The sequence below is a fragment of the Pezoporus occidentalis genome, unplaced genomic scaffold (assembly GCF_034315485.1).
Source record: "Pezoporus occidentalis ecotype Australia unplaced genomic scaffold, CSIRO_AGI_Poc_V1 ctg24, whole genome shotgun sequence".
NCBI classification, from domain to species: domain Eukaryota; kingdom Metazoa; phylum Chordata; class Aves; order Psittaciformes; family Psittacidae; genus Pezoporus; species Pezoporus occidentalis.
The window spans coordinates 1,642,776-1,786,954 of NW_026914285.1; the positions used below are offsets into that span (position 1 = coordinate 1,642,776).

The window sequence follows — 144,179 nt, forward strand, 5'->3', positions numbered from 1 at the left end:
TGCTGTTACTGCAGTTATTGGTCTTGAATCTTCATTTTTCTTTTTAGGATTTCCAGTAGAAAAATTAGACTATTTCTCCAGATGGAAAATTCTGCTTTCTGATCAAGTTTATTTCAAATTGTCAAAATTAAATCCACAGCATGCAGAGAAGTCTGTGTTCCAGAAAAGCACCTTCCCTAACTCAAGTACTTCTAATGACCATTTAGTTCACCTTTGTTCTCTTCCTCTATTTCATGAAGATGACGTGAGTAATGATTATTATATTAGCTCTGGTACCATGAATGCTACAACAGACTTGCAGCATAATTCTCTTCCTCCTTAGGGAACTGATATTTTTATTCATAGCACAAGAAAACCTAGTTTGTGGACAGAATATTTTTTCCCCGTTTCTGTTTCTTTATATGGTGTTTAAATGCAATAAATTGATTAGATAGACTAGCCAGCAGTTTCATAATCCTGTTCTGAGCCTACCAGAATTAATTACTGTTCACATAATACTATTCAGGAAGTATGTTTTAAAAAGCAGAATACTCATTATGGTATAATTTTCAAGGATGCCATCCACATGTTATAATTCCCAACAGTTACGGAGGTGGATGCTTGCATACTGCAAAAGGGCAAGATAGTTATTAGGTGAGGAGTTATCCAGTAATGCCAGACAGTGAAATGTGTGGTCCTGTGTGAGGCATAGTTTTTCTCCCCCATCAGATCAGATTACACCTGCCCTGAGTGTGAGTATCAGTGTTATGCCAATGAGTGCAGATGAGGCTAAATAGCTGCAGAATGGATCTGAGCCCAGTGAAATGAATAACAGCATTGCCACTGGCTTCATGACATCTTGTGTCTGGCCTTCAGTGTAGTCCTTTGCACAAAGTTTTGATTCAATTTCCTTGCCACAAATAATCCAAGGTTCATAAAAAAGGCACATGAAAGTCTATCAATCTGGAGACCCCTTTATCAGCTTGTTTGCTGTTTAGTAAACAGTTCTTAGCATCCACCACTGATGGTTGGATAGCTTGATAGTCCGATAGTTGCACTTACAGGTTGCAAAACTAGGGATTCCTTTTCATCTTGTCCAGCTTACTTTTAATACTGCACTTTTCTGTGGTCTCTCCCTCAACTACTGAAGAGGGAAATCTCAGATCTTGTTAATAAACAAATACAAACAGCTTTTGTAAGAACTTATTAGCACACCCTAGATTTCTTTATGATGGCTAAATTTATTGCCTAGATCAACACTGACAGGTTTTCTTTCACTAAAATCTCTCTGAGCTCTAAAAGTTAGCAAGTGCTGACTCAAGTCCCTTCTATTACGACAGCCTCACTGGGCTTTGTAAGTTTATCAGTGAAGCAAAAGGGCACTTAACCTACTTATATAGTACTAAATTTGGAACACGGCATCCATAGCATCCCTAAAGATGAATTGTTTGGATGATCTTTCAATGGATGGATTTCATGAGTTCAGAGAACTATTTCAATCATTGTAGAGATAAATGTACTTAAAGCAAGAAGCTTCCCAAGCAAGAAGCCTAGTAAACCATTTTCTAGACCTTACAGAATTACAACAATTACTTAGTTTGTATTTCTTATACAGACAAGTGATCATATTTGTCCTTATACAGGCCTTATCATTGTCTTTGCAATGTTACTCTTTTTTTTCACTAAACAAACATTTGCAGATGATTTCTGGGTGATATTTGGAGAAGAATACACACATGCACAGAGACAAAAAAAAAAAGCCTTGAAGTAAATCAACATTTATATTCCCTTGTCACTTTTGTTTTGCACACTGCAACGATAGTGATACCCTTGAAAGAGCATCTACTGCACACCTGAAGAACTATATAGCTATTAATGACCAAAACACATTAATATCACTGGAAGGGGTAGGGAATATAAAACACTATTACAGGAGAAGAGGTTGCCACAGTAGTGGTGTATAGCTAAATGTGACAAGATCTTCAGAGGCTATTAGGTTGATGCTGTATCATATTGAACAAAGTGAAGTTAGCCAGTGATGACTCATGTCCTTTCCATCATAACTTAATAAATCAGTACAGAAATTGTATTGATTTTCATTGATAAGAAAGTAGATCTGAAATCTGAAAACTCAATGAAATATAAATTATGAAATCTGGACCATTTGTGATGATCTCATAACAGGGTGAAAAGTTCATCACCTGGAGAAAGTGTGCAAAACTGCAAAGATTCGTTTCGACACATTATCACAACAGGTTTGGGTTCTTTTTCATTAAATAAAGTTTGGCAAATTTCTCCTTGTGACCTTAGGATTCTCCAAAGCCTTGACACTAATTATGGAAAGTTCTAATGTGGAATACCTACTTTAGAATTATAGAATCATAGAATAGTTAGGGTTGGAAAGGACCTTAAGATCATCTAGTTCCAACTCCCCTGCCATACGAGGGAGGTGCACCTCACACTAAACCATCTCACCCAAGGCTTTGTCCAACCTGGCCTTGAACGCTGCCAGGGATGAAGCATTCACAACCTCCCTGAGAAACCCATTCCAGTGCCTCACCACCCTAACAGGAAAGAATTTCCTCCTTATATCCAATCTAAACTTCCCCTGTTTAAGTTTGAACCCGTTACCCCTTGTCCTATCACTACAGCCCCTAATGAAGAGTCCCTCCCCAGCATCCCTATAAGCCCCCTTCAGATACTGGAAGGCTGCTATGAGGTCTCCATGCAGCCTTCTCTTCTCCAGGCTGAACAGCCCCAACTTTCTCAGCCTGTCTTCATATGGAAGGTGCTCCAGTCCCCTGATCCTCCCCTTGGCCCTTCTCTAGACTTGTTCCAACAGTTCCATGTGCTTTTTATGTTGAGGACACAGAACTGCACACAATACTCCAAGTGAGGTCTCACAAGAGCAGAGTAGAGGGGCAGGATCACCTTTGACCTGCTGGTCATGCTCCTTTTGATGCAGTCCAGGATACGGTTGGCTTTCTGGGCTGCGAGGACACACTGAAGCCGGCTCATGTCCATTTTCTCATCGATCAGCATCCCTAAGTCCTTCTCCACAGGGCTGCTCTGAATCTCTTCTTTGCCCAACCTGTAGCTGTGCCTGGGATTGCTCCGATCCAGGTGTAGGACCTTGCACTTGTCATGGTTAAACCTCATGAGGTTGGCATCAGTCCAGCACACAAGTGTGTCAAGGTCTCTCTGGATGGCATTCCTTCCCTCCAAGGTATCAACCGAACCACACAGCTTGGTGTCATCGGCAAACTTGCTGAGGGTGCACTCAATCCCACTGTCCATGTCAGCAATGAAGATGTTAAACAAGACCTGTCCCAACACCGATCCCTGAGGGACACCACTCGTTACTGGTCTCCAGCTGGATATTGAGCCATTGACCACAACTCTTTATGTGCAGGCATCCAGCCAGTTCTTTATCCGAGTGGTCCGTCCATCCATCCATCCATCCATCCATCCATCCATCCATCCATCCATCCAATTGATGTCTCTCCAATTTAGGGACAAGGATGTCATGTGGGACAGTGTCGAACTGTCGGTCAGGGAGGATTTCCCCTTAGTGAAGCCATGCTGGCTGTCACCAACCACCTTGTTGTTTTTCATGTGCCTTAGCATGCCTTCGAGGAGAATCTGCTCCAAGATTTTGCCAGGCACAGGGGTGAGACTGACTGGTCTGTAATTCCCTGGGTCATCCATTTTCCCCTGCTTGAAAATGGGGGTTATATTTCCCTTTTTCCAGTCATCAGGAACTTCACCTGACTGCCATGATTTTTCAAATATGATGGCCAGTGCCTTAGCAGCTTCATTCTCCAGCTCCTTCAGGGCCCGCGGATGGATTTCATCAGGTCCCATGGGCTTGTGCACGCTCAGGTTTTTAAGATGGTCTCAAACCAAATCCTCTCCTACAGTGGACCCAAGGTCTTCATTCTCACAGTCTCTGCGTCTACCTTCCAAGACTTGGGGGGTGCAGTCAGAGCATTTGCCAGTGAAGACTGAGGCAAAGAAGTCATTCAGAACCTCAGCCTTCTCCAAATCCTGTGTAGCCAGTTCTCCCGAGAGCTTCCTGAGGGGGCCTATATTGTCCCTAGTCTGTTTTTTATTTGCTACATACCTGTAGAATCCCTTCCTGTTATCCTTAACATCCCTAGTCAAGTTTAATTCTTACTGGGCCTTAGCTTTCTTAACCTGGTCCCTGGCTTCCCGGACAACATCCCTGTACTCTTCCCAGGCCTCCTGTCCTTGCTTCCACCTTTTATAAGCCTCTTTTTTCATTTGAATTTTCCTCAGCAGCTCCTTATCCATCCAAGGAGGTCTCCTGGCCCTCCTGCTGCACTTCCTTCTAGTTGGGATACTTTGTAATAAAGTAGAAAGTATTAATATGAAAGGAGTAATGTGAAAAGGGAAACTCCAGTCAATACTACAGAATGAAGAAATATGAAAGAAAAGCTAAGTATCTGCTGTTTTTAAATGAGACCTCGACAATCAGCTTCCAGATTCACTGCAATTAGAATCATTATGTTAAAATTGATTTGACCTAAAGAGATTTTTTTCAATACTTTGCTCTGAATTTACTTTGTAGGGGATTTCAACCAATATGCCTCCACAGACATGTTTCTACAGAGATTTATTCCTATAAAATCAATTTTCATTTTTATAAAGCAGAACATTTTTTTTTCAATTTCCATCAATAATGATTTTATTATTTTTTAAATAAAATTTGTGCCGTGGATTTATTCACATTCACTACAGAGGAACCCATCCCTTTCCAGAAGGCTTCCTTCCGTTCTTCAGGACCTTGGACATTTCAGACAAACGTGCAGTGTGCATGCACAGGGGGAGGAGCACCAGAGAAGATATGTGCAGAATATGACTTTTAATACTTTACATCTGCCAGTTACTCACCCCAGATTAAAGTAGACCACATAATTAAGTCCTGCATGCTTTCCTGCAAGATCACTAGCAGTTTTGGATGGATCATGTAGCTCAGGAGAGTACCTAAGGAGAGGCAAGAAAACAAAATTTAAACTAAAAATTTATTTCCATTTAGATAGTCCTACAGCACTATTTGCAAATAATTTGCAAGTTCTCAAACATAACTTGCTGTTATTTTATTTTCCTTAACACGAATAGAAGTATTTTACTCTATATGTAACTTAACTCATACCTTTTTCTGATGCATTTAACAATTAGACAAAACCAATTTCCTGAACTAATATAGCACCACAACATATCTATAGCCAATTCTGCCAACTAAGACCACTACTTCTAGGACAGCTCTCATGCAGCCACTTGGCTGCAATCCCCTAGTCCATCTTACCAAGAAACACTCTCAGGTCTTCCATATCAGGCAGCTGGCACAGCCACAAACACTAAGATGTTTTGCATTTAATGATTTAATCAATCTTTCTCCCTTCTCAGAGAACAGAAACATGCATCTTGTATATTCAGAATTACTTTCTTCTTTCAACTATGGCAAAATAATCCTACATTGCCAATGCTTTTCTAAAGGAAGGTTCTGTTATTAGCATTCTCTCTACAGACAGGAAAGAAGACCATGTGTAGAGAACTGCACACAACAAAAATTGGTGGAGTAGAAGTCAGGACAATGAAGAAAGGTAAAATGGAGGTAAAGCAGTATCTAAAGATAGAACTAGTGAGAGATTATGACACACTGGAGTGGATTGATCTCTATGAATGGGAAATTTAGTCTGAACATGAACGTTTAAACAAGACATATGAAAGAAAGAAAAATCAAGAAATCCCTGGATAAAACTGGATGGTTCTGTTGGGAGTGGGGTTGCTCAACTTCAGTGCAAGACAGGAGAGCATACTGGTCTCATGTAAAAATCTTGGCAGGAGGAAAAGGAGAATCTACAAAAAACGGAGAGGAAAATAGTCTAATATTCATATTTTTGAGGAAATAATAATAGATAGGAATAAGAAAGTAGTAATTATGCATTTTTAAGTACAAAGGCACTTTCCTGCCACCATCCCGTGACTTCAAACAGGCACACTCTTGATCTTTTAATAATTTTATTAGTTATATGTATGTTAAGATTTTAGTTACCAAAAATCCCCAACCCAATCAAAAAAGTACCAATGACCAAAAAAGTACCAACACTATAAAAAGGCATGACTACCTACCATTAACCACTTGGCCAAAGTTTAAGCTAAAATGCTATGGCAATCTAACATTCCTGACTGTATCAGATATATCTCTAAAACTCTCAAAAATTCCAGAAAAATAGATGGATATATGTGACAAATAAAATGATCAATTATTTTCAGTTTTATGACTGCAGCAGCTATATAGAAGACAGGAATTACAAGTTTTTGCATTTTTTTTGAGTCAGGTAAACTCATGCTTACAGATAGATATGGCCTACAGATAGATTATCATTTGACATTCAACTCTAGAGATGTGAAGGCATTCCAAATTCAGAAACTCATGAAGCCATGAGCCAGCTTGTGCAATATAATGTTTGACAAGAATCATTTTAACAAACAGATATCCTTAAGGTATTCCACATATTTAAATTCAAAGTATGTTTTGTTTAAGCTTATTACATAGAGCTTTCATTGTAGTAAGTGTAACTGGCATTCTTGCCATGATGAGTATTCATTTTGCTTAGGTTTAGCTAAGACAAAATCTCCTGGGTGTTTGTTTTTGAAGTAGTATCCCGGGAAGTATATCCTCTTGCAATAAAAATAACCTTTGCCAAATGTTCTCTAGGAACAGAATAATTTCCCCTTTCCTTTTATAAATTTACACACATTTTTCCAGGTTTTTAGTAATCAAACTTTTCATCTAGAAATTCTTATTTTTTATATTTCTATATTTATTTTTGTTCTGCAGATGTCAGCAGTCCTCTTTCCTTCCTTCTTGAACAAAACTTTCCACTCCTGAAACAACTGAAGCTTTAATTCAACAATACACGAGATTATTCAGTCTTCTTTGTAAAGATGAAGTAAAAACTAGTGATAGAATTTCCGGAGAGGATGATATTGTATTTCATGCATGCTATCCATTAAACTAGCTACTGTGGGGTTTTGTGTGTGCATTGACTTTCCCCCTTCTCAAATGGTCCACTTCAGGAAGTTGCAGGGAGAAGGGAATGAAAAGAAAGGAGGAAAACATAACAATTTGGGATCAGTAGCATGTTCAGGCAGTATCAGTTGCCAAAGCTCAGTTTTGGGCAGAAGCATGAGAGCCAAGTCTTCAGAGTTCCTGGCATCCCTAATATTGATTAGACCTCATTGTGAATGCAAGAACAGTAGTTGTAACTGGCATTCCTGCTTCTGCAAGGTAGGGAGGATCACAAATAGCTTAACTCATGAAAAGAGACACGAGTATGTGTCAAGAAGAAAATGAATTCTGTTTCCTGCTGAATCAGCCACCTTATCGCTGCAGAGCTGAATTAGCAACAATTGACATCTGCAACTGAATTAATCCCAGCTCTCCAGGAATTAGAATTATGAAACAGCGAGGAGTTGCTGGCACCCTGTTACCTCTGTCTGCATTACTGAAAGTCATGAGACCACAGTAGTTCTCACTGTGAAGGGAGATCTGTGATGAAGCTACCCCTTGTTAGAGAAGCAATCCCTCAAGGTGTAGGGAACCTTAACAAACTTGCACCTGGAAACCACCACCATTCATTTATTCAAGAAAATAAATCCATGGAGATCACTGGTTTAGTGTTACATTACGTTAGAACAGCAGTATGATATTTGGTTTAGCTTCTTCTGGAGCTTCAGGATCACAGCTTATTTGACTCCAGCCAGAGAATTAGATCATGTTAATGAGCCATACTGTCCAGTCTTTCAAATTAAATGCTAAAAGGCCAGTATACAAGGCATGGAACATTATAAGTATAGTAATGCAGGATACGAATGAAAGGTGATTATTTTACTGTGCAAATCCTGAGCATTTTCCTTCACTGGAATACTAAAGGTTAGCCATGCTTGATCTAACAGGTCCACGCTTTTGCAGGTTTTGCTTTATTTGCAGTTAGCTACCTGCCGCTGAGCTCCAAGTTTTTCACCACCTCACCCTATTTCTCTTTCTCAAACTGTATTTATGCAAGCAAGCCATCTTCATTACAGAAATCTTCTACTTTAAACTGCATCCATCCACAAAAAGTGCAAATGTACACAAATCTGAAACACTTTCTGCTCAAGCAGAAAGGCCAACATCCAGCTGCCCTGGGATCCAGTTACCAGCAGCTGGCCAGAAAGACAGTAGGCCAGAAATGTGGAATTTTACAGGAACACCCCTGATCACCACCCCCTGTGCTTCCGGAAAGGGGCAGCTTTTGGGAGCCTCTGAGTTGCAGGAGTTCTGGTTGAAACAAAGGCAGAGCTGTGAAGGACTTCTTTCTGCATGAAACGTGTTTGTTCGTGGGGATGAAGGAGAAGACAAAGGCAGCAAGGGCAGCAGCACATAACTGTTAATCCTCCATGCTGAAGCCTGAGAATTAGGATGATTCCTTCTTTGAAGGAATTTGATGATTATTCTTTGAAGGGAGATTATAAGGATGCTGAGAAGGGACCCTTCATTAGGGATTGTAGTGGTAGGACAATGGGTTCAAACTTAAACAGGGGAAGTTTAGATTAGATATAAGGAAGAAGCTCTTTACTGTGAGGGTGGTGAGGCACCAGAATGCCCAGGGAAGTTGTGAATGCTCTATCCCTGGCAGTGTTCAAGGCCAGGTTGGACAGAGCCTTTGATGACATGGTTTAGTGTGAGGTCTCCCTGTTCATGGCAGAAGTGTTGGAACTAGATAATCTGAAGGTCCTTTCCAACCCTAAATATTCTATGATTTTGTGACACTTATAGAGAGGAATTAAAAATCTAAGCCACTGGATATGAAGTCCTCAGTGATCCTTCAGTTTCCTGTGGCTTTACTGTAGTGAAACAGCCTGCTGTTTCACTACAGCCTGCAAGGTCTCAGACCTTGGCCTCTCTCTCCTCATATCTGGGTCAGAGAGCTCATACTACAGAGTATCATTCAGGTTGCCCTCCCCCAGACATAACTGGAGCTTTTTCTTAGTGGAAACTTGAACTAGGATCAGATCTGGTGCCTGCACATGAGGATGCCATGAGCTGGGAGGCAATGTAAAATTTTCAAGCAACAACTCTTTGCAAGGTCAACAAGGAAATGCAGGTCAGAGATTCAGGGATTTTTTACTTCAGTTTGTGCCCCAAGGAGACAGGCCTTGCCAGCCTGTTCAAGCAAGGTTGGGAAGCACCAGTGTAAGCTAACCTTCCTGTGACAGACCTTTTGTTCTAGGGAACTTTGGAGTGGCCTTGAAAGAAGGATAACAATTTTCTCCCAGGAACTATATTTTCTGTTTTGAGGTTTTCTAAGTAGTATTGTTAATACTAGCAAGAATGGATTAGAATGAGTTAGCGAGAAAAATTTGAAACATCAGCTGCTGACATCCAACAGCCTGTGGAGCAACCCAAGACAATCTTGCTCCGGTGTATTTCTGATGTCCCTTTCCCTCTGCTCTTGCATTTCCGTTTCAGTTAATCATGACTCCACTTAGTGTCCACACAGTTCAGCCAGCAGAGGTGAAAGACATCATCTCTGCGCACACACTCATGTCTTGCACTGTAGTTGTATTCCTGAAAGCCAGGAGGAACAGACTCAAACAGTTACTTATATGAGGTAGATCTTGAGTAAAGTAGCCAGCATCCACATTGACTCTTTGTTCCTGCTAACAAATTGAATGATTTGATCAGAACACATTAAGAAACAGAATAAGACTACAAACCAAAGGTGTTATGTTATGCTACTTTACGTTACATTACCTTGTGTTGTTATGTTATGTTATATTTTGCTTTGTTTTCTTCTACTCAGTGATTTGCACTAGAGCTACTTAGGTAATCAACAAGTTGAGACACTAATGAAAGCAAATGTTGAATAACAGGCAGGACTCCTTGCTCTACTTAAGAATCATTAAGTCCATCCCAGAGAAGGAGAGAGAAAGACATCCCTACCACTCACAGCTGCCAGAGAACTCTCACCTCTTTGGCTGACATGTAGATCCCATGTCTGAGCCTTAGGAGGCAGCGGAACCTGGAAAGGAAAATAGACTTACTGGTGAATTGCGATGAAAAAGAACGGTGTGGCAAGGTACAAAGAAGGTTCTGTATGCGGCCATATCATTGCTATAGGAGATCAGCAAAGAGATCTCAGCAGCACTACAGAGTTGATTTCACAGCATTACAGGGCTTATGGAACATGATTCAAACTTATCAGGAGGAGCATGCAGTCCTCACTGCCAGCAGAGTTAGATGTTCAAAGAAGAGGATCGAGGCAGGGTAACATAGCAGGTTACTTGCAATAACGGTCATAGAATTATCAAATTGGGATAACAAGGTAAGGAGTAAAGGAACAGGATAAGCATCGGTAGAGCTGAGAAAAACTGAGAGACGCGTTGCAAGAAGGTGCTTGAAAGGAAACATCATCCTCAAAAGTTAACATGCAGTGTTCGCTTTGTCTCTGACAGCCTAGATGGTCCCCTTCTGCGGGTAAGTACAAATACCTCCAATGACAAGAAGAAACAGGAAGACACAAACCACAGCTCAGATTTCACAGGGAAAGGAAGGATTCTGTCAGGCAACCTCTACTGCTGAGCAGACCTAGTAGTCAACAGTCTTTATTGGTTACCACATCTTCTTTTCAAATGTCTGAAAGCGGCTGAGAATGAAATAATGTGTCTGTGCCTAGTAGTCATACTTTAAGAAACAAAGATTTTAGGAGAAAGTAACACTTTGACTAAAGAAGTACAATCTGTACTCCCTCTCACATGGTTAATGATTCACCAAAGCACTTGATCAACCCTCCTCCCAAACCTCTCCTCCTAGTTGTCGAAGTAGTAGTTAAGAGTAAGCAGGAAAAACCCTATTTGAAAAATTACTGAGTGAATCTCATGACATTCTTGAACAAAGTCTGTCTAGAAAGTCTATAGAAAATTCCAGACTGCAAAGATTTTGATAAAATATATAAGCACAAAATAAGATTAGAGAATCACAAAGGTCACAGCAGAAAGTAAACGTTCAGTGCATCTTTCATGTGAGGTACAGCGGCAAGGCTTACATAAATACTGCTTGTGTTTGTAACACATAGAGACCTCCACATCCAAATGAGGTTGTATCATCACCTCTGGTAGACAGGGAAAACAAATGCCTGTGCTCCCGCAAAGATATATGTTAATGTCCTGCAGTAGAGGCCACCTAGAATTTGAAGCTGGGCATACATCTGATGAGAATATCACTGTGCACTTGCTGCTTCCCTGAGAGAACAGAGAAAGAAGTGGCTAGAAATTTGATTCAGCTGTGAATTCTGGTGAGCCACTATTTTTACCCAGAAAGATTAAGTTTCTAAAAGCAGTTGTTTTCAATTATGTCCTTGCCTTAAATGTGTTTCTGTAATAAAGCTTTAGAGTTGTCAAAATGCTCATCTTGGCAGTTGTGTTCAAAACACAATTTACTTTCTCATTTTGGGACAGAATTGCTGCTCACTTTAAATTAGTATTTTACATCTGGTTTGAGAATTAGGCTTAATTAACGCACAGTTTCATTCTACTGATTAGTCTGATCCAAACCCAAGAAATATTAATAAATTGGTCTGTAGCCATGAAGATTTTGATGAAGAACTAGCTTTAATGGGATTTTAAGGGGGGAGTGAGGGGGAGGACGCATCATGTTATTTTAGTAGATACAAGATAGTACAGTTTAAGAATGCTTAAAAAACCTGTGAACTTACAATTTTTGTGCTAATATGTAAAAAAATGTCCTGTGGCCATTAAGAAAAAACATTTATCTAAAACATTTTGTTTTTTTTTTTTTTTGTTCTTTTTATTTTAAAGCCACTTCTGCTATATGTTACATTTAAATGGATTATAATAGAAGGAAATTAAATTACTTTGGCCTTCCTTGGCAGAACTTGGCGTAACTGTCAGTCATACTGCATTGCACATACAGCCGCAACGGCATTTTGCACTGTGCAATGCAGCACTATGCAGAAATACCTGAGTTAGCACTGAATTAGCTGGCTTCAGAGCTGGGCAGATTAAGGTGGGAATCATGCCATTCGAATCGGGGTATTGCAATTCAAGCAAGACCACTAACTTGCAAGTAGTTTGGGAATCTCTATGGGGCATCATATTTTACAGGCTAGATACTCGTTCTTAGACACTTGGATAATGAACAATGGTACATCTCCTTCTTTCTCTCCTCTCTCCTGCTCCCCTTTTTGTTTTGACTTCTATTAACTTTGTGGGTGGATGGTACCTTAGATGCTGCTAAAGAAGGGTGAAGTAAGATTAAAATTTTCTTAATCACTTCCCTCCTCTAGTGCATCTTACATCTTCTCAAATGCTTTAAGCATCTGTACTGAATCCTTTTCCACAAATACAGAATAAAAAAAAAAAACATTAAAAATATAACCCTATTATAGTCCCATGGAAATTGGCAGAAGCTAAATAGCTTAAACTACTTTTGGAAGCCAATAAGATACCAAATTGATAGAGCTCTACCAAAGTTATTTAATAAATTATCCATGTGCAAGCCATTGCACATGATAAATGTATAAAATGCCTTTTCTTGATTTCCTACTTTCAGTTGTATAACAGGGAGCTTCAGAGAGTGCATCATCTAGGCTCATGGGCAAATGACATAAGAGTTTTACATATGAGTGGGAAAACTAAAATTAAAATAATCATTGCTGAGAAATGAAGTGCACAAACAGCTGTAACTGAGATTTTAAACAGCACTTCATGAGAGCAATGTATAGAGCCCTATCACTCTGGTGAATGGCAAAATAGAGCCCAAAGGGCAACTATTACAACTTAAGTTTCTTTTTTTCCCTTCTAGGCTTGTTCTGGAATTGGCTAGTGACACTAAATAGTAATCATATTTCAGACTGGCCAAAAGTGATCTTTAAAGTGTTTAAAAAGCAAAAAGGAGAAACACATCAGCATTTCATGATCATATTTATTCACAAATTGATAGGCTAAATACCATTAAGTTATTCAGTGATTCAGCTACCTTAAGGAACTGCTCAAATTTACCCATTTTCTTCTGTGATTTGGCAAAAAATTTGCCTTAGACTAAAAATTACCTTTGAAAAGCACCTATCACTGATTTGAAAATAACAATATTATATAATTATAATAATATAATATTTTTATTATAATTATATATAAATAATATTATATAATATAACAATAGGAGAATAGTGGAACTATTCTCCTGGTACTTTTGTATTCTTCAAATTAGGAAATAAAACTTTGCAATGTGGCTAAATTATGATGCTAGAGAAAAGACAGTCCACTTTTCAGAGTTGTTTCATGGAAGTACGAGTTATCAGGATTTTGTGATAAACATTACAAAACTTTTAATGCACTATAAATTATTAATATTTTGGGTGCCAGAACCTTGAATTATGCATTGCTGGGTTCTGAGTTGCAATACAATTATTATAATTTGTTAAAATTCTAAGTTATTCAGTCGCTTCATAATGCCACTGTGTCTTATGTTCATACATTGTGGATTAAACCGCACTATCAACAGAGTGAATGTATAATAAAGGCCATAAACCCAGTCCCAGCGCTGAGTCCTCTTTCCATCATTTAGAAGGCCCAGATGAACAATTGCAAATTATGCAGTTGCCAACTCTGGGAAGCAATTATTTTTAACTGAAAGTGAAATCACCATTTCCTGAAAAAATAAGTATATTTCAACTATGAAACGGACAGGGAGAAGTAGATTAATAGGTAGCTTCTTAGCTGGCACTACAGGAAGTGCCTCTTAAGCAGCATCACAGGGCTCTGTGTTTTCTTTCTTCAGGACAGAAAGCAGCAAGTGGCTGCAAGTAAGGTGAAGACAAGTCTGGAAAGTTTCTGCAGATAATTATGAAAATGCAGTTTGGTCTCAACACAACTGCACTTACTCTTTTTTTTTTTTTTTTCTTTTTCCCAAAAGACTTTATTGATGGGATGTGCAGCAAAGATCAGCAGAATGCCAGGAACAGTCACTCTATGTACAATTTTGGCAAATAAACCAGCATAAAGCATGTCAAAAAAGTGCTGCGTAATTTACTAAAGACAGAATTTGTTTTGTTTCCTTCTGCATGCTGTTAATTCCATGGCAAAAGAGATGGTGTTGTGGGTGACTGGAAAGTTTAGCAGTGTGAATATATGAGTATTTTATTTCAATGTGGCTTTTGGAGCTGGCAAGCTAACTAAGTTGTGCATAAGAAAAAGACCTTTTCATTGCCTATGTGTGGTATTCAACATAAGATTCCCACCTATTTGGAGGGTTTCATCCCTGACTATCCATATGCCATTTTTGAGACAGGAGGAGGCTTTACACTTGGGAAAACTTGTAACATCTTTCTAATTTTTCCCATCTTCTTTTGGTGGGAAAACACTTGGGATCCAAGATGATTCAGACAAACTTGAACTCCCTCATATTTACAACATAGGAGTAAGTTAAAAGCATATAGAGCTGAAAGGCTTTGATTACTGAACATGTTTTAAACTTCTCATTGCATTCATTACAGGTTTTGGTCATGCTCTTCTCTTTCTGCATACCATCAGCTTTACATGAAGAAAAGGTTGAATTTCAGGTGCCATAGGGATTTTCTCTGTTTCAGAATGTGTTGCTCAGTACAACCAGTTTTAGCTCACAGCTCAACTTACCTACAAATGTAGAAAAAAACTAATTATTGGCTTGGAAGCCTAAAGCCCACATAAAAATAATCTGTATCAGTCACACAAATGAATAACTGCTGTTAAATCGAAAAAGTTGGTACCAAAGCACAACAGTGTTTGAAATAATTTCCCATTGCTACCTGAAAGTTTTTGTTGGTAAAAAAGGTAGCTATGAAATTCATCAAGTGTTTTGAAATCCACAGTAATCTGGGATGTACTGACTTCAAAATATGGCTATAAACATCTAAAGGGAAAATATTTATCAGTACATCAAACATATATATATACATGAATTCTAGTAGAGTTCTGAGTGGCAAACTGTTAAATGCATACAAGATGTCCTTTAAACCTACCTATAATGATCGATCTCATTTAAAATGAAAGCATTCACAAGTACACAAGTAATAAAAGAAATCTGCAAACTGTATTTGTAGAAAGAAACCTTAACAACATGACTTTGAAGAACAAAGTCTTCAAAGTGGTCCTTTGAAGAGGTCCAAAGAATCACCACAACACATTTTCAGTGACAGTAATGTGAATTTGACTACAGTATCTTCTAGGGCAGTGAGAGAAGGGAACTTTCCAGTACATATAGCAGTACATATACCTGTATATATGGCTATAGATTGATTCATTAGTAACTTGGCAGTAGAACATTTCTATTCTCGCTAGGGAAAGCACAGACCAGGGAAGCCTATAGAGCCTTTGGCAGATAGAAAATGTCAGGGACCCAGGTCTTGCTCGCACTCACCAGCCGGTAAATTGCTAACCCAGAACGACCCAGCATGGGGCTGGACGGCAGCCGCCGCTCCGACAGCCTCAAGCCCAGGGCGGGAGGCGCCCGCCCTGACGGCAACGAGCCGGCTGCCGCGCTCCGGCACCTTGGCATCCCCCTTCTCAGCTCCGGCGGCCGGCGAAGAGGGGCGGCCGCTGGAGGGGCACCGGTCCCCTCTCCCCCTGAAACCAAGCTGCTGCGCGGCAGGACCCGCGCCCCACGGCCCCCACAAGGGTGGAGCCCTCAGAGCCCGTCAGAGGCTCACCTCCCTGGCGGTATTTCCCCCCCGCAAAAAGGCTGGGGCTGGCCCCTGTCTCCGTCGGGGCCTGTCGGGGGGCGGGGGCGGGGGCGGTCCTAGGCGCCCGTCTGGGCCGTCCCTCTGCTGGGGAGCAGATATAGGCAGGGGCACGGCAAGAAGGAGACGTGGTGGCGGATAGCTGTGCGGAGCCGAGTGGGTGCCTCTTACTTACTGGCAGGCGTCGGCCTGCCTCAAGCGCTTCTTGGAGGGGAGCGGGACAGGCGCTATGGGGTCCGGAGGTGGGCTGGGGCTGGCGGCGGTGCTGGCTGCCGCCGTCCTGTGCGGGCCCGGGGGTCTCGCTGGGCGCGTCCTCAGCGGTGAGTGCTGGGGCTGGCGTGCTGCGGGAATGGGGCTTGGCGTGGAGCCGGGTGGTGTCCGGCGTCGGTGCGGGGCCGGTGTGGGGGATTCATCGCAAAGAGCAGCAGCCACGGAGGGGAGCACCTGGGAGCGAACCCACTCGTTAAATGGATCCACTTGTTAGAGGCAAGCTGTGAAGTCGCTGCGGAGCGGAGCCGAGCTCCGGGCGCACCCCCTGCGCCTCGGCAGGTCCCGGGAGGCTCTGGCAGCAGACCGGGCACGGGGCAGCCTCCGCCGGCCCCGCAAGGCCCTCCGGGGCTAGGGAGGTAGATGTGGCTCTTTGGGGCAGGAGCTCTGCAGCAGCCTTGGCTCAGCTCCCAACGATACGGTTTGCTCTCTCGTACAGGCAGAGTTTGGGATGTGATTGATCGCCTGCATAGTGTAGTTCTGTTTTAATTGTTTAAAAAGAAAAGAGCGTGTACTTGCTGCAGCGTCTTTCCGAGGAACAGCTATACATTGAGCTTTGTTTGCATCTATACAGGAATGTTTCTTCTTTGTTTATAAGACAGCTAGAAGAAAAAAGCAAACTTTTAAGGGCATACATTGTAAATAGTTTTGTTATGGGCAGATGTGTCTACACCTGTCAAAACTGAGAGGAAGACAGAACTTCAGAAATCTGTATCTAACATTTGAGCTTAGGTTTAACTGAAGAGCTGTGGGATCACATTGTGTGTTTCCAGCACACAGGTGTATATGTTTAGAAGCTGCTGAATTTTTTTTGCAAGTTGTGCTTTGGAGCAAACCCTGCAAGCTAGAGCTGACAGGCTGCTGGGGAGGCACATTGTATGTGCAAGCACATCCGTACATTTGCCTTGAAACAAAGAGTTGCACACTTGACTGCACTTGTTAACAAATTGTGTGTGCAAATCTTTGTGTATATGTAAGAACATGCCTTTTTACAGACTGATTCCAGGGCAATGCACGTGATATGTATACAGTTGTTTCAGAGGCTGTAACGGTAGTATGTAGAGAAATTTTTTGTAATTATTTTTTTTATTATTATTTTTTCGTAGCAAACATTTGGTTCCTGCATTCAGATAATTTTTGTAGTTGCTGTTGGAGTACAGTCATTGACTATTTTGGTGGTGTCTTACTCGAAGCAGGTTCCTGTGCAGAACTGAGATGTGCTGTTGGACTTTTGGTGAAACTGTATCTTCTAGGAAGCAATAACTAAGTAGCAGTGCCTGAAGTGTACTCTGGAATATTTCATGTACGTCCGTTATGTGAATTATATAGCCATATATGATACAGCAAAGCTCTTAGTTTAACAATTTCTATGGATACTATGTAACACTGTTACTTCAATGAAAAGTGAAGTTTACGCATCCACAAGATGCATTTTGCATTACTAGCCTCAGCACAAGAGTCCATGTGTGGCTGAGGAAGTCCCATCCATTAATCTTCCAGCTGAAGCAAACTGAGCAGATGTGCGGCTTTTTAAACAATGTGTACTATATGTGTAGTGCTTAGTCAAGCTGTTCCTAGATGCATATAAGGCTTTGGGATTTTGAAAGGGTACAGGCTCTACCCCATATTTCCCTGAAACATTTCAAAGCATATGATGAGTCTCATGTCACTGTATTATGCAGCTTATACTTGGCTGGTAGAATATGGGAGAGGATTTTTAGCATCTTACAGAAGGAACCATGTATGTGCTATCAGGTATTAGCTGAAATTGTATTCACTAGATAAAGATTCTTTAGATTATAACAGCCAAAGATAACTAGCATGCTTATGCCAGAATATTCTGACAGACTGACAGGAGGACTTCTCCCCAACCACACACCCCTCCCAAGGACCACATCCCTTTCCTGTCACATGCACATGGATGGGTCTAGCACTAGTGGTAGCAGGTATTTTTCAAACAAGAAATAGTAGTTTTGAATCATTGGGCAGTTTTTGCTGTCCACCTGACTTCTGTCTGGCTTATCTGTCTATATTGTAGAACCATCAGTTTGGATTTAAGCAGGTTCTCATTTCAGATGTTAAGTCTACATCTTAACAGACTTGTTCCTGACAAACTGCTGGTTTATTCTTCAAAGATAATCTAGAATAAATAGAAATCTCACTGTTCTCATTCCAAATAAATTAAATGTGTAATTCTTATTACTCACATTAAAAGTATGCCTGAAATTGACCTGAGTGCTGATTGGACCTTGTGGAAAGCCCATTTACTGCAGAAAGTTTGTAGCAGGCCTAAATGCAAAATTTTAACCACAGTGTCAAGAGAGCCGAGAAGGAAAGATCTAACTTTTCAAAATTCCATTTCCTTAGGTAAAGATTTTCTGTTTCTTTTTTCAAAGTTTGTTAATTTTCCTAGGTTGTAATTTAGATGGTTATTGGCATCAAACAATTCACATTTAGGTGTTATTTCTTTGTCATCTTTAATTTGGGAATTGTTGGAGAGAAGTAATACAAACGCCTTGTAATTTTTAGTGCAGTTAGATAGATGTTTTGAGAGCAGTGCTCACAAGCCTCCCCATCAGAATATTTAGTGTTGCCAGAGAATTGATTCTTAAAGAAAAAATTCAAAGCAGGCTCAGGAGAAACTGCTGAGTCTGCCTTGCTGTCCCATGACATCACAATGAACATGAAGTGATGATAATGCAATTTGCAAAGATGCAATTACTTTAAGTATCTATTGGGCAGGAAAGATGCAAGCTAATCTTATTACTAATCATTTAACTGCCTATATATTAATCATAGATGTTATAGCTTAATGACTGCTGTATGCTGTCTTTTTTTATTTCTATGGGTTTTAAAATTGGCTCTTTGTTACTGTTATTCATCACTGGCAGATTAAAAACTGATACATTATTTTAAAGCAATAGGTATCTATTTTGGTGTAAAGTATTTGTGTGAAGTATTAAATGAAGAAAAACATTTGGTGAGCCATGGAACAGCAAGAGTTGCCCCTAAACTATAGGCTTACTTGCTTCAGTTGCCTTTAAGGATGTGGATATGTTCATTCGCACAGCTTATGACCAGATTTGAGTTGGTCATAAAATATTGTAAAGTAAGATAATTAAAGAAGTATCTTTAATGGTAATGAATTGAATAGAGATAACAAACCCTCTCTCAAAAAGCACAATTTAATTCAGTTCAATTGGCTTGGCCTGCTTATTACACCTGAGTTTTGTCTGTCAGACTTTCAGTATGTTTGTGGATGAAACCTTCTACCGTTTTGTTCAGTGGGTTTTGTTTTTTTGTTGGTTGGCATGGACTGTTGACTTTTAGGTACACTTATATTTGTAGCTCAGAATCTGAGAAAGTGTAATTTGAATGCACACTGCTAGTCTTATCTACAGGATACATATACATTGTGCATTGAACGTAACATTTTGTTGTGAATGCCCAGCATTAATTTCCATGCTAGAAAAGCTTTTAATGGACATGCATGGCCACATGCTACAGGATCTTTTTGTTCAGTTGTAGGTCTCAGAAATCATTAAAGCTGAAACTCTGATGACTGCTGGGGAAGCTGGGCACTTAACTCCCCAGGATGTCTTCATTAATTCGTCTCCTTATACACCTATTCTAAGCAGTGTCTGTCTGGGGACAAATCAATGTTCTAGGTTCTTAAAGTGAAATAAAGTGATGACTCTTGGCTATAATACATATTTCTGCTAAACACAGCTTGCTGCTAACAGGGAAATTCCATAATACCCTGTGGAAAGACACTTCATATTAGGTAAACTGCTATGACTCTTAGATAAGAATACAGTTTTGATAACCAGAGATGCATGATGGTCGATAAATACTTGGAGGTATTGGAAGACTGCTATGGGATCTCCCAAGAGCTTTCTCTTCTCAAGCTTCAACAAGCCTTGAGTATAAGACTTTTGCAGGAAAACATGCTTTGGTTCATAAAGTGCTCTGTACAGCACTTTGAAACTGTATCTGAAACTAACTCTCATAATGACTTTCTACTTGGAAATCTCTCATGAATCAGAAAAGAATGTATAGTACTAATGTGAAATAAGTAAGGTGAAGTAATGCTTTGATAATTTCTACACTGTAATCCCATACTCATACCTGTCACTCATTAGTTGGAAATTATTTGAGCCTCTTGCTGAAGCAGTCCCTACTCTCACCACTCAGACGGTGGGACCTTCAGTTCCAAGCAGTCTTAAGAAATAATGAGTCCTAACTAAAAAGTTGGCATGGCTCTAAATCTAAATGTAGCAGTAAACAGCTAATCACTCTTGCCTCACTTTATAAGCAATGAAGGAAAAAAAAAAAAGGTTCACTTAAAAATAGGTCTGGAAAATACTGCAGCTACACCATAAAAATGCCCATTTCTTTCAGCTGTCTACCCAGTGAGGTCAGGGATCCAGCTCAGCTATAGAGAGGTACATTGTGAATAAATTTTGGTGGGGATGAATCCCACTGTATATCTCAACAGTTCCATCCCATACAGGGTCGTATACATGTTACGTGAATTAACCAATTATGCTTTACCTTCATTTGACTTTCATAATAAAGGATCATTTACACGAAGAAAAAATATTCTAACTTAATTCACTTCCTCTCAAAGGTCCCTTCTGTTTTTGCCTTAAGTGAACTGTCACAACTTCTAGGATCCTATGTGGATTGTTTTTTTTTTTTCCCTAGTTTTTTAGTAGAAGGTGAATGCGCAAGAATTTGCCTGTTGTTTTCCTTTGAACTTGAATTGTTGAACCGTTGCAGAAAGACGGGCACTTTATTGTAATCATGTACTATGATGCATATAACTTGTTCCATCCAACTTGTTAAGCCCATAAACCACAGAAATAAATATCATTTCACATCAATATACATATATTTTACCTACATCTCATGGCAAATACAGGTATCTTGGTAACAAATCCATGAAAGTACACTTACTTGGAAAAAGGCATTCAAATTCCACTGAAAAAGAATAAGAGAATGGATGATGCTTGCTCTGAATGATGATTGATGAATATTTTAATGACTAAAGTTCTATGAACTATTTTTTTCTAGAGACAAGAAATGAGCAATCAGCGGGAACTGTCAGAAGTGCTTGTTTATGCCTGTGAGAAATTCTGTTGAGGGAGTTTACTGAGGTATATAAAGTTAGGTACGTGTGAAAATGTCTGCCAGTTTGGGACAGGAGAGTAAGAATATTCCCTGCTCCCCTAGTCTGGTACACATTATTCTTAAGCCATTCAGACTTGACAGTTTTTGTCAAGTCTATTCCACAACATGCTAACAACAATTTACTAGCTGCCATATTATGTCTGTCTTAAAATCTGGGAAGCCTGTTCTGGTCTTTACAGCTACACAGAAAGCTACTGATGAAGGGGCTTAATTTGCCAGTTTTGTCAGTGCTTGTGTCAGTATTTATGTATATATATAGATATATATATATGTACATAAAAATACAGCTGAAATGATGGAACACTTGTGTGTGTCATTAGGCTATGATATATAGAAAAGTTATATTAGTCTTTGTGTATATAAGACTTTTGGGTTTGTTTTTTTTCAGTCCTGTGTGAATAATACACGTCCTGGGGTAGTCTTGTAGATGTGTAGATCTATCTAACACATCGTATTTCATCTTATTTTGAAAAGGCTCAAAGAGATTCTGTTCACATTTGGGTTTTATCATTGGCTTGTCTGCTTGGATCTGTGGAAGTGAATAGTGTTATTTACACCCATGAAGAGTGTTATACTTTGGGTAGTTTTTCATATTTTTTTTTAACATAATTTGTTGTCGGGGAAACTGAAGTCCTGAGTATGTATATTTTTGTTCCATGTCCTATGCTCATGGTGACTTTTTTCCTCTTCCAAGTTGAGAAGATGCAGATTGTACCATGTTGAAATGCAAGTCTATCATCTCTGAGGATGCCAATGCTAAGGAGCTTGCATTGCTCACAGTGACAATGTTGCTAGACCTTGCAAAGACAGATAGGAGAAAAATGTATCTCTGACACCAGTCTTGGTTTCTTTTTAATATAGGAAAAGAGAAGGCAGCTTGCTGTTTTTAGGGTGTTGTCTTAGCAACTATGTTGGCACTTTTCGTGAACCCCTAGGTCAGTGCAGTTGTGGACTGGCCCCTTATAGAAGCAAGTGGCGCTCTGCCATGATCAGCCCAGTGATAGATATATATATATACCTGTAAAGTTCACATGATCAGAAGAATGGAAAACTGCTGTTACAGGAAAAGCTAAATGGATCTCGGGCTTTAAATTTATGATGTGCTAGATACCTGAAATGGAGCTGCTGCCAAAAAGTGGGTATTTTTCACGTAGAAGAAAGGAAAACTGTCAGGGTTTTACTGATCTGACTGGGGAGAAAAAAACTAGTACTTGGGAAACACTTCATAGTTGGGCTTTTTTTTTTTTTTTTGACACTGACCTATCACTTGAGTTGGTGACTAGAACTGTTTCATAAAAATGAATATTTATTTTCCAGTTGAAAACACCCTGTATTGATTTACATAATTGAAATCGTATGTTTTCCTGCAAGGGTAATTGAAGTGTTGATTAACCTCTAATGAGATTTAGACATCAAGCTACTTCTTTGCAGCTCCATTATCATTGGCCTGAGATCCCTGCCATGTGTGCCAGGGCTGAGAAGCTAACTAAGAAATAAATGTGTGTATTATTTTCTTTGTTAAATGACTGAATAATCCTATCACTGCTTGGTGAAGATGGCAGCTTTTCATGTGGGCAGGTATTCAAGTTGCCAGCACATCAAGAACAAGCCTTTATCTGAAACCCCACATCCCTGATTTTAAAAATCCAGACAAACTTGCCTGCTCTGGGGGAGATAAATCCTCCCAGCACTTTATTCAACATAACGAAAAGCTTACCTGTGTTTTGCAAGACAAGGATTCCTGGCTTGCATCTTCCCAAGACCTAGAATAGTGCAGGTTCTGAGCACATGGAGGCTTTAACAAACCTCCACCAAAATAATCTATTTAGTTCAGTACTTGTCATCAGTGTTTATATGTAATTTTTTTAACAGTCTATTTTAGTAACCAGCTATCTTGCAGCAATATGCAGGGAAGCTATCAGCTTTCATTTTAATTGTGTTTGCATTCAGCCAGATGGCAAAATCTAGGTGTTAGTGATCAGTGATATTAACATTTAAATTAACACTGCCCAATGCTCCTTCACAAACAGGCTTCCCTTTCTGATCACTTGTTTTTTGTAAAAATGTAGCTGTTCTGGATCTATTGAGAACAGTTGTGATTCGGAAATAACCAAAACAACTACTTGTCCTCAAAAGCACTTGGAAACACAATAGCGTAACTAGCTAGTAAAGACCAACATACAGGTGAAAATTCGCTCTATTTCAGAAAAAAAAAAAAGTGAAAATCGATTCCCATGGCAAAAGAGAAAATAAAGAAAACAGACTGGACTGGGACATGATTCTTGTCTAGCTTCATATTCTGAATCACTACTAAATCTATGTATGAATGGTTTAATGCAGTACTTTCTTTTTACTTAAAACTTCCATCATGCCCTGTTTTCTCTCTGCAAAAGTTGCATTAATCCTAGAGATGGTTGTTGTTTGGCTGGTGTCTGAAGACCTCTATCATAATCTTTGCTAATTCACAAGATATGAATGGTTAATGGCTAAAGATAGGTTATCTGGCCTGTGACTGAGAGAGAATACAAAGAATTTGCTTTTTACCTATGATTTCACACATGCTATCTATACATCTATAATTTTTACATGTTAATTCCTAAGAATTTATCGAGAAAGGGTCTCCCTTATGTTAAGTATTGTAAGAAGTCTGGCTGTGGATGAGTTTTGCTTAAGGGAGTTTGGAGCCAGCCTCTATTAAACCATCTTGGACATTGTCTACATGCTAATGGCTGTATGATAAGATGCATACAAATTGTCTCTACACATGTATATCTTAAATAAAGCTACTTAATAAGCAAATTTGGCCATCAGTTATTTTATCTAACCTCTTAAAAGGGACTTGGAACCTTTGAATGTTTTTCACAAAAGAAAAATAACTTTAAAGAAACTGATATGACAATTGAGCATAGTCTCTAATCCAGAAAAAGTAGAAATTGATAACAAATGTATCTTCTCTGTTCGGGCTTGGTTACTAGGAGGTTAGGAGGAAAAAGGTGCCTATTAAGGTATGGAAGAGTTAGCTATGAAGATAGAAGTACAGATAGATACAGGCTAACACAAGATCTGTATCCCAGTTTGTATTTGAATGGCAAATTTTTGAACACAGAATTCCTTAAGCTGCGCAGAAGTGTGAGCTGAGCAACATCTGTGATTTGAATATTGACTCAACTGGAGAATGATGTGTCTTCAGTATTACAAATTTTGGTACAGAAGATGGCAATTTGCTTTTGTCATAATTGAAGGCAATATAATTATGAAATCTTATCACAGTAGTTTTTTTAAAAACTCATATGAATCATCAGAAAAAACAAATTTAATTCAGTAGCTGGATACAAATATGCAGTAGAATATCAACTGCAGTAACATAATACAGCAAAACATGATCAGCGGCTGAACTCATAAAATCTGACTGGATGATACAAAGGTCAATTGACAAAATGCATCAGCTTTGAATCAAAATGTGATTAGGAAAATGTAATATCTTTTAGCCTCTTACTGACCATGTTCTGAAGTGCATTACTGGGCCTTGGCATGGAGCACCCAGTGACACAGAGGTAGGTGTAAACAAATTGTGCCCAGTGTCCTGTGTGCTGGCTATACAGCCTTGGAGGTTGGTGTCATCACACAAGCCCAACACCAAGGCAAGCAGAGAATAATTATCATAATGCAAGCAGAGAAATATTATCTGGCCAGTGAAATATTTGGTTAATTCACATAGATTTCTGTCTTACTGTTATTTCATGATCACTTTCACTTAAGCCATCTTATTTTTATTTTGTTACTTTATTTTCAGAGGCCTCCATCAGCATTATGCTGGCCTTTGGGACTCCGGTTAGTGTTAAATATGTCACATTTCTTTGTACCAAATGCTCCTCTGTTTTCTGCTGAACCCTTTATTTTGAGAAGAAGAAAGTTGCAGTGTGAAGACATAATGGACTTTCCTACGTTTGTGCATTCCTTATTTCCCCACATATGCTTTGCACATGCAGCAGCTATTCCCCTCTAATCTAGGTGGATGCTAATGGTGGCGGACCCTGGAGTGTAGGTTATTTTATGAAGTTGAAGAAGGATGTGATTTAGCAGCAGGGAGCTTATCTTCTATCTAACGTGTTCAAAACTTCCAGCTGAATCATGTGTGTTAAGATAGCCTTTGTGCCCCCATGGTCCTTGGGGATGTAGTAGCTAGGACTGAGCCTGATGCTCTTAGAGAGATGAGTCTTTGAGCCTGGATACTTTATCAGTAATTTTGCTTGGAAATAACATTTTGTTATAACTTCTGTCAAGACAGACCAAGGAACCTATTATTTCTGTTTAATGAAGCATCATTATTAAAACACAATGGAGACATAATTGATTGAAATAATATATGAGAATTTGCTCATTTCTCCTTTTCTTGAAAGATTTTTTTTTTTTCTTCCTGCAGAAATGTTTTAACTAAGTATCCAGTATTTCAGCTAAAAGCTACCTTTGTTTTAATGTTGATATGAAAACATTCTAGTATGGAGCAGCTGTGTGACATGCAAAGACAAAAACTAATTCATATAGATGATAGCTAGCACTTCCTAGAGCAAGTATTGTACGCTTGTTTTCTTCAGCTAATGGGATGATGAGACAAAGTGAGTGCAAGGGGTTTTCAGCCAGATCAGGTTCTCTGCAGTAGGCAGCTAGAGCTGCTAAGGCTGAGGGAAATGACCAAAGCTATGTTGTTTGGCTGGTGTTCACAGAAGGAATAGAAAGAACAAACCTGGAGACATTTCCATGAAGGACACTGGAGAGATCCAAATGTGCGGTTTTGGAAGCAGGAAATACAGTAAGAATATGTTCTTAGATCTTACTAAACTAAATTTTTGGTTTCGTGCTGAAGGGAGGACTAAATCCAATAACAAGCATTTTCATTTCTGGATAACCTGTGGTGAAACATTGTTTTCCTTCATGTTTTCTTCCATCTCAAGCATCACAGGGCAGATTTTGTGGATGGGTTGTAAATGCCTAATTTGCTAATATTTATTCCCATTGTGTAGTATCTTAGCCTGATTCATTCTAATAATAGACTTGCTTACAAACATAATTTCTATTAAATTGTGACGGGGAAAAAAAAAAGAATTCAATTTATTCAGTTGAAATAGCAAATGTTGCATTAGAATTAATGCTGGAGTGTTGTCTGCTGCAAGATGTTAGAAGGTAAAATAGTTAATAGTAAATGTTTCCATACTTAGCTTGTCTACTGTACAATGTGGTCCATTATTTCATTTTTCATTGTCAAATTATTTCTGCTTTGTAGTTTACAAATTAGTAGTGCAAGAAAGCTGTAAAAAATGAAGCTTGGAAACTTGACATCTCGATGTGTTCCGAGAAGAGCACTAAAATGTCAACTGATTTGCCAGCTATTAAGGCACAACTGCAGATTTCCATTAACACATTGAACTAGCTCTGCTACAGCAGATGAAAGTCCCCTTCAAAAGAAGAAAGAAATGATTCAGACTAGGTCACTGCCTAAACACGGGGACTAAATTAAGTAGAACAGAAAGAAAATCACAGCTTCTTCCAGAAAGCTTACTACTCTGCATCACATACTTCATTCACATTGGATTAATGCCAAATATCTCTTGGTTTCTTGCTGGTTTCCCTGTTGTTTTGTAGGGGTATATTCTTGCACAAGTGATCAGCCTCTAAGGACATAATTTCTGTTGCCACAGGTATAGAGAGCAGCAAATGAGAGAAGTCATTTAGGAGTTAGATTGTATGCAAATATTCATTTGTTCAATTGTTTCACTTTATAATACTTGATTTTAGAGTTTGGGCCTTCACATCTGCATTCTGGATGACTCCAAGAGGGCTTCCTGTTATCAGTACACAACAGTCACAAGCTGGGCATGTATTAGAGACTGCAGTGACACCTACTGAGCATCTCTGCTGCCATTGTACATCACAAGTGCCTGTCCTCCCTGCTCTGTACAGTCCCACCTGGTTTCCTCAGCTTGTTGTGAGTGATGGAGTTGAGCCTTAACGCCAATGCAGCTTCCATACTGGACCAGTATACAACCCAACTTATGGCTTACGGACACAAGCCTTACAGCAGCTCAAACAGCACATGCCATTCGGGAACATGAGTCTCTGTGTGGATGTGTGTATTACGGGTGGAAAACGAGCTATTTTCCCATGAGTTGGAGGCAAGCACAGGAACTGAGATGGGTAGTGGCCAGCCCACTCATCTCAGTGGATTAGACATTCCTGCATAACTGAAATCATGACAGGGATACTTTGATACCTGAATTTGCTCATAGCTTACTACTTGGTGTCAAGGAGGAGTGTGTGTACAGAATAAAAGGACTCGTGAAAGAGTTTATTTCTAAAAATTGCCTGGGAGATAAAAAGAACAAGGCGGTGGATAAAGCATTCTCCATAAATCTGCATACAAATCTTGAATTACTGTTCTGAATCCAATCTTTAGTTACATGGAGAGGTGTGGTCCCTTTTTCTTGTAAACAATTAGTGTCCTACATAATTCAGTGCTATCCTTTGGATGTTTGCATTGTCATGTGTACTCTGGCAATAAGCCATTGTCACTCACCCTGTTGTGAAGATAAAAATGTTGATCAGCTCCATTTTCACTGTGGTCTCTATCCTGTCAATGAGACAGCGGTCCTGGGGAAAATAAATGATCATGTTAACAAAATTGGAATTGCAGCATTATAGATGAAGTGAATGAGCTGTGATTTCACATGCAGCTTTCATTCTTGCACTTACTACTTTTGAGTATTTTTTTATCACTGTTTCTTTGATAACAGGGATATTTTTTCTTTTTGTTTAAATAAGTCTTATGGAGAAATCCACTGTTTTATATACATCTCTAGCAAAGGGTCTTCCTTTGATTCTTCAGCACCGTTGCTCAGCTAAGGCTATGGCTTTTACTACATTAGACTCATAAAACCATAAAATGGTTTGGTTTAGAAAGGACCTTAAGGTCATCTAGTTCCAACCCTCCTGCCATGGGCAGGGACATCTCACATTAGACCATGTCACCTAAGGCTCTGTCCAACCTGGCGTTGAACACTGCCAGGGATGGAGCATTTACCAGTTCTTTGGGCAACCTGTTCCAGTGCCTCACCACCCTTACAATAAAGAACTTCTTCCTTATATCTAACCTGAGCTTCCCTGTTTCAGTTTAAACCCTACTGCTACAGTCCCTGGTGAAGGCATTCATTGATAGCAAGGCTTTAACCTATATGGACAAAAGGAAATGACAGGAGAGGATCTGGGACATGCACAACATTGTTAGGACATTTTCAGAGGAAGTCCAAATAGGTGCTGTCTTCCTGATCTCAGATCCTGGCTTTTCCATGGTTATGTGTGGCACAAACTTGTCCTTACATTAGGTTATTCTTGTTCCTGTATTCTTTTGGCAGGTTAACTACCTGTAAGTGACTCTTCAGATATCTGTCTGCCTAGCCTAACTAAGAATGAGATGGTAAAGACACTTCTTACTGACATTTTCCCAGGTGAACTTTAATAGGGTATCATAAAGAATGGGTTTCAGAGGTTTTTTTATTTTTCAGCAAGATTACCAGCATTGTAGGAACCACTAGAAAACTAAGCATAGTTTATCCCTACTGCTCCTATAGTTTAGCTTTCCATGATAAAAAGGATGCCCAAAATAAGAGTTACTTTCAGATTTAGCTAAAAGTCTTTAGATAATCTTGGTTTTATGTTCCTGTGTTCATGCAGCTTTGATACAGTCTCCTTATTCTCTGCAAATTCTTGAAACTATGCTCTGTGCAAGTATGCTACTCATCATTAGTTACAAAAATGAAGCACCATTGAAGCAAGAAGAATTAACTTTATTGTATCTTTTAGGCTTTTCTTCTTTTTTTTTTTTTTTGGTCCACTTCTGTGTTTATTCTTTATGTATAGAAAACACTGGCTTAAGCAGCTTAAGTACAGTTTAAGCTATAGGATGATGTTGCTGTTTCCCAGTGACAAATTACTGCTCCAATTATTTCTATTTTTACTTCTTTTTTTTTTTTTATAGTTTTAAGGTAAAGCAGGGTAAAACCCATTCAAAGGTAAAGCCAAAGGGTTATTTGCATGAGTTCTGTATTGCTTAGGTATGGTTAGTTCTGGTTTGCTTAGGAATGGGAGATGAATGCAAGATTTTCAAATGCAAACCTGACATGGTATGAAAACATACTGTCCTTGCTGAATTTTCCAGTCAAATGATGAAATTTGTTGGTTTCTAAGTAATCTAGATAATGCCTGATAGTTCCTATTACTTTGCTATCCTTCAGTAATTCTTGGTTTACAAAAGAAACTCTTCCTCTTCTCTAATGACAAGTTTGCATCCTGAAAAAAAATGGTTTTACTTGATAGTTAGCTTGTTTCCTTGTATTTAGAACCCTTCCCTGTCTCTAAATAAACATACTGGAGTTCAGTTGCAGCTGATAGGTGAGTTTGTTCATTCCACATCTTGTATATGTTGAATAAACTCTAGAGACTCCCACTAGTTGAAGATTATGATAATTTTTCCTTTTTGGGAAAAAGGCATGTGTCTTTCTCATGCAAAGAACTGGAAGGAATAAACATTACTTCCTCTTTTGGCTTTTGATTCTTTCTACAGACATAACTCTGAAAGGCAAGGGGAAACTGGTGTGAATGCAGTAATCTACTGCTTTCTGAAAGCATCACAGGGCTTCTTTACTGTACCCAGTATTGTGATAGCTGCTAGTATCTGGAGTTGTTTTCTGTTTTAAGGGATGTTAAGAATGTGGCTGCCTCTTCCAGCACCTCCAGTCCCAGGACTCCCTCCTGTCTGGCTGCTGGTGCTCACCATCATACCCAGGCCTCCCCCTGAGCGGAGGAATGTGGATGCTGCTTTTGCCTTTGCTGGTTCAACCAGCAGCAAAGCTGATCAGGTATCACAGAGCGACATGCACAGGCATCGCACAGATTGCACAGGCAAGGTGCTGCCTTCAACAGCACCCAGGTGAGGATCCCACATAAACAGACAGCCAAATCCTCTCCTCCTCATCAGCTGGCAGAGATGGGTTGTCACTAGGAAAGATGAACATTCAGATACATACCCTGTTTTACATGTGACTGGCCCCTTTCTCTCTATTTCTGCTTTGTTCTTCCCCATTCCCTAACTCTGCATAGCCTCTCACCAGACTGCATAGTCCTACCAAACCCTGAACATTCTTATGAAGCTGCAAAATCCTGTTTGTCTTCAGTTTCTTGATAGCCCACCAATTAGTGTGTCTGATGAGTTTTTTTCTTCTTTTGAGGGTTTGTTTTTTTTTGTTTGTTTCCCAACCCCCTTATGTTTTTCTGTCTGGTTTGTGCCTGTACATTTTGTTTCTTTGTATTCTTTTTTGCACTGAGAAAGCCATTGACCAGATAGCTTACAGGGGCAGACACTCTCATTCCACACACCCTTAGAGACATGATAGCAAAGAGTAGCTGTGAGGTCCTCCTGAATACAGTCTCTCAAGATTAGGTACCAAAATCAAGAAACTGCTTGCTTCTTGATGCCACTAAAATTGGGAAATTTAAGTACTTTTTTCAGATCAAATAAAAGTGAAGTTGGTCCATTAATATGAAATAGTTAAGAAAATACCCTTCAAACAGATCCTGGCTTTAACAGAGGGGCCTGATGGTACAGTCATTAAAGTCAAGAATATTTTTCTAGAAGTTAGTGGGAGTCTTTAGTGCCTTTCACAGGCCTTGGGAAGAAAGCCATGGATTCCTGTGAACTGTATGATATTTGCAATTTAAATTAATGCTAAAGTTTTCAACAGTGTCAGCATCATAAGTCCTTTCAGACAGGGGCATAAGAAAAAAAAAACTACTGTCCTCCATCACTGTATACGTGTTGTGCTGTATATATGTATTTTTTTTTCCCAGTTGTGGTATTTGTTACTATATTCTGAACACTCTTCTATTTATATTTTTCAGGTCAAAAGGTGTGCTATGGTGACTTCAAGCGCTCTTGTTACAAGTTAGCTTATTTCCAGGACTTGTCTAGACGTGTGGGCTTTCAGGAAGCCCGCCAAGCTTGTGAATTTGATGGTGGGACTTTACTGAGCTTGGAAAGTGAAGCTGAACAGCAACTAATAGAAAACATGTTGCAAAACCTCACTAAATCAGGCGCTGGGATTTCTGATGGTGATTTCTGGATTGGGCTGTGGAGAAGCAGTGATGGACTAGCCACCTCAAGTGCTTGCCCTGACCTCTACCAGTGGGCTGATGGTAGTATTTCACCGTTCAGGTAAGTGTGTAAAACTGCTTACTGAGAAGGTTTCATGGAACAAAAGGGAGAGTGAAATGCCTAGCAAGTCAAGTCTTCTAGAAAGAAGCTTATAGACTTGCTGTCCCACAAAGTTAGTAGCATCCCTCCTTGACTTCTCCAGATAAAGGGGAGCTGGCAACCAGGGTTTTGAATTTGAAGTGGTGAAAGTATGTCATAATGTTGCTTCAGCCTACAATTCTCTTTACTCACATCTCATGGGTTTGCTTCTGAAAGGCTTTTGGAGTTTTTTCTGCTACACACAAGAGTCTTCAGGATGCGGTCTGAAAGCAGGAAGACAAATTGTGCAAGACTGGCCACCTTGAATCAGGGTGTCAGCCACCAAGTAAATTGTGCATGTTACTTAATGTAAATTACTATGTTTCTGCACTGTGTTTTGAAAAGCCTTTCATTTTCTGAGTAAGCGAAAGGCCAGAGTAGCAGCAGCTCACAGGACTTGGGACAATGGGACAGGTAATAGAGTCAGATAAGAAGAAAAACAGCAGAGCAGCAGGGTGTTATTTCTTCAGAGGTGCTTTGACTGGGCAGAGCTTTTGGTTGTTAAAATTCAGAGATGTGGAGCCCAGGCCGTAAACTCCTTTCACAGAGGAAATGCAGCATGTCTTGGAAGAGGATGGAGCCATTGGGGCTTGCATGTCTTCTCTGATGTAAACTCCTTTCCTCGGTGTCCTGATGAACTTTACTGTCAAAATTTGAAAGTTTGTCTTTGTGTACTGCTAGAAATTGGTATACAGATGAACCTTCCTGTGGAAGTGAAGCCTGTGTTGTGATGTATCATCAGCCAACTGCAAACCCTGGTCTGGGAGGGCCATACCTTTATCAATGGAATGATGATAGATGTAACATGAAGCACAATTTTATCTGCAAGTATGGTCCAGGTAGGTGAAACTAAAGTTCTGTTTCACAGGTGGGACACTGTCTTAGAAAAACAGTTGCCCTTTCTGTGAGGGAATATGCAAATGTCTTGTGGCCTGTTGTACCGATTCTTTTGGTGTGCGGGTGCCTGAGCTAGCATTAACAGGGGATATAATATGTCAAATCTAGTGATAATTTAAACAAACCTATCTGAATCCAATTAGAATGTTTCAAAGTTATCTTCACTATCATGCATTCCCAGGTTTACTTTGATGTAACTCATTCACTAGTTCTTTTATTCTCCACAGAGTGATTTAACTGGCCATTTTCTACTTCCCTTTCTTGCTGTCAAGTAGGATGACCAAGACATCTTTTGGTCCTACTGTAAAAAAAAAAATAAAATAAAAAAAAAAAAATGAGAGGAAGAAAAAGACATTGTCCTTGTAGGTGCAGACTTTTGTCATTTTATACCAACTTACGTTTGTAACGTAATTTGTTTGTTTCAACTTACATTTGTTTCAAAAAGTTTTGGCTTAAGGAATGAAGTTCTGAACAGCAGGAAGAAAATTCTGCATTCGTGCATGCATTTCATAGATATGAAAAGCAGATGCACGCTAGTTCAGATGGTGACAGAAAAAGCTAGATCTTAGGCAGTTTGGCTGTGCTTGCAGACATGACATTTGTTCTGTATATGTCAGTAGAGGAAACGTGAACTGTAAACTAGAACTATGTGCAAACAGAAGGACCTGAAAAGTAAACTTTCAAGCCGGGTCTGAAATAGTTTCTACTTTTGGTGGTACTTATGGTAAATTAAAACATGTTTTTCAGCAGGATCATGAAAATATTTTCAAATAATTTATGGTGTGTCTGCTTTTAAAAAATTGATCTGGAAGTCAGAATGCATGTGAAATCCTACCCTTAGCAGCGATTTGACCTATATAATTCTGCAGTTTCATACCTGCTTTCTCTACGCTCGTGATCTAGCAATAGCCACACTCTCTGTAGAGATCTGTCTGTCTGTAGAGGTCCAGGCTATTTTCTTCCTTGAGTTTTGGTGGGTAGATAGCTTTCTCACAGTCTAATATCTTAATGGAGATATTAATGGTAATTAATATTGCAAGTAAATATTAAATAATTGGAAGGCTTAATATACCTACACATTTTACCCCCATGCCCCAAACATGTTACTAGTGACTGTCACTATCTTATGGTGATCGGTAATTATCTTAGGCACTATCGTGGTTTAAACCCTAGCCAGACAACTTGTTCACTCACTCCCAGTGAGTGGTGCCGGGCTGACAACAATCGAGGCCCCCCTCCCACCCCCCCACCGGGGCTCTCCCCTTCCCCGCTCCCGGAGGAATGGGGAGGAGGATCAAAAGAGTGCAACTCCTACGGGTTGAGACAAGAACAGTCCAGCAACCAATGTACAACACAAATCACCACCGCTACTACCAACTACAACAATGATAAGAGAAAATAACAAGGGAAGAGAATACAATACCACCGGCCAAGAAACGAGTCCCACCCGGAAGCCTGTGTCCTTCCGGGTAACTCCCAGTTACCCCTCACCCCGGGCATGACGTGCTGTGGTATGGAATACCTCCTTGGCTAGCCCGGGTCAGGCGCCCCGTCTCTGCTTCCTCACAGCTTCCCCTCCTCCCTGGCAGAGCATGAGCCTCACAAAGTCCTTGGTCAGGGTAAACATCACTTAGCAACAGCCGAAAACATCGGTATCACCAACACTGTTCCCAGGCTGGAAGTCAAAACACAGCGCTGCACCAGCTACCACAAAGGAAAAAAAAAACATGACTGCTACTGCTGAACCCAGGACAGTCACATAGGCCATACAAAGAACTGTAACATATGCAATTTATTACTTTTGCAACTGACCACAATTTTTTTGAATAAAAACACAATTAAAATGTTTTAGGCTGTTAAACTAACAACATTTTTATATCAGAAATATACAGGTTTGATTAACTAAAGGGCTCAGTTTCAAATATATTTCATGTCTTTAAAACCAAACAAATTTAAGTGATGTAATCATTCTGTAATACCAAGTTACTTACCATTCTAGTTGAGATATGACAAATAATTGTGTTTTCCTATTGCTTTTACAACCTGAAAAAAAGTGCCAGGTATTTTGGATTTGCAGAAAACCAAGTGATAAAAGTAACAATGGAAATGAATTTTTATTTCTTTCACTATGTATAAGTAGATTGCGAGGGTGTAATGGCACATATAAGGCAAACAACATATAGGTAGATTATTATGACTGGCATTGTTATGCAGCTAAATACAGTACTACTGAATTGTAGCTATTTATTTCTCAAGTTGTTGGAATTTCTGCTCTTTAGCAAAACAGACTATTCTCTAGAAATTTATTTTTTTTTATCACATGGAGGAGTAGATGCATTAATGTATATAAATAGGTACATGGTATCGCTTTCACTGCCTGAAGAAAGTTCCATAATATTTGTAAGCAAATGTAATTTGCTATATAAAACCTAGTGAGACTTACAAATGACTTTTTTCCCCTGCCCCAAATAACTGTAATGGCTTCAATGTCAACCATTTGCAGTACTAAATGCATCCATTTTACTAGGAGTATGAAAGTGCCACATGCATATTAAATTTCACTTTGTTACCTGAGTGTATTATTTTTCACAGCTTTCCTGTCCATTTTCAGTATACGGTATACCAGGCACAGGCCAAAACACAGAGGTTGTAAGTGACCATGATGAAATTGCATCTAGTTGTATTGGTGGGAAGTTGAAGAGCAGTGCTCATTAGGCAGTCTTACTGAGTCTTACTAGATTTTTCTAAGCCTTTCTTATAGTACCTCCTTTGACAGCACTTACTGTTGCAATGTTCAGTCTGGCTTTAAATCATATTAATCATTCATCAATCTTAAATTTAATTATAGGTTGGTAATTGCAACCAGTTAGTTCCTGACCAGCTCCTGTAGGTTTGATTATATAACCAAATAAAAAATTCACCTCCTCTTCTGCTGTCTAGAGCCAGCAACTCAGTTCTTTGTGGTATTTTTATATCTTCCTTTATGTATGCCAAACATAGTTCTTACCAGAGTAGATGAAATAATTGTCTTTGTTCTAGTAGTCTTTACTCTTTGATTTCTCCAAGCATCCTATGTTTATCAGGACACTTGGAACTGCAAGCTCATAGCACTATTATGTTAATATAATCCTATGGTAAAGGAATGCAATTGAAACAGTCATTCAGTTTCCAATTGTATGCCCAAATATGAAGTAATGAATTCTGTTGCCTTTGTAAACTTTTAGTTGTAACAATAGCCATCAGTAAACTTGCAAGCCTCTGTAATATAGCTCAAAGCCATCAATTGGTTCTCCAGTTTCTGATGCATTACAAGAAATGATAGGATCATTTATCTTCTTGTGATTTCATTTCCTTATATGATGTATTAGAACCAATTGCCCATGATTTGTATTTTTGGCTGCCTATTGCAAACCCAAGCTGCATGAAGATGACCTTTAACCTCACAAACCTGTGCTGCTATGTTTTGCTTCCTAGCCAACATTCTGCAAGCATTATTTTGAAAATCTGAAAAAGATTTAAGTATTAATGAAGAACACTTCTTTTCCTATACTGTTTTAGGATTGTCTGCACAGATGAAACTTTGAATATGTTAGGAGTTTTATTCAGCATGAGAAATTAAGGGATGGAGTGATTTAATCAGTAACCTAGCACAGGTCACCAAGAATTGGAACGAGAATAAGCTATAGTTGTTTTCTAAGGAGCACAAAAGTATGAACTAGAAGTGATCTGGCACTAGTTTGCAAATAAGTGTTTGGTAAGCAGATTAAATGCTGAAGAATTAAGCAATTATTGATTTTGGGAATGTATCTATTTCTGTGATACTGCATGCAAAATAATGAAAATATCTCTTTTAATACAAGCAGTTTTCATTCTTCAACAATCCATTTCAAATATTGATTTAACAGATATTGTCTTAGAAAAAGAGTTAAGAGACAGAGCGGAGCCAGATTACGGTAAGAAATTTTGAAACATTAAGTTGAATTGCAATGGTAAATACATAAAGTGATGGCTTACAAGAACCTCAATTGCTCAAGTTTTACAGCCCATAGTTTAGAACTGGAACATAGGAAAAATGAATCCTTTAGAGAGCAATATCAACAAATATATGGCTGGTGTTCAGAATAGCACTGCTCATAATTCTTGTTCCAGATGTACTCCCAGTTTTGCAATAAAATGATGTTTACGTGTTTATAGCCAACAGTTAAAAAAAAAAAAGTTTGCTTTTCCAATTTAAATTAAGATGTAATTACTATTAATTTACTTAACAACATAAAAGCTGTATTTTTTACTCACTAAAATATCTGGTATCCTTTTCAGATATTTTTCCAACAGTGCCAGCAGGAAATCCTTATGACACAAGCAAACCAGAAGATCAGTATCATGTTATTGCTACTGAAACAGGTAATGTGATCATATGACTTCAGTATTCTGGTAAAAATATTAACAGTGGACTCAGTTAAATTAATCTTTGACAATTTCCATTGTTGTCAGGGGGAAGAAGCAGTCTATTTCCCCAGGAAATGCCCTGAAAATTTACACTTTTGAATAACATTTCAAGAGTTTCAGTCTGTCCTCTTTGTAACTGTGGAAACAGATCATTTCCGTGTCTCTGCAGACTTTGATATAAAGCTACAGTCTAGCAGTCCTTGAAATCTGCACTATTGTCTCTGACCTGGTTAGTCTCTGTCAAGATCCAAGATTTCACCAGTGCTCACCCAGCTGTGGGGCATCTTCTTCTGGGCTGTGGTAACCAGTGCTTTGCCTCTCCATCTCCTTCCCACCTCTTCCCCAACATGTGTGACAAACATACAGTGCATCTATTATCTTTTATATCTGATAGCCAAGGCTCACAAAAAGACACAAATTAATCTTTCCTAACAGGGCATGAATTTTTAAGTTATCTGCAGGATAGGTATTGTGCTGTACCTATCCCAAGTACCCTGTGTTTTAAGGAACACCACATGCTAAGAGAATTTAAGTGCCTTGCTGAAATTTCTATCAGAGATGACACTTGGTATTTTGAAAGTGGATACCCACTGCCTAGGAGCCTGCTGTAATACTCCTAGCTACTTTATTTAGCAATTTATGTCCTGAGTGGAGTCCTGAGTTTCAAGGGTTATAGCATGGCCTTAATTCAAGGAATTGAACATCTCTAAGTAGCTACTCAGGATTTTACAGGATTACACCATGGGATTATGGAAAGATGATGCTCCATTTTCACACTGGTTGGTTGGATATGAGCCAGTTTCCCATTGTTTGTAACTCCAGAGGAATGGATATACTGATGAGCTGTATTTTGAAATTAATAATGATATTTATAAAAACCATGCAAAGACTCATAAACAAAACGAACCTGAACATTCAGATTTAGTCTTGCTAGTGAAAATATATTCAAACAGGACAATGTGTGAGAAAGTCTCCACAATTTGCACGTTATATGAATACTGTTAAACATGGGCATATAGTTATTGAAAAATGGTCCTTTTGTCAGTTTCAGACCTCATCATCTATTGCAGGCAGATAACAGAATCTCAGCTTGGACCATTTCCCATTCCTTTTGTCCAGGGACCTATAGAGCCCTGGCTTTAGCTCTCTCCTGGTTAGTCAAAGAGAGTGTATGTTTGCCTTTAAACGGTAGTAGGAAGACAAGAGCAGGGTTTGTTCCTCTTGTGGTCCTGCATGGGTGGAAATCCAACATGTAAGGGCAACTGAGTAGACAGATATATGGACTGTAAAAATAATAGGCTGTGAAATACACTCTTAAAATACTTGAATTTTCAATTACAAAATTGTAAGTCTTTCATGGATGCATATTGAAAAAGTCAGAATTCATGTTTCCTTAAGATATGTTTTGCTCGTCACTGAAGAAGTACTGTTTTATTCTTGATAGTGCCGAGTTATGGTTTTGGACCTCTTCCTATAGAAGGAATGTATAAATATGCTTTTGTTTAAGTCAATGTATTTCTAATATTTTACTCCAGAGTTTTACTCACATGAATACTCTTAACTCATGTTAAGAGTATTTCAACATGGGAGGCATTAATGAGACCTTTTGTCTTGTAGGTATAATTCCAAATCTAATTTATGTTGTAATACCCACTATACCACTACTGCTGTTGATACTGGTGGCTTTTGGGACTTGCTGTTTCCAGATGCTTCATAAAAGGTAAAAGATATTAATCCATAATAGTTTTATATCACAGAATTCATGTTTCCATTGGCAAGCTATTCATACTGAAAGACTGCTTACATCTGTCCGCAAATAAGCATCTTTTCATCTATTAAAATCCAAGTAGTTTACAGCTGTTACAGATGAATATTCACCTTCAGGCTTTTCCACAACATGCTGAAATAGTTCCATGTTCTCAAAGTATATTGCCATTAGGACTTCACCCGTTTCTGAAGAAGATATCTTTGCTGACCATTTGATAGGCTGAGCTACTACCAGCACTTTTACTTACCCTCTTCCACCATGATTACCACCGATAGAGTGTGTGGGCTCTGGGAAATAGTACTGGGGTCCTCACTGACACAGCGCAAACTCAGGGACTTGCCTCACTTTGACATAAAGTCCAGTTTGTTCCAAGGATAAACCTAAGGGGCCTGCAGCTGCTTAATGTTGTTTCAGTGTGCATACCATACGAAAAACAGATGGACCGCTGGAGCAAACAAATTGAAAACAAAAAGCAAAAATATGTTTTGAGCCACACACCAGTGCAACTCCTTTGTACGTCGTGTATCTGCCAACGAAAATGTGTAAATGATAAAAAAATAGATAAATATCAAACAGATACATATAGGAAACAGTTCAGCGTATGAAACAGGATATGTATTGATCCATGCTTTAAAATTCTTTTTCTTAAAATATAATGTACCAAGATATGACAACATACTTTCTTTTCCTCCGAACTCATCTTTCTGAAACTTTCAAGGGTGCTTTTTATGCTGCAGATTTTTTTTCCAGAAGCATTCTCGAGTAATATAATCCAGAAAAGTTTAAACTTAAATATATTTTATGGGTAAACACTGTTTTGGCAAAAAAGCAAGATTCACAAACTGTTCTTCTTCTTGAAGAGCAGGAATATTAGTAAGGAATACAATATCACTCTTTTTAGGAAATCAGAAAATAAAGTTTCCTCCTTACTTTTAGTCTTTTTTTTTTTCTGCGTGCTTTTTATTTAGCATTTTCTGTAAACAGCTGAAACACATTTCAGGTGAAAAAACACTCTAGATGTCAGGTCATCTTATATCTTTATGAGGGTATAGTGATCACAGCACTCCTTAGTAATATGTCTGTTTGAAATGAGTAATTGTAAAGAAAAGATGTTATGAAGTCTGCATCATAAACTAGATTGTGTCTTTATTTAATGCACTTTCCTATAAAGAAAAGGAGAAAATGTGCACTTTCCAATGTGTTTTATGGCAGACAAATTCTTGCTTGTGAAAGCATGCCCCCTCAGCACTGGGGCTGTAGAAGGCCAGAAACTCAAAGTAGTAAAGGAAGCATATGTATAACAGTAGAAATTATTTAAGTATTCTAAATCTGGAACCATTATAACAATGGACCTGGATTTCTTGGTAAGTATGACATATGTGTTCATGCCTTTTCTGGCAGCTCTTTCTCTCCCCAGAAACGGTTCAGCTTTCAACTATTCCTGGGAAAACAATGAGAGTTGTGGCCCACTGAAATCAATAGAAATAGCAGTGTTGACTTCACTGGGCTTTGATCAGGCCTATTTGATGCTATAGCAGGTCATCCAGAAGTAATTAAACTGAACTTCCAAGACTTAAAAATTCTATGACACATACTGGAAATTCAGCTTTGAAAATTGTATGTTTTCTGTTAGCTGATTAGTTTGGTAGATCAAATGGTACAAAAATCAGAGAGAAAATTATTTAAATCAAACCAGGTTTGGTTTGTGGTTGTGGATTTTTTAATGTGTGTGTTCCCCCTCCCTTCCAAGTGTTCATTTTGGGTTGCACCAGAGTTTTTAACTAAAGAAAAACAAAATTTACTTTAAAATTCATTTAAGTCAAAATATGATATTTCGGTATCACCAAAAATGAAGTATTTTCTTTTTTATCTGTTGAGAGAGAACTTTGTTTCTTAAAAAATATTTCCCCATCTGTTTTCAGTAATATTTCCGTGTATCACCTACCTTGTCAATCATTTTGGTTCACCACAGATGCCCAGTTCTTGGGCAAAAAGCAAATCAAAAAAAGAGGCAACCACTTGAACTTATCAGCTGGATGCTATAGAGCTTTAGGAAAGGGATTTTGTCCTGCTCGGGAAGGAGGGATCCCCAACTGTCAAAATGAACCTGACTTCTCATTCTTTTTTAGGCTTCCACAACATGGTGACCTTTCCTCTGAAAGCCACAATCCATGGCCAACCAGGACATGCCTAGCTTGAAAGGTCATGACTAATTTTGCCTAGTGTTGGGCTCTTAAAGGGTAGTAGTAAGGAAAAGCAAAACATCACCCCTATAGCTAGTAGAAATGATCAGCTCATTCATTCTTAGATGCTCTCCCTTTCATTTCTTCCAGGGAAGCAAGGAGAAACTGCTTCAAAGACCCATCTCCATTATCATCTGAATGCCTTGCAGAAAGTTTAAATTCCAACCTGGTATATTTCTCAGTTTTATGGTTGCATTTTATGGTCAAAACAGCAATATAATCAAGCTATTTGATTGCATCTTCCTTACCTTACTTACTAAAACCTATTTCCTGAACCATATGTATAGCTGTTGAAAATAAGTGTAGGTTTGCTGAAGATAAGCTCATTTTGTACAGCTAAAGTTCTGATCCAAGGTATTTAGAAACTGTTCCTGCTGTATGGCAAGGAATCTCCATTCAAAGCATTTCATCATTAATCTACACAATATGCCTGCTTTTGCTGTATTGATCTGGAAGGAAGTAGTGAAATTGTTTCATAAAGAAAGAAGTGCCGAAACTACTTGATTCATTGCAATTGCTTTGTTTATAGCATTGTGGCCTGATCTAAAGTCCACTGAAACCAATGGAGTTTTTTCAATTACTCCAATGGGCTCAGGTACTTAATGTATTACTTCATAGGACTTCAGAGGTAAGTCTGGGGGTACTAGAAATTACTGTTCTATCCAGTTCCCTCAAAGTATATTTAAAATCAACTCCCATTTACAACCAGGGAAAGGAGTAAAACTGAATGTGTAAGACTGCTGGGATCTTGACTCTCAGGTTTACATCCTACAGAATTATGTAGAGCTACTTCTCTGGTTTTTATTTAATTGGGGAAAAAAAAAAATCACTGTGAAATATTCTGGCCAGAGACTAAAAGATTTTGATTAAAATACAGCTGCAGTTGCTCACAAAGATCCTCTTCAGTAGACTGCAGTGCACTGTCACCTACCCTCTCTAAGTGAGGGGAATGGGTGTGATGTACCTGTCACAGCAGAAATGCTAGCCATATGGAAAGACTAGCATCAGTTTACAGGGTGCTTCAGGGCTCCCTGTAAAGACTGGAGTGAACACTCTTGCAGTATTGCAGAGCAAGTAATTTTGTAAACAGTTTAAGCTTTTTTTTTTTTTAATTAAAAAACCCCAAACAAACAAACACAGAAACTACTATTGACAGTTTTGAATGAAAACTGGCCTAAGGAAGCTTTCTACCAGTCATTCATTGCCAGAAGTCTGATTCATGTGCCATTACTTCATTAGAAGCTAGGTCAAGCCCTGAAGGAAGCTGTACCAGTATGCACTGGAACTCATGAGCGTACTGCAGTCATGGCGTGCAGCTCCATGATGTGAATGTGCAGGGTTGCTGTAGCTCCCTGGGGGTGGGTGGGCTGCACCCTTGGCACATCCGATGTTGGTTCGCATGCTTCTGTCCCATGTACATCCCCCAGATGAGGGAAGTGCCCAACCTTCCACCACCCTGGTCAAATAGTGTCTGCAACCATCTCGTGAGAAGACCACCATGTATGTAAGTGTGGTTGAACATGCACTGAAAAACCAAAATGTGACAAGTCAGTTGTGTTCCTGGGAGCAGTGCAGCTGAGCAGGGTGGTCTAGTAACTTTGGTAATAGTTGCTTACCTCAACCCACCACCATAGTGCTATGCTGGGTGCAGCATGGGCATGACCCTTTTGTTGTTCCCACATGGGGATCCTATGCAATGAAAGCAACAAAGATGTCCTTCAAATAGGGGGTGGAATACCCAGGTCTGATCGCAAACCTGAATCAGGACTGCAAAGGCATGCATGCGCTGAAAAGACTTTATATTTTTCCTTTTCAGTAAAGGAAGAACAAAAACCAGTCCAAACCAGTCCACACTATGGATTTCAAAGATGCCTAGGAAGAACAGTAGCATGGAGGTATAATGACTTACTGACTGAAAACAAGCAAAAATAACATTCTGCAGTCAGGCTGTATTATATTGTCAAAGAACATTAGCTCGGAATGGCTTGAAAATGCAAAGGATCTACAAGAATGAACTGTAAGCTCCCCCTTGAGGCAAATGTTCAGATCATTTTTATATAATGTTTGATTATTAATTCAGTAACAAAATATGCCATGCTAAATGAAGGGTATGTGTTTATTTTGCTAAGAAATGTAAGTTAGCTAGTCGTGAGTAATGAAATGAACAGAGTGTTTGAAGTTTTTATGGGGGAATACCTACAATGTATATTGGTTTTAAGACTGTTTGTAGTTAAACAAACCCTCTTTGTTTCCTTTAGTCTTTCATGCATTGTAACCTAGTTGACGTACTGTAAATGGAACTGACAATTTTACAGTGTAACAATTATTTATCTTTGCATAAATGTTTGATACAAAATATTTGTTTAGTATTTATTCACACACTTAGCACCGTTTTTGAGTGTCAGGCACAGAAATTATTAAGTATTAACATGGCCGCTAGCCATGTTGTGACAACGATCTGATGTGGCAAAATTCAAGGATTCATGAAAGTCATTTGATGCCATATAATGAATTCAGGGAATGTCTGTAACTTTTTGACACAGTGGCCCAGGGTTAACATAAATGACTTGGCAAGTGATACCTCATTAATGAGGTGTCCTTTGAAGACAGCCATTAGTTGTTATTTAAGTAAAATGCTTTTTACTTTTACAAAAAAAAAGAAAAATCACACTGGACATGAGTTTAAGATGAAAATTACTGGTTTGAGTAAATCTATGTAAAAAAGACATTAAGGTTCATTTAAATACAGCTAATAGTTTGTTAGGAATAATGTAAAGTTGGATCAAAGAAGACAAATGGATGTTCTTGGACATGGTACTAATAGATTGATCCAAACATTACTGAGACTTAGCTAGAAAAACGTTAATTATGTTAATTGACAGACAGATTTACAGGTAACCTTGATGCACTGAAGGTTTTAAGAATTATTATTAACATTACTAACTTCCATTCTCTTTGGTTCCTTAAGAGCTTTCTGAGCCATAAGAGAGGTTTTACTAGTCATTAGGAGCAGACTTTGGGGTGGCAGCAATAGCACTCTGTCTGATTTGTTGGTGACAATCTGGTGCTGTAGCAGAAAGTTAAGAGGTTTTCTGCAGTTGCAGCAACAGTTCAAAAGCACAAGTTCAAGCCAGCTTGTTTTACATTAACAGAGATTCAAAACTACCACTGGGTGGAAGTTGGGGAGAGACAAACAGAAGCAAAACTGTATTGCTCTTTGGATTGCCTAAGCTGTGCTAGCTGATGCTGATCACAGCTTTGACTTCAGAGACAAATGTGTATCAATTTCTCTGAGTAAAGAAAAAAAAATGAAATGTAAAGTTCAATACCAGTAATACTAATGGTATTCATGCTATTGCCGAAGCACTTTTGGAAGCATCTTAAATTTACTTCAGTATCTTTTGTAGTGATTGTAAATAGAGAGAAAATACTATGATTCTGTACCAAGACCAGAACTGGTTTTATCCTGACTTAAGTGTTGCTTAAGTCAAGTGAGGGCAAGAGATTCCTCTTTTCTGGGAACATTTGTGGTAAAAAACTTAGCTCTTTTTTACAGTCTTGAAGGATTAACTCCCTTTAACACATTCCCTTCTCTGAATCTCTTCCAAATGACAGCAGTAAGTGAGGCAAGGAACAGAAGGATGAACAGTAAACCATAGCTAGTCCTCTGGTGGCATGGCTTCACTTTGCTATTTTACAGACTTTATACTCCCACCACCCCTATCTTCCCATGGGAAGAGAATTTTATTATTTTTCTATTGTGCAAGAAGCATTTGAGAGAGCAACTTGAGTCCTTCTTTAATCTTTTAACCTTTTTGGGTGCAAGCAATGTAAGTCAGTATCAAGCTTCTGACCTCTCTTTCAAAGCATTTTGGAAGAGCGACTTGTGGGCCGCATGGATTATTTTCATGTTCCAACACAGTAATGACTGGTTTCTCCACAAGTTAATATGCAAGCCACTGAAGTCATGGATGCTGAATGAAGGCCAGAATGTGGTTGATTGTTATGTTAGTTTTATGTAGACATAAGTTAGAAGAAATGAAAAATTTATTTTTAGTCATACTAGTCTATATTACATATAAATTTCTATACCAGTTTATAATAGGAATTTTTTTAGTCTGATGGGATGGTTTATTAATCTATACCTCAAAATACATTGATGCTTTGCATTTTGCGAAGCAAAAATATGTGTAAATAGAATTATATTACTGTCTTTTTGGGAAGCATGTTTTCTAGTAACTGGTTCTGCTTTGAGTTGGCTCTCGTATTTCATTAACAGACTGAAACACAATTTACAATAGTGATGTATGGTAAAGAATGCAGAAATCATGTCACATTTTAATTAAGCATTTTAACGTAATTGCCTTATCGTAGAATCATAGTGTAGTTAGTGTTGGAAAGGACCTTAAGATCATCTTGTTCCAACCTCCCTGCCATGGGTAGGAGCACCTCACCAAATCAATTTACACTGATAGCAAAATGCACTTGATTTTCAGTGGCTCTTTTCAAGTGAAGGAGAGTAACAGGAGAAAGTCCACTGTGAAAGCTAAGATTAACAGCTTTAACATTTTAATGTTAAAAGCTGCATTGTTTATATGAAAGAAGGTGTCCAAAATACCTTTTATTTTCTTTCTGGCTTAATTACAACTGTCTTCCTTGTGGTCACAAATGTATTGATAAACATTTTGGTCTGGACCTAGTCCTCTAATGCTTATGAAGACCTGAAAACAGTTTGGGACTTGTTAATTATTTTATCAATGACTGCCAACCTGTGTTTGTAAGCTAGCCTTTTGTTCTGAGCACTTCATATCTGCATTTAGTGTACTACTAAGTACTTACAAAAAAATCATACGTCTATGTGTATATCTGTAGTTACATATACACACTAAGTTAGAATGCATTTTGTATTTTCATGTAGTACTTTGGAATAAAAAATATATTAAATATCCTACACTACTCTAAAACAGAAATAAAGGAAATGCATCATATTGCACAAACATTAAAACATGATTACATTAAGGCATTTCAACAAATAGATGTTTATATTTTAATAGAAACCTATTTAGAAAAGAGCTCAAGAAGATGAAACCATTTCCATTATATTCTTTCCTTTTTGGATAGTTCAGCTATCATGATAGTTTTTATACAAAGCACAAACTCAGTATTTAAAGTCATCAGTACAGAGAAGCATATTGAAGGAACTCTATTACCTTTTATTCACTAGAAATAGCTGGTACTCATTATTGTCAGATGTTTTTAAAACACATTACTGTTTGTAAGAGGATGTTGCAGTATTGTGAGTCTCTGCTTGGATGTACACAAGCACATATCTGTAATTGCTTGAATAATTGCCAAAGCACTTTCTTAAAAAGAAAACTAAAAAGCTATGTTCAATCCTTATTTAACTCTTATTAATTCCAACACATTACACAAGAGAGAACTTTTGGCTTACATTCAGTTTATTCATTAGAAAGCAGTATGATATATGATCAGTTTTTGTGTACAATCCATAAACCTCATTCCAGAGCTTTTTGTAATAGACAAAACAGAAGAAATCCCATGAGCCCAGTTTAAACGGATAACATACCTTTGTTTTGATGAGTGGTGAGATTACTGAGAAGAGTTGACTATTCATTGGAATGAAAATATACATTGAAAAATACAGTGCAAAACATAAAACTGTGTATTGTTTGGCCTGGAATTAACTATCTAGGCGATTTTTCAACAAAGCATTTGCAGTTTACAAACTTTTTTTATTTTACTGCCCATGGTTTGTAAAGCCCTTCACTGTGCATTTAATACACTCATGTTCAAAGAAACTGTTTCCTCATGGTCTCATAGAAAAAGTAAAATGATAAAACTATTTGTTAACAAAATCATAGCATCTGATTTGGAATATTACTCTCAATTGGTAATGGAGTTCTCAATTAGTAATGTTTTCCTCCCTGAAATTTAAATATTTATTCAGGTTCTCTAACTGTAAGGTTGAAATGCCAGTCTGGTTTACATTGTTATCTAATGGCTTATTTTCAACCTTGAAGTTCTGTTTTTATCATTTAATAATATCATGCTAATAGATAATGTCTTTGATCCAGTCCACAAACATGGTGACTCGAACATACACTCCTGGTCGTTTGGAAAGTGCACACTTGTAGCCAAATGATGTTACACCAACCAAAAACCATTTGTCCCCATCTTCAGATGTCATAGGGCCACCTGAATCTCCCTGCAATATGAAATTCAGAAGTTAAAAGTGAACACTGTGAATTCTGAAGCACAGCCTGTTTATGCTGTTTTGTTTGTGTTGATCCTTAATTGTAGGCATTGTGTACCTGTTTGTCTTGGGCACCAGAAGCGAGATCAATATGAATACTTGCATATGGAAGAATTCTTGAGATAGATAATAGATTTCTTTTCTTTTTTCTTTTTTTTTTTTTTTCTTCCTTTTTTTCCCTTTTTTTTAAAAGAATATGAACTTAAGCTCTTACCAGTTTTTCAGTACAGGTCTGGGTTTCAAATTATTTTTCTGCTTCTTACTTTTAAATTTAGCCTTTCATCTTTCACAAAGCCTAGGTAAATGTGTAGGATTATTTTTTAATTAAACCTATTCAGACAACATGCAGTTATATTCTTGGTCACCCCAGACTTTCTGAACTTCAGATTTAGAGAAAAAATTGCAATATTACCAGAATAGGAGGTGTCCTTTTCTCAAGGACATCTGCTGAACTTCTCAATAGTTTAGCAGATGTAGCATTGCAATTGAATGTGGAAGACCAAATTGATTCATCCCACAGCCCGAGCAGGTGATGTAGCCATGAGTGTCTTGTTTTGATGAGAAGGAAAGCAACGACTATTTTTTTGTTGTCTATCAAGTTAGTTGGGTATTGTCTACCCAGTATTATCTCTGTCTTTTCATAGCCCTGTGAATGGATCTTTATAGGAGAGATCTGCAGAGACTTGAGCATTAAAAGACTTCTGCCTGTAACTCTAGGGTGTCTGCAAATGTTCAAAGGCTGTGACAGCAGCCTAAAGGCTGAAGCACTATTAGGACTTGTTCATCTTTGCTCATGGTTGAACGGTCGTTGATCACAATGCTAGTCCCTTGTACTCTATGTCATCCTGTGTGCTAAGCTGATTTTTTTTTTTTTTATTATGAGGTTCAGAAGGAAAAAAGGAAAGAGGAAAGCCACAGAGGCTGAATGAATGGCAAGTGAATTCGGGCTTGCATACACTCCTTCTAGACTAAACTAGCCAAAGCCACTGTACTTGATGAAGTCTTAGGTCACGAGGGCAAGGCAGTTGCAATTACATGGGAGAGCTCATTAGACTTGATGAAACCCAGCCAGTCTCCATGCCACAGACTCCATATTGTTGGAAGAATTATGTGACAGCCGGCTCTGACTAAATCCTCAAAGGGAACAGTGTGCTGTAACCAGAGTTGGAATGGATAAAACTAGGTACCCAGGAAAAGAACAATGCAGAAAGGCAACCTCTCCAAAATACTGTGGCTTCCACCTACACAAGGTCTCCAGAGTCTACAGATTCTGGGGAAAGGCATCATTGATCTCTCCCTTCGGGAAACATTTCTGAGATTTCAGTTTATTTGGTATTTGTTTCTCTGTACTCTGCTTTTCCTTAAGCATGTCCTTTTTTTCTTCATGGAATTACTAAGAAGGAATTATTCAAAGCTTAGTGAAAGCTTAGTACAGAAAATTTCCAGTCCTCATATTTATCTTCCTCCAAGGCTGTTTATGTCAAGATGACCAAAAATTGCTTTTTACCTTTTCAACTTTTATCCTGATAGAGTATCAAATGGGAAAAATACTGTGAATAGAAATTACATTGGTGAAAAGTGATTGTCCTGGTTTTAATGATTGGAGGATTAGAAAGCATTTTATTCAGTAATGAGGTCTATGCAAGTATGAAATGAGTCACTTGTATTTACCTGACAAGAATCTACTCCTCCTTTGTCATATCCCGCACAGATCATATTACTAGTAATATGATATTCTGGCATCTGTTGTTGGCATTTTTCATTTGAAATGAGAGGGACCTCTGCTTCTTGCAACATATCTGAAGTGGGACCTGATGAAAATACAAAGTACAGTTACCTGCTGTAATAAATACGTACATCCTGCTCAGAATTCTGACGGCTTTTTTTCTGTTCCAGCATGCTGGGCACGCTACGGAGCAGCAGGAAACTGCCTCACTTCTGTACTATTCAGGTTCATAAGCCTGTAACACAGTCACTGATTGAACATTGCTCATTAACTGAATCCTAGCTTTCACTTGTGTAATGGGACTGAATTTGGTTATAATTAAATCAAGATTACTAAAATCAATGACTATGAACTCACTGTGGGGAGATATAAGGGATAATAAAGGGTTTAGGAGCTTGAATTATTCTCACTTTGAGTACTTAAACTTTTAAAATTTTAAATGCAATTTTATTCAGAAAATGTAGAAGTGAATGCATACAAGTAACTGTGGAACTGAAATGGCATGTTTATTATTTCACAGAGACTTCAAATCTGGAGCATATGATATACAAACAGAACATACATTTCACAATACAGTCAGTGTGCTTGGCTTCTGGGGAAAACTGTTTGCACATTGTCAGAAAGACTAATCTTCCTCCTCCCCCACCCAATACCTGGAAAAAAGATGTATGTATTCCATGTTGAGAAAAGTTGTCATCATAAATTCTAAGGGGATATAATAAGGTTTTTTCATGATTCAATTATCTTAGGTATGTATATATTTTTGAACAAGTAAGTTATAATTTATTTTGCTTTGGCGAAGAAGCAGTGGAGGGGGATAGTTCCCAAATTTTTATATGGGGGAGTATCTCTTTAAATTATTTAACTTTAGCAACCCCTGTGGAATCAGGAGCAAGCTTTCCTTCATGACTTCATGCCTATCATAATTTTCCAAGCAAATGACCCACCTTCACTCATAATAGTACCCCATCCAGCAATGGAGCAGTTAATTCCTGGTAAAAAGTGTTGATTTTTTTCTGGTAAGCAGATAGGTTGTATATAATCTGTGAAGAAGAAACAAGCAATCAAATTCAACCTTTTCCCTGTATTCAGGTTTTTATAAAGTCACATAAGAAAATGTTCATTAATTCAAGCCTGCTTTTTGGGCAAGATAGCCAGGAAGTACTGGACTGCCTCCAGAATGATTAGATTGTAAAAAAATGTACGACCACCCCATCACCCTCATGTGCTTAACACAGAGTTTTGCATAATAGAGTAAAACTGCTTTATGGGAAAAGAGCAACTCACCTGTATATTGCACTTCGTATTGCAGGTGCATGAGAGCAATATCACTATCTTTTGTAGATCTTGTGTAATGAGGATTTATAATTATTTGATCAATGTTTTGAACTACTGTTGAAGGCTGTGTCATATCTGATTGGTCATACAAGCCAAGAACTGCTTTCCACTGAGATGGTTTTAATTGCCTCCTAGAAGTTGCAAGGAATTCACAATTATGAATGATTAATGAAAGTTTTGAAAAATATGTTAGGTAAAATGCTAATTTTTAACCTCATGGTAATTCATAGCATTTGCACATTTTGTCAAAATAAATAGAATGTAGCAGAAGTGCTTAAAATTTTGGCATAGTAATGCTATCTTAAATATCCAGACTCTAGAAATACATGGTCAATTTTTTATGTTAGGCTTATAATGCATTATGTATGAAGAATTAATCAGACAGTAGTGCAGAGGAGGAAAATACATTAACTAAATTACTCTGTCTTTTTAAACACTGTGAAAAATATTGCTGACTGCCCACCAGGCAATTAATATTGGTCCCAGTTAGAAAATTATTATGGAATATCCAAAGAATAGTAGACATAAGATGTCATTAGGAATGCTGCAGCTCATAGACTCAGAAAACTGATCTTTTAATTTTTTTAATCTAAATAATAAAAAAGTAAAAATTTGATATAATCTGCATTTTTTTGCTACACTATGCATGCTAGTTTGAGGCTGCATTTATGTTAGAGAACTTAATTATTTGCTATTTGTTAATCAACTGGTTCATAGTTCCAAAAATATGTTTTCAGCCTGATTGTTGTACTGAATTGGTTTGACACCAAGAGGTTATCTTGTTCTAAACTACTAGCATTTAAGTTGAATGCTTAGGATTAAAGTCTGAAACTACAAGCTCCCACTTGGGAAAATGCCAGTAAAGTCAAGATGATAAGATTTAAGTGAAAATAGAAAGGTGATTTAAGGGAAAAGGAAGTAAAAAGACAGGTGTGGATTTATTGTGTAAAAAGTAAGAGGGGCCTGATCCTTCTCATTTCAGTGTCTTTGTGTGGAATATGTCTCCTTGGAATATAGCTCCTGTCACGCAATGAGGCATCATTAATGTATCAGCATAGTCTCCACTGCCTTACTACTTAGTTATTTATAATGAAAATTCAGCTGTAATTTTGAATATTAATGTTTTTTTTTTTTTTGCCATTCCATTTTCTAGGTGTCTCAGCACTTGTTTTTATTATAGATGTTATGGAAGCAAACCCTAGAAAATATTTTCATATGCATCACTTCTCACTTTGAATAGTACAAATAACACCATCTAGAGGATATCCAATATTGCCTATGGACATAAATCAAGATTCATGTACAGTAAATCTTATCAATCTGTGATAATGTACAGTAGGAACAGCCAATACTCAGTTTACCTTTCTAAGATATGATGTCATCCTTTCTACCACTGGCAGAGATTCAACTCATTAATGGAACATCACATTAATTATGGGTTAAGTGCAAATGCTCAGTATTAAGACCATATATTTAAAGTGCAATTCATCACTGCTGTTTAGTTTCCATGATTCTCTGCTTTAAAGTAAGGACTAAGGGTTTACCAAAAAGTAAAGAAGCCTTTAGCTGAGCCCAAAAATGATTCAAACCAGTAATTAAACAGTGAGCTAGTTGTTTATTTTTTATATTGGTGTCAAAAATTATTCATAATATGATGTCTCGTTAGTGAACCTGCACATAAAATAAATGTTTCATTATCGTTAAAATAAAAAAGACGTGGCAAGGATATCATATGTCTGTCTCAGCTAGTTGGAAAGATGCCCTAGATTCAGTGGAGAGAAAGCAGCACTTGTGAATTTACAACCATTTCACGCTAAAGTAAACGTCTAGAAAAATGCCTTAAAAGGTGTCACACCACAGTGATTTCAGTATGATCTTTTGAAAGGGTGTTTTGCTCTATACAGGATTGATTGATGGTTCAGGTCATACTTTAACCCAGCCTTACTGACAACTATCCACCACTTGGATACTTGAATGCTGTGGGAGTATCAGAATGTGTTAGCTTCTGAGTGCAATGAACATTACCCATATACACAGTGTGCTGCTGTCACCAGCCATTCATCACTGACAAGGGAAGCTCCACAAACAGGTCTGGAATTAAAATGGAGTGAAACTATCCAAGGCCAAGCCTCTCTTCTGGCATCACTTCCACCTACAATCCTTGTTCTGTAGCTCTGAGTTACCAGGTGTTTTCCGCAAGCTAAAAAAAAAAAAATAAATTAAAATCAATAAATTAAAAAAAATGCAGTTTTTTAGGGGGATATAGCATGTTTTATTAGACTAGCTAATATTGTTGGGAAAATTGGCTTTGTAGTATCTAAACTGCTATTCAAAAATATTGTTACTGTGGAAAAAAATTGAGATTTTATAGCTGAAATCAAGATAAAACTTTATAACTTGGATTTAGATGTGTTCTTTCCTCAGACCTTCTGGATTTTTTATATGTGTTTTCAGAATACTACCATCTCTAGTGTATACTTAACACTGAAAACAAGTGAAGACTTTAAATTTTCCTGTGTTTATATCATTACGAGTATAGCTTTTATAGCCCATTCCCTAACCTTTCAATTCAAACTATAAACATTAGGCTTTATGGACTGAACAATTTGATTTCTATGTGAAATATTCCCAGGGTATGTCTACTTACGTTTATTGTTGCATTGCAGATGAACCACCTGGTTGTTCAAACAGAATTCTCTAGAATGAAAATGCAATTAAATCACAAATATCTGCACACCAACAAACACTATATGACTGTCAAGTATACATACATAGACATTTATATATAAATGTCTATAAGCATATATCTACTTACACACTTCTCTATATAAACACATTATCAGTATAACTGTTAAATATATTTATCCAACATGTTTTAATTATATTTTAATTATAAATACACAACATTATATATTGTACTGTATGTACATATTCCTCTTCAATGGATACTGAATTCGTATATTTTACAAAAATAAAAGTAGACACCCCTTGCTTTTTAGGGAAGTGAGTCATCTGTGACAGATTCTCAATTAAATTGTAACTGTGTATGGTATTTTTTCTATATTTTGAGATGTTTTTAATACCTTACCACTAGAGATCAGTGTGACCAAAGAATTTAAGAGGATAGTTTGATATCGTTGTATCTTTACTAAGGTTATAATGCAGTGTAAAATATATAGCTGCATTTAAAAGGTTAGAAATTATTTAGCAGAGATATAAAGCCAGAGTCTGAATAGCGCAAGACCACAGATCAAAACTACTCAAGCATTTCTGATACCCAGAGGTTTTAAGATTATCTTCATAACTTGTAATGAATCTGAACACTTCAGACAGTATGTGTACTAGCAATTTAAATCTGATACACAGAAATATATCAAAAAGGAAAAAAAAAGTCTGCCAATGGCTAATTTACAATATGCATCTCTATGATTTTTAAATAGAAAATGGGAAGATATTATAGGTATTATGTATCCCTCATTATGTTTGCTGTAAAATTTTATTATAATGCATGATGTAACCCAGCATTTTCACAATCGCATAGTGGTGCAAGAAGGACAATTGGAAACTATAACCACGCCCCACATTCCCAATTAAATCTTCACTACAACAGCATAAGAATGAGATATGCCTCCAGCCCTGAGAGTCCCAAATAGCAATTTTCCCCTTCAAGATAGATTCATAATTTTAAACTAATTTAACAAATTACAATTTGTAGTCGAGTCTATATTGACTTCATAAGGGTGTCCCTTGGTAGCAAGACAAATGTCAAAGAGGACAACCAGAAATGCATAAATCCACAAGAAATCAATACCATTTTCTGCATAACATAGGAACTAAATACTCTTGACCAAGCTCCTCCCATAGGCTCTAAAAGAATGGTTGGTACTGTATATTAGCTTTTTTATCTGATCCTATGTTTTCTCTTAGGTAGATGCATAAACTAGCCAAAACAATATCCAATATGTCAGATTTGTCCCCATTTCTTTTTACATGGAAACAGGGAGTCACATGTATTGAGGGTCTTTTTCCCACCACCAATACCTACTGACTAGTAGAAATTATGCCTCTCTGAGTGCCCTCTAAGAAGCAGCATGCTGGCCAGAAATCTAGTATAGCTGGGAAATCTGAGAGTATGATCTTCACTTAGGACTGACAAAAGCAATTATACCTGTGAAATCTGCTCACATACATCTGCAAGGCAGGATTTCTCCCTGTTAAAAAACTATTCTGCCAAGGATATACATTGCCTAAGGACATCAGAGAGCAGTTTTTCTGTCTCTGCCACCACAGCTTTCAAGTTTCATCATATAAGTGCCCTCCTTTGATTCAATGATAGTTACACTTGAATAAAGACCAAAGACAATGTGAGAAATACATTTTATAATTTGATGAATTTGGGGGTTTCTTAATTATCAAGTATGTGTGATCTTTCTATCATTCATTATATGTACAAAAAGCGTGTGAATCTCTAACAGTTTCACCCTGTAAAATGATTCCTACCAGCTGTCCAGATGAAACATGGTAGAAGATACCTATTTTTGCAACAGAAATACATCTAAGATAAATGAACTTATTCTATTTCCTCCTGAATTAATCACTTTTTAGTGTTTAATAGATATTTACAGAAGACATCTTTAAATCATTACCACTTTTTAAGATCTCTTGTGGCAATGCTGGTTTAGCCATCCACTCAAGAGGAAAAGAAAAATAGCTTGCAATGATATTCCATTAATTGAAGATACTTTCACCACCAGTGAGAATGATAAATGTTTAGGATTAACAGGTTATAATAAGAACATAAACTGTACCCCTTTAAAAATATTTTTTTTACTGTAGATAAAACATGGCATAGAAAATTAAGAATTCTCTCCTGCTTAGTTACTACATGGTATGTCTATAAAGGAAACCTGAAAGAACACAGACTCTTTCCATCCTCAACATGGTTTCAGCATTTTAGCAATTAGACAGTAATTTTCTACCTCAGTGCTTTTGGTAGGATTCCAGAAAAAATGTGTATAATAAGTCCTCCTATAAGCAGAAAGACAGTAATTGAAGTAATTGTGTATATTTTGCTTTTTAATTTGATGATGGCAAGCCTTTCTGCTTTTGGAGGTAAATTCCAGAATTTCCTGAGAATATAATCCCATGCAAACATTACATTTTCATTTAATCTACAAGAAACTACAAGTCTGTAGGACACTTCAGAATCAGAACTGTCGTGGTTTAAACCCAGTCAGGTAACTCGTTCGCTCACTTCCCCCCCTTTCTTGCCCTCCCCCTGCTCTCGGAGGGACGGAGAGGAGAATCAAAAAGAATGCAACTCCCACAGGTTGAGATAAGAACAGTTTAGTAACTAAGGTATAACACAAATCACTACTGCTACCACCAATGATAATAATGATAAAGGAAATAACAAGGGAAGAGAATACATCATCTCACCACCAGCCGACCGACCGATAACTAGCCCCCCAAGCCCGACCAAGCTCCGACCGATACCTCCTCCAACCCTGCAGACCCCCAGCCCTTCCGGCTAACTCCCAGTTACATCCTGGGCATGACGTGCTGTGGTATGGAATACCTCTTTGGTCAGTTTGGGTCAGGTGTCCTGTCTCTGCTTCCTCCTGGCTTCCCCTCCTCCCTGGCAGAGCATGAGGCTCACAAAGTCCTTGGCCAAACCAAAACATCACCTATCAGCTCTGTTCCCAAGCTGAAAGTCAAAACACTGCACTGCACCAGCTACCAAGAAGGGGAAAAATGACTGCTACTGCTGAACCCAGGACATTATCCACCCCTTATTCCATACCATTCACGTCATGCTCAGATCCCACATTTTCAATATACCATCACTCTTGGTGCACTCTTAACTTAGTGCATGGACCAGTCCCTATAAAGCTGCTGAGTCCATCTGGTCCATGACGTCAGGCTCCATCTCTTGTAACAGTCTTCCAGAGCAGGAGAGACTGTGTGCAGTGTTCACACTCGTGAATAACCTGGGCAATAGCATCCATTGCTAAGTCCACCCCTCGATCATGAGTCCATCTCTGTGTTGCATCTCTGCTCTGATGGCCTGAAGTGCCATGGGCTCACCAGGCTTAAAATAATTCACTGTCCCCTTCAGCAGTTTCTGCAGCTTGTTGCTGGGGACTCCATACAGCTGCCTTCCATCTCCGATGCTTCCAAAGCACTGGAGGGGCCCAGTGGACTAGATACTTGTCCATACTGTCCCACACACCCTGCCACTCCTGGCTGTCCAGCCTTGGGGAAAACCTCTTGGTCCCCCCATATCCTCGTCTAACCCCAGACAAGACCCAAACCTGACTCTGCTTAACTTTTGAGATCAGACAAAATGGTCGTGGGTAGAACACAGTCTGTGTGTGCGCCAACATGCTGATCCCCATCACAATCAGCAAGCAGGTCCCAAGGATACTCAAAGGCCATTCAAAACCTCCAGAACTCTCAACTGATGCTGCTGTACTTGTCACTGGGGCTGCTGTAGCTGCTGTGCTTGCCGGCTCTCCCACCGCCAGCTTCTCTTTTCCTGAGTCCAGCTCTTCCCCCTCTGCCTTGCTGGGAAATGCTGCGTGGTCTCCTGCATCCTCCTGGGGCTCGGCGGGCGGCTTCCGGGAAACGCTCTCGGCCGTCGCGGGGCTCGGCTCGGCCGCGGGGCTCGGCTCCTCCGCGGGGCTCGGCTCGGCCGCGGGGCTCGGCTCTTCCGCGGGGCTCGGCTCCTCCGCCGCCTTCTCCCGCTGCTCGGCAGCCCCTTCCTTCTGCTCCTCGACCGCCCCGACCTCCTCCACCGGCAGCCGTCCCCTCGCGGCCTCCGGCCCCGCTCCTGCCGCCGCTTGGTCCCCGGGGCCGCTCTCCCGGGCCGCTTCGGCTGCCGCCGGCTCCCGAGGCCGCTCCCCCTCGGCTCCCCGCAGCCTCACGAAGATGGAGAGTAGGGCGAGGGCCAGGACGGTGAAGAGCAGCCGGACGGCCACGTACAAGTCCAAGGCCACGTCCGTCCCGCCCTGCTGCTGGAGCCCGCCCGTATTACAAGCCATTGCCATAAAGCACAGTGAGACAAGAACCTTAGCCCAGGCCCCATACTTGATAAACACTAACACAGCAAATACCGGCTCTACGTAAGTTACAACATTCTGAAGCTGTGAGATCAAGCGAAAGAACTCTGAGAGCCAATAAATCAACATTGTGACGAGTGACTATTAATCCAGTCAAATCTGTCGTTATCTCAACCCTTCGAGCCCCACGTTGGGCGCCAAAAAGAACTGTCGTGGTTTAAACCCAGTCAGGTAACTCGTTCGCTCACTTCCCCCCCTTTCTTGCCCTCCCCCTGCTCTCGGAGGGACGGAGAGGAGAATCAAAAAGAATGCAACTCCCACAGGTTGAGATAAGAACAGTTTAGTAACTAAGGTATAACACAAATCACTACTGCTACCACCAATGATAATAATGATAAAGGAAATAACAAGGGAAGAGAATACATCATCTCACCACCAGCCGACCGATAACTCGCCCCCCAAGCCCGACCAAGCTCCGACCGATACCTCCTCCAACCCTGCAGACCCCCAGCCCTTCCGGCTAACTCCCAGTTACATCCTGGGCATGACGTGCTGTGGTATGGAATACCTCTTTGGTCAGTTTGGGTCAGGTGTCCTGTCTCTGCTTCCTCCTGGCTTCCCCTCCTCCCTGGCAGAGCATGAGGCTCACAAAGTCCTTGGCCAAACCAAAACATCACCTATCAGCTCTGTTCCCAAGCTGAAAGTCAAAACACTGCACTGCACCAGCTACCAAGAAGGGGAAAAATGACTGCTACTGCTGAACCCAGGACAACTACAGATGTTATTTGGGTTGAAAGAGATCAGAATATAATTGACAGTATGCTAAAGTTCATTTCATGATGATTCATTTCTAAAGGTGGAGACACATCCAGAAGTCATTTATGAGTGGGACCAATTTGTCTAAATAAAGATACCTGTCTGTTAATTGCTTACCTTAGCAATCCACATCAAGTCCTAAATCCAATAAAGTCAATGGATTATAGAGTGTGACAGTGATGGAATGCTTATTTTTCCTCTGTTGATAACAGAGTACCTAGTATGACAACTACTACATAACTATGGGTATATGCCACTCCATTTTAATTCTCCCACTATATTACATATTTATAATTTAGAGATCACTAGATAAGAAATGATGTTTTTTTTTAAATAGCAGTATTTATTGTTTCCACAGTAAATATATAAAGACTTCACATAAGGTTGTACTGAATGCTAGCTAAAAATGTAGCAACTACCTCTCTTCTTTTAATTATACAATAGACGGGCAAAAAAGGAGGGGGGAAGAAAGAGTTTCCCAATGTTACACAGAATTCAGTAGTAGAAAGAGAATAAAACCTAGGTATGTTTATGGTCCAGACCTCATACAGAATCATTATACCTCTTGGACAAACTTGAGCTAGAAATCAGTATATAAATGATTGCCACCACACTTTAAGTTGTTCTTTGTATGAGGAAGAAACCGCACTCTACCCACCTTTTTGTAAATATTAGGCTGTTGTTAGTTGCTTTGGCAATGTAGACAAACGGGCCATCTGCAGTGAATAATACTGTAGATGACACGTTTGCATCCCTGGAAGGAAAATACATACATGCATATTTTTAGATATTTGGGAAATTATTGCAGTACCAATTCTTACATATATGGAGCTAAAACTCAGTATGCAAAACAAACAGAAATGGCTGAGCCTTGGAATATCACAGTTTTGTTTTTTTTTGAGGGGGCAATTACATTGATACTATACATCTGTGTCTAGAGAAGAAATTAAGCTATATTTTATATAAAGAAGAATCTAATGGAATAAATACTACCTTCCTTAGAAGTGAGTTTCAAGAGTTATGGATCAGTTGAAATAAAATAACTGGGAATAAGTCAAGCATACTATATTTTCTACTGAACAAGAAACTTCTTCTGAAGTGGGGGGTATTCCTTGACTATTTGTTTTTTGAAAGAACTTGCTTTTGAACAGCAAGAATTCTGTGTACTATTGCTGAGAATTTTTTTTTTTTCCTACACTTAGAACCCATACCCAGATTTACTTTATAGCGCATTCAGCATCATATACTTTGTGATACTGCATATGACCAGCTTGGAACATACACCCAAGAAACCTTTGCTTTCTCTTGAAGAAATGGGGGTGGGTGGGGTGTGTGGGGGGGTGTGTGGGGGGATTATAAATGCAGTCAGACTAATTTTTTTTGGGGGTGAGAAACAGCCTATTCTCATCTGACTCTGGAACCAGACATCTCAGGAGCAAGAGAACCATTTGTGCAGGTTTAATACACAGAGTACCTGTCTACCAACGAAGTACCTTCTCTTCAAGTGCAGTACATCTCATTCTCCTGTAAAGTATGAGGTCCAGAATCTGCCTGCAAATCTGCTGTGTATGAAGAGTAAGACTAGACATAGGAGAAAGGAGATGTTCAGTAGCCCTGCTGTGGCATTAAGGGATCTGTGTGACCCACCATACAGGAGAAGCCATTACTGCAGCATTGCTCAACCTAGAAATGACAAAGTCCACTTAATTCTGTCTCTAGATATACAGACATATATAGACAGTCTGGGCAGTCTAGTCTAGTGTACAGACTTTTTTCAATGTAAAACACTAATATGTACTTCAGAGATTACCCTGGAACCTTGGGGTTCCGCGGGGAAGTTTTTAAATGGTCTGGGAGAGTGGTAAAGTGCCAACCCAGGTAGGTAAAGTGAAATTCTACTATGAGGAACTTTGCTGAGACCAGTCTAATCACTGATCTATGAAAAGTGCAAATGTGTGAAAAAAAGCACCAAGTTGTTTCTTGAGAATGTTAGTAAGCAGAAGTTTTAGTCAATGTAAAACATGAACATGCTACCAGGAAAAGCTTAGAGTATGTACATTTATGAATATTACTGGCTTACATTTTCCATGGCACATTATACCAGGAAACCTTCCAATTCATAGCTAATTTATCCTACAGATAAATTACCATCCTAATTTAGATTTTTTTTAAATTTTTTTTATTATGCATAGATTTTTGGGAATCATTCTTATCACTTTCAGGTCCTATGTTTTATTCTCAGCACACTGGAGAACCTGGGCCTGACAGCCAAAGACAGGATTTTCTGAGCTGCCACAAGGAGCTTAGCATGTAGCTACTACTTACCGTACATAAGTGGGGAGCATGAAAATCTAATTGACCTGGAAATCTCAAGCAAAACATTTTATTCTAATGAACTCATTTCATTCTCAAGAATTTTGTGAGTTCATGAAGAAAATAGACTGCAGAATTGAGAGTAAGGCCTATACTCTCAGTCCTTGTTGGACTTTTGGATATGGCAAAATTGCAAGGTCTACCCCCATTCCCAGGTACAATTCAATAAACACCTGGATGGCTCTGGTTCCAGAGAGACAAGCTTGTTTCACACCACACCGGTATAATGCTGAAAAGCTCAAGTTATTATTTTGTCAGTTCAAGGAAAAACGATGCTAACAATACTCAGATTTTAAGTGTTGTCAGCTGCACACAGTTACAAGTCTACGATGAGCAAAGGAGCTTCTTCAGGTTTCTCAAGAGCATCAATTTGTGCACCTGGCACCCCAGACTCATTAGGAATATTTGTAAATTATTTGCCTCAGCTATATTTTGTAGCTGAACACATAGGCATACCTCCAGATTTGCTTCCTGTATAGCACACACCACAAATGTGACAGTCACATATTTGAAAAATGGAGGCAAAAGGATTCACATGTGTGACGTATTGGAATCTGAGTGGAACATTGCACTTTCTAGCCCAGCTACATAAACAATCAGGATATATTACAGAAGTCCTATCATTTTAGTCCATTTCATGAATTAAACAGTAAATGAGACTAGCAAACGTATAAGCAATTGTGCAAATTGTCCTAGATGAACTTTAGCTTCTTTCTCTAATAAGCATGATTCCAGATAATTATTCAGTATAGGTGCATGAGCTATACCCTACTTGAGACCTGTTATTATAAACATCAATTTAGTAATAAATATTGTGTCACAGTAATTAATAAATATGCTGCTACAGGAGGATTCATGGAAGGCAGAAATAGCATGATGCTTACAGGGGTTTTATATAGTTGTATATATGAGAATTTTATCCCAGAGTGTAGGACCAGTGACAACAGTAGCACCCAGGATATGACAATATGATGCAATTTCAGTTTAAAAATACTTTCTCTTGACAATGGAAATATGTAATAAACTGAGAAATTGAATTAAAAAGAAGTAACTAGGAAACTTAATAGAAATATTTTTTTTTTAACAAGTGTATCTATTTTATAGATACACACAAAAATGCATTGCCACAGAATGCTATGGAGACAAAAGCATAAGTAATTTTTAAAAGGTAATAGAAAGTACCATAAGAGACAAAGTTCACTGAAGCCTATCAAATATAAAAATAGAAAGGAAACCAGCAGACTACAAAATTACTACTGTCCAGAAGTTATAGAGGGAAAAGAATTAGGCAGAGGGGAGAAAGAATCGGAGGAAGAAGGCTACTGGCCACTGTAAAGGACAATGTGTTGACTAGAAGAACATTTAGTCATTAGTTCTTATATGCATGTGTAAATGAGATCACTATGTAGATAAATTACAAGAGGGATTTGTGCATGCAGGTATCTGATATTTACATAAATGCAGTACCTACCCAAAGGGAATAATCTAAAACAATGAGTCAGCACACATTCATCTAATGATTAAAAGTATTTTCAAATAACACTTGGATATTTTTCTAAGTCCTAATTCTGTGATTTCTACAATTAAATTATCAGAAGGGAATTTGCAGGCATCCTACTTTGGACAGAGCCCAGCATAATGAATTACAAGCTTAGAATTTAATTTGATTATTACTCGGATGAGTGACATCCCCTAAAAACATCAGCACTGTCAGAAAGCTCTTTGTTATTCTGTGGATGGCAGTAAATTTTCAGTTATATATTTCCCTCCTCCCTTGAAGTACACCTCAAGAGAAATACAAATTCCTCTCCCAATAGCTCATGTCTAATGATAGTTATGAAACATATTTGGGACCCAGTAGCAGCATACCCAACTGATTATCTTGAATTTACTTAAAATGAATATTAATAAGATGGCAGAACAGCCAAGGTTGCAGTTTACTCCAGCTTTACTCTTGAGTCATTCTCATACACGTGAAGATGTAAACGATGATGTAAAGTGCAAAAGACTAATATCTCCACATTAGTCTCCCAGTGTTTTCCAATATATATCTCCTCATGCCTAATCTGCCATATTCAGAGTCATCAATCCTCTAATGAATGCCATCAAAATAGGGTTTGCAATAGTTATGAAGTTGTTAGCACACCAAACAGGTCACTTACTACAGAAAAATATACTTGCCCTTTTCTTGAATGGTAAAAGACGCCAGTAAAATGATGAAGAAAACATCAATATGCAGACTAAACAAACCTGCAAATAAGTTACAAAGACAATGAATATTTTCACTCACCCTAACCCCAGAAGCAGGCAAACACTGTCTGAAATCTCTTCATTCCAACCATCAGCACATGTCAGGTGCCACGTCTTCCCAATCCTGGCCTGTAGCAGCCCTTCAGTGCTTAGAGAACCATTAAACAATCTCACTGTAGACCAAAATGGACAGAAGCATTTTAGCTGGCTGGTAAATGACCCTCCCCCCTTCACACCCCCATTGCTCCTCCTGGCCTAAGCAAGCAGAAATGTAATATGAAAAACAAAAAAAAAAAAAAAAGAAGAAAAAGATTAAAATACATTACAATGGTAAGAAACCCAGCCTCTCCAAGATGTTGTGTTCCCACAGGAAGGAAATGTTATTGCTATCTCCTTCTATATTTCTGCCACAGGAGGGTTTCACACCCTGTACTTTGCAAATGCCTGACAAGTAGACAATAAACAGTATATTTTCCATCAAGTCTAACCAATGTTTTTTCTTAGCCAGCACTATGTAATTTTCAGATACTGTGCGAAGCTTTAACTTAGCTTAGTAAAACTGATTGGAAATGAGGTTACAACCAGAGCTGACAGAAAAATTGGATTTTCCAGTTCCAATTTCTTTGAGAATATTCACTTTTTTCATTGCAGCTTTAGTTAAAACACACACACACAAACAATAAAAGCTCCCTGAAAACCATTTGTTAAATGTCAGTTGTCCAGAAAACCTTTTAACATCAAAATATTTCAACAAAAATGTGAAGCATATCCACTATAGTAAAAAAAGAAAAAAAAAATAGATTGTTAGGAATACCTCTTTGACACCCACAGTGCACGAATGAAAGAGATGATAGTGATTAATCAATAGTAACCCTCAGTCGTAAGAAATTTTTGAGCAGTCTTCAAAATCTCTATGCTACAAGAATTCTCCAAATTTCTTTTGACACCCGTTCTCTCTTCTTCCGCTTGAACTATAATTCCTTTTCTCCTCATCAGATCCATGTCCTCCAAATACATTGTTAGTAAGGAGTAAGAGAGTTATTTAGCACTCAACAACTGCTTCATTCAAATGCCATATATTTTGAGAATTTTGCAAGGGAAAAGGTATCCTATAATTTTCTTTGCAGTTCCTGGGAAGTTTCAGAAGATTTAGAATTTGAAAACATCAGTTTATCTAGTACAAATTGCCACTTCTCATAAGAAATTGAAATTGGATTAAGAAAAATGAGCAAGACTTTTGGACACTGAAAAGATTCAATGTGAAGATGTCTAATTGAATTTTCGTTTTATTTTAAGGCTTAGATTGATTCAGCCAGAGTTTGAATTAAATGAGGTTTTGGAAACAATTCTCCCAGTTCTTTAATGTGAGGTAATTTGCTATGAAGTAACAGACAATTTATGGCAAAATAAATCTTTGGGAATATGTACATCATGTTAGTTTAGGTGATGGCTACCTTGTTCATATCTTCTTTAGCAATGCCTGGAAAAAAAAACATTCAAGTTCTCTTTGCTTAAGAAGCATCTGAAGTCAATTTTATTCCATGCATTTTAAAGGAAGACTATCTTTGCAACAAAATAGCTAATTGCTCTATTGTGAAGAGTGAATCTGTGCCTTTGGACATATATATATAGGTATACATATATTTATATAGGTCATATATAGAAATATATGGGGTTTTATATATACATATTACATGCACATTTATATATGCATGTAAAAGATGTTTAACTCAATGAGAATTGTCAGCATATATCCAAGGACATATCTGGTCCCTAGCAGTCCTCTTTGAAACAAAGGAAGATGGTGCTGTACTAAGGTAAAAAGCCCACTTACTGCTCCATAATAAATTGCCAGAACCACCACATTGTCAGAAACATCAATTTAATTTCTGTGCTAGGCCCAACATGCTTTTAATGTCAGTTTTACATTTAACTTATTGTTGAGAGAATGCAACTTCCATGTTATGCGATATGAGGTCACATACTCATTGTACCTCTACATTTTGGAAATAACAGTTTTACATGGGGACTAAGCAGCAGCATCCATTTGTCTGCTTGTAGCAATATGCACACCTACAATGGATGGTGCTTTTGCAGCCATACCATCCTTTCAACCTATGTCAGTGTTTCCACAAGATGAAGTCTATGCAGGCTGGAGGGTGCCATGTGCTGTAGTTTGGCTTCACACTCACAAGACTGTCTGGGAATTTCCATCAAGGAATAGAACTTCACTGCAGAATTTATACTGCTTTGAAACTCAAATTAATTACAGCAAAAAGTGATAGAATTTGGGAATAAAAATGAATACAGGAGGAAAACATGTCATGAGTTTTCATTTCATTTTGGGCTGTTATAAGCAGACACAGTTTTAAGGACAGAGAACTTCCTACCTTTTCCAGACATCTTCATCAGCTTACATACACTCTCAGAAAAGCAACCTTGTTTTTTTGGTCCTGACAAACTCAATAAGCTACTACTGTGTAAACTGGCATGGTCTGCATGCAGCGGCAGTAGTTTACACTATCTGAGGTTTTGTGGCTGTTTTCCTGCATAATTCCTACCAAATACACATGCACTCCTTCTCTTTGAAAGAAACCTTACTGCACTTTGCTTCATCAGAGCCATCTTCACACTGAGGTAGGTTGTCACAAAGGTTATGCAATGGTATACAATCCCCACTGCCACACTGATGCTCGTTAATTGCACAAGCTCCTGAAAGAAAACAAGAAAGGAAATTTAATTGATAATTACAAAAACGGTTGATGTTCATTGGAGATCATATGGTTCACCTGAAAGAAAAGTTGAGTACACAGAACCTTTGGTTTCCTTTCTTATCCATCTCTTTTTCAAAATAAAGATTATTTTGAGATAAATAGAAGCTAATTAAGAATAGAATCTATTGCATTATACTTTGTAGCATCTGGTTTAGTTAATATTGCTCCATCACTAATGTTCTTCGGTTACATGTAATAAACTTTGGAGGGATGAGAAAAATCAAATCCTGGCCAAATCTTGTCAAAAGTGACAAACGATTTCAAGTTTCAGATGTTGAGTACTTTCACTAGGGTTTAGAGACCTTAAAGTATATTAAGTCAAACATACAAGAGGCACTGAAACCATGTATCATCTTTCAGAATGTGCCTGGGAAGAAAGGTGGAAGAGACAAAAGTAACAGGAATGAATGAGAAAAGCATCCACAAAAGTAGGATTAAGCTACTTCAGTATCAGTTATATAACAAAAGCAGATCAAACAGTGAGTAAAAATAAAGTTATATTTTTCCAAGGCCAAAGTGTATTTTTAATGGCTCCATTGCACACATTTACAGGAAATCCACAGTCATAAACTTAAATTGTGTTGAAAAATTGTTTATTTTCTTTATTTTCCTTCCTGGACTTACTAACTGAAACATTTAATCATCTAGAAATCTTATTTAAGGCAAGGTAATTGTTTTGCTTCTGAATTTTTAGTATTAATCTAAAATGATTCATTCATCAGTCAGTATGGCCTGTTGTACAATATGGAAGCAAAATGATATGGTTATAAAAGGCCTTAATCAGGCCTTAACCAGGCCTTCACAATATTCAGTGGTCATAACTGATGCCAGATTTTTCATAGAATTTATTGGTCAGTTTTTTTTTATTATATTGCATACTGCCAAAGACTATTAATGTTCAAATTATGCTTCCTTTTAAAAAAAATCAATATTTCATAGAAAATTAAAATATGAGGAAAAATCTGCCTTTCTTTTCAAAATTACTTTATTTACTGACAATCCTTTTACCCTTGGGCCTTCATGCTAATGATAATAGTCTCTGTCCTTTGGCTGAAAAGATCATGAATAAGCATCATTCTTTTGCAAATGGAACTTCTTAATATATTTAAGAAGAACTGGCAACAGCCACTTGGAGAACTCTGCCTTAAGTTTAATTTTTGTTTCACAACAAAATATGGGCAAAGCTGGCTCAGCAAATATGCTGAACCAGCTAAAAAAAGGCATAGCATTGGACTGTGCATATGTGATAAGAAGGCGGAATAAGAAGCAGCAAAATGGTCTTATGTCTGTATAAATCTACCTCTCAGTCTTTCACGGCAGGATTAAATGTAGTTGATTTTACAAAGATAAATCAATAGTTAATATTTTTATTTTTAAGATTAAGAAAAATACTGTTGTTAATCCATACAAAAGACGCAGCTGGCTAAACATGCTGGGAGCCACTTGCCTTTATGATGTTTAAAGTACGAAAGAGAGTGTAGATTCTTGTTGACTTTCTGTTCATGTAAACTAATGGTATTTCATATATCTCTCAATACATACTGCTTTTTCTTTCTTTTATTTTTTTCTGTTGTCAGACTTCCATAGAGGTAATACAAAGCTTTTAAATAATTCCAACAAGATTTGCAATAGAGTTAGTGTAAGTATTTGTCCTGGTAAGCATATTGCTGTTCCATGTACTTTAGCGTTTGGCTTCATTTTGCAAGTTTTTGGAGAGCTGATTGCCGTATTACTTATATATGTGTCAAATCTAATTGCAGTCTCCAACAAAACCTGAGCCTTTTAGAAGGGGACTGGCTGGGACTAGAAACACTGCTATCCAAATATTTAAAAGTCTAACTCTTCTGAGATCCTTCACAAGCTGAGGACCAAATTTTGAAGGTGCAAGGAGGACTGTACTTCAAACATTAATCAGAGTTACATATACATTTTTCTTTTCTAGTGGATGTAATTGATAATAAATATTTCACAAATGCATTTAAAAACACATTAGTAACATCCTCAAGTGAGTCACAAAGTGATCTTCTTTTCTGGGGCTTGTATAACGAACAGTTTGTATTTGCATTCTAAACATTTGAATATCTTTTGGTCAAAATAGTGAGTCAATTTTTCACATAATATTACACAGTTTTTCGTAGGATACCAACACTGGTCCAGTTACAATAAAGAAACAAAAACATCACTTTTCATGCTAGAAAACAAATTACAGATGGGTAACTACCAGGCTTTTTCTCTTTAACTTTTCCATATTTCTGTTGACAAAGGACTGAGGGTCAACTTCCACTCTCCAATTTTTCTCAAATGTCTTTGAACAGCAGTGTAACCTCTTAAATACATGGGTTCATATGCTTACCTAGATGGTAGCCAGTAGTAAAATTTGCAAGAAATCCCTTCTTCGTTGTAGATTTGTCCGTAAGGAGGATTACTGTCATCTGATTTGTTGTAGAGAAAACATCTGGCCGTGGGTCTTGTCCTGTATATACAGCTTTTCTCCAGGAGAACATGGATATATTTAAGCTACTTTTGTTCTTATGTATTTCAAAGTGTTTTGGGTTCAAAAGGAAATACTGCTACTACATGAATAGTTATTCCCCAAAACACAACTGCTATCAGACTGCAATGATCAAAGCTCAATCCCAAATTTGACATATCATTATAGAAAAATAAGGTTCAACTAAGAGATTATGCTTCTGTTTGTCCACACAAATGAGCAGGCTTATTTATCAAGAAGTTAATTTTGTTTGGATTGCATAGAAAGCTAAGTGTGTGCAAACACTTAGGAAATATGATGTCACATAGAGTATGCTTTCTCAGGTTTTCCTCCTAATTTCTGAGATCCCAAAATATAAAGAAATATTGAATAAAATTAGAGAGTTACTTTCCTTTATGTTATATCCTACAGTTTGCTCCAGCTGTCTGATTATATTAATTTTGTATGCTATGCTGCTACTTGCCCAAAAGTAAGGACGTTGGTCCTCTGCCATCTCTGACTTCAACTACATCATAAATATTTTCCAGATCAAAAAACTGAAAATGAAGTTGAATGTTTTTTCCATTTTCAGCATTTAAATACCACACACCTAGAAAATAATAACACACACACAAAAAATCACCTTTTCAGCGTTGCATTTACAAATCCTTCTGGTTGAAGGATTTGGGGGAAAAACACAACTCTGTTAAATTATTAAGATCACCCAAGAGATTTAGAAGACTAAATCTTATCTTTAAAAGCAACTTATGCTGTCAAGACCCAAAATTCGATTGACTCTCATCTCTAAAACACTTTTGAAAACTGGATTTAGGCTCTTAAGACACACACATGCATTTTTTTACCATTCATTACAACTGTGAGTTTCCCTAAAGCAGCAAAGCTAACTCTTTTGTAACTGTGAAAATGTGACAGTCTTGACACTAAAGACTTATTTGATAGTAAGATAATATCTATAATCAATCAGTCACAGAAGCCTGCCTTTCAAGTTAGATGTCTTTTTTAGAGTAGAAGTGTTTCCTTCTGTTTAGCCTATGCTTTACAATATTTAATCTATGTAAGTGTGGATGCTATCAAAATCTTCTAAAGAAAGTAAGAAAAAAAAAAAGAAAGAAAAGAAAAAGAAATCAAACCCAATTGTTTTATAATCTGTTCAGGGAATGAAAAACATTTTCTCAGTAGTAGGAATCTCATCTGGGAACTTGTGAAATTAATACCTGGAAATGAGAGCTATAACTCAAATGAGACAGAAACACGAAATTACAGCCTTTGTGATTAGCAGCACAACACAGTTCTCTAGTGAAAGGTGAAGCAATAAATAATTAATATTTCATTAACAAGTAATGACAGAGTTCTGTTCCTTGTTTTATCCATCAACAGCACAGAGTGTACAACCTTGTAACATTTTCATTTTTGCCAGATGTAGCTTAATCTATATCAAGTAGCATTAGTACAGTAATGATGTCTTTCTTAGAGCCATAGAATCATAGAATGGTTGGGGTTGAAAGGGACCTTAAAGACTGTCTAGCTCCAGCCCCCCCCTGCTATGGGCAGAGGTACTTTCCACTGGACCAGATTGCTCCAGGCCCCATTCAGTCTGGCTTCGAGCACTTCAAGGGATGGGGCATCTGCCAGTTCTTGCAGCAACCCTCACAGTAAAGAATTTCTCTTTATACTTAATATAAATTACCCTCTTTCAGTTTAAAGCCATTACCCCTTGTCCTATCAGTACTTATATAAAGTCCCTCTCTAACTTCCAGGTACTGAAAGGATGCAATAATTTCTCCCCAGAGCCTTCCCTTCTCCAGGTTGAACAAGCCAAACTCTCTCAGTCTATCTTCATAGGAGAGATGCTCCTGCCCTCTGATCATCAATATTTTTCACTAGTGTGTTAAGAAACACTCTACAAAGAGAGGATCCTTTGCAAAATGTATACACACATTCTTTGGCCCTAGAAAAGCTTAACTATTTAACAGAAGAGATGATGACATTAACCTGGCAGATATATTGAGGCATAATGGTAAAATGGGGATGTTCAGCACCTTGTCTGTTGCTACATTGACATAAAGATATTTGACATAATAGTCATGACAGAACTGGCCTGTCTGAACCCATTCCAAAGGATTATGCTGGTCTTCATCACTTTTTAATCAACTGGAACATGATTCCTTAACTTCTGCTAAAAGCCATAGAGTTTTCAGTTAAAAGGTCCCACTGTATATAGCTTAGATTTTTTTGCTTGACAGCATTTGACTCTAGGAAAGCAGATTTAGTATGCCTACTTTTTATATAGCTAAACTTCTTTTCAGAAAAGTTGGAGAAGAATGACTTACAAGAAGCTTGATTAGGGTAATTGTTTGGAAAGTTTTCAGAGCTGAAAGTACTGTTTGGCTCCCAGAGTTCAACCGGCCCTCCACAGTCAGCTGTAAAAGAAAACATTTCAAAAACATAATTAGCCTATTGCTTATTTTTGCAATCTGTTGTTAAAAAGATAGGAAGAAAATAATTTTATGACGAGGGTATTCAAGCTAACTTCATCACTGTAAGGGTAAGAGTTGCAGTGCTATTGATATAGAGCCTAAACAATGAGTTGTGAGAAGCCAACACTCCGGTAAGGACACAGAGCATTGAAGAAATAAGGTTTCTAAGAAATTCACTGTTCTTATTAGTTACAGTGTCTAAGACCTGCTGACTCATGCAGTCAGTGCTGCAGTGTTACAGCTATAGGTCTTATACTGCTATTTGTGAAGTGCTAGTGCCCAGATGCACAACTGTATTCATGATCATGCCATGAGAAGTCTTCCCCGTGTAGTTAGGGGAAGGACACAGTCTGTCTTTCATTTGGTGATTATTGGTCTGCTGTGCACATGGCAGAAAATATAATAATAGAATGTGATACATCCTTTAATAAATTATAATCAACTGTATAATTTACTATTACATTAATAGAAAAGCTAGAAAATATCAAAGAAACAGATGAAAGTTCCCCCCCCAGTATAACCTATTTATGCACTTAGCTTTTATGCCTTGCTTATTATCTGATTCATCTTCTTGCAGCATTACCTGATAGCCAAGTATAAAGCACATTTTGTCACGTAGCAAATAAGCTTTATAGCAAAAAACCCATTATACTGTCATTTTGATTTCATCAGGACCCAAAAACTTTTACAGTTAAACCCTCTAAATGGTAAAAGTGGCCATTTGCTTTTTCTTTGAAACAACTTCTCCAATAAGAACTACTTATTTGTTATTTTCTTATTGACATCTTTATCATAAACATGTATATGCACTTATACATAAAAACAAATAAAATGTATTTACAAGCAATTATTGTAGATATGTATGTACAGATACATGCACTCACACAGAGAGCTAATTGTACTTTATTTACTCAATAGTCTCTTTCAATATATAGTTTAGATGGCAGTTTACATCTAAAATATGCAGCTTCCCATTCCAAAACTTCATGTTGAGAAATGTTATTTATTTTTAGTTCAGCTGTACCATCTTAATGAACTTTGGTGTTTTTCCACTTCTTTCGTTTACAATTACTTTATTCAAAAATAAACAGTGCTCCTTCACCTACTTCAGGAATTAGGAGTTAAGGCGAAAGAAATTTACGTTTTAAATTTTGCTTTGTTGTTTGTTTATTCTTTGAATTAAAATTTTTTTTTTTTTTTAACTTTCAGAATTTGGCTAAACTTTAACAATTCCCCTTGCCCCCACATTATGGCTGAAATTTTGTGTTTCATTATGCCTTATCAGTGTTCCATAATCTGAACCACTTGGTCGGAGACCGCATAATCTTCAAGTCCTAATGAGTTTGCTCATTGAATCTCACTGCATGGAAGCTCCTATATATACAAGAAAGATTTGAACTGTATCACTTCATCATGACAACCATGCCACAGAACTTTCTATTTCACCACATCACTCCTGGCAAGAAAAAGACAAACTCTTGTGAGGAAAAGGAACTGCTAACAACCACACACTGATTAACAAGTGTATTATGTTTCAGTTATAGCTCACAATGAGGACTATCGGTAAATACAATTAACAACAAATAAATATTATATTGGCTTTTTTTTATAGAATGTTATTGCATGTACAAATAGACACAACCATTGTAAAGCTGCATAAAAAACATGACTCCTAGTCAGCGTAATCTGATAATATGAGCAGAACATACACAACTTTCTTAATAGAAGAACAGGTGCAATTTATGATGAAATCTGCTCTCGTGTTGACCACATGTAAGCCACATTAATAATGATCTTTTGTTTTTCTTACATCAAAAAACTAGAAATAATTTATTTTACTCATGCGTGGAAAAATGTTTTAATAGTTTCTGATGATCTTTAAATTCAAATTTATATGGAGTTATTCATATAGCTGTCATTTGTTAGAAACCAAATAGTAATCAGCACAAATGGTTTATCATTGAGCATAATAGACAATTTTTCTCAGCACTGAAGAAAATGACATATGACCTATTCATAAAGAAAATCCTCTGTGTATTGGTCAACATTTTAATTTATTTTGACATATACATCTTAAGTGTGTAATCTACATGGTAATTTCCACACTGTTGTTTGTGTTAAAAGACAGGTTATAAATGAATATGAAGATGAAAGCAGTCTTTGTTTTAGATGAAAGTGTAAGCTGACAGTCTTGTGCAAAAGACAAAAGGAAATCCGGCTTCTCTATCGCACCACCAAAGATTTGGTTTTACTTTTCAATGAGCTTTTGTGGCACTGTGAATGATGCCAGTGCCTCTTACTAAAGCTCTAAGTCTAGCAGAAGAAATTGGCTTAGCTCACATTCTTTCATCTCTTGTTTATAGACATGATGTTTGTATTGAAACCATTAGTGTTAGAAAGCTTGCACCACATCCATCAAAGTAATTTCATGCTTCTTTGAAGATGACTGATAACATTCACTATTTTTTAGCAGGTTACAGACAGCATATAGATAGCACACCTCAATAAAGTTATGAAAACAAGTTAGTTTTTCCGCAGCAACAGCTTAGCCTGAGCTATTCTATCATATAGAAGAACAGTATGTATCCTCTCTAATATGCTTGAAAAGGAGTTATATGCTACGTGACCACTTCCTTATTTTGAATATTAAAACTTGATCACCATATTTGGGGTAGAGCCCTATAGTTTGAGTGACATTTCTCTTGTGTTTTGACAGCAGCACCCAGCAACTATTTACCACAGGGTCATAATACCACTAACCATTAGACTGATGCTAACTTGCTAGGTGTTTACCCGCAGCACCTGAAAGACAGCTGGAGGTGGCAGATATCAACACCTCTGCATTGTATTACTTTTATGAAAATTCCAATTAAATTTCAAAACTGACTTTGATGATTTATGACTGAAATTACTAGTGTTATTAAAATTTAATTTTACTGACAGAGGCATCTTATTGAACTCTACTTTCCCGTGTCTCAAGACGGAGCTCCAAAACCAGAATTTTGCTCTTATATTTAGAAGGTTTTGGTTTCTTATATGTCCTGATGCAGTAGATTTAAAGGTGATAGATTTGATAGAATGACAATATTAGTACACAGTACTTCAACATAAATACAATGCAAACAGTCTTTTTCTATTATTTCAATTTTAGACCATTTTTATTTACTATATGCTGTCAAAACAGCAACTAATTGTGCTTTGTAAGTGACAGTAAATCCAATAGGAGGCAATCCTGAAACATACTCACTCTCTGTTTTGATTATTTGAAGCCAGCTGTGAGTAGGTATTTTGTAGAAATCTCTTCTTCTTTTACATAAATTACAAGGCCCTATTGGATCTTTTAATGCTTTCCACAGGTTCTATTTATATTTGTACCAGTTTTTGCTTTGAATGTGTGTGGATCTGGTTAACATTGTATGCAATTTTTATTCACCATTTTAGATATATTTTCCAGATGTATAATGATGGCAACAGGTATTTTTGTATATTTTTCTCAGTGAGATTCTGCTAACTAGCTCCGTGAAACTGGCATGTTTTGAGGAAGCTTACATGTCTGTGCTTTCCTCTAAATGACTCTGCAATTTGATGGGTCTGGATCAAGCTATATAACCTGTTTGGAGAAGTGCATATGCACTTTAGGTAGCAACATTTCATGTTCCATTAATTTCTACTTGACTTGGAGCTGATGGCAACTATGAATAAACACAATAAGCTCTCCTCCTATTTCCTTCTCTTTCCCTGAACCTGGGATTTGGAAGAGGTGAAAAGTAGTGAGATGAAACGAGATCAAGCAGAAAAAAAGCCCTATCCATTATTACTAGGTCAATCACTTATTCATCACTGCTGCCTTACCACAAGTAGTAGTTACCAAAAGCAAAATTGAAGAAATCAGGCTTTGGTTTTGACAGATTCAATAATTTATGCATATATTGAAATCTCTCATTAGATAAGAAAGTGGAAAGAGTCCCTTGATTGTTTTCTGGGGTTTTTCTTTTTGGTCCACTCATTTCCTCCAAAACCAGAACTAACTGCCATTGTGTCCTTTCTGTTTCCCTATTTAAATTTTTTTATAAAGCAAATATTGCTTTATTTTATGTCATCAGATACAGTAGGAATGACTATATGGCCAAATATATATTGGAAAGAACTCATTCATTGTGGTAATACCTCCATTTTGGGTATTAGACATTCACATAGATCTTGCTCCACTCTTAAAACATTCTTGCACTATTTTATAGACTCATTCCCCTAAATCTGGGAGTTTTCAGTGTGCGTGTGTTCTCAGACCTTGGTGAATCAAGACCTCTAGTGATATTTTCATGTGACTTTGCTCATTCTCTTGTTATCCTGCTACATTGCTTATCATTCAAATAGAGAGGTTATAATCTTCCTTCTTTTTCGTCTTCCTTTCCCTTCAGTGGCTTTCTGGCAGCTTTACTAATTAAAGTTTTTAGAGGCATTTTTTTAATTATTTCATTATTCTCCAGGCTTCAAGTTTTGGAAGATACTGTACTGATAATAGCTTAAGCTGTGAATCTACCAGACCTGTTACTATCAACAAAGTTATAGGCAGAGAATCTGACCCCAAGTTTGTTATCCTGAAGATAATTTTATAATGCTGAAGAGAGATTTTTATAAAACTGAAGGTAGAAAATTCTGAATCGCTCATACCAAAATACTAATAGGAAATGGCAGTCAACTAACTGTAATTTAGTGTTTACTTACTAGGACCTGAAGGGACGGCAGTAATAGACGGAATCACAGTTGGCTCTACATAAATACTGTCATTACACTTCCCCTTTGTCAGGCCAATGTCATCCACGGCAATATCACTGAGACCAGGTCTTTTAAAGGCATCAAAAATAACCTGAAAAAAAAATAGAATTTTATATTTTAATTAAACATTTTTGACCTTCCTATGCTGAATCATTTTGTTTTTCTTGATTGCTCTTATTTCCACTGTAACCTACACTGGTGCATCACGCAAAGAAGGGCATCAAGGAGAAAATAGAATTCCTTGCAAAAAAAAATCCAGCACCATGCCAACCGAGTAGATATTTCTTAAGACTGCAGGAACTCTTCATATAAATGATAACATGACTCAGTAACTTTACTTTTTATATATAAATATATGCAATTTTTGAAATGCAAACTCTGTATCAGCCGTCAGTCCAAACTTCTGATCCAATGGCATATCTCCGTGAAAAATTGAAATTGATCTCATTTGTTAATATCTACAGATCTAAAGTAACCCTGCTACCAAGGAATTTGTGCTGGTGAAATACAGCTAGGTACAGTACTCTTCCTGAGATCATAAAACACACATTTGCTAGAAATCCGGTGCAGCCAGGTCACAGATGCATTTACTTTCTCAGATAGTAAATGCCTCTTTCTGGCAGCGCTTTTGCATCAATCAAAACTACTATAGCAAGGCAAGCCATCCCAAATACCTATAAAAAGAAATTGTTTTCAATAGAGAGTTGCTGAAGGAATTATCTAGCAGAAGTCTCCTCCTTTTTGTTTACAGATAGATCAGGTTGGTTGTTAACCATGCAGCGCCAGATACATTTTCATCTGGAACACGCTTTCAGCGTGTGATTCTCCAATTAATTAGTGAAAGTACTGCTTCAGATTCTGAAGTCATTTAATTTAAATATTCTCATGCCTAAATGCTTCACATCACATTCACTATTGAGATTATAACCTCCACTTCAGATTTTGATAGGTTTTAAACACCCTTGTTTTGTGGAAAGCTCTCTGTTGTGATAACACTGATTGTCCCATGACGTTAAGGTTTTCTGTTTTCCAGAAAAGTAATACTTCAAATTCCAGAGTAGTGAAGAAGGAGGGGGGATGGCAACTCTAATGGGGACTCTAGTCTTCTGCATGCTAGCATGTATTAGTAAATAGTACTTGATACTCTCTTTGGAGCTGTGGATTATTGGGTTAATTTGGCAGAAAATTCTGATATCAGTTTAGCTAAAATAAATTTTAAAAAGAACTAGTAATATTACAAACCTTAAAATCAGATGATTCATTTAAAGTTATTTGTCCATAATTCCAGTTTTTCCCATAGTTTCCTTTTTTCTCGAAAATGATCTTTTCCAAACCATGCACATTACTTATGCTCACTCTTAAACAATAAACATTAGCACCATACATGAAATACCTAGAAGGATAGAGGTAATTTTGGTGTTATTAGAACAAAGTGAGTTTTCATGAAAAAAAACATCAAGCTTCTTATAAATGGTTTTATGGAATTAGGACAAATTTGTAGTTAGCATGAAAATAAAATTAATCATATGTTTAGATTATACCTGGAAGTTTTACTTGGTACTAGCTATATTTTCTGCAGAGGCCTCGATAAGCTTCATGACAAGAAATATTTCAGGGATTCTTAATGTAATTTCTGTATAGAAGTGAATATTTGATCCAGGGTGAAAAAGAAAACATATTAAAATTAACTGCAAGAATCAAACCTATAAAGGAGTCAAAGTTGCAGGCCTGGAGTTGAGACTGACCACGGAAATCCAAACAGAAACAGGTGTGTATTCCTGGCACACTGATTTGGCTTAATAATATATATGAAGAAAGCTATTTGGTTTTATTTTTAAGCAAAGTATATATTTAGATATTATGTAGGAATACCAAAAGCTTAGACAAGATAAATCTGAAGAATTCAAAGGCAGACTCAGAATTTGGACTCTCTCTTCTCTGAATGTATGTCCTATGGGTGTTGAAATATAAAATCCTGCAAGATAATGAGGACATTTTAGTCAGAATTACAGACTTTTTTTTTTTAATGAGAGTTTTTACATTTTACAAATCAAGCACAAGTAGTGTTCCATGACTTGGAAGATTTCTGACACAATAAATGTGAATGTTTATCACCAGTTATATTCATCAGTCAATGACAGATTAAAATGAGCTTTTAAGCTTGTTGGACACTCCACAGAACTAGACATGAAATGGGAAACTAGTCTTTTTAAAGTCAGTGAGAGATCCGGCTTTTATTTAGTGAAGGCAGCAATTCACACGAGCAATTTCTATTTAGTTTATAAAAATGTCTCCCAGTTTGCATTGCTTGTGATTTTACAGAAGAATTTCCTGGCATTTTTATAATTTTTTTTTACACATACAATTTTTCATGCAAAATATGGGTTGCATATTGAGGGGGTGAGAGAATGACTACATGAATATATCATACCAAGGTGAAGCATTTTAAACAAGAAAATTGGGATTTTAGTTTTTTTCTGAGTTAATTCCTTGCAGCTGGGAATTTGGACTTCTGCTGCCATATGGAAATATAATGTGACTCCAAGCTACAGAAGCATGATGATTTGTCACAGGAAAAGCAAAATTAGGCAGAGTTAAAAGTCCTAAAATAAAATCCTTGCTTTATTGACATCATGGATTTAATCTTAGATTTTATCCTATAGATCTTTTGATTGGTCTACCACATAACATATGCAAATATTATATTTACAGAATCTAAAAATAAATGCAATGATATAATTTAAATTATATATACTCTATTCTGTAATTTATACTTCTAGATTAGCTAGCTTTTTCATGTGGGATGTTAAAGTACCTGACAATTAGTCTGAAACCTGAATCTGGCCTTTCACTTCATGTGCTGACTTAGAAAGTATGCGTTCTTGCATAGAATACATATAGCCATTGCAAGAGCCAAATTAATTTAATTAGTTTTAGCTGGACTGACAAATCAGCTGAGACAGACTGGGTTTCGTTTTGAAGCAGAAAAAAACTTTTGGAGTCTAATTCTGGGATAAGCAGTCATGATACACATATAGTCATTATATGAAATCTGATTCATATCATCAGTATGTCTCTAAGTAAAGCACATGTTTGATATGATCACTTACAATGAAGCTGTTTCACTATGGCAGTTGCTGGAGTGTTTGCGTTTTTTATACATGTTTTAAATTATTTTAAAATAATTTAATATTTTAATCAAATAATTTATTAAATGAATAATTTAATTTTTTTTGTATGTGTTTTAAATTATTGCGTTTGGTGTGCAATTCTAACTGGGGACACAAGTGCCCTCTGTACCCTGAAGGTCAACTTTCTGTTAGATCACAATTATTTTGTGACAACCATGAGGTTGTCACCTGTAGACAGGGATGAAATAGAAGTGATTTCCCTTGAAGGTAACTATGCTTTTTTCCTTAAGGTAAACATGCAGTTATTTGACCTATAAAACTGTTACATAACAGAAATCCCTTTCTCAGATGAGGCACTTTGTCATACTGTTAAGATTGACAATTTTCAATACTTCACACTTTAATCCCTTTATATATTTCTTTATTTCTTCTTTTAATTTTGGTACATTTCCACAAGATGGCAACCAGCAGCATAAAATATTTTGTCTGGTGGTCCTGACTCACTTTTATGGCAGAATAAAATTACATCTTGATAATACCACTATGAAAAATCCATTGTATAGTGATATAACATAAGCTAAATCAAGCTTTTCCTTTTTACCTGCAAGCAACTTGTATTTGATCTTACCTGACATGTTGCCAAATGTATGATCAAAATCAGGACCACTCATAGGGGGAAAAGTAGGACCCTGAATTCTTTCCCAGTCTGAATCATCATCTAAATCTTGTATCCAATAACAAAAGCTTTCTTCAAAAGTGCAATTGATTTTCTCATAATCTGGGAAAAAGAACCTCTAGTAAATAAAAATGACAGAGATGTGAAGTATTTTCACAGAATTATGCAAGGTGACAAGTATTTTTAAATCTGTTTGAAAACTGGAGCAGTGACTCAGTTTTGTCTACTCAATGCAACATAATTACTCAAATAAATTTGCCATTCGTACTTGTTAACAAAGCACTATTGCTGAAGGTGGCTCTACATGCTCTTGCATTCATTCATCAACCTTCTTTTTTGATCCTTCACCAGTAGTGTGTTGTGGGAACGCGAGGACCCTTTGCTTAGTTAACACAAAAGGCTAACCCTGTCCTTTTCCTCTTTTCTTTGCCAAGGCCTGGATTGCTTCAGCTGAAAGGACCCACCACCAGAGCCAAGTGCTCACATGAGTGCTGTGTTCTATGTACCAGGGATGCTCCTCTCCATGTCCTTCTCCTTTACTCCTTCTTTGCTCACATGTATTTACTGCAACATCCTAATCACTTTACTTGTCATGATATTTTGCTCAATGTCTTTTCATGGTGCCCTGGAGAGCTGGTCTGCTCCCAGTAAGGGCTTCCACATGACAAGAGCTTGCTGGCACTCTGGATATTTCCTGAATCATATCCCTTCCCAGTCACATCCCCTATTCACATCCTGCTCAAAATCTAGCAGCTGAAGAAGCCTTCACTTCTCCAATCTGCATGTAAATTTTTCCTCAACTACCAAAAAACACTAATTCATGAGTCACGTTGTTTTTTTTTTTGGTTGTCACTGTAGATTTATTGCATGTGGACTTATTTCCAGTGCCCATTTACTGAAGCAGGAATTTTCCTGAATGTTAATTTTACCTTTTGGAACTACTACTCGTGGCAACAATTCAGGCCATCAGAAACCCTGGTGAGCAGGTACTGTCAGGTGATAACAGAATAATGATCAGTGTCAGTGATCCAACAGTGTTCATTAGTGAACAAAGTAGCTGAGAAGAATCTGATGGAGATATGGCCCAATTAACTTTGTAAGGCATCACCCTACTGCTAGATACAGGCCTGTAAAACTGCGGACTGAAATCAACAATTTTATCTTTAAAATAGGATGAAATTTCACAAATTGGATCTAATTAGTAGACTAAGGCCGGAAAATACTGCTTCCCTTTTCATCTCCACTTTGTCAAACTAAAAATACACTTTCACCAGGCTCTCGGGATAAAAATAGCACACACACACTGAAGTGTAAAACCATAAAAAAAAAGAACACTTACTGTTTAGTTCATTTGCATTAAATGTAGAGTATGTTGCATTAAAGCCGCTGTAATTTTCAGAATAATCTGATATGAACTGTGCTGTAGCCTCATGAGAAAAAATGTAAATTGTCTCAGGATTAGTCCCTGACAGAGAAGCTGAGGACAAATAAATAATCATATAGTCAGAGAGAAAACAATCCTATGCACATTAAAATCCCCAGTGCTGTCATAAAAATATAGTGGATTAGCTTTTTGAGTCTTAAAGAATGCTTTCCCTCTTCTACTGTGATCCTGCCTACAGTACCTTCAGAACTCTGAAGGCATTTAGTTGTTTGGCTACCATATAAGTATTCTGCATATCCCATCTCTCATAGCTCTTACAGTACACATATTCAATACTACAAATTTCATATCCATACTTATTATGCTGTAAAAGTTTTCAAAATTTACAGGTATGCACTCTGAAACTCTAGAATCACAGGACTGATCACATAATTTTGTTATGTTATGCTTGTAATGAATTTCAAGGAGTATCATAGTACTCCCATTTCAGTATAGATGCTTTCATTTTATGTTACTGTGTGTGATGTTACATGTTCTTCTGGCAATATACTTCCCACGAAAAATGGACACCACAAGACCATGGCTCTGATCAAGTTATAAAATTGTTTAAATAAGATTTAAACCCAAGCAGATTTCTTAATATATTACGGAATCACTTATCTGGTCACTTTGTATACTAAATGTATACTAAATGCATACTAGATGTACATGAAATGTATACTAAATATATACTAGATGTATACTAAATGTATACAAAGTATCCAGATATGTATACTGAGATCAATTGCCTAACAGGGTAACTTTACGCAGATGCATTCTTCTATTTAAACCTACGCATGCCGTTTTTTTTTCACTTCAAAATGCTTATTTTACCACTTAGATTTTATTAATGGAAAATGAGTATTAGCTCAAAAATAACCTTACCTCTTAAAATCTTGTTTTGTCCTATACCTTCAAAAATATTTAAATTGTCTGCATATTTTTGTGTTTCAAAGGAAGTGAAGTTCAGTTTAATGGATAGCCCTTGAGGCACCCTAAGATAACAAGAGAAAAATAAACCTCAAAACTGAAATTCATGTTCTATTAATATTTATTTTTTTCTTTGACTGCAGTAAGCTAATTGTGCGATTCAATGATGTTAAATTCAGAAATGATGTGAAATTACATTAACCAAGATTACTAACCTATTTGGTTAATTTCTAGTTTGTAAAATTACCAAAGGAATGGGGCATAAATTTTTGGTAACATTATAAGTACTCCTTTACTTACTGTAGTTAACTGCATATTGGGAACTGAATCTTCTAAACTCTAGAATGAGATATTCATCTGAACAGCCAGCTTTTTATGTTTGGGTTTTTTTTTTAGGGTTGTTTTTTTTCCCCCCTTCTGCATTTCATTAATCTACAGTTACTTTTTAATACATTACTAATAGATCACATCTCACTGCTCAGGTAGACTTCCTAAGGTCAGAGAATTTATATCATGGTATCAATAAGAACAACAACAAATTAAAATCTCTCTCCTGAAAGTACAAAATAATATTTCTCATAACAAAACAAGGATTTGCATGAAGATTTGAAGATCTCAAACCCACTGTTTGGGAATATATTATCAAACTTAACCATCACCCAATAAGTTTAATAACAAAAGTCACTTTAACCGAAGTATAAAAATATGATGGGTTTATTTTGCTGATACTATGTTCTTTCCATAAGCTATATTTAAGCAGCTCTCCCATTGACTTTCCAATAAGCATATATGGTAGTCCAAATTCTAAAACTCTGTCATCACAGTCCATTTCCATTTAGCTTCCTATACCATGACTTCTTGTTTTCCGGAATTGAGAGACCCAGTGAAAGGTAGCTTTTCAACAGCAACCTGCTGGTGCTTATCAGTACCGATTAGTACAGGAGCATGAAGTAAATATTTGAATATTTGTATTTGCCCTTTTTTTTGGTTATATATTTCTCTATAGGGAAACAGTATCTGTGGTTTGTAAAGGGTAAAACATAAAGTTGAAAGGAAGCTAATGTTTCAGGGAAATATTAAGCATACTGCTCCTTTAAAAGGAGAGGAAATTACATCTTCATATGGGGAGGCGTAAAATGGGATGAAAATATACAAGCTTTTCCTAAAGGTAATGGGGAAATCCTTCTAGACAAAGAAAGGAACAAGAGAAAATCTTGGATGTAATGTAGGATGACTCTTAATACAAACACACTTTTATAGGGATAATAAAAATAATGGGACAAAATCTCTCCTATTTCTTAATGGAAAAACCCAAAAGTTCCCCCATAGAAACAATTCTGTTTAAAAGTGAGACAAAATTTGAGCGCCACATGGAATTTTTTATGCTTTTACTGTCATTGTTGCCAGATTTTTTTTGAAAGCAGATAACTGGAAAATAAAATCAAATGGAGGTTTTTGCCATTGATCGATCTGCAATAACACATATTTGCAGCACTTGTACTATATTAGTTGCACGATTCCTTACAAAATTAAGTTTTTGTTAGCTACATGCCTGGTGCAGCTATCTACGTAATACAATGCTTCATGCAGCTACAGCAGTGTTTTAAACAAAATTAACATCTTAGAAGGAAGTAGTACAATTGAGACAAATTAGCATGCTTAAATTCTGTGACCACGAATTGAGGAACATGCTTATATCCTGAATAATATTTGTGTTTTTCCTGTGACACACCTATTTCTCAAAACCCAATGTACCCAGTAATAATTGGTGAACAGTATTGCTGAAGGTGAGAAGGAACAAATGTATTCAACAGAAAGAAAACCATGGCTTTTTTTTGAAGATGAAAGACCTGAACAAACTCAAAGACTAGTGCTTTCAAAGGAGCCTTGGAAATGAAAAGTCCAAATTTTATCCAATTTTAAAGGCATTTCCTTAATCTCCTTTGAAACTTTTCTACCAAACTAATAGTTCTCAGAATCAAAGAATAGCCATTGTTACAAAACCATCATAAGAATTACTGCCTTTCAAAGCATTAACTTCTGAATTGGCAGTCATTGTAGGGGTTTTCAGGAGCTTCCAGCTTGCAATCATCTAACTTAATTTAGATGTGTACTTTATGAGATTATAATGAGATTTATCATATACTGTGGCTATCTTTTTTCTCCCTGGTCTATGAAGTAGATCTAGAGTGTCAGTCAAATAGCTGTCTTTTCATGTAGGTATATATTCTCGATTAAACCAATTCCACTTCTTGTGCCTAGGCTTAAAAGGCATTTGGTGCTATTATGTCAAATAATACTCATGCACTTTTAAAACATATTCTTAAATTACTTAGAAGTGAAGGTGCTGTTAACTCCCAGAAAAGCATACCCATAAATAACAAGGGAATTCTTGAAAATTCCATCTATTAGTAACAGTTATATTATATAAACCCATTATCTAAAGACTAGCATTTACTCTAATACTTTGAAACAAATATCTTGCAATTATTTTGAATTATGTGATTTATTTTGAGCTTACAAATATATTCTTGTGCATGTATACAATACACAAGATTTTTCAAAATCATACCTAAGAATTTTTGTATGTGGGAAAATTATTGACATATTTGTGGGGTTTATTACATATTTTCCATACCGGGTGTTTGAGAATACAAACAAATGGCATAAATTTGATGTGCAGGAAACAATATCACTTCATAATAAAAAAGCAAGGTAGAAAATTATAGGAAGATAGCTTACAGTATAATCCATTGGCAAATGATGTTTGAATTATATGGTTTTGGGTAATTCATAGAGTGAAAAAACCCAGAGGAATCAGTCAACAGAAATTTTCCATCGCAAACTGCAGCTGTAAAGATACAGTGAAGCACATTTGTCAAAATGCTATTTGAAAAACAGAATCAGAACCAAAGTAAGAGTGAACTTAGACATTGGTTTACCTGTATTACCTTGGAAATGATTTGTAAGCAACAATGGAAAGACAAAATAAAACACAACGACAAACTTACTCCCACTTAAAATTCCTATGGCTATTTGATCTCAAAGTACTATAGGAGAAGAAAAGCAGTACAGATAATTTACTTTTAAATTAGAGACAATCCAATTAATCCAAACTAGTCCAAACCAAATACTTCAAATTCAACAGTTAGACTCAATTAATCCAAATCTCTTTCTTTGGTTTTATTTTACACATGCATAAGGAAACAGGACCTTGCCTTTGCAGTTCTCATCTACAGCTACTTTAAATCAGGAAACTGTGTTTGCACTACCAGAAACAATATGATATTATGTGAATAAAAGCAAGAAAGGATATGGTTGACTACTGCTATCTCTGCTTCTGTGATCTTCCTTGTCCCTTGCTTTATATATTACTGAGTACTCAAAGAGATAAGTGGGTATCCCAAGTTTCCTGCCAGCTATCAAATTCATTCATCTGAGGTAAATGTCATCCATCATCATATATTTTTTCAAAAGCTTAAATTAGTTTGGTTTCCTTGGTGCTGCTAGTCCATTCTATGCACATTTTTCAGTTTAAAAAAAAGTTACTTAAAAAAAATATCTTTTTAAGCCTCAGCAAGATTGGAAACATTAATTCATGTAGAGTTGCTTTTTTTTCAGCAGACACAAAAGCACTGCTGAAACTTTTGCTGCATCTCTTGAACATTACATTAGGAATAAGTCTAATGTTTTTTCTTCAGTTATTCAGAAATCATAATACAGCTTTCAAATAAGAATAAAATCAGTACCATACATGATTATCTGGAGAGGTAAGGACAAGTTCATCAATTTGAGGCAGATAATCAGAAATTAGATAGAGTTTTTCATTAACATCAGGAATGAAATCATACCTATAATGACTATCCAAATTATGAATACTCAATCATATTGATAATTAAATGGAAATTTTATTGAGTATAATCCTCCTGTGGGAAATGCTATATAAAATGATAAATTGGGGCTCCTTGTCTGTTCATTTTCTAAGTGTAAAATTCTTTCTGACTACCACTGTAGCAAACACAACATAAAAATCAAGCTTTGTTTTAGTCAGGCTTAGGCATGTACTGTTAATAAAGACAGTGCAGAATGAACTTTATTAATGATGATATGTCTAATGCATGAGCTGGAATAGAAACATATTCCCTTTTGCAATCTTCATGGCCTTCAAGAGGAAAACAGAACACATAAAATTTTAAATACATAGAGAAAAAGGCCCATGAAAGAGAGTTACTATTCTATATAACCCTTTTTTTCAGAAAAAGCTACAGCTTTAGAGCTGGGTATTGGTATAGAAGTATTTTTTCTGTCCATTTTAATTCATATGTTTACCAATGGACTGATATTTGCAACCACTTCCCATTGAGAAGAATAAAATCAGTGTAAGAAGGAAAGTGCCCAGTTTGTTATTAATGAAGTATGCAAAAAAGTGTTACTGTTAACAAGTGGTTAGCAATACACATCCTGAGCTAAAAAGGAGTTTATAGCACTGGCAGTAATAAAAATAGATATAGCATATTGCTGTAATAAAATTAATGATAAAAGTTTGCTGTTGTCAAAAATTCATTTCTGCTTTTCTTGTTTCATCTTATTTGTTTCTTCTTATATCTTAAGAGACAGTAAGTAACTTGCAACAGGACAGCAAGAGTCAGGCAAAGGTCCTTAGGCTGCTTATCCAGAGTCTAGCAATAGAATGTCTCAGGAATGAGCAGAAAGATAGCTGGGACTGGCATTACATCTCTCTGCCTTTTTCTAGAAGGTGTATAGAAAGAAAACATTTGTTCTTTACCTCCACTCAGCCTTTCTGAAAGTAAAAAAAACACCAAACCTTGGCGTGTTACCCAGGTCTTGTGGAGATCTATGTCCCAGGTTGGTTGGGGCTTTGAGCAACCCTGTGTAGTGGAAGGTGTCGCCGCCCACGGCAGGGGAGTTGGAACTAGGTCCCTTCCAACCCAGGATTCCATTCCAGGTTTCTATGATTCTGTTTCCCTGAAGAACTTCCTAGAAGTTCCTTGTTGCAGAAACAGGCGCGGTCTAAGAGGGGCAGAAGTCATTATACTTCTGTGTCCTCCTGGAGCCCTGAGGAAAAGCTTATTTGTTCTGCTAATCAGACAGGAGACATCTTTTGTAGGAACCACTTTCCCTGCTTCCCCATCATGCACCTTGCTGTACATTCCTGTTTACTTATGTTACATACAGTGCACATTAGGAAGACTTAATCCTGTTATCCTTGAATTGCAGGGAGAAGCTCCCCAAACTGCTCAGATCAAGCCCACATATTTCACTTGACAGGACCTTTCTCTGCCAAGGGCAGTACATTTCCTCCTGACTTACATATGATTGATCTCTTATTACTGTAGTGCTGTGAGGTAGGTAATCACAAAATGCTAGCCTAGACATATGATAACTGCAAAGAAAGTCTGCAGAGAGAAACACCTCCTGGGATCAGCCTCCAGTCTCCCTTTCCTCACACTTAGGTTCTTCATGGCTGTTTTCAGCAATGCTAGTCATTATTAACAGATGCTGTTCAGACTTTCACATTTCTCTGGAGATCCTTTCATTGAAATTCCCAACCGCACTTTTGCAATACCTTTTGTTACTGCACTGCATTGCAGAGCCACAAAGAAACCTTTCAAGATAATTTTAATCAATAAACCCAAAGAAATGAAGGTTTTCAGTTGTCTGAATCTCTGCTGAGTATCTGAGATTATACTGAATTCAGTCTAATGCAGGAAAAAAACCTATTAAAATTCATCCTTGTATCCTATATTTTAAAGCCACTAGCATATTCTAAAATCAGAATTACTAGAGGGAATAATCATCAAGATGAAAAAACAAACCTGGTTGTTTAAAAGGCAGCAACTTTGTTATGTGCAAGAGCACTTATAGCACGAAACATGAATTGGCTGTAAATCTCATTGTGAAACTCTGAAACACTCCTGAAAATCTAGGCCATTTTAGCTTTTATATGACTGTATTGTTAGTCTAGGGTTTGGACATAAATTAAATATCAAAGAGGTGGAAAAATTGGCAGGTATCCCAAACATGCATACTGCTTATTGCCACTCATTCCACTGGTTTTGCAAAGTCTGCTAAAAAACTTAAATATATAAATTTAGAAAAGCTCTGAGTTTTTGGATGGAAAATTTTAAGACTGAAAATGTAGGAGTCATGGAGCAACAATCTGTCCTCCAGCCAGAACTGCGTTTCTGCAAGGTTATGAGCTGAAGCTGAGAAACTAATGGTAGCTGAATGAATTGCTTGGAAATACCAGGCATCAGTGAAGATGAACACAGGCACATCATCCAGCTCCCTGAAGTGGACTGTAACTGTAGCTGGTTTCCTTATGTCTGAGTACTTTTATTTGTATGCTCATTCCTGAAATTTCCAGTTCAGTTGTGCATATTCCTTAATGACCGTTAAAATGCTGATTAAGAAATTATATCCTCAGTTACAAAGGAGCAAGGCATTCACAATTTATATATGGTAGACATTCAGGGAGATACCTGAATTGAATCCAAAAGCCATGAGCTATGCCTCAACTGAAAATGTCTACTCAAACACAATTCATAACTTAAACCACTGTGTAGCCTCCAGGGCAGAGCTAAGTCATATTTACAGAGCTTTGACTGCAAGTAGGTGAGCTTATTTTTGTCTGTATCTATCAATGTAAACAACAGTTAAATCCTTTCCTATATAGCAGGCCTGACTGTAACAACTTTAATAAAATGTGAGCAAAACTTGTACCTAAAAAGCATTAATTTTGATGAGAGATATAATACTACTTCTTAACTATCTGGATATGCACTTTTTATTTAGCTTATCTAAAATAAAAAATAATCTAAAATCTATAAAATAAATAAATAAATCATAATTAAAAAAAAAAAAACCCAAGCAAAATCCATGTCTCAAAACAACTGTATGATGGTAGAAATGAATGAGTAACTGTGGTTGTACCACCTTAACGCTTGCAGTGGGACAAAGGTCTAGCTGAGTTTATTTTAGCACCTTCTGATTTCCTCAGCTGTGAAGGGACCTGCTCAGAGCCCATCGTTGTTATCTGGCTGGATGTGGCTGTTATGCTAAATAAACATTTGGATGTGTTTCAGTGGATATTCTACTGAAGTATTTGGATGGATATTTTCCCCAGACTTTCAGCTCAGTCACCCTTCTGAGTTGGCTGCACTCAGAAAAATGCAGGTAATGGGCAGGTCTGCGATTTTCTCTGAAGAAATTTCCACTTCTGGCAGAAGGGGTCAGTCTGTCACCAGCCTTCAGAATCGAGCTTGCAGCTTGTTTAAAAAAAAATGGTCTTTTACTTGCTTGTTTGTTTTTAAACCAGAGCCCAGCATTTTATGTTTTGGAAAGCTCAGACCAGACTGCCCTCACCATTATTCTCAGGAAAGCTCAGAAGGCACTCTCACAGCAGAAGGGAATAAGCTTTCCAGATTTCTAGCAACAAATTCTATGGTTAAAACAAACAAACAAACAAACAAAAAACAAAAGAACACCCCCCCAAAAACTACCAAATAATGCACTCAGGGAGTTAATTTCCCCATTGTCTCCTAAAACATCTGCAAAATTCTCTGCAATAAAACTTTACAGGCTTTTAACCGAGGCTGTGAAGATCAATACAGACAACATTAACATACAAGCCTTCCTGTGTACCAAAAAGCTGCACACAAGCTTTGGTAAGCAGCAAAGTAGATTGCTTGGTACAGCTTCATATTATTTACACGGAGCAATGGCTGCTCTGCACAAAAAGGTGCTCAGGGAAACTAGCCAATCAGGTACGCAAATAAACCCACTGGCACTGAAGGATATAAACTTTTTCCATTAAAAAAAATAAATCAGGTGTCAGATTTGTAAGGTTTTCACAGATTTACAGGAGGGTTGAGGTTGGAAGGGACCTCTGGAGGTCATCTATCTCAACCTCCTGCTCAAACAAGGCCACCTAGAGCTGCTTGCCCAGATTTTTACATCATCATCACTGAGGTGACAGCAACTCAAACATTTGCGTCAAAGTCATATAGACACTCCCATTTCCTGACACTGTGTAGTGAGATGCAAGTGGGTAGCCAACACACAGAGTTATCCTGCCAGAGCTACATCCTGCTGTGGCAGCAGTCATATTCACCTGCTCTGACGACAAAATGCTGCCAGGACCTGACCCATCTAGTTTCTGGATGTACAATATCAATGTAGCTAACTATACACAGTAACACAGAAAAAGCTATTTGCAGTGTTTCGTATGACAATATTAATGCTGGAATCAAAAAAGAAAACTCTCTTCTGGCTCCAAATATTCAATTAGGGGGTTTCTGATACTAGGTAATGTGAATTTGTATCTTTATAGGGTCATAATTTTAATTTATTTTGTATGAACATTATTTGATATTACTGGTACACAACTTTATATGAAACGTCTATATTATTTTATCATTTTTGTTCAATTATTTCATTATTTAAAAAGCATATTCTTTATTAATGAGAAGTTAAAGAAATTTGTTTCTATTTACAACATAAAGATTATAACAATCACTCTTGTTAATATTTTTGTAGAATTGATTTTGTTAGAAAACACTGTGCAATTTATTGTCTATAAACTATTTACTAACTACTGACAGGTTTAAGCGTGTTTAAAAGACTTATTTACAGGGATTTACATTCTTACCACATCTTTTTTCAGATTCATCAGAACTATCTGGGCAGTCCAAGATTCCATCACAAAATAAATCATTTCTAATGCAGGTTACACCATCATCACAAAGTTCAGCAGGTAGCAAACATTCAGCTGAAATAATAAAGAAAATAGCAATAACAGCAGAGCAGTAATGCTGTTTCACTACCAAGGAAAATTGAATTACCTCTGGTTACTTTAGCACAAATCAAATCACCCACTCTATTGTGTTTTACAAAACTGCATTTTCAGAAGCCTGGAGTGAAATATCACACACTAAAAAGATAAATTTGGCACAGAATGGAGGAAGTTCTCAGAACTGACATATTTTTTGAAACTAAGCTTGAAGTAGGGCTGGCAGAAAATTTCCATGAATTCCTATTTACTTCCTCTACAGAAATAGACTATCTTATGCAATATAATAAATGATATTTTCCTCTTGAATAACATGAGAAAACCATACTTTGGTTTAAATACGAGTGAAAAATCTCTGGGTCTAGCTGAATACAATTTAATTTCTTCAACTTTCCATTTCTTCAACTTATCCTAATGTTGCACTTTGTCATGTTAAATAATTTTGTTTTTTAACCAGCATATCTGGAAAATTAAAGACTTTAAGACTGGATTTCAAAATACTAGGATTATCAGAAACCCTATTCTTTTCAGATTTTCAAACTAAATTTGTAAGTTAAAAGCAAATTTCTTCAAAAATAATACATGGGCAGGTCCTTAAAATTGTGGAATCTTAGTATTAGTGTTTTCTTAGAGCATAAATGTTCATCCACTGCAAACATCATCTTTTAGTCTTTAGATTACTTTGGTCTTAGACATCTGTAGAATTCAAGTAGGTCCTATTAAAGTGAACAAAAATATGCAGCTAAAATGAGCTTTGTATAACTACTAATTTCAAAATTCTTGATAATTGAATTAAATTCCATGGAAACTATTCACCTGGTATTATTCACATAGTTCCTTTTCTTTACTTTGGTAAATGCTAACTGGAAAAGTTCAAAATTGCAAGTATGAATACATTCAAATTGCACTTGAAAAGTAAAAAGGAAAAATATTAATACAAAACTGAAATTGAAGCCTTTAAGCATTATTGCTTGATTTATTTCTTTCATAAAACTTAGTTCTGTTATCAAATTAACTAGATGTTTGTATAATATTGTATATCAGTGTAAGTGAAAAAGACTTAAATTGGTTTGGATGTATTTGGAAGTACTGTAGCATTTCAAAATGCTTTACAAAACACTTCCAGTGCTAGCAATGAAAACAGTGTAGAGAAAAAGAGCTGCCATTCTGCATCCAATTGGTAATCAAAGAAAACCATACTTTAGTCAAGTGTTGGAGATACAGCGCCAATGAATGAATTGCCACATATGAACAGAGATGAAACTGTGCATTCTAGACCCAGAGCAGAAACCCAGACAATGAGCAATGAATATGTTTTGCACAAGCCCAATATGCAAGAAAACATTGTTTACATAGATTTGAGTCCAATTTATTCTTCAACTGAGAAAACTAAACAGTATTGCCACCTACTGGATAAAAAGAAATTAACATTTGCTAGTTAAATATTTGACTTTTTTTTTAAACAGAAGATTACCCTGAAGTGCAATGTAATTGCTATACTCAACTAAAAATGGCAGTAAATATATTAGCTCCATTTGAAAATGCTTATAAATAACATATATTTCTTCATTTAATAAGGCTAAGGGAAGTTTCAAAAGATTCAAACAGCTTTTTCTTTTTTTTTTTCTTTTTGTTAAAGCCTCAAGAAACAACAGGAAACAAAAATGATTATGAATGTCAACATATATATATCAACATACACACACATACCATTTTTGTAGAATGTACTCTTAGAATTTCCTTCTCTTTGAAGAAGTCTTCTTTGTCAAATCAAAGGTAAACCTACATATCACGCGTTTGTAGGAATGGGATGTTAGAACTGAATGATGTAAGAAGAGGTTGTATGAAACCAGTATATTCTAAGTGATTCTAAGGTCTCAGACTATTTCATATAACCTCCCTGCTTCTTCCCATACACAGTTACCTACCTGCAGTTGTTGAGGGCTTGCTTGTAGTGAGCTGTCCTGAACCTGGGAAAATACAACCCAAGTTTAGGAAGAACTAAGAAGCAGCTAGTCTGCTCTTATATCTACACTATTTGCTACATCCCCAAATCCCAGCTTAGGTAATGGTACAGTAGCACCAGCTTGAGTGGCCTTGATCCTGAAGGCCAAGTGTCATAATAAACATAAGAAAAATAACATGGAATCCAAGTGTATTTTAGATTTCATTCTTTTAGCTCTAGTCACATGCTTTTCACTAACTTCAAAAGACCTTTTTTGCTTGTCTGTTAGTTTTTTCGGTTAAAATGGCATCATAGAATCATAGAATAATAGAATCGTTAGGGTTGGAAAGGACCTTAAGATCATCTAGTTCCAACCCCCCTGCTGTATCAATTCTTTCTTGTCTGGTATGTAAAAGTTCTGACCTGAAGTTGGTGTGAAGGAGCTTGTAGTTAGACTCTGAATCTGAAACTTTAAAGTTACAATAACTTCAATATTAGTACTAAAATATATATTTTCTTATAAATAACTCCACAAATTGCTCAACAAATCAATTATTGCAGTGTGAGGAGAGGAGCCTCAAACTATCTAGTCTTTGTATATTTACATATATACATGCATAATTGCACATGAACAAATACCGAGGTACATAAGTAGATTTGTATTAGTGATAATAAACTGCAAAACACTCTGGAAAATGGAATGCTCATTTGTGATGGCTCCAACACAACTTCCATTTAGTGGTGCTTTTAATAGCAATTACTGAGGATGCCCCTGGTGTTTCCTCTTCCAAACAGTCTTTCTTTTCCTCTGAACTTGCATTAGCATCCCTTTTTACTATTTTCACTTTCTACGTTGACTTAAATATGAGAGTAGGATGGTGATGTACTCAGCTCAAAATGATCCCTATGTCACTACAGTTAATTCATCTTATCCCTTAGTTTATAGAATGAAAGGCAAGAAGGAATAAAGTGAGAGACATAGTAAGGCCTCTATAGTTTGTTTTCTATCAGTTTTGCTGGCAAAAGTTGCTGATCATCAGATATCACGCTTTTATTAGATGCTCCTGCTCTCCCAAACCTAGAAGTGCACAAACCTGTATGAGGACTTCCTACCAATTTTCTATTAAAGCATGCTTATCTAGCAAACACCATTAAGCTAAGCTAGGTCACTATGTATTAAATGGATTACAAAGCATTCTATGTCAGCAAGTTTAAGAACACAGTTCCTCTGACAGAGAGAGAGGAGAGTCCAGAAGAAGGTGCAGGGAGTGTGCAGCTGGACTGACTGTTCTCAGTTACATTCAGAGAAGGAAGCTTCATACATACCTTCACAGTAGTTGTCAAAGTGTTATATACATATACACAGACATATATGTTATATACCTATATATGTGTTTAGTTACATATCTGTCTAAACAGTGTCTAAAGGATCACTATTTTGGAAGGAATTAAACATGCAAAGATCTAAAACATGGACACCTGCAGAAGCAAGCAGCTCTAACAGAACAATTAACAGGTAGCTATGTCTTGAAGACTGTTGAAAGAGATCTGGATTGTTACAAGTACTCCCAATAGCGCATGTACAAGCTGACAGCAAAAAACATGCAAGGAAAAGCACAGGAAGGTGACAGACGCATCAGTGGCATAAGCACAAACAGAAAATGTTCAGTTACTGTGCAGTTTCACTAAAGTAACACGTGAGGTGGATAAGGATGGTTTTAGGGTCAATAGAGCCAAAACCCAAGCATCCAGGAGATGTAAATGTGTTAATACTTGGGTATATTGTGGAGTGAAACAGGAAGAACAAGGAAGCAGACATTATTAGCAAACACACAAAAATGACCCCAGGCAAACCCAAGACCAAAGGGAGAAAAAGGAATCCACACCAGGAACATTTTCCTTCCAGCCTGGGGTACTGACAAATCCCAACTCCCTTCCTCCGTCCTTCCTCTGTCACTTCTTCTCCTCCCCCACCCCCCCCCCCAATTCTTCTTGAGGATAATTAGCAACATTGAACTTATGACTCATGGGAGCATGGAGATAGCACACCAGAGGCAGGGATAAGTAGGAGAAAATCTATATGTTAGCAGTTTTAACTGTATCATTCAGAATAAGCTGCAGTAATTATACACTTTGGACTATACATGTTCGTAGGCCCGTAACTAATAACAATTCTTTCTTCGTTATGGTTGTAATTAGACTATCAACAAGTACTTGGCTCCTATAGTCACAGGCGCATATCTTTAGCTCACATAAGTTGCACGAAGCTCCTGGTCTTGCACCCTGTCCTGGAGAATTCATACACGATAGTTTGCATGCAGTTTGAACATGGCAACCCTATCTGTATCTACAAAGCACCTACTGTATTATTCAGCTGTCTGGCTGACTTTTTGCAGGTTTGCACTCTGTGAATTTGTGAGATCAAGATGTGTCTGCTTCATATTGTCATAAGACTTCCGGTAGTAGACTGGAAGGAAAATCAATCAATCAACATTTCCCAGTATATTCATAACCACAGCATAAGAGTAGTTCTCCCCAGTCTCATCTACCTGCTTAAATCCACAAAAACTTCAGCTTGCAACTCAGCTGGTTGGTGGATACTCAATTTTCCTTTGATCCAGTAATTAAGCTCTTAGAGCTTTTGTACAGACTCCAGGTGTCTGCTTTCTCAAATGGTCAAAAATGATGGGGAGTGGCTAACTATCACTGAATCGACCCTCTCTTTCAAGACCCAACTATAGCCAAGGCACCTTTACTAAGTTATACCAGCTGAACAGCAAGTTTTATGTTTCTTCATGTTGTACTGGTGACAAAAAAAAAATAGTTTCTATTTATTGAAAGATACTGACCAGAAGTTAACGGCATCATTGTAGTAAGATTTTCAGCAGTTACTGGAAGAAAGCAAATTCATTATAAATTCCTTTCATAGCACTGTGTCACCATTTGTACAGCTCAAAGAAAGGAAATTAAAAAAACAAAATAAATCAGGTGTGACTATTTCTTTTGAATAGCTAGTGGTGTCCCAACGCCCTCATTATGATCACCTTACCCTGTTCCCAGTCTTTTCTCAAAATCTATGATCTTCCTAAGGAAGAAACGTTTATATCAACACCTTTCAATCCTCAATCCCAGTTCATTGTATTGCATATAAAATGTCTTCATCTGGGAAATATGTGTCTTGGCATTTTTTATACTGTGCAAATTTTCAGAGCACCTGTGTCTTACAAAACATTATTTAGATCAGATAAATGAGTTAAAATTAACCTGGGATAATTTGCAAGAAAGTAAGCTACTTTTAATCACTGTGCAAACCATGATTTCAATCAAGCCACACCTGTGCTGCAGTTCTCTCCCTCTCTGAAATAGGAATAAGGCTTGAAGAACACATTGAGATATAGGATGCAGAAGTGCCATATATGATTATAAATGTTAATTAGTTATGGTTGTCGTTTCACTGAAGCACTGCAGATGGAATGGACAGATGATCTCTCAAATGAAAAGGGGATTTTAATGATCCACAGCAAGAAAAGTTTAACTACTCCAAATTTCATCAATAGATATACAACCTTTTAAAAAGCTCTTTATATTCTTTTTGGTGGCATTTTTAAAGTATAATAGCAATCACTTTCCACAGTGATGTGTAGGTATTCACAACAACTTCGGAAATGTGGTACGAATAGTAAAGAAAAATAAAGATGTCAAGACTCTGAATTTAGCTTTCAAACATCTGATATACTAAGCAAAAAATGTGCATTTTAGAATAGAGTAACAGACATTGTACATCAGAGATCCCACCCCTCATAAAGCAATCAGTTGCTACTTAATAGTATCGCCAGCATGCCTTCAGATGTCAGCTAATCAACTTCCACTTCAAAGGATTCAAGTTATTTTTTATCCTCATCCTCAGTAAAGGTCTGGTTTGAAGCTTTAGGAGATAAAACCAAGGAATCCCATTAATCTTGTTTGCAGGCTTTGATATATTTTCTAGTACTTACATAAAAACATTATATTTGTATATCTGCAAAATTTAAAACTACTTAAAAGCCACATTCCTTTTCTTCCATTTACATTTTACATATGCTTTAGAGCAATATGAGGTCAGTTCCTTGGGCATGCTTCTCCAGAAGCCACACTCTACTTGGTATGTTCTGGCTGACATCTTTTCAATAAATGAGTCTTCACTCACTGTAAGGCTGAGCCCTTTTTCTTACTCTTTAGAGAAACAAAACTGAATTTACTTATGAAACAACACTGTTGAGGCTTAATTGCTTTAATTTGAGTGATAATGAAATCACAAATGTTATACTACATTAATGAGATGAAATCGAGTGGTTTTCACTGGGAAATCACTACTTTTTATCTTTACTCCCTCCTTAATGAGCATACACCATGCTGACATACTTTCCAGCTGACAAAGTTGTAAATGGTTCATTTAGCTGCTACTGTAAGCTCTCTAATGGTGAAGGAGGGCACCCATGGCCGTAACAATCTCTTTGCTGGTTGGGAGTGTAAATTTTCATTCCTGCTACCTGCAGTTCTCAAGAATTTATACAGAGGCAAAAAATGTTTACCAGTCTTACCTGTGACTTGTATGCTGTTCACATCAATTTTCAGTGTCTGAGTAAGATTAGTTTTATTTGAGTTGATATGCAAAACCAGCTCATTTTTTACTTTCTCAACTGTTACCATGTGGCTAAAATAAAGGGTGAAGATCACAACAACACTAGCAATACAAAAGAAAGAAGGTTATTAGTTATGCAAGCTGATGAAGTAAATTTGCTATATGACTTATCACCTAGATAATATTTAATTCCAATGCAGGTTCCATTTGTAAAGTCAGACTATCTTTAAGTTTTGGCTGGCAAAGATCACACATGAAGAAACACCTCTTGATTATCACTAGGTTTGAACATTGAAGAAACAGTTTTTTTTTTTTTCTTTATCTGCTCTTATTTTCACTGTGGAAAAAAAACAAAGCAACATTTATATCAACTGCTGCAACAGAGATGGATTTTGAATAAACTGAAGAAGTAGGTTTATTGTTATTCAACAGGTCTTCTAGATTAAGCCCTGAAATATTTATGGTAAACCTTGAAGTGTCATGACAATTATGTAATATATTCATGTTGCAAAACTATAATACAAAGTGAACCACTTCTATAAAGCAAACATCATCTGTGGATTTTGCATCTGTGAGGATCTGCTGTACGACTGCATAGATTCTCATAGGGAAACAGTAATGGTTAAAAGCACAGATGTTTTTAAATCAGCGATTAAACTACATTTGACTTCTAAGGCACCTGAATTCTATCCAGAGTGTTTTCTGTTTGCTCTCTCCCATTCCTTCTAGATACTATTATTACGTTTCGTATTTGTAGCTAGACTAAAGTAGCGTCAAAGCATGATGCTTGCTATTTTTCTCCATTTATGTAAATATAGGTACAAACTTTGAATTGTTAAGCATGTATACTACCCAATGGCAATTCACTCAGGAGTGGTTTTGATAAGAGGAGATTAATCCTGCCATTTTGCTGACCATAGTTCACAGTTTGCAATATATGGCAAAACTCTCCTCTTTAATTTCTTACATATTTCTGATAATCTCTTGGCCATGTGAGCGAAAAAAAATCTTTTATTGCTATCCTTGTGACTCAGCAGAGTTTTAAGGGTTATGTAACAACAAGATTGCCCAAAGGGGTAAACATTTTGAATGAAGAGTCAGCTAGAAAAAAACTCCTGAGACAAAATAATAATTCAAGTATTATTTCAAAGAAGAAATGAAGACAGATCCTTACTGGTGTATTCAAAGCCATTTCCAACATTTACTGACATCAGATTTTTCTGTGATTTCTGTGGTATTTGTGTCAAGATACTGTGTGGAATTGATTTTACCCAATACAGATGTTTACAGTGCAGATATCTACATTCCTGTTGTAGATGATGGAAAAAAAATAAACTATTCTTTGGCATAATCTACCTCCTCCTAAAAAAGGCATCTAGATTGACCAGATGAAAAAATTCTAGAAACCCATGTCTTGCATATAGAGTCTTGATCAACTAGCTCAGAGATGTCTCCATCTTTGATGCCCAGATTTTAATGGGAATAGTCCTATTCTGTGCGCAGAAACTAAATTGTGCACTACTCCAATCAAAAGATTGCTCTAATTCAAATGCGCTTCCTATTTTCAACAGACATGTATTCATGGTTGGCTAATACCCATTTTTGTTTTGCAAGCATGGTCATTCAAATGAACTAGCACCTCTGAATATTTATCCATTTTATGTATTTACAGAAAACATTGATATCACAAGAGCAGCTGGTATCACAGAATTGCATCATCTGCTGTCACAATAGTGTATACTTCTTTAATTTTGTTCTCTCACCTATAAAACAACTAATTATATCATTAATTTCTTGATGTATTCCAGTTCTACAGTCTTAATCTTTTTGTTCTCTCTTTTGTTTGCCTATCATAGTGTGTCATTAGGCCTTCCTTTAATAAAACTTAAGTTGCTAATGACAACGTGACATCTGCCCCTCAATCTATGCAACTTTTCACAAGCAAGCTCAGTACAAACAGATACTCTTTAATTTCTAGCTAGTTTCCTACCTACTTTCTTGTCCATCTTTCTGTCCATCTTTACTATCTATCTTTCCCATTTTTCTTCCTAAATTGACAGTCTCAGAGACTATAACTTCTTTCTTTTTTTTTTTTTCTTCTACTTCTAAAGGATGTTTTTGGAGGAAAGATTACATCTTGAACCTTCATGTCTACTTTAGAAAGCCTTGTCCAGTCTCTAAAGATGTATTTTCATATCTATTCACTGTCTACATAACTTTCTAAATTAATAGCATCATTGTCTCTTGCCCACTTTGTCATTTGCCGTTACCGAGTCTCTGACTTCTTGAATCTTTCAAGGCCATCTTCAGATTTCCTGTAGAAAAAAAAAACAACCCAAAAACCTGTAACACAAAACAGCACAAAAGCATACAATTCCCCTTGAGTTTATAACGTTGTGGATAATGTGGAAGCATGTTCTGAAACTGTTTGATAATAGAAGACAACATCACAAATGTTTTGCTGAATCAGGACCTTATTAAGAACAGACATCACTGAATATACTGGTCTTTTTTTTGCCAGCTGACATTCAGCAGGGCAACAAACATAATAGGATAATGAAAAACAAGGTCAAACAAGATTAAATAAATAAAGCAGATCTTACTGTACCTATTTTATGGACACTTTAGGATTTACAGGGTATAGCTTTACCTGTGCCAGATGCTTGCCTCACTTGGTAACACCCTAAGGAATATAAGTTAAGGGAATACAGGTCCATAAGGACACGTGTATTTCCATTCATTTCAGCTTATGCCAGCAGATCTCTAACCTGAATTAGATGCAAGGGCCAGCAACCCTGCAAACATAGCACAACTAATAAGTCTTGAGGGGAGGGAAATTTGTCGATTCTCTAAAATACAGAAATTTTGTGAGCTGGTCTTGGGGTGCAGCCTTTCTGGTTTGGTCAAGACACAGATATACAGGAGTCTGTGAAGAAAGTTTGCTCAAGGAAACACAATGGTGTCAAACTTCCCACAGCAGCACTTGGAAGACATAAGACATGAAAGAAATAATACCGGATGTTCCCAAAGACCTCTTGAAAAGCAAGGTATTGGTAAGCACTCCTGAGATAAATAGCTAAGTAAGGACCAAACTATACCTACTCGAACTGGGAAATTTCACATCTCTCAAATTCATTTTTCAGATCACTTGTTTGAAAAACGTCTTGTATCTATATGGAAAAGAGAAATCTTGAGCAAATACAGGAATTAAAAATACACCCAACTGTACATTGTATTTGTGGTTTTAATACTAAATAAATTTTCCATCCCAAATCTAGACTACAGAAGCAAACTTCCTCTTTGATGCTTCACTAATTTTCACAAATAAGGAATACACTGAAGTCTGAAGGGTCCTAAACCTGAAATATCTCATTTTAGAGAGGGAAAAAAGCCATCAACAGCAGGTCACGTTAGGAAATTAATGTACCTACAATGCTTTTGAATTAACCAGAGACCAATAGGTTCTTACCAGTTGTTCAACATCAAAGGCAAGGACTTTGAAATCAGCTGATGATCTGTTTTGCAAAGCAGGAGTGAATGATGTCCCAGAGAGTATTTTAAATGTTCCCATGTAGCCATGTGTATTCCCATTTGCCTTGGCTAGATAATTAAAATAAAATTCAATGTTTTGAATTACATAGAAATGAATTAAAACCATTATATTAGATTTTATTCTACACAGATCAACAGTACAATAAGTTTTAGCTTTCTGTTTTCTTTGCAACCAGAGATGTTTTACCTAGTGCTGATTTCAAAAAAGTGATAGAAGTTTTTCAATGTTTACAATAGTTACAACTGTAAACATGTTTTAATGAATACTATTTGTCCTTAGTTCTCATTACTTTCAATTCTGTTTCAAATGCTGTTTTGCAGAAGCTGTGTAAATGGGTAAAGGGGACAATGTTATGCCCGGTTGTGTCTTGACACAAGGGACAAAGATACATGGGAAGAATAATACCCAGTGAATTATGAAGGGGTTTTGTGTTTTGGATTAAAAAAGCTAAGAACTACTACTCCACACTTCCTTTATTAAATGCTGTTCACTTTTTATATAAATGTATGCTGGTTTTGATGACAACACTGGAAACACTAGTATCAGAATAGTTTGACCTGACATTTCTTACCAATACAGGCATGAAGCGCTCGGAGGATTTATAAGGAAACTAGATAACTGGTCCTTACAGCAAATTTCATCTTGATTTTTAATATGCTACAGCACATGAGATGTACATAAAGCAATTCATTATACATTAAAAATATTTCCTCACTATGTAACACACAGGGAATTTTCAGATAAGGCCTGAATTAATGTGGTTGGTTGATTGATAGAAAAATGCTTTTTTCATACCAGTTACAGTACCATTGGTATTTGTAGATTGTGAAGGCATTAATATCAAGTGGTTATCACAATTTTTAAGATAAAAGCATATAACTAATAAATACTGTGATAAACAGCTTTTAATGGAAAGCACAGCCTACTGACACAATTTGCTATCAACTAGTAACAGCAGACTACTTAGAACTTCTTTGAAGGTCGTTTATCCTTCCAACGATTGCAAATCTGTTTAAACAAATGTTTCTAAATAGCAAAGACCTTTTTTCCATATAAGTCAAATATTTTTTTTTTAATTATTATAATTTATACATTATTAAATTATTGCCTATGTTCTAAATAGACAACATACCATCATTACCTTTAAGCTCATTGTGTTTTATTGTGTGATAGTATTCTGGTAAGAGGGGAAGAAAGTCAGTAGGGAAAACAAATTTTAAAATCTGGAATGAAAATCAAGAGCAATTGAAAGAATAAACATGAGTATTCTGACAAAAGTTGGTTTGGTTTTATTTAAATACGGTTTACAGTAGTTTAGTCTTCTTGTTCTTTGGTACGAAATAGTATGGACTTTTGGTTAATGACTGCCCAAAAAATTTCCTTCACACTGTTTCAAAATATCACTTTGCTATTAGCTGTGAGGGTTTCACAGACCTAAATATATTTCCTTCCAAACAAAAATTTAGATCACAGAAGGGCTGAGGTTGGAAGAAAGCTCTGTAGGTCATTTGATCCAATCCCACTACTCAAGCAAGGCCACCTACAGCCAGCTAGCCAGGATAATGTCCAGACAGCTTTTGCACATCTCCAAGGATGGGGAGCTCCACAGTCTGATCAGTCCTTTACTGGACTCCAGTAACTCCATATCTCTCCTATGCTGAGGAGCTCAGAACTGGACACAATATTCCAAATGTGGCCTTACCAGGACACAGCTAATATATATCCACAAGATCTTTAAACCAAAATTTCAGTTCCATTTGAAAATCATGACATTTTTTAAAGATAGTTTACGTTGAGTCTTAGTAGCTTGATTCTATCATGTTCTAAGTATTGGCTAAATATTAAGAGTAACTATCTTTACTGTCTAATGTAGGATCTTTCTCACATCGATAGACGACTTTAAAATATTGTGGGTTTTTTATATAAAAAATGAAAGATGCCAAGAGATGCAGAACACAGAGAATTATCATTGTCTTTCTGAACCAAACCCTATAAAGGGTTGTCATATTACCTTCTGCAGTTGATGATTACAACTGAATAACCAAAGCTTTGTAGCTTGGATTGCATTCCAGGGGTCTCACCCAAATTCTAAACCATGAAAATTATTTTCTATGGTTTCGAGACATGGTTCAGATGTTTATATTTTTGCCTATTTTTTTCACATTGATTTCCAGGGGAGGACAGGAGGAAAACAAATATCCCCAACCTCTCCTCCCCCTGCATTAAAGGCATGGCATGAAATATGAAAAATAATGACACCACCACTGACTTCAAAGTCTGAACGTCTACTGAAGAACTCCTAGAAAGATTAAAGGTTGGCTGCTTACCTCGTTCTAACTCCCGGACTGACAACCATGAGAGAACAATCAATCCAACACAAACACACACAAAACCTGCAATGAGAGAAGCAAACAAAATTTCATAGTAACTAAGAGAAACATATTTCTTGTCAGATGCTTTTTGCAGCTTCATTTCTAACTTGAAAGCTCTACAGATTAAGGACTGACAAAAGACACAACCTAAAACGGAGGGTAATAATCCACATGAACAGATATTTATAGGAGACGCTTGTAAACTAATTACACCATAAAATGTCACTGACATAGGTTTTTACAACATTCCTGAACAGTCATACTCATGCACAAGATATGCAAATGTGAAGAAATCACTTCAGAACAGAAGGACTTACGTCTCAGATAAAGAATAAGCAAAACCACAGAAATGTAAGGTTGATCACTGGATTTGCGCTATTTCTTGTAATCTGATATATTTAACTGAAAATTCATATAGAACACCAGTGTCAGATTTACTTCTTGTACAGGTTTTTTGCTAATTCTTCACAAATGCAGTTATGAGGACAACAGGGAAAGTCATATCTTTCATCATTCTGCTTGAAAAAATTCTTTAAAAGTAATTTGTTTTATATAGGAAAGTCTGGCAAATTAGTTGTTTAGTACTGTGCCAATAGCTGAGCACTGAACAGTAATTCAGCAGTAAAAATCTGATCTGCATAAGGCATGGTTCTTTGACCACATACCTGAAGAACTAACAAAGAAGACATTATGAAATATATGCTTCTTTTATATTTTCTTGCCAGGCATAAAAGTGCCAGGGGATGCAAGGACTTGATAAAGTTAAAGCACTGTGGATGGCCAGTGCTGCATCCTTAATAATGGAAAAGTAAATTAAACAAAAAATGTACTATCCAGTCCAAAACTTTTAGTTACAAATCTAATCTGTCAAAATTTTTGAGTAAATCAGCTCCAGAAAAGTAAAATCATACTGATTTTATGTTTCATATCCTGTGAGATACTGTTAGTGACTCTGGATCAGAGATCCTAAATCCAGATTTATGGTATGGCATTCCTCAGTTCTCACAGAGCTGGAGATTCTGAGCAGACCAGCCACATTCACAATCTTTGGACAAGAGAGGCTTTAGCTACCTGTAAATTGACACAAACTGAGATAGTAAAAATTGGGAAGAACTTAGAAAAGATCAAAATAAGACTCTTGGATGACACACAAGTTCTTTGCCCAGTCTTTGAGAACTGGGATGTTTGAGAGCATCTTCCACACAACTGATCAGATTTAAAGCACTCTAAAGCAGAATCAAAATCTTGGCCTGACAGTAGACGCTTTAATTTAGTGCATTATCATAACACAATGTATGAAATTCTGTAATATTTCCCATTACTAACAATAAAAAGTGATTTATTTAAAACCAAAGCTTTTGAAAGAAAACTTTTAGAACAAAATTCGGTGCAGCTAAATCATACTGCCCTTGCAGAGCAAGAGTAAATGAACTGCTGCAGATGGATGCAAGCTTGGAGTCATCAGATGAATTAGAGTAAGAATTGCTTTTCTACATATTGTGTATGATACACATATATATGAACATAAACGTTTATCTTTTTATACCTATACATTGATGAGCATATAAAAGCAGACTAATTTCAAACTCCTCTGTGAGGAATGGCCAGGGTTGTTCCGTGCCAGGCACAGCTGGTTCCAGCCGGATCCAATGGATCCACCGCAGGCACTGTGCCCAGATGTGAGAGGAAAAGCGTGAGAACCACACTGTGAGCACCGCGGGGAGAGTGGCAGGAGGCAAAGAGGTGGTCCAGGCACCCCAGCAGGGATCCCTGGCAGCCCCTGGAGTTACCACACTGAAGCAGATGTTTTCCTGTAGCCCATAGAGAGACCATGGTGGTGCAGTAACCCACACTACAGTCATGGAGGACCTCACCCTGGAGCGGGAGCATATTTTGTGAAGGAAATGCAGTCTCTCGAGAGCCCAGGCTGGAGCAGGTTTATTCTGAAGGACTGCAACCCATGGGAAAGATCTAGAGCGGAGCAGGGGCAGAATGTGAGGAGGAAGGATTGGCAGAGAGGACCTCTTATGAACTGACCATAATCCTCCCAGTTGCCATTTGCTTGCACTACTTGGGGATGGCAATAAATTAGATTACTTTTCCCCAAGCTGTCTGTTTTGCCTCTGACGGTAACCAGTCTTTACCCCTGTCTTTATCTTGGCCCATGAGCTTTCCTTTCCTGTTTTCTCTCCTGTTCTGGGAAGGAGTGGAAAGTGAAGAAAAGGCAGGGTGGATATCTGGAGGCTAGCCAAGGCTGTATCACTGCAATCATCCATGCTGAATGAAACAATACTAGTCTTATTCCTAATAGGTCATTTTCTATTACAAATCTGAGGAGTTTTGCACAGATGGATTTTGGATTCTTTTATCATATTTTGCATAATTTAACTAGTTGTATCATTGACATTGTATATCTCTAGTAAAAGATACAACACTATTACTCAAAGATGTCACCGCATTTTGAAATTCTGAATTTATGCCCTAATGGTGAATTGATTCACCAGAGAAGTGAAAGTTGTGGACATTTACAGTTCAGTTCTTTTTCTAGCACTAGCATGTGAGAGTGAAGTCGTACATGCACTCATACATATTGATTACACTCTGGCCAAGGACATAATAACAGTATGGGTAGTCTCCAGCTGAATTTGGGACTCCAAAAATGAACTCATTTGCTAAACAATTCTAGCTGGTAACAAGGTGATGGTACTGCTCCAGCCAGGACTAACTGAAATTAGATGAGGCTGTTCAGGGCCACGCCCAAGCAAGATCTCATTACCTCAAAGGGGAAAAACCACCTGTTCCAGCATTGACTACCTGCATAGTGATTTTTTTTTTTCTTTCCTTCTGTTTTATTGCAATTTCAGTTGCTGCAATTTGTGTTTATTGCTTCTTGGGCTTTCACTATGCAATTCTGAGAAGAGTCTGGCTTCATCTTTTCTACAATCATAGAATCATAGAATCGTTAGGGTTGGAAAGGACCTTAAGATCATCTAGTTCCAACACCCCTGCCGTGGGCAGGGACACCTCACACTAAATCATATCACCCAGGGCCTCGTCCAACCTGGCCTTGAACACTGCCAGGGTTGAAGCATTCACAACCTCCCTGGGCAACCTATTCCAGTGCCTCACCACCCTAACAGGAAAGAATTTCCTCCTTATATCCAATCTAAACTTCCCCTGTTTAAGTTTTAACCCGTTACCCCTTGCCCTGTCACTACAGTCCCTAATGAAGAGTCCCTGCCCAGCATCCCTATAGGCCCCCTTCAGATACTGGAAGGCTGCTATGAGGTTTCCATGCAGCCTTCTCTTCTCCAGGCTGAACAGCCCCAACTTCCTCAGCCTCTCTTCATATGGGAGGTAGTCCAGTGCCCTGATCATCCTCGTGGCCCTTCTCTGGACTTGTTCCAACAGTTCCATGTCCTTTTGATGTTGAGGACACCAGAACTGCACACAATACTCCAGGTGAGGTCTCACGAGAGCAGAGTAGAGGGGCAGGATCACCTCCTTCGACCTGCTGGTCACGCTCCTTTTGATGTAGCCCAGGATACGGTTGGCTTTCTGGGCTGCGAGCGCACACTGCTGGCTCATGTTGAGCTTCTCATCAGTTAACACCTCCAAGCCCTTCTCCACAGGGCTGCTCTGAATCTCTTCTCTGCCCAACCTGTAGCTGTGCCTGGGATTGCTCTGACCCAGGTGTAGGAACTTGCACTTGCCATGGTTAAACCTCATGAGGTTGGCATCAGCCCACCTCACAAGCGTGTCAAGGTCCCTCTGGATGGCATTCCTTCCCTCCAGGGTATCAACCGAACCACACAGCTTGGTGTCATTGGCAAACTTGCTGAAGGCACGCTCAATCCCACTCTCCATGTCAGTGATGAAGATGTTAAACAAGACCGACCCCAACACCGATCCTTGAGGGATGCCACTCATTACTGGTCTCCAGCTGGACATTGAGCCATTGACCACAACTCTTTGTGTGCGGCCATCCAGCCAGTTCTTTATCCACCGAGTGGTCCACCTATCAAATTGATGTCTCTCCAATTTAGAGACAAGGATGTCATGTGGGACAGTGTCGAACGCTTTGTACAAGTCCAGGTAGATGACATCAACTGCTCTACCCCTGTCCATCAGTTGTGTAGCCCCATCATAGAAGACCACCAAATTGGTACAGGCAGGATTTCCCCTTAGTGAAGCCATGCTGGCTGTCACCAAACACCTTGTTGTTTTTCATGTGCCTTAGCATGCCTTCCAGGAGAATCTGCTCCAAGATTTTGCCAGGCACAGAGGTGAGACTGACTGGTCTGTAATTCATCCCTTAGGCAGCTGAAGGCAGAAATTAGACACCCATACCTAGACGCCCCTACCAGTTTCTCAGCCCCCAGCCAGTGCTGGTACATACAATCATTCCATCCCCAGTTCAGGATTTTGTACTTACGGAACTTGCTTGAACTTTATGGGGTTTGTGTCAGGCCGTTTCTACATCTCAATGACAAGTACATCCTGTAACTGAAAACTTGCCTCTAGCCATTGACTTCACTTGCTTCTACTCTTTTATTTCTCACTTAGTTACTTGTTTTCTGGTTCATTCTCCTTCTGAAGTCTTGTATGTATATTTTTTATTTTGCTTGTAATTCTAAAATTTATTTTTCGCCTTCATTTCCTCTATATACTGATAAGACTTGAAAGTTGGATTGGTTGGTTTGCCAAATGACAAAACTGATGAAATGGTATGATCCATTCAGGAAAATATATTAACTGATGTTACTACCCAATTAGAAAGAATTGCCATCTACTGCAAGTTGTGAGTATTCACTGGTCATGAACAGCCTGCAGTACAGAAATTATTCACTGCAGAAAATAACATAAAATTAAAAATAATAAACTGACTTTTCACACTATTGGCAAAAAAATTGCAGATAGAAAACCAATGAAATACACTGCATGTTATTTTCCAAGCTCTAGTATGACGATACTGCGTGTGAGCTGCATGATAAAACAGTTAAACCATGATTTAAAAACACTTTAAATGGTACAAAGGCAAATACTCTATTAATGTCTTCAAAAACCAGAGAAATATGGCAACTTATTTAAGTATGGCCAATTGATTTTTTTTAATTATTACTGTATTCATACTAGTGAGATATGAGATTCGATAGTTCTTAAAGACATAGGTTTTTACAGTGGTAGAAGCCTAACAGACTCACATTTTAGTTTATATTGCATCCACATCTGCAGCTCCACAGGTTTTATAACATTATTGGGCTGTTCTTACTTTCTTCTTCAATCAATCTCCAGCACAGGATGAAAAGACTGATATAGAAAGGAAGGGATGCTGTGTTCATATAATTCCTCTAACACCCAGTCTATCACAAACACACCTAAGGCCTGACATTCCCTTAATAGTTAGCTGTCTGTGGGAAAATGTTTTGGTTACCCGCACAGACTTGACCTCCCCTATCAAAATTAAATGAAAATCAGCTTTCTTATGGCAGCTGTTTTCCATTGTTTAAGTGATTGGTCCCTTTTGCTATGCAGACTTCTACAGAGGAAGGCGAAAACCAAATCAATGGATCAGCAGTGAAAGTGCATGAACAGACTATGAGCTTATTTTCTTACATCATAAAGAGAAGTTAAAAAGGGAATTCATATCGAAGCATAACTTCTCACTAATGCAATATTTAAAAATTCCAAACCCTGCATATTGATTACCTTTAAGTCTTCCAACTGCATGTACTGATGATGAAGAAGATAGATGGCAGTGGTCAGTCAGCTGTCAAACTTTATATGAAATGAAAGACATGGACTTAATATGCTAAATTAGTCATCAGAGTTTTTAGTAGTTAAAAATATATGATTCTTTGTATAACCCCTTATTTAATATTTCTTGACTTAGTGACATGAAATATATTACTAATGTGTTACTCTCTTTTCAAATATCTCCTCAAGCATACTTGACCCAGCAAGACATAGGCTGTCAGAGGAGTCATGACTTAGCAGAGGACCACATAGTCCTTCTATACACCCTATTTTCACCTGTTTCCAGGATGATCCAACTTGCAGGACTTGCTGAATATTTAGATTTCCAGGATGGTATTTCTTATTCTGAGGTTCTTATACAAGATCACAAAATTTTAAAGTGCTTACAGTATTAAAGATGCAAGTAATGAGCAATTTCCTTTTCTTTAAATTGGACTAGAGCTGATGAAAGAACAGTACTGTAGAACACAAAAATGTGTTTTAGTTAACTGAAAGTTGTGAAGGAATTATGTCTTCACTCACTCCTCTGAAGTCATATGTTTTGAGCTAATTAAAAAAACAACAAACCAAACCCCTCCAAAAACAAACCTCAAACCCAACCTCTTTTCAGGGTCATGTAACAAGTATAACTGCTCAAAAGCTTAGGTAACGTATGTCCCTATTTGGCTAAGGTATGTCAAAGGTGGGAAGATAGAAAATAGAACAGGACACAGATACCATCCTTCAGTCCCTAAGCATTTCCCAGAATGGGGCTCTAAATATATATTGAAATAACAGTTGTTAAAAGCTCTGAGTTGATGTCTGGTAGGGCTCATCACACGGAAAAGATTTAGTGGTAGTGGGAAGATTTGCTCATAGAGTCATTTGGGAAGGGTGTTTACTCTAAGACACTACCTAAGAACTTTCACATGCACACCTGACAAGAAATGTTTCCTAGGGATGATCACTAAGCAGATGGCATGTGCAATGTACAAAGTAATGCAGTAATGGGTAACTGAATGCAATTAAGTAATTGATGCGTTTATTTTACATGGAAAACCATACTGAAACACTGACAAAGCTTTCTGAGGAATTTTAGATTCCTACCACATGAGCTACTATCTATGCTTTTGTGTGCATTCACAATTTTAATTAAACTCTGACTTCCAATAAGTATACAACAAAAAAAGAAAACAATAAGCATGAACCCTCCATGTATTTTATACAACCCTTCAAGAAGGTTCAGAAAGTTGGGTTAAAATTAAGTATTCACTAAAATGATACAAATGGATTGCTGGGAACTAATCTGTCTCCACATTAATTAATCCATATCAGGAAAATAATAATAAATGTATTGCTGTTGTTAGGAGTTGAAACTCTTCAGACTGGCTTGGTGAAAAAAAAAAATCACAGAAAGCAGAAGGGGAATATGTTACCTTTCTCACAATTTGGAGGAAGACCTCCATTTTTAAAAAGCAACAACACCAAAACCTCACAAAAAAAAAGCCTGCAACAGCAAAATTGTAAGTTCCCTTCTTTAGACACATCCAGAAGGACTCCACAGGACAGCACTAATGTTCTTTTCCACATCAATCAATATCTTGTCTGACTTTGGGTAGATGCAGGTCAACAGTCACTTTTGCAGCAGTACCCACCACAGAATAAGAGAATGTTTTTTTTAAGTCAGAATAAGAAAGATGTACTTATGAAAGGATTATAATAAAAAGTGGGGTAAATTAATAGTATCCAGAAAGGAAATCTGTGATGAATCCAGTTTACTTTAATAGAAGTGATCACAGAGTTAATAGCTAGCACCAAGAGTAAAGGAAGTCTTGCACATAACTTGCACATAAGGTCTAATAATGAGGGGAAGAATTTTCTTCTGGAGGCAGTCAATCCTTCTTCACTGACTAAAGAAACATCATAAATAAATATTTTAACATAAATATCTAATTTTTAGGTAGTTAAAATTAGGTGAGCTGAGTATAACGTGATGCCTTACATTCAGAAAATAAGTTACTTAGTCATGTTGAATTAGCTGGTTTTGCACTCCTAGATGCATGCGCTTCCTTATATTCCCTCTTATTATTGGGAGAAAAAAGGTATAAATCATGGGAACAAACTGAAGAGAATAGTAATCAACAAATAAAACACTAGTTAGTGGAGGCTGATGACAGAAAACAAAATAGCATGAATTATCTGAGTAATGAAAAAAAGCATGTTAATGCAAAGTTCTTTGTGACAAATAAATAGGACAAGGCAGAAACCGATAGGGCACACATGGGAAAGAATGTCTTAACTCAGCTGATAACACTGAGTGGTAAAGTAAGCAGGTAAAAGACAAAGGTCAAGAGGAAGTAGCAACATTATTGCTGCTGTGGTTGATTTAATGTAAAAGCCAGTGTGGAGCAGTAGCTGAAAACAGCAGTAAATTTTCCACAATGTAATAGTTTCTATGAATAAAAGCAATTACAGCAACAGTATTGTGCATACAGATTCGTGCCTTACAGGCCAATATGGATGCATTGAAAAGAAAAGTAAAATGGCAGGAGAATGGTTCTCCTCTGTCTTCCTTATCTTTTATTATAAATGATAGAATAAATGCAAACTTTTTTTGCTATACGAGACACACAGGTTTTGTTAGTATATATTTGTTTCTAAGGAAGCTTTGGAATAAAAATTTAGCATCTGTTTGCATATTAAAGAAACACAAAACACAGAAAAGAAAAAAAGAAAAAGATTTAGATATGGGGTAGTCTAACCTCTTTCTATCCTATATTTTAATTTAATGATATTGATAGCCTCTGCAAAGTATGGGGGAAAACACTGGTTTTAAATATTCAGCAACTGTCATTAAAATGCATCTTCATCTTGTTGTGTAGTCTCCAACAATCTTTCCCAAGTTGTTCATGGTAATTAGCAAACTGTTACTCTTCATATATATTCAAACATAAGTGTTTCTAACTTGTACAATCAATACTACGAAGATCAAGATAGTTTGTCCATAAGCCTTTGAAATGATTTGGGAAATTTGTATGTGAAATCCAACTTGGTTTTATGAAACATTTCTACTTCTGTGTAGCTGTGTTACGGATTTGACAGGACTCTTAACTGACTGAAACTCTGAAAGGCAGACTATAAGAAACACTCCCTCAAGTATCTCCATTATTATGCCATTTGTTTCCACCTCATTGGGTTAATTATGGTTTACAATATCAGCCAGAGCAAAGAAAAATCAGATATACAGAAAATACTCAGTTTAAAGGAGAAGCAGTAGTGTACCAGAAATCCTTGGAGTTCATAGTGCAGAAAATGAGGAGAGAGCTGAGACAAAAGAATCACAGAATCATAGAACAGTTAGGGTTGGAAAGGACCTTAAGATCATCTAGTTCCAACCTCCCTACCATGGGCAGAGACACGTCATACAAAACCATGCCACCCAAAGCTCTGTCCAACCCAGCCTTAGACACTGCCAGGGATGGAGCATTCACAGCTTCCTCAGAGAACCCATTCCAGTGCCTCATCACCCTCACAGTAAAGAACTTCTTCTTTATATCTAACCTAAACTTCTCTTGTTTAAGTTTTAACCTGTTACCCCTTGCCCTGTCACCACAGTCCCTAATGAATAGTCCCTTCCCAGTATCTTTGTAGGCCCCCTTCAGATACTGGAAGGCTGCTATGAGGTCTCCATGCAGCCTTCTCTTCTCCAGGCTGAACAGCCCCAACTTTCTCAGCCTGTCTTCATATGGGAGGTAAAAGAGCACTGATAAGCATTTACCTAGTGCTCAGTGTGTCAAATGTAAGCATAAGCTTGCTCTCTCTAAATACACGTATTACAAAGCATTTTGACAGCATGACATTTTTTGATATTAAAATTACTCTGCACATCCTTCCAAAGACATTCAGTGTCGGTCTTGCTCCTTTCCTTTTGAAATTTGTGGTAAAGCCTTCAATAGAAGCTCAGCCCGACTTGTAGAAGAAATACATCAGTGCAGAATCCTTTGAAAAATGCCCCTTTACACATAACGTAACAGTAGGACAGCAATTATGTTTGTTTTGGAGGAAAGGGATGATCGTACTCCATCTTTCAAGATACCACAAACAAGATAACACATATCAAAAGTTATATCACTCTTAATAAGAGATCACTCTTATTTTCTTGTCCTCTGTACTTGAGCCACAAAATAACTCTTGAGCAAAAGATTATATTCTTTAAAATACATGTGGAAAGGCATCCAGGCTAGACCTCTGTGACATTTCATTTAGCTTCTTGCAGCAAATTAACTTTTCCTGTTGGATATTTGACAAGATGTTTGAGAAATAAAATAATGTACAATAGGTTTCTTATTTTTATTTTTTTCATTATAATGATTTTAACAGCAACTGACAGATAACACAGAAGGACAAGGAAAATGCTCTTGGATATTGAAAATGAGGTCAACTAAGCATGTAATTACTTTCTCAAAGGTTCATATAATTGGACTTGTCTATTTGAACAGGAGTTCAAATTTTGGTCATTGTGTTCATATTGTTCCTCCTTACCCATTTTAAGTGCTACAAAAATAAGACTATCTCTTTCAAACTAATTTAAATTCTCCCAAAATGTTGGATCATAAAAGGTTTTATAACTTTCTACTGTTAAAACTATTGATAACTTCTTTATTTTAATGTCTATCCAAAATGGGAAGAAAACACCTGATAACAAATAGAACACATGAAATATTAACAATGATATCTGAAAGTGTATAACTTTTTTGCATAACAAGCTTTCAGCCTCAATTTTTCTCTATTTAAAAATCAAAATTGCCACTAAAAACACAATAAAAACCAGAAAATTGAGACACAGAACTACTCTGCATAGAGGATTTACATACAAATGCAAATAAACTGACAGATTTTATATGCTGTGGAGGAAAAAAAAACCAACAAACCAAATAATCAAAACCTCAGCAAAACAAAACATAATGAGAAAATCAGTCTGAAATGTGGCAGAGTAAAAAAAAATAACAAGAAACTGGCCAAAGGACAATGCTGTCAAAAAACAGTCCTTAATAAATTCCCTATATATGAGACCAATATTTCTGATTTCATACAATATTCTTTCCCTTAGGGGAAGGGAGAAACAGGGAATGGGAAAGGGATGCTTCAATATAATTCTACAAGAAAGTATTTTAAAGTCCACAAATACATCAGCATTTTAGCTTGTATTGATCTTTCTTACTTTTGCTATGCAATTATATAAGAGTTTCAGCATTTCCAGCTAACAAAGATGTCAATTATTACAATAGAAACATCAAAAACCTGTAATCATTATACACTCTATAAAACCCATGATTTTTCCCAACTTTTCATAAGGAACCCACTTTGAATCAATTTACCTTTAAAAAGTATGTCTTATTAAGTATTAGCCTTGCAAACGGATTGGAGATCCTCTTCTTCATTTACATATAGAAGCAATGAAAGATTACAGAAGTGGAACCAAGCTGGTAATTCTGTTGATAAAAAAGAATGTAATTACCTCTCTCATACCTCTGTCAATTCTTTAAACTATAAATGGGAAACTCAACTATTTTCAGTCACAAAATAATCTTAAAATGGGGGATTAAGTTGAGTTGCACATATATTCTAAGGCATCATTTTTTTGCATACGATATTGCAAGTTTGCCTGTTTCTACCAACTGTAAAAATAAAAAAATAATAATAAAAAAAGAAGAGTCCATATATATTTAAAGTTTCTGGAGTTATTGTCTTGGGAAAAAAAGCATTTTAGAACAGTCTGCTAGAAACTGGCCTCCAAGGCTGCTTTGGAGGAGCTACCCATAGCTCCAACATTTTTTCAGAGATTCAGAATGCCAATTTAGGTAGGCAGGGCAACAGAGATGTAACATTCAGAATCTGGAAATGATGAATTAGCAGAGTCCCAAAACTTTTATAACAAATATTAAGCTCAAGTTTCTATTTTTTTTTCCCAGAAGTAAGAAAGAACAGTCATGATAGATGAGTGCTTCTGAAAGAACAGTCATGAAAATTAAATCTGGTTTATTTAATTTTTTTTTCTTATTTCTTAAATAAAATGTTTTCCTACACTGTAGCAAACACCTGACTTTCTTCAATAAGCCTACAGTATGACTTGGGGGCACAAATGTTCTGCTTATATCAGTATGTGTTTCCTTCCCTCCCCACCCCTCACTCCCTGTAATATTTATTCTTTGTTATCTTTAAAAATTAATCTTTGAGATCACATTTATCCAAGAGAAAAAGGAGGTCATAAATTATAGTCAAATTGTGGTATCACATGCATTTTTCTAGTTTTTTCAAAAAAAGAGCATGTAGGGGCTGAAAACAGCATAATCTTCCAGAACGATTTTCACTGCAGGTACATGTGATCACATGAATACCCAAATACAAGAAAAAGGGCAATTTTTCAGGGTGATCTAGTAAAATTACTCTTAAATGGTGTAATAATGCAACTATACAAACAATAATATTTATACAAACTACTAAAAGGTGAAAAATAAGAGGATAATGGAATTATAAATAGCATTCATTACTATTGTATAATTTCAGCTGTTCTGGCTAGAAATTATGTGAAACAAATTAAAATGCTTAGAGATATTTTTGTTTGAAAATTTTTTCTAAACTCTTTTCTAAAAAGGCATGAAAATAAGACACTTTCAAAACAGACGGGATAATTAATAGCATTTTTACTGCTAAAGCTGGGAGGAGCAGATATAACTCAGGAAAAAGATCCTGGGATAATTATTAGCAGTTGTCTGAAGTCTTCAACTCAGTGCATGGTGGAGGCTAAGAGAGAAAAGAAAATATTGAGGGCGCCATTAGGGGGTTGATGGCAACAGTAAAGAGAACATCAGTAAAATTTACTTAAAAGGCCACTGAAAGCCCTTGGGGCATTCTCATCCTGAGTGCAGCTTCTGGTGAATGGGCAGTTTGTATTTTCTGTTTCTGAAGGATAACAGAGCAGACTCAGGGAGGGTACAAAGGAGGGTGACTAAAGTTATTCGGTTTGATAGTAACCAGGTTTCTGCATGCTTCCTAAACGGCATCTCCCATTAAGAGCTAGATTATCTGGATTACCTGGATAGATGGGTTATTTGTCTGACAAAGTTGCCTTGTGTTTTTTTTAGGAGACTACTTTATACACATGTATTGTGTTGCTTTATTTTCTAAATACAAGTCCAGCAATGATCCCAAGGTTATATGTTTCCTGAGCCTCCAACAGAATTTGGATTATCCTGACTTCATGAAGAGTAAGAAACACGTTCACCTTTAAACTTTTGTATGAAGAACTTGATACAGCTACTAAATGTGTCAGAGCACTACATTTGCCTGTGATGCTTGAGCCTGGTTGCATTGATCTGGTCCCTTCTTAGTTCAGGAGTGACCTGCTTATGAAATGGTGCTCCAAATTTCTGAATGTGACTTTCTCGAAATGAATGCCACCTCTGCAGTACAGCTGAATATGAACAAGCAAAATTACTCCCAGTGACTCATCTTGACACAGAGAGGTGCCATTGCCCTTCTGTTGACACCTGCACTTACAAACAGTATCAAGGAATTACAAAGGTTCACGTATATCTCCCCAGTAAGATTAGTTACAAGTACTTATAATATTTTTTATTGCTAAACATCATATAATATGGCATGGAATATCCATCTGACCAGTCTGTATCAGCTGACCTGACTTTGTCCCTGTCTAATTTCTTGGCCACCCCCTCCTACTCACTGTGGGGTCAGAGTGCAAAAACAGAGAAACCTTTGGCACTGTGCAAGCGTTGTTCAGCAATGGCCAAAGTGTTTTAGCTGCAAATACAAAACACAGACCCATACAGGCTGCTATGAAGAAAGTTAATTCCACCCCAGCCAGACCCAGTACAATAGATAAAAATAACATAATATAATGATGTAATATACTGAGTAAATAAATAACCATGAAGTTGATATGATAATCATCACATCTAATACAGTGATATGAAGAATACACATTGCTGACAGTTGGTGACACTCTGGCTACTAAATGACAAGAAAAAAAGAGGAAAAAACAAGATGAAAGTTATTACTTTAACAGTTAACACTATTCAGGTAGTAGGGAATTTTAATCTTCTATGGAGGGAATTCTTAACTAACAGCTCAATTCTGAAAAGTTTCAAGAAAATATGAACTCCTGCATTAACAAATCTCACAGTCAGACCAAAACTGTCATGCCAGATCTTTCTTTTATCATCTTAAGCACTAATTTAGAACTACCTAAATCTATATAGGGGAAACTCATAAGTTTATAGGTTGTAAATTATGAGGTACTTTGCAGTTAGGCTATTTATTCTGACCTTTTTACTTATGTAGAACTCTAGTTCACCTCTTTCTGATATCTCCAGTATTTCGTGATTATCTTGCTTCCAGTTAGCCTAACCTAATGGTGTATGACACAAGATTGCTGTTGTGTACTTAAAGTTGTGGCCCTTATATGTGCTAAGACACTCAATCTACCTCCTTATTCTATTTTACAGTATTTTGCATAAGATAACAAGAAGTGTGGAACAGCAATGATGATATTTGAACAATATAGTTATCCTGAGTATAAAAATGATTGCATGATAGAAATTTCTACGTTCTACTACACTAAAGTCTACTAGACCTGCAGTAAAAAGTGGTGGCCAAGACCCATATCATGGTTGACATAAGTCCAGATATTTTGTTATTTTCAGGGTATTAGATCTGATTTTGTCTGAAAAATGAACTAGAGCATTTTCTGAAATTATGTTCCCATATGTCTTATTCTAAATAAGTTCTAAATAATTTCCATGATGTGCAAAAAAAGACAACATAGAGAAAATAACAAAACATTATCAAATATCAGTAACATCTGAAAAGCAGATGATTGAAGTGCTTCAGGTACTCTTTATTTGCAAACCGTATTAATTTTAATGAGTATGTCTGCTTCTTAAGTTGCAGTTCCTGTCAGAGTTGATATTTTGTGAAAATTTATGACTGTGCTACTTAAAATTATTTCACCTTCAATAAGCACTGATTTTTCCACATGTATTTTTTAAGACCCTATAGTCAAAAAGACTTGTTTCTGGACTATGTTCCCTCTGCCAGTTTTCCTTTTTGTTTACCTCTAAGCTTTTTCCTTTTTTCTTTTTGTACTCTGCCAAAGTGGACAGTGAGCAAAATTTAGAAAATTATTTTCACATTTAACAAAGGATAATAGCATATTCTTGTATTCACAGGCTAACTCTCTTTAATTGCTTTACTTAGTATTTGAAGCATTCTTTTTGTTAATTCACATTAAATAATTCTTTTTTTTTCAAAGAAACATCTAAGAGTAGTTACTCCTAATAAAGACAGTAAGAGTTGCATGATTTTAAAATTTAAAATGCCCAAGACTACACAAGTTATATATTTTGAAAGGAAGAAAGGCAGTCAAGCAAGGCAAGGCAACACAAGGCTAGGCAAGGCAAGGCAAGGCAAGGCAAGGAGATAAAAAAATAACGAAAAAGGCATATACCTACCTGGATCAAATTTATTCTCCAGGAGATCTCCCATTTCTGTAGTCTTAGCTCTGTGTTTCCTGAATGAAATAGGAGAGTATACTTCCTTCAAACAGTTATTTAGACAATTAAATTTTGACTTAGACATTAGGGCTTCAATTAACACAATACAATTAACACAATACAATATCCAGAAGAAAACAATTTAACATAATCTCAATAGTATTCAGGAAAATGGAATGCAGAACACAATAAAAAATATAATATTAACCCTAGTTTTGTAAATACATCGTTGTAATAGAGTGTGGCCAAATATTTCTTTTCTTGTCTGGATGTGTCACAGTAGGAATCTGAGGAAATACATATCATCTTATCTATTCCTAACACTTCATGTTCAATTTTATTAACATAAAATCTACACACCACAAGCTAGCGCAATCACCAAGCTCAAAATCTATTTTCTGGGAAGTCATAGGCTAAAATGTTGATTTGACCATTAAGTCAATATTAAAATCAACCAATCAAACACCCTCAAACTTACAACAAAATGCTCAGACAAAAAATAGAGGGGGTTAGTTAAAAAACTTTCACACAGGCCAGTATGTGCGACTGAGCGAATGGGACAGGTGAAGATAATTTTAGGTAGCAAAGTATTTGCAACTAGAAACATTCTTACATTAGCACAGCTGGTGAAAACCAGAAAGCCCTTTCATCGTGTTCTATTGTCGTGGTGGTAGCAGCAGTGGACTTCTGAGTGCAGTTGAGGTACAGACTAAAAGTTAATGGCATTATTATAGCCGCAGTTCTTATAGTAAGGAACTTCTCTTTGTTGTGCTGTTTAGAAAAGCTTTTGGAAATAACCTTTATTTGGGATGGGGTGTGAGAAAATAGGAGACTGAGTTAAAAACTGCTATAAGCTACTCACCCTGGGACAGAGTGAAGAATAGCAAGTCATGTAGAAGCTGCCTCTGGGTGGGCTGAGACACAAGAGAAGATACCACATTGTTGCATTTTTAAATAAGTGCTTCTCAGTTAGAATTCTTTCCCAAGTCTGTGTCTCTCAGCACTTTCTTTCATCAAGGGGCCGTGGAATTCTTATTCCACCTGAAAAAAAAAAAAAAGCAGGGCTATTACAAGCTCCGAATTTAGGGTTGTATTCCCATTACTGCACCAAAGGAAGAATCATATCCCCTCTCTTATTAAACCAAAATTAAAGCTGCAAGAAATTGCTGTACTGTTTGAAAGCTTCTGCTCATGTGACATATTCTTTCACTAGAGTCCCTTTTTGCATAGAAAGGCATATTTATTTATTCAACTGAACAATCTTCTGGGAGAAAATTCAATCATTTCATCTTATTTAGCAGAGTAGAAAGAACACACTGGATTTTCTTTTCTTATTTTAGTTTTATTGTTGTGGGGTTTTACAAAGTATAAATTACTTAAACTTTTCTTCATTCCCCTTTACATACCAGGCAGAAATTTTATTACATCTCTGTCAGTATGAGCAAAGTAAATGCATAATGCCAAGACCACAGTTGTAACAGTCTTTTTTTAGGGCTTGTTTATTTTAATGCATTGACTCACTTTTTAGTTACCTGGATTGTTTACTGTCTTCCCTACGCAATAATCAGCTGTGAGAAGAACATCTGTTTATTAAAGCAGATTTAAATGAATCTAGACTATTTTTTATCTTCTGTACCCCCAGATGCTCTTGATAAAACTTTTACCTTGAAGTATTGATAACTAAAACTTAGAGGATGTTAAATTTGAAGCTAACTTAGGGTGACTAACTACAGTTACATAGATATATACTCAAAAAAAAAACCCATAGAATGAAAAAAACACCAGAACTTTCTGACTCTGAGTGCATACTCAACTGAGAGAGCAGACAAAGCTACACCTCCCTTATTTTTCCTGAAAAATACCTGTGCCATCTATTGTGGGATAGACCTCACTTTTGTCAATGAGTAAGTTCTTAACAGCTGTAATATTGGGTAATAAAACACTTTACTAAGGTTGTGTGGAAATAGTTTTATGTATCTATATACAGAATATGCATAAAGAAATAAATCATTAAAACTGTATATATTTAAAATAATAATAAAAAGTATATATTAATAGTATTTATTAAAAGTCCATTTAAATATACTTTTACTTAGTAATCCAGTTTCTACTCAAACATTACCCACTATTAATTAGGACTGTAGAGACATGCCTTTCTTTCTTGAGCATATATATGTCATTTCAAATGAATTAAGAACAACAGTTATCTGCGTACAGATACATAGTATAATTTTTCAGCAGACTTCAGCAGTTAATCACATTTGCTGTGAGCAGAAAACTGTGTGGCCATGACAATGACACTATGCACCTACATAGATGAGGTCACTGAAGCAGAGCCTAAGATCTTGATTCAGAAGAGCACATAAACTCACACCTATCTGCAAATATGTCCTTAAGGCTCAGTGACACTGAAACAAAAAAGTTGAAGTTATTTTGTGACCTTGAACATTACAACAGACACAGCATATTGCAAGATAGCACTTCACTCATAAGATCTCTAGACATTACCATAATATAAGGAAGCAACTCTGATTTCAGACAATGGGTAGCAATTGCTAACCTACGATCTAACATCCTTCTTTTCAGGATGTAATTTGATCCACAAAAAAAACAAATGCAGGAAAATGAAAGGAAGCCATCTGCACCTTCAAGATAGTGACTGATCTTGACATTGAATGTTTGTTCTTCTGGATATTTTTTCTTCAGGTATGTACACTCTTGAATACAAATGATAATTCTAGTGAGAGTGAAAAGAAATAGATCTCTGAATAAAACAGAACTACAAAATTTGTCAGTAAAACCAGCTAAAACAGGGAAAAGAAAAATCAAGGGAAAGTGGTTAAGGTCTTCACAGAAGAAACTGTACAGTTCAGAGCTCACACTGGAAGAAATATTATTACTTATAGAAGGAAGGGAAATGTTAGATAAAGGTGACTGAATAGCTTGACATGAAAAAACACCCAATGCTGTGTGAGTAAAATCTACCCACTTAGGACTGATTTTGATGTCATCAACCAAAGGAAAGAAGACAATCAGATGTAATGAAAAGGTCATACAGGCTTCATGTTACATGCCTTCTCTTTTAAAATGTTTCAAGTAAAGGAAACGAGTAATGCACAGGAATAAAGCCTATCTCCAAATTTAATAAGTAAAGCACTTGCAAACTTAGCCTTAAGTTAGCCAATGAGGAAAAGAGTACTCAGGCATTTTACTGCACAACTCTGGAGCAAATTTAATTTTTTTAAAAAAGAGAGATAGATATGCCATGTCTCTTAGAAAATGAGCTATATGCCGGAAAGCCGATTTTATGAGTCAGAAACAGCACATAGAGATGAGTGAGGTTTGCTCTTTGTTAAAATTGTACTGATATTCTTTTTAAGTTTACGTAAGGAAATAGGTGTTTCATAGAATCATAGAATAGTATTTGTCTTTAGCCTTTTTAAAGCTTGTAAATGATAATGCATAGCTTTAGTATGGTTTTTAATGTAAGAAAAGGATATAAGCAATAGCTCAAACTTTTGCTAGAAAACACAAAACTTACAGTCTTTCTACTGTTCTTTCTAAATTCCTTAGTCCACATGGGGCTTACCTGAAAGGGCTCAGGGAGCTATCAGTGATATACTAGAAGTTATTGGTTCGGGCTCTGAATGCCTGCTTGGAAAGGCAGCTAGGGTTCCCCCTGAAAAACTTAAACATTAAAGGTCATGCTGTTACATATGTTCTCAGTAAAGAGTGGATGAGTAGAAGGTCCTACAGGAAAGCACAAACAAGTGTTCCCCCATGCTTTTTTCTTTTTTAAGACGATCTTTCTTCAATCTTTGAAAACCAGGATGAAAATGTACTTTTCCCATAGGCAGATAACATATTCTTATAGAAATTTAAAATTTGGATTAAAATAAGAGCACAGCCAGCTATACCAACAATGTGTCAGTGGCTTTATAGGCAAAAAAATAAAAAAAAAATCAACCCATAGGCAAAACTCCTTCTCTATGACTTTTACAACTCACTTTACTGACCTAAAGCCAAAATGATGGCACACTTCTTAGCTCTAAACTTCACAAAAAGTGTGGATAAGGATGCTGACAGACAGTGGGAATGAACAGAAATTCATTAAGTTATGTAGGATGCAAATGAGGGAGGAAGACTACTAGAAGTCAGTTGTACACCACTCACCTTTTTATAGGCTAGAATCCCCTTGGATCTCAAACAGAAAACTATTGCTATATTAATCAACAACATAACCTGCTTTCAAGCTTCACACAGGACCTGACATATGTCATATTCATACTTTAAAAAAAAGATTGAACTCTCTTATAAAAATTGAGCCCTGTTCTTGGACTGTGTTCCTCTAAAAACACCAGATGAGAGTTCAGGACCAGAAACTTTATGCAGAATAGAAAAGAAAAGCTGAGGATATTATAACAGTGCAATTTTACAGGAAGCGTCTTGTTGTTCAAGACATATTCAGTAAATTTGGAGTAAAAAAGGCATAGCATGATCATTCCCAGAAGTTCTGCACATTAGTGCAACTCCAGGTGAGTATTTAACATTTCTGGAAAACTAAAACTTTCCTATTTTTCAATTTCAGGGTTTCCTAGGTTAAAAATACCCCCCCTTGTTCAATTTGCTCCCCCTTGGAAAACATATTAGGTATCAGGAGGCAGCCACTTTGTTTACTAACTTATTGTTTTCACATTATTCCTATTTTAACTCACACAAATAAGTTTTCTTGTAGGCTTATAGCTTATTTTCTGCAAGATTTTTTAGTCTTGCTGGTGAGGTTTTATACTACTTTGTGAATCACTAAGATTTCTGCATTGTGCTACAGTAGTTACAATGACAACCTCTTCTGTTTAACATTCATAGTGATGCTTCACTGCACAGTGAAGCTGATATTACAAATTTTAAACAGACACTTGACTCTAGCAAGTATGCTCTGCTCACTGTACACCATTTCACTGGCGACTATTTTGGAACCTGCCTGACAGCAGCCTGTTTTCAGACAATTTGAGATGTATCTCTCTAAAAGCCCTCCTTTATAAAAAGATGTTCAGCTACTCAGACTTTAGCCTCATGGTATGTCAAAGGAATTTTCCCAAGAACTTCTGAAAGCTTCTAAACCTTTTCTTCATTATCAAGTATATATATATATTAAAATTTCAGAGATTTTCCCCAGAAAAATACACACCAGAAAGCGTCAAATGGTTTTTGCAAATTTTCTGTATGCAAATTTTACTTGCTAAATTTTTATTATTTCTTATTCATTTCCCAATTACTTCAATCTAGTTAATAATTACAGTTACTTCAGTGATATTATGCTCTTGTCTTTAATACCAATTAAAAATCAGAAATTTAGTCAATGCATTTATTTTTCATAGCACTTTATGCTGTGATGATTATAATTTAAGTAGACATGAAAATTTAAAAAATCTTTAATAAACAGAAAAAGATGAACATAAAATTAAATTTTAATTAAAATTATCCCTTATTTCATGGTGTAAATCTAATATTCCCCAAGAAATTATTAATTGATTTAATCTAATTTTTCTTATCTCTTCTACAGAGACACAGAACACAGCACGTGATCTGTTCATACGGCCTACCAACATCAAAGTGTACCCAAGTAGGTGATCCAGGAGATTCTGGTGCTGATGAACAGATAGACAGCTTAAGTAGCATGGATAAAGGAGATAAGAGATAAATTCAGGATCTATATTCAGGATCAGTGCAGTGGATTATACAGGGAACCAGAGTTGGGCAGCCCTGCAAGCACCTGGAATCATTTGTTGTTCCCTTAAACTTGTACATCGCAGTATGCAAAGTAACTGAACTAATTATAGAGGGTGCCCTCCAACTATAGTAAAAGACAACTTTAGCTTTCAATTGTTAAAGTGTTTCTGTCAGTCTTTCATGCTTTGTAGAGTCAATATGATATTAGAGCTAAATGAAAAGTTGAGGAAAAACCAACATTGTTGAATATTTTGTCTCTGTGTTGATCTCATTTGGTCTTGGCTTTTTGCCTGGTCATTTCTTGGTGCCCAGTGGGAAACATCAAGGAGGCTGATGCATCAGCTTTCACTATCTGCAAACTAAGAAGGAAAAAAAGAAAACCCAGACCAATTTCATGGCACAAAGTCCAAAGTGATAGTGAAGGCAAAAGGTTCCAAATGCCACTACCCACTGTCAGAAATGGATCTTTAAAAGCAGATAAAAGCTGATCATGTCCCTAAACTAAAACAAACCAGGGGATGACAGGAAAGAATATTTATAGGGAATGAAAGGAAAGTGCTTTGATTTGGAATCAGGCCATAGGGAAGACTGCAGCTAAGGATAATTCATTTTACAAGCTTTCCCAGGTTGTATTAGCCCTCTAGCAATTTTAACAATCAAAATGTTCTTTTCTGGATCTGTGGGTTCAGCTTCATTAGGGGTTTGTTTGGTTTGGGGTTGTTTTGTTTTGTTTTGTTTTCACACTGGCATTTAGATAACAATCACCCAAAATGGATAAATACAGGTAATTAGGCTACCTGTTCTAGTATCTGGAAGGATCAGCTAAGCTTAGGAGTGTAGTTTCTTTAGAAATAGCCCACTGTTTTTTTTTAGGAATTTCAGCAACTTTTATAAATCCAGTTGGTTATAGTTGGAAATCACTAATAGGCCTGATCTGAAGCCCACTGGATTGGGGAGAAACGCATACTGAAATCATCATTGCTGCCATCACTGATGTCAGCTAGTTACGAAGTTAGGTCCAGGAGACCACAGAATAGTGATTATATAAAAAAATAGTGATTATATAAAAAAAAAATCACATTTGCATTTGATTCACTGTGAATACTCCAGATTTCAGCAGTATTTTAAATCTCTCCAAATACAACTCCTCTAAAACATACCTAATTGAAAAAACATGTTTCAAAATAATGTTTCTAACACTGGAATGCCTATTGTTCAGTTCCTGTATTTATGAAAATGTCAGCTTAATTTCTGAACTTTTTTCAATATTTAAAAAGCAGCTGAACCACATTAAAAATCTCTACATTATTTTGACTAATCAATCTACTTAAAAAACAGTGAAGTTTAGTTCCATGTTTTAAAAAGTGTTTAAGTAGGATGAGCTGGTGGTCAACTTGAGAAGTTCTGAAGTATCTTGCGTGTTTATGAATAACAAATTCAATTTTGAGGGAAACTTATTGCCACAACAGTTGGAATATCATCAAGGGAAAATTAAACTTGATGCATAATTTTAGCTTTGATTCAGCAAAGCATGCAAACATATGCTTAAAGCTAAGCATGTTCTGTCATACTTTGCTTAATCTTGTCTGTAACATGCAGCCTACATGAATGAAAAAATTTAAACAAAGAACATGCAAAGAAAAGGGATGCTGCAGCATAAGAGTTCAAGTATGAGTTTACATGTTTGGAGAAGATGGATAGGGGGAAGTGGAAATCTGTCAAGAAAACTAAGGTACTAGTAGACAGCAATACAATGATGGTGGCCTTAAAGACCCATCTGAAAACGAAGATCATATGTGATGTGTTTGGGTTTTTTTTTTCTTAATGTAAAGATGGCACCTGGAAGGACAAGAAACACAAGTTTATGTCATAGTCAGGGATGTCATGCACTTTACTACAGGCATAGACCTGGTAAAGCCAACCTAAGTGAAGAACAAAGGGAGTAAAAAATTCTCACACTGAGGAATTTCTATTGAGCCAGGGAAACTATACACAGGTGAAAATAATGTTAGTGCTTGAAAAATACACTTGTAAGGGAAGACGTGCCAATGAAAAGAACAAAGGAGTAAATATTACTTTTTTATTAGAAATTCCAGCCATGTTCACGTGGCTAAAGAAGTGAATATTAACAAGACAGGGAAAAGGCCTCAGTCTGAAATATGGAGGAAGAAAACAGGTTGTAGAGTAGTTCAGATAAATTATATGTTTCCAGCTAGCTGGATCTGAGGAATTTTTTTTTAAGGTACTTAAAGAACCCAAAACACCTCTTGAAAGGAATTTTAAAACACAAATGCTAAATAACCACAGAAGGACTGCAATGCAAATAAGGAAGAAAGAACTGGCTAAACCCCACAAATCTATCAGTGCAGACTGAACTCCCAGGACAAACATCCAAAAAGCAATGGAAGAAATACTCCAAATAGTTGTAACCATCCTAAATGAAGATGTTAGGAAAACAGAGAAGTTAGAACATGGACCTTTCAAGAACAATTCGCTCAGAATAAACTCACAGTTTTCTTTTTTTTTCTTTCCCCTAGGATGGCAGAGGGTATAGATTGGGTCAGTCAGATATTTGGACTTCAACAGACTTCTGGTTCTGTTTTACATGAAAATTTTTCATAATAAAGTTTTGCAAGGTGGATGCAAACCTTTTGAAAATTCATTCTCAGAGTGCTGCTATCAGTGGTCTGGTAACTGGAAGAATGCCTGTGAAAGGGTTCCATGAGGGTTACATTTAAGAAGAATCAACTGCTTAATAGTTCTATGTAAATGTGGTTGTATATACATAAACTTAAAATACAGACATTTTATTCTCCTGCTTCTTTCTGTTTAGCTTCAAACATTTTTATTTTGCATTGATTTCTAATCTTGCATTGGAATATTTTACAGATTACTCTTAAACAAAAACCAAACCAACCAACAACCAAAAAAACCCCACAAAAAAACCAACAACAGCAAAACAAACCAACCAACCAACCAAACCCCAAGGTCCCAAATAAGGCTCTTCATTATTTATATTAAAACACTGACTTGAAAATTTCAATCACATGCAGTATGTTTTGCTGGAAGTACAGCCAAGGCACTGCCCTGAAAATATGCCTCTTTCGAGTGCTGAAGCTAAAACTAAGCCTTACCTCTGCGAAGGATTAATCTGCCCACCGGAGGGCAGTGCTGCTCTTCACCAATCTCTTTTTTTTTTTTTTTCCTCCGCTATTTGGAAGGAAAAAAAGAACGAGCGTAGCAAACCTGGGTTTCAGGGTGCAGCTCTGAAAAGTGCACTTTACTGCTTGCTGTTTTTAGTGTTGCACGAACAGTTTAGAATAGGGAAAGCACAGAAGCGTTCCCACAGTAAGCTGTGCTCTGGACGTAGTTAATTAACCAGCAGATAGGCAGCTATACATTACACACGTATGCTTTCTGGGGATGCTTCAACAATTTACAGTTTTGTCCTGGTATTGACTACATGGAGTCTATGCAGCTTTCACTGAAATAACAGATCACAGTTTGAGGCACAAAAAACCCCAGAGGAATTTAACAATAAACTATATTTATAAAAGTGACAGCTCCTGAGCACTGTTGCTGCCGTTCTATTGTTATTGTTACAGTTATGAAATTTTAGAAAGCTGCTGCAAATAAACTTTGTGCCTGAGAAAAGTTGCAGTTACCAGAAATTGTTCTGCTATGCTTTAAGCATACATTTTGCTGTCTGAGTAGTTACCAAAATTGTTTGGTTCTTTCATTCACTTGGAAATTGACAATCACATATGCTATGCGAGAACAATTCTGCATCTTGATAAAGTGATTGCCTTTTCCTAAAAAGATCAGGAAAAGCAACACATGCCATATGGCTGGATGAACATCTTGGGTATGAATCTTTCAGGAATGCAAGCGCCTATGTATCTGCAAGATTCACTTCCTATTCAAATCCTTGAAAACAAAGGAACATACCAACAAAAATTGAGATTATTTATGTTGCAATCTTTCTGTTTAATGAAAATAAAAAAGTATTAAGTTTTTTTCTTCAGCATTAATTCTCACCTTCAGTACTGCACATTAGGATAAGAGAAGCAATTCTTAGGTTCTGCTTTACCAGTAAGTGTGTAAACGCTACTATTTTATCAACTTCAAATATGTGAATGGGGGTACAACTCAGGCTTTTTCTGAAAAATTAAAAAAATTTTCTGTCTCAAAAGCCTTTCTAAGATGGTGACATCTTGTTGCCCAGAGAAGCTGTGGATGCCCCACCCCTGAAAGTATTCAAGGCCAGGCTGGATGAGGTTTGAGCAACCTGGTCTACTGGAAGGTGTCCCTGCCCATGGCAGCAGGATTGGAACCAGATGAGCTTTAAGGTCCTTTCTAACCCAAACCATTCTACAATTCTATGATCTCCAGTGTGGTGGTGATTTTATGCACAATTTAATGTAGTCTTCTCTGCAGGATTTTTAACAAAATCCAACCAAATTCATCAACAGTGGTAGATGGGAAACAAGATTGAATATGACAGAGATTTCTATGTAGGTCATTATTTCTGGGCAGAACATAATGAGAGCTGTCCTGGGAAAAGAGTTATGGTCCTGAAACTTTGATCCAGTTACAAAGGTTTCAGAAAAGGATTTTAAGCTGTTTGTGAACTGATAGCCCTAGTTAGTTTGTTTGTTTAATTGCAAAATTAAATTGCTGCTTAAAAAAATGTCTAGGTAGAATTTCTCAAATAAAGGTAAGTGAATACAGTTGTACTCTCCCTACATCTGTTTGCTTCCTGTTTTCCACTCACTCTTGCTCATACTGTCACTTTTAAAAGGCTTTGGGTACTGAAACTGCAACTCCCTGTTAGATAACTGGAAGGGTCCCTCTAGAATTGTTGATTTTGTTTGTATCACCTGAGCTTCTTACAGGTGCAGAGGCAAAACATGGTCTGGTATTAAATTAGGACAAGTTTTGCATGGTAATGGCAAGGCTCAAGAGTCTACCTGGTTTATCACCCAGCACCTTTATATTGGCCCTTTCCAGCCTGCTCCCCCTACCCTCATCTCAATTCTAATAAAATTACTGTCTCTTCCAAATGTATTGATTTCTATTTATTTTTAGTTTCACAGAAAAAAATCACTCTTATTTCCCATGTTTTTTCCATTTGCATGTTTTCATAATGTTGAACTACAATCAGAAGCCAGGAGAAGAAAGTCAGATACTTCATAAGGAATTCTTCTATTTCATACTCTTACTGAAAGGGGTTTTTAGCTGACAGGATCAAGTTAATTAGTACATAAGAAAACTTAGCTCTCTTCTTTTAACCTTTAAACAAGAACCATGGAGAAGTAAATTGCCACAAATTATCTGCAAAGTGTCTTTGATAACTCAGATGCTAGTGATACCATCAAGAGCAAGGGCTTTGATTTGAAGGAAAATAAGAAGAAAAATAGCTGTCAGTTTATAAATAGTATCCCTGTAACTCATGAGATCTACTTGTGTCTTTTTCTTACTCTCCTATTGCTTCAGCCTTATTTTAAATTAGGGTCTGATTTTCTTGAAATAAAGGCAAGTGGAATCTGTTGAGATAGCTGTAGGTTCCACAGCACATAAAGACTCCATTCTAAGGTTTCATGTACACTAATTTCCCTGTCTTCCTCTCTTACTGAATATGCTGTGCTATTCCTTGATTTTGCCTCAGAATTTGATGTGACTTGGAAGGAAATGTGTTAATCTTTTTTACTTATTACTCTGCATGCATGGCAATATACACTGTTAAAAGTCTTGTTATGGGTGGAAGGGATTATATACAGACCTTATATACAGAGCCAAGAATTTATTGTTATCCTCATAAAGTCTTAGCCCTCTAATGAAACTGAAGCAGTAGTTAATCCAGTTACAAAATACTAACACTTGTAGTTCAAACTAGTAAAAAAAAAAAAATACCCTCACTCACTATAATACCCTTCCAACAACTGTACAAGACAACTTAATAGTTATCTATGTCTCTAATGTGTTATGCTCACCTTTCCTCTGGCTGCTAGGGTCAATGGTGGCAGTTTTCTTAAAGCAGAGAGATGCAGAGTGACATCAGATCCCAAATTCCTCTTGAGGGACTGATAATGGTGGATTTTCTTTTCACCACCTGCTCCCCTCCACAGCTACTCTGCAGCCTCCTATGCCTTACAGGCCATTTGTCCAGCAGGGACTACCTGGGGATGTCAGCCACTTCCCCAGCAGCACCCTCAGAGCTGGAGTTCGGACAGGCTGGGCAATGGGTACTTGGCCATGGGGTGCCTGGTAAACCTAGCTCAGCCTTGCTCAGGCCAAGGGCAGCCCAGCCTAGCCCTGCACAAGCAGCTCAGTGCAAATAACAGCCATAACAAAAAGATACCACTCACAGTTCTAAGTGGGTTATGTGAGGTTTTCCTAAGGCCTGCCTAGTAATGACTGTTGCCATTTTTTGTGTGTGCTGTCTCTAAATATAATGTGTACTTTATGATAATACGTTCAGGGGTCATTAAAAAAGAATTTTTCATTTGCTACAGTAAGAAAATATTCTGTTCCAAATATAAATTATGCCTATTTTAATTACTGGAGTAATCATTAGAACACCAACCCACTCTAATGGTTTCTAGAAACCAGAAGAAAAACTGAAGAAACACCAGAGGTACCTCATTTTATATTGGAAAGTTGATTTTTGCTGAAGTTAATAGCTAAAAGTAGAATGGAAAAAAAAGAAGCATCTTTTAAACTCACTGTGATTATTTACCTTTTGCAAAGGAGCAGGAAGAGCTTTTTTTCCACAGTCAGGCTACTCCCATCAGAGGAACCAGAAGATTTGCATATTGAAAATCATAGCTTATATTGTATTTTTTAAGAAAGTCCTTAGAAGACAAGATTTTGCACGTACAGTCAGTAATGAATATAGAAGAATAAATTAGCTCAGACTGGAATGTGTTTCTCTTACTTAAGGAACACTATTTAACTTGGGAAATCTTTCTTTCCCTTTCCCCTTCCTTTCTTCCTCCTCCAAAATCATTCCATAAAGGACTACAAGTCATCCATGTAGGATTCCCTCTCTGATAGGAAGATCACTCACTGGGATACCACAAAGTATGTAAAAAACATTTACTTTGAACAACCTTTGGCCACTGCAGGAAGAATAAAAATCTTTCATCTGTATAAATGCAGCAGGTACAAACTGCCTGTGAATATGTATACACTAAAAATTAATAGAAAGGTTTCAAAAGCATAGACAGAGAATCTTTCAAATATAGTCAAGAGATGACAAAAATGGACTCATCTTAAAATCAGACTGTGAAGAAAAGCTATGCTGGCACTGCCCAAGGTAGCACACACCTGCAGCTTCTGTCACAGAAGTTATAGGTAGTCATCAACCAGCTCTTGTTACAGCTTTCTGGGGTCAGAGTTTCCTGGGCCAGTTATGATACCTCAGTTACAGATTACTGTATTTGAATACTAGTTCTAAAATGGCTTTGTTTTTGAAGAGGATTAAGTGGCTATTTGACATTCTTTTAGACACTTCCAAAGCATCTGAGGTTAATGCATTACATATAGGCCCTTCTACGTGGTCTATAGAACAGAATGTCCTTCTAAATTCCTATTTGAATAGAGAAAGCATTATAATAGCTAACAATTTCTTTGGCAGTTTTCATTTAATTTTGTTTCATTTCAAACCATAGATGGTGTTACACAATTCCATAAATGTGTAAGACAGAATACTTTTCCCACTGGACTTTGGGAAGCATGGTACTTTAACTGAGGGACCACTGGAAGATAAAAGCTGTTTGTCTATCACTGTAGCAAAAAAAAAGAATGCTCTCTTAGGCACTCAGCAAGAATGTGCTGATGATTGAGCTATCCTTTGATAAGTACATTCCCTTATAATCTCCACTCAAAAGACCATTAGCAATATAAAGTTCACATGAGGTGATAAAATTCACAAACAGCTACCTACATTTTTCATGCAAAATAAAAGATGATACATCTTTTGAAACACTTGCTAACTATCTTTGGCTTTTCAGGTTGTGATATCTATTAATGTGAGCATTTTGACTTAATTACAAATTTAGCACAGTCTACCACTTACAGAATTTCAGGCATTTTCCCCCAGCTGCTCCAGACAAACTTCTAAGCTGAAAGGTATAAATACATCAAGTTAGCCAAGAAGCTTTTGAAGCAGATCCAACAGCGGTCAGACTGCTGAGGCTTTCATGCTTCCTGGAGCGATGAAGGGGAGGTAGAAGAAGAATGAGCACTCTTGCCATCAGCTAGGGAACCATTTTGCTTATAGATATGTGAGGTAGAAATCAAAGAACTTGTCAGAAAATTCATGAATATAAGAAATAATGAATTAAGTAATTCATGTCTTAGACTAGTCTGTATAAAGGGAATTGAGAAACTGTTTATCTTGTTTGGCTTTATTTTTGCTAATGAGTTCATAAATTAATGCTTAAATTACAGTGTAAATTGTCCTGTAAATTCAGGATATTCAAATGGACCATGACAATAATGCTCTGTAAAATAGGACCTCACATTCCTCTGCTGCATAGATGGTATTGTGTTCCAAACAAATAATAATAATACTATGAATTTTCATATTTTTATGAATTTCATATTAGTTATCATTAGTAGCAAGAGCCATGGGGTCAATAAAGTTGTTAATGATTGCTGCATTCATAGACCAGGTGAAAAGGCAAGATAAGGAGCCCTTGGAACAGCTGCATTCAGGCTGGTATTGTACAAATTTGAGCAAAGGTTGGCATATCATGTAAAATTCTGAGTCTAAACAAATCACACTTTCTCTATTAGTCACAACCTGGTTTTAGTCAAGACCAGCAGCTCAGAGTGAATTTGATATTTTTAGGCTGGGCCTGAGATGTATATTATTTATAAATATCTTGCTCAAGAATTTCTAAAGTGAACAAGTTTAAAAATAATGCTGGTGGTCTGCCCCCCCCCCCCCCCTTCCCCCCCTCTCTCCCATACACAGGTTACTATGTGATTTCAGAAAAGAGTGTGACCTCTCATCATATCAATATTTGATCAGGTAATAAATACAGCTCACTCAGAAACTCAAGTCTGTCAGAATTCTCAGTGATTATGTTCTGTATGTTAAAATGATAGCAAACCATTTTAATGTGTATTGGTAATACAACAAAAGCTATGCTGTTCTCCTAGTCCCTATACATTCTTCACATAGAACATAATATCTTAGTATCTCAGAGCACCTTTGATTTAAGTCTTATACCTATGAACAGTTATATTTCTCTCTTTCTAGCCCTCCCCTATGATCCTGAAAGAGATACATATTTCTAGGAATAATTGTTTTATCAGTGTTAACCATCACCTATATTACTATAGTTATTTTCATCTTTAATTATGGGCCAAGATCCCATTGTAGTAAACACTGTGCAAATACAGAAAGAGTTCCAAAACTATAAAAAGCTATGGGCTAAGTGTGAGACTGTCAATAATGACAGACATAGGAAAATGAAGAGAAAATGAGACATTTTGCTCCGCTTAATATATATTGATGGCAACACACTAAGATCTTAATACTTATAAACAGAGTTGCTTGCAGAGTTGGGTATCGAAGTATAAGGCTGCAGAGGAGTTGCTATTCTAGCGAGTAAACATTATAGAGACTTTTCAAAGAAAGAAAAGCAAGCTGAAAAATATCTGAAGCCCAGAAAAATACTTAAAACTATTGAGACATCTTTTTTCTTCATACCACAGGATTATTCTCTGTTTTCAGCAGTGAATTTAATAGAGATTAATAGCATAAACAAAACCTCCCATGATATCAGAAGTTACTCTCTGTGAGAAATGAAGCAGGAAGAACAACCCTTGAAGTGATGCATTATTATTTCTAGGTCACACTTGAAGGGAGGATATTCAAAATACTGCTCTGCACAACCAGATTATGGGATCAATAGAGATTTTTTCTGCATTCTTTCCTGAGTCAGCTTTGCCTAATAAACAACTCTGAAACTACTATTCCTGCAGTTTCAGCTGGGAATCAGGCTGTCTGGATGGTGCATTTTTGGATCAGTCCTAATAACTATATTTCTACATATACATACAATTGCACTTAAGCAATCCCATCTCATTCAAACAAAACTTTCAGCAGGGATTAATTAATCAACAAAGGTTAATTCTGCAAGGTATACTGGGCAGCTGAAATGCTTATTGGTCTGTAGCTTCCCTGGTTTAGCTTTTGAAAAAATATTTTAATCAAATTGATCCCACTCACTTCTCAAAACAAAATGATATCTGGATCAAAACATCAAGGTTCTGCTTTGGAATCTTTTGGAACATATCTGGTAGAATGGAAACAAAATTTGAGGCATTTGACCTAACTACACAAAAAGCATATAGTATGGGAAAAATTCAGACTGTAGGGAGATAAACACACTTACTGTGTTAGCAACTGTACTAAGATATAGTACATTCAAGGTTAAAGAAATGAACAATCAGATTCAGAAAGTACTGACTTGATGTCATTCATCATTTTTTCATACCTGCTTCTTCAGAGCAGCTTATAGCCTTGTGGTAAGCAGAAACAGCAAAGGTAGTAAACCAGACAAATATACACAGAGGTGAGGAAAGAAAGCATGCTTAGACTGAATTGGCAAATATAACAGACATAGAAAACAGCCATGGGAGAAAGAAACTAGGGAAAGGAAAAAAAAAGGAAAACTTCTGATAATAAGGAGAACTTGAGCAGCTGTCCATTTCTTATTTCATTGCAACTAATGGCAGAAGGCTTACAAAAATTTCAGGCCAACAGTTCCAGCACTATGGTACAAACATCACTAACAGTACAAGACCTGTGAAAATAATCTGTGACTCCCCACCAGACCCTGATATTGCCACTGTGGCTACTAACACTGTGGCTAAAATTATGATGAAGCTGCAGTTCAGTGGTTTTTCATGTTGAGAAAAAAAGTGCAGTTTTAAGCAATTTCTGTATGTAGACTCATTCTGGGAAAATATTCAAGGAAAAATTAACTCATAGGTATTTTGAAAGATGTGACAGAGGATTTACAGTAGTTACTGCACAGTTATGTTTTAATAAGCATATTACAATCTACTTGCAGACTTCCTTCTACCTGAGAATTAAATTTTTCTTCCTACATTTAACAAAATTCTGATCCTTTCTTTTCTTCTCAATGTAGTTTATTAAGACAGCATGAGACTCCATAATGGAACATACCCAAAGAAATGACTGTTTTCTTATTTAAGCAATTACCTCAGAGAATGTCTCCTTAGTTTGGGAAATTGGCTGTTATACATTGTTATCTTAGCTAGATGATTCAGACCTGCAGAAGATCATGGTGTTACTACCCAATGAACCCTCCTTGGGCAAAGGGATATTGCCTTTAGTGATTCCAACAAATACAGAAGCAGTATGTTCTGTATCAATATCATAGGTCAGTCTTTGAAATAAAATATATCATAGATGATTTTTTTTTTGTGGGAGAACAAACTGGTATATTTGCACCATTAACTTTCCATAAACTGTTAATTTTTTATCAACTGTTTAAAGACCTAAATCATGTTTTTGCCTGTCAGCCAATTCCAGCAGAAATGGGAAGATTAGCTGAGAGAAAGGTTTTTCTATTTGGTTGCAATGCAATTGGTTAAGTGATATAAAAAAAATAGAATTGCTGAATTTAATTTTATTTTCTCTCTTTTTTTTTTGTTTCGTTTTCTGTTTGTTTTAACAATTTTTCCTGATAATAGCATCAAAAAAATCGTACCACAAAAATATGAATTTTATCCTGTGGATGGCGCTCCTGGACTGTCAGAAAACTAGAGACTTGAGAACTATGCCTTTGATGAAATTTATAGGAAAATTCAAATTTGTTTGTTCCATACCCACAATATATTCAGAAGGCAAGACCTGAATAGCCAAGGTACTCTTAAAATGACTGTAAATGCTCTTTATTAAGTGCAGTTTTTATAACCTCAGCACCCAGTCAAACATTTACAGGTAAGTTCAACAAATACAGTATTTCATCTGATAAATGAGAAACTAAATCTACTAGAGAAGCAGCAGAGAGATATTACTACAATTCCAGAATCGTTTCTATTGTATATGATTAAAGCAAGAGTCCTGGAGTGAGCTGTCCATGGAGGCCATGGAGGAACACTCCGCATATACTTCACGTGAATGTCTTTCTCAAGCCCCCTGTGCTTGTAACTAGAGTTAAAAGAAACCACATTTGAAGACTGGACTTCATGTCTTTCATCACATATACTTACAATTCCTCTTCCCTTTTCCATTTTTCTCACACAAGCAACATCATATTAAACAGTTACTGTATATTACTGCTGTTGTCACATCCATTCCAGGTAGGCAAAAGTAGGTAGCTCTGCTCTGTTAATAAGTTTTTCTTTAGAAAGCACGTAGTGTTCAGAGGTTACATCCCCCCAGCTCAAACTAACTGCTGTGACAAAAAGAATCATTTACAGGACAGTAAACAACCACACACTTGTAGCTATTTGCTGCATCTAAGTGATAAATTTTAATGTCCTAAATAGAGACAGTCTATAATCTGTGTAAGCAACCTGTAAATCAAGATAATGAGTCACCAAATAAAATTACTAGTCCTTTGGTGAAAAATATCTTGAGAATAAAGAATGCAGAAAAAATAATGAGTGTCATCTCTGCCAGGAATAGTATAAACCAATTTAATAATTAAGACTCCAAGGTCATGCTGGGAGTGACTGATGAAAAGTTACACTTTTGTGAGAGCTCTGTGAATGAACATATTAAACTTCCTTGCTGCACAAGTTAAAGTTTGCTAAAAGAGTTCAAACTCAAAATGGTATTCATCCTAGATGCTACTCCAGGAAAATCCATGTTTCAGTACTAGCCAAACAGTGTTTGTTTGTTTGCTTTAGATAAGTATCAGTTTGCAAGAATTACCAGATTCTTTTTCGGTATAATAGTATTTCCTCCAAATAAAGAGATGCAGCCAAGTTAGAATACCCATGCCATACTGCATATTCATACTCCAAATACAACTTAACTTCAAAAAATTATTAAGTTTCATATCTTCAACAAAACATGTTTCTTAGAAACTCAATTAAGCCAAGTGTGCTGAAGAAAATATCTCAACAGGCTAGAACTTTGTGAAGAATGAAAAGTAACATTTTTTTCAAGGAAGCATTTTCAGTTCACAGCTAGCCTAGCAAATAGGAACTGCATTACTTAAATACCGAACTACATTTTACCAGATATTGATGACATCATATAAGGCAGTTCTTTCAATACCCCTCACAGAATTTTTCAACATACTTCTATATTACTGCCTGCTTCAAACAGATCTTTACTAAAGCATTTAAGGTACCTTCACAGGCGTACCAGAAGTATGATTTCTTGCAAGAAACTTTTACTAAAACCCTATCTACTTCAAGGTCTCAGCCTGCTGTGAGTCATTTCAGACCAGAAGATTCATCACTTGTCCTTTGAATGTATCATACCAAATATCTTCTTGAATGCCAGACTGCCATTCTGAGCATAACACTCTCTAGTACAAAGGCCAAAACCAAACTGGCTTAAATAATTTTTTCTATGACACATCTCAGAGAATTACAGTGAGTATTTGGTTGTCACCCTGTAGAAGCTACCAGGCATCTCTGGCACTAATGGCAGCAACATCCCTTTGGCAGTATCGGCTCAACAAATACTTTCTATTCAATTGCATTTCAAGTACACTGCTTGCAAGATATCAGATTCTAGGTGAGATTCAGTTGCCTTAAGCTACAAACATGGTACAAAGCACTGTACACCTTCTTCTTGATCAGGCAGGGGTCTGTCCATTGTTAAACACCAGCATCCTCAGGGGTAATGTCACTATTTCTTACATGGTGCAAAAAGAGCACATAGCAGTCCACACAATATATTTCTTTTTCCAGAAATGTCTTCCTCCACCCTCAGCTCATGCTATGAGGTGCTTTCTCTGCCTGTGCTGAAGGGAAGGCAGTCCAGCGCTTTCATGTTTTCTGAAGACTGTCATAAGCAGCTGCCTGTGTCAGGATTATTTCCCATAGCCCACAGTTATCATATCTAACTCACACCAAGGTGGATCCAGTCAATGTCTTTAGGAAGCATATACACTATGATGAGATCTCTCAGGAAAGATGACTGTTTGAGGAAGAGAACATCACTATCATTTCTGTGAATATGCAGCTCCTATTTGCCAGTCTTTTCTTAGAAAATCTTGCTCTCACTTTGAAGGTGACTCAACAGATATGTTTGTTATAGCATGTTCAGTCGAGTGCAAGTACAAAGCAAATAAATCCACAGAAGCTGGAGATTATCTCTTAAAGAGAAAGAGGAAAAAAAGAGTACATCCAGCTCACAGTGCAGGGGGTATGGCACAGAGGACATGAAAACCATCAGCTGTCTGGCACCAGCAGCAAGTTCTGAGTTTCAGCAGAGAAAGGGAATTCACTTCTGTGTAAATATATTAATCCGTTACAGGTTTGAGGCTGTTTGAGACAGAGTACTAAGTATGTCTGTGATACGACACAGCAGTAATGGGAGTTACTGAGACTTTAATGGAATTATACAAAAAGCAAGTGCTTACGCTTTTTCCAGGAAGGAAAATACAATTTTCCCAGAACAACCCAGGCATCACAAATTTGGAGGAGAAAGCTAATGACTTTCAAAAATGAATGTGTTTCTTCAACAGTGTTAAGGCTTCTATTCAGACCAAGCTGTGCTGACTGTCAGTGGGATGACAAACAAGTGGGTATTTTATGATACCCATATGGCTAGGGCATTTTTACTGATGCTGAGACCACTAAGTTGTTAAAAGGGAATGGTGGTGCTTTGCTGTTGAACTCCACTTCTCTTAAACTGACTAATATTACTGGCTGCCTACAGCATGCTACGTTATGACCAGCCAGACGCAGAAGCAAATTGCCATGCCTAATCTTCCTAAAATCAAGATTTTTCACCCTTTCCTTGCTCATTTTTCTATATTTTGATCATCATTTCTACTTCTGTTCTTAGTGTAGGCCTTATCTCTACTGGTTAATTGATATTAGTGAGGAATTCATAAGAGTGTGGTCTAAATCTGGTAGATTTGTAATTTATTCTGACACTGCTTTTCTAACTACCACTTGCTGGAAACCTACTTTTATGCCCGATTTCTTCTGAATTTTGAATGGAATAAATCATTAAAAAAAAAAAAGGCAGATAAATTCCTCACTCAGATGGCTCAAAATTAATTTTAGTATTAGAGAATGGGGTTCATTCTCTTGCATATACTATTGTAGTTCTACAATTGCAGAGTAGAAATTCTGCATTCTCAATTAAACCTCATGGTCAGATCCTAAAAGAAAATAATAAGAGACTTTCAGAGAGCATAGGAGCCGAGAAGAGTGCTTTATGGATATGTGACAGAGAGAAAAAAAGATAAATGAAAGTGATGAACAAAGTATAACCTTTTTAAACATATTTTACTTTATTGTGTTTAGTAGTTATTGAAAAGGAGGCCCATAGCTAACCAGAGAAAATTCTGAAGCTATAAGAAAATAGGAAAATGCAGCCAACTCACAACTCTATTTCTGACATAAATGCTCACCTGAAGCAGCAATTCTGTACTGCTGTGGATGCAAAGTTATGAGCTATGAAAAAAGTGGTATATTTTACTTAAGTTTCCAGTAAAGCAGTCGAAGTTGGATAAATGATGTTGTATACGCTGTGTCAGCCCACAGTGACATTTGCATTCTAAAAGCTGAACTAAGAGAAATTATTAGTAAAACTGCAGTAGGCAGAGGAGGTCACTGAGCAAACAGTGACTAGGGAGGGGGTAGCAAGGAACAACTGAGTAGAAAATGGCTAACCAAACATGACAGAAGTGTGAGAAGTAAGGAATAGGTGACAGAAGAGAAAGAGCTCACAGCAGAGGATCAGCTGCATCTTATAGAAGGGCTTGCTACCAGGCAAAACCTTGAGAACAGCAAACTATGAATGAGATGAATACTCCATAATCAAAAGAAAGCAACCAGCTGATTTAGCAGTTGCCTCATAATCTCATTAGGGAAGTATACTGTGAAATAGTTACAGCTATTGTGTATAAGATAGTTATCTTATGGATCTACTTTCAGATCATTTTCTTTTTCTCTAGTTGATAAAATAGAGAAAATTAAGTCAACTGATTGACATTAGGAAGCAGAGAAAATCAGCTCAATGAAACCAAAAAGTCTCATTCATTTTTCCTGAAGTTTCAAGATGAGGCCTGAGCTGTCATTTTATCAACCCTGTCTTAAAACAACATCCTTGTCCTGATTCCTGCGCATCAGCCCTAACAGGCTAAGCTTGCTTATATTTGTCAAATGAGAGTGTAATTGGGATGAGCATTAGAAATGTGTTTTTAGGGAAAGTTTAAACTGTGGTAAATATTCTCTAGCAATGTAGGAACAGAGATGGCTAAGATCTAAAAGAAAACAGAACAGTTGCATCATTTTTAGCTATAGAGAGTACATAACCTTTTGGAATAGAAATATATATTATGGGCCTGGATAACCTGTACAAATTAAACTATCTTGTTCAAGCATGGCAAGACCCTGTTCTCCCAGAAAACAACTGGTTTAATGCACTTAAGCTACAAACTCCCTGTGGAAAGAAGGCAGCTAGTAATTGCTAACAATTACTTCAGCATACTCTTGGTCACCTTCTTCCTTTAGGCACTTCAGAAAACGATAAAGAGAGGAATGAAAGATGGATGAACTGTCTTAGTGATTACAGCTGGTGCTTAGTTGTCAACCTTCCAAAGGGTCCAGTAGCCTCTGTTATATAGCCATGTTTGTTCTCAGCATGAAAGAAGACGGGCTGCCAAGCACCTAGAAAGGATAACAGCTGTGAGCAGCTATCATTTTTGGCAAAAAAAAATAGCTGTTAGCAGAGCATAAGGTATCTTTGAACAGGCAGAAAACAAGATCAATTGTCCTGATGACATGGGAGCTAGCCTATGGAGACCACTGGTTAGGCACCCAAAAATAAAGTAGGCAGACTGAAAGGAAACCTTTTCCACTGCACTTCTCAGTAACTTTAGTCTTTCACAACCCTAGTTTGAAATATGTTAGTGGAGAAAGAGTAAATCCAGCCATTTCCCATTAAAATTCTTTGTTGCACAGAAATAAAGTCAGAAGTGTATCTTGAAGGTTGCTTCCCTGCTTGGTTAATGACCATTTGTGCTTTCCTAAGTAGCATAGCCCGGGTTTCAGGAGTCAGTGCAAACACTGCTGGTATTCCAGTACATAAGTCCACAGCTAGGAAACTTTTCCCTCTCCCAGCCTGTGGTACTCCTTATTTCAGTGCTCTTCAGCCTTTCACACAGAAAAACAGTTGACGTTACATCCCTTACAATGTTGTTGTTGTTCTGCTTGAATTAGCATGTGTTGTGGTTTAAGCCCAGCTGGTAACTCAGAATCACACAGCTGTTCGCTCACCCTCTCTTTTCCCCCATCCTCCAGGTGAGATGGGGAGGAGAAATGAAAAAATGTAAACCTCATGGGTTGAGATAAGAACAGTCCAGTAATTAAAATACAATATAAAACTACTACCACCACTAATAATAATAATGATAAGGAAAATAATAAGGGGATAAAAACATAATATAAAACTAAAGAAGAAAAGAAAAAAAAAACCAAAATAATAAACACAAGTGATGCACAATTGCTTACCACTCACTGACAGATACTGAGCCTAACCCAAGAAGCGATCTGGTCCTTCCGGGTAACTCCCCACCCCATGTATATACTGGGCATGATGAGCTGTAGTATGGAATACCTCTTTGGTTAGTTTGGGTCAGGTGTCCTGCCTCTGCTTCCTCCCAGCTTCCCATGCGCCTCCTCACTGGCAGAGCATGAGAAACTGAAAAGTCCTTGACTGGGGCAAGCAACAACAAAAATACTGATGTGTTATCAGCATTGTTCTCAGACTAAAGCCAAAACACAGCACTGCACCAGCTACTAGGAACGAGAAAAATAACTTACAACTGAACCCAGAACAGCACAGGTTTAAACCACTTGCTTTGGAAACATGCTGTTTACTCTCATCAGTAGGTAGCACGGTTTAGCTTTGTATTTGAGACCTTTATAGAGAAAGGTTGTAATCTGAGGAAACACCTATGCCTGAAATATGTGAAATTTTAAGTTCATCCATAACAACATGTATCCATAACAACTCCATCTACAGTTGTTCATATAATTCTAGCAATTTAGGACTTTAGTCCCTGTTATGTCAAACATGGTCTTTGGCTTTATTAAGGCTTACAGGACCAAATGCTACATTTTATAGACAAACCTGTGGATCACTAAGATAAGTAGAACATCTACAACTCATCAGTAATCTGCTACGGCTTCCACAGTGCATCCATGATGCATTCTGAAATAGATCATCCAAAGAGGCTTCAAACTATGATTTTTTTTTTCTTGGCTCTCTTACTCTCTCTTAATCAGTCCTGTGTGCTAACTTTTTCCAAAGTTAAAGATCAGGGGAATCAGCATAGGATAACATTTGTTTCAGAGTCTAGCAGGATGCCACAGGAAAATCATAAAGGGGATATCTCAGAAATAAAACATGATATGTCTCTTCTCTGTCTTTTACGACCATGGATGTCATTTCATGGGTCATTGTCACACACACAGACATGAGGGAGATAGTCCCACAACTGCATTATTGGTTGATGGTGCAAGAGAAATGTAAATAAAAGCTCAAACTTTAAATATGGATGATCTACTACTCAGTTACATACGCAAGGACAAATAAGAAGAGCAAAACACAAACCCATATCATTCAAAATAATTTCATCGCCATTAGTTCCAAATGCATGATCAATCTGATTGATTCTGATCTTACTACAATAAAAATTATATTGAAATATTTTATACATTTATCTTTCTTTACAAGTAAAAATAATTTTAAGTTGTATAGTATTCACTCTCACCCCTCAAAACTTGCCCTTTTTTAAATAGTACAAAAGTTTCTTATTTACCAGACCCTGACTCAGAAGCGTTATCCATCTCTACGAAGAAACATCATTACTGCAGAGCTTTGGAGCCACAGTGAGAAGTTGCTGTTCATGCTTCAGTTTCCTGAATATCTAGGAAACACCTAGAAATACCCAATAGTCAGTCTACATATAAGCAGCACTATGTCTGTTCAACTATTTGGCCAAACAGAGTAACACTCTCATGATGAAACCACTGAATCATCAAAATTATTTTTACATTTAGCTTAATTGCTTGACTAGCCTTAGATCCTCATCAGCAAATAAAAATAACTGAGTGTGTTTAGCTAAAGTAATGGCATTTCAGCCATGACCTTGCATGCCTAGCAACAGCCACCGCAGTATACTACAATGTGAAAGAGTCCAGAGTCTGATTGGAAGCATTTAAGCCCCAGACATCACTGCTAACAATGATTGTTAGTAAATGAAAGGCAATTAGAATTATAGGAAAGGAGTTAAGTGACAGGCCATAAAAATGAGCCATTCAACTGTTTTTATTATCCATGCAAAAAAAAAAATCTTTCTATAAATATATAACTGCAGTTAATGAGGTCCTCCTTTACCTGACTCTTGCATTTAGTTTTCTTCTGAATCCTTTTACCCTTCCATACTCACTGAAGGAGCAGGAGACATAAGGGAGTCTCCTTTTGAAAAAAAAAAAAAAATAATTTGCCTGCTCCTTACAAGCAAAACCTGTCTAAAGTCACAATTGCAGGCAAAGTAGACATTTTGTAGACATGTTTCAGCATCAAGTTTTTAGTGTCAAGTTTTCTACTTTTATTCTTTGTTACCTAACTTCAACCTCAATGGTTCTATAAGGAGAAATATCTTTTTCAAATGCTTTGAAAGACCTTGCCAATGTAGTATTAAAATGGGGGGGGGGGGGGGGGGGGGGGGGGGGGGAAGGGAAGGAAATCAGTTACCAAATAAGGAGGTTATCCAGAAATCTAGAAACACTATTTGATGTTTATTCATTATGAGAAATGAAAAAAAGGCATGGCAACAATCATATCAAAATGGTCTCAACAAGCCCTGGAAGCTTTACATTCAGATGAAAGCCAGAAAAATAAACCAACTGCTCAACTTTTCTTCCTTTGCTAATTTGAAGAAGAGAACGGATTTTTCTCTCAGGAGTACTTCGTATGTAAATTGGAGGCACCAACAGTGACAGAAAGTAGGCATAAAATTTAGTTCTGAACATAAGCTATCCCTTCTCCCAGTGTTTCGAGGGAGGGTTTGTTGTTTGTTTGTTTGTTTTTAGGAGAAAATGGAATTTTTTCATGTTTTCTGATCAAATACAGCCTTACCAAGTTGAAATGGGAACAGCATTATAATGAAAAATCAGGTTAAGTGACG

The 144,179-nt window shown here is 37.0% G+C and overlaps 2 protein-coding genes across 5 annotated transcripts; one reads left to right on the top strand and one right to left on the bottom strand.

Moving 5' to 3' along the window:
* Positions 1–15,924: 15,924 nt before the first annotated feature.
* CHODL (chondrolectin) lies at positions 15,925–43,296 on the top strand. 4 transcript variants are annotated; one of them, XM_062622123.1, is made up of 8 exons: positions 15,925–16,105; positions 31,194–31,506; positions 32,266–32,423; positions 36,387–36,434; positions 36,799–36,882; positions 38,545–38,647; positions 40,825–40,897; positions 42,755–43,296. In XM_062622123.1, the coding sequence occupies exons 1-7, from the start codon at positions 16,015–16,017 to the stop codon at positions 40,892–40,894; spliced, it is 867 nt and encodes a 288-aa protein (XP_062478107.1). In that variant the 5' UTR covers positions 15,925–16,014; the 3' UTR covers positions 40,895–40,897; positions 42,755–43,296. The 4 variants fall into 4 exon arrangements, with proteins under 4 accessions (XP_062478107.1, XP_062478106.1, XP_062478108.1 ...); XM_062622122.1 differs by lacking the exon at positions 40,825–40,897 and adding an exon at positions 41,029–41,107; XM_062622124.1 differs by lacking the exon at positions 42,755–43,296 and adding an exon at positions 41,029–41,107.
* Positions 43,297–46,381: 3,085 nt separating this feature from the next.
* TMPRSS15 (transmembrane serine protease 15) lies at positions 46,382–102,857 on the bottom strand. Its single transcript, XM_062622334.1, has 29 exons — positions 102,713–102,857; positions 100,302–100,432; positions 99,935–100,002; positions 99,103–99,147; positions 96,792–96,934; positions 95,061–95,102; positions 94,599–94,678; positions 92,635–92,680; positions 92,195–92,236; positions 90,126–90,245; positions 84,197–84,305; positions 81,410–81,519; positions 80,441–80,578; positions 79,054–79,203; positions 77,167–77,269; positions 76,537–76,687; positions 75,244–75,385; positions 70,372–70,461; positions 68,505–68,630; positions 67,904–68,035; positions 65,378–65,488; positions 62,817–62,949; positions 58,812–58,907; positions 52,924–52,973; positions 52,302–52,476; positions 50,226–50,407; positions 49,886–49,981; positions 48,884–49,023; positions 46,382–47,164 (listed from the first exon to the last, which is right to left on the bottom strand). Exons 1-29 carry the CDS (start codon positions 102,855–102,857, stop codon positions 47,009–47,011), a joined length of 3,252 nt encoding a protein of 1,083 aa, XP_062478318.1. The 3' UTR covers positions 46,382–47,008.
* Positions 102,858–144,179: the final 41,322 nt, after the last annotated feature.

What these genes read in the sequence shown, in the direction of transcription:
- TMPRSS15 (XM_062622334.1), bottom strand. Translation starts at nt 102,857, where the DNA reads ATGAAGCTGCAAAAAGCATCTGACAAGAAATATGTTTCTCTTAGTTAC. An exon ending in TACTACTGGCTACCATCTAG is followed by an intron (nt 65,489 to 67,903) that starts GTAAGCATATGA and finishes GTTTTCTTTCAG; the next exon opens with GAGCTTGTGCAATTAACGAG. An exon ending in ATACGAAGTGCAATATACAG is followed by an intron (nt 49,982 to 50,225) that starts GTGAGTTGCTCT and finishes TCTTCTTCACAG; the next exon opens with ATTATATACAACCTATCTGC.
- CHODL (XM_062622121.1), top strand. Translation starts at nt 16,015, where the DNA reads ATGGGGTCCGGAGGTGGGCTGGGGCTGGCGGCGGTGCTGGCTGCCGCC. An exon ending in CAGAGCGGAGCCAGATTACG is followed by an intron (nt 36,435 to 36,798) that starts GTAAGAAATTTT and finishes TATCCTTTTCAG; the next exon opens with ATATTTTTCCAACAGTGCCA. An exon ending in TGTTATTGCTACTGAAACAG is followed by an intron (nt 36,883 to 38,544) that starts GTAATGTGATCA and finishes TTTGTCTTGTAG; the next exon opens with GTATAATTCCAAATCTAATT.